The sequence below is a fragment of the Dipodomys spectabilis genome, unplaced genomic scaffold, assembly GCF_019054845.1.
Source record: "Dipodomys spectabilis isolate Male_0828 unplaced genomic scaffold, ASM1905484v1 ptg000127l, whole genome shotgun sequence".
Taxonomy (NCBI): domain Eukaryota; kingdom Metazoa; phylum Chordata; class Mammalia; order Rodentia; family Heteromyidae; genus Dipodomys; species Dipodomys spectabilis.
In genome coordinates, this window is record NW_024870804.1 from 2,899,390 (window position 1) to 3,043,025 (window position 143,636).

At 48.1% G+C, this 143,636-nt stretch overlaps 1 protein-coding gene across 1 annotated transcript; it reads left to right on the forward strand.

Annotated features, from left to right (window-relative positions):
• Window positions 1-33,094: 33,094 nt before the first annotated feature.
• On the forward strand, window positions 33,095-102,371 carry Hs3st2 (heparan sulfate-glucosamine 3-sulfotransferase 2). Its single transcript, XM_042689840.1, has 2 exons — window positions 33,095-33,561; window positions 101,753-102,371. The coding sequence occupies exons 1-2, from the start codon at window positions 33,095-33,097 to the stop codon at window positions 102,369-102,371; spliced, it is 1,086 nt and encodes a 361-aa protein (XP_042545774.1).
• Window positions 102,372-143,636: the final 41,265 nt, after the last annotated feature.

The following is a 143,636-nucleotide window of genomic DNA, read 5'->3' on the forward strand; positions in this document are numbered from 1 at the left end:
CTGAAAAATAACAGAGACAAGAAAAACCTGAGAAAGCTCCACAGAAGAAAGACAATAAAATCACTTACAAGGAAACCCAGATTGATAGCCACAATAGAAGCTGAAAATAATGCCACCGTCCCTCCCAGGCCCCGACTCTGCCACAGCAGAGTCCTTAGCCCAGCTTAAACATCAAAAATGAAGGTTGTGAAAACACACCTCTAGCCATAACAGGTGGAGAGAATAAAATCATCTCGGGGTTGGAGTCTAATAAAAGGATTCTGAACACAGGAAGAAGATGTTAGGGCAACTCTAAGGAACCTTTTTATTTTTGGTGTTCAAGCCCTAGGGCTTGAACTCAGGGCCTGGGCCTTATCCCTGAGCTTCTTTTGCTCAAGGCTAGTACTCTACCACTTGAACCACAGCCCCATTTCTGACTTTTTGCTGATTATTTGGAGATAAGAGTCTCCTGAACCTTCCTGCCTGGGCTAGCTTCCAATTGCACTCCTCAGATCTCAGCCTCCTGAGTAGCTAGGATTACAGGCGTGAGCCACCCAGGCCCTGCTAGAAAATATTTTTTTCATGAAAAGAAAGACTAGTATTGGAAAGAGTAACAGCAATGTGAAAATAAACAGACAACAAAAATAAACCAGATGGGAAGACAGCGATGAAGATGAATGATTCCTAACATCCTTGCTTGTTGTGAGGTAGAGTAGAAATGGATTAACTACACAGATGGAGTTTACATTCTTAAAACTTGAGGAGAGTAGCTACATACCACCTATATCCCAGTCACTCAGGAGGCTGAGATCTGAGCAGGATCAAAGCCAGCCCAGGAAAGAAAGTCCATGAGACTCTTACCTCCAACTAACCACCAAAAAAGCTGACAGTGTAGCTTAAGTGGTAGAATGCACCCAAGTACTGTCTCTTTCTAAACAAACAGATAAGCAAATAAGTAAACAAGGGGAGTAACTGAAAGAATAGAAATGGAATGCATAATTTTGAAAACAGAAAGGGGAAAGATTACCTAATTAATTCAATGAAAGTAAGAATGTTAAACTCTTTTTTTTCTTTAAATTTCCTTTTTGTCAGTATGGGGGTGTGAGCCCCATGTTTCCTGCTTTACTTGACTTTCTTGTTCAGGGCTAGTGTTCTTTTGCTTGCGCCATGCCTTTAGTCTAGCTCTTGGCTGATTAATTGGAGGTTAAGGCTTAAGGAGTTTGCTGCCCAGGCTTGTTTCAAACTGAGATCCTCCAGATCTCAGCCTCCTGAGTAGCTAGGATTATAGGTGTGAGAGGCTGATGCCAGGCTTGGAAGGTAATCGATACAAAAACATGAAACTTGATCAGATAGGAAGCCCACACTGAGATGACCCAGGTGAGCCACACAACAAGCAACGCAGTGTATCCTGGGATACAGACTCTCTAGGTACATTTTAAAATCTGAATATGGCCTGGGTACTGACGGCTCACACCAATAATTCTAACTAAACATCCATGAGACTCTTCTCTCCAATGAACCACCACAAAACTGGAGCTGTGGCTCCACGTGGTAAAGTTCTAGCTTTGAATGAAAGGGCTCAGGAACAGTGCCTGGGTCCTGAGTTCAAACCCCAAGATGAGAGGGAAAAAACCAAATCTGAATATGGGTTGGACACTGGTGGCTCCCACCTGTAATTCTAGCTACTCAGAAGGCTGAGATCTGAGGAGCATGGTTTGAAGCCAGCCCAGACAGGAAAATCCATGAGATTCTTTTTTTTTTTTTTTGGGTCCGATCGTGGGGCCTGAACTCTGGGCCTGGGCGCTGTCCCTCAGCTCTTCAGCTCAAGGCTAGCACTCTACCACTTGAGCCACAGCGCCACTTCCGGCTTTTTTCTTTTTGCTTATGTGGTGCTGAGGAATCGAACCCAGGGCCTCAGGCATGCAAGGCGAGCACTCTACCACTGAGCCACCTTCCCAGCCCCTCCATGAGATTCTTAACTCCAACCAACCACCAAAAAGCTGGAAGTGGAGGTATGGCCCAAGTGGGAGAGCACCAATCTTGAGCAAAATGCCAAGCAAGAGTGAGAGGCCCTGAGTTTAAGATTTAGTTCTGGCACATACAAAAATTAAATAAAATCTGAGTGTATCCCTAGCTGCTATTTATTAGAAATATATGTGAAAGGTGAATATTTATTAGAGTGATGCGCAGACAGCAGGTATTTCTGGCAAGTGCTAACCAAAAGAAGGCCGACAAACCAATAAAATACTACAGGAAAACATTCTAAGACAATGATGCATAATTCAGGATTAAAAGTGAGCATTATCTAATTATCACAGACGGAGGACACCAACAATTTTCAATGAAAAAAAAAACAGTTTCCAGGCAGATAATAAAAAAGATGGCTGAATTACAAGAACAATTTGACAGGTACACAGCCACTGAGGGAGACTTTTAACCAACATTTCTCAGAAGCTGATAGATGAATGGGATGAAAAATATATTTATAAGGATATGAAAGTTCGACCATCTCAATTAATAAGGATGCTCAATTAATAAGGATGTTCTCATTCCCGAATGGAGCACACACCAAAATGAAAAATGAGACTATGTGGTTGGTCAGCATACATGGAATATTTATTAAAATCTCCCCAGGCTTCAAAAGCAAGTCTTCACAAATTCTGAAGACACAGCAGCCTATAGACCACTCTGTTGACAACAAAATTGTGATAAACTAGGGAAAGAAAGACAGAGAAAAACAATCAAGCCCACTTCCCAGAACCATTACATCTGAAAGCAGTTAACTTTAAAATAGTTCCTAAGCTGAGGAAGCCATTTGTGGGAAATTAGAAAATATTTAGACAGAAACAACCCCCAAGACTACCTCTTAACACATGCTGGTAGAAGAGTCAAGAGCTGAGCTCTGAGGAATTTGGGAAATGCAGATTAAACTAGCAGTTGGGTGTATTTTAGGGGCTGGAGGCGTGGCTCGGGGGGGGGGGGGGGGGAGCACCAACTGGGTCTAGCCCTGAGTTGCTGCTGCTTCCATCAGCTTGGCCATGAGTGTGAAAGTCTGGCGGTGACAACCATAGACCCAGCAGGTGAACACAAGAACCTCCCAGCTTCTGCTGGGAGGTTACACAGAACAGTGCTGCAGCATTTGAAGAGAACAGGCACACAGTACCAGAGCCTCAACAAATACCATGGGACACTGTAACTGTGAAACTGATAGATGCCCCTTAAAAAAAGATCTAATCCAGGCCCTTGTGGCTCACCCCTATAATCCTAGCTACCCAGGAGGCTGAGATCTGTGGATCATAGTTCAAAGCCAGCCTGAGCAGGAAAGTACACAAGCCTCTTATCTCCAGTTAACTACTCAGAAAAAGCCAGTGGTGCTGTGGCTCAAGTGATAGAGTGCTAGTCTTGAGCACAAAGAGGCTCAGGGACAGTGCCCAGGCCCTTAGTTCAACCCTTAGGACTGACCAAGAAAAATATCTAGCCAAGTGTTGCTGGCTCTTACCTGTAATCCTATCTGATCAAGGTTTGAGGCAAACCCCAGGCAGAAAATTCCAAGATACAAGTAGCAAAAAGTTGTGCTGTAGGCATGGCTAAAGTAGTAGAGCACCTGTTAAGCAAGTGTGAGATCTTGTGTTCAAATTCTGGTAACAAGAAGAGGAGGAGGAGGAGGAATAAAGAGGAAGAGGAAGAAAAGCAGAAGAGGAGGAGGGAAAGGAGGAGGGGAAGGAGGAGGAGGAGGAGGAGGAGGAGGAGGAGGAGGAGGAGGAGGAGAAGGAGGAGGAGGAGGAGGAGGAGGAGGAGGAGGAGGAGGAGGAGGAGGAGGAGGAGGAGGAGGAGGAGGAGAGGAGGAGGAGGAAGAAGACGAAGAAGAAGAAGATGAAGAAGAAGGAGAAGGAGAAGGAGAAGGGGAAGGGGAAGGGGAAGAGGAAGAGGAAGAAGAAGAAGAAGGAGAGGAGGAGGAGGAAGAGGAGAAAAAGAAGAGTTGATGTTTGTGTGCATATTGTGGCAATGTAAATGTGTTCTTTCAAAAGTATGGAGTAAAAGAACCTGATAGAGGCAGTGTCTTAAAGAAATCTCACATTTGGGGGCTGGGAAGGTGGCTCAGTGGAAGAGTGCTTGCCTTGCATGCATGAGGCCCTGGGTTCGATTCCTCAGCACCACATAAGCAGAAAAAGCTGGAAGTGGCGCTGTGGCTCCAGTGGTAGAGCGCTAGCCTTGAGCTGAAGAGCTGAGGGACAGCTCCCAGGCCCAGAGTTCAAGCCCCATGACTGACCAAAAAAAAGAAAAAGAAAGAAATCTCACATTTGTACACAAAGAGATGAGGGGAGGCATTCACTGAAATGTTGTCTGTAATAATGAAAACTGAAAAGTCTAAATGTCTATTTATAGTGTCATGAAAAGAAAGAAAGGTTGTATTTATCCACTTGAGAGAATGGATTTGCAGCTAAAATGACCTAGATCTACATGCATCAACACCAGTAAATTCCAAAATCATCATGTTTATGCTGTGGCAAACACATAACATCTCTCTACACTTAAAATAAGATGCCTAGGGCTGGGAAGGTGGCTCAATTGTAGAGTGCCTGCCTAGCATTCCTGAAGCCCTGGGTTCGATTCCTCGGTACCACATACATAGAAAAACCTGGAAGTGGCTCTGTGGCTCAAGTGGTAGAGTGCTAGCCTTGAACAAAAGATGCTTATGAACAGTACCCAGGCCCTGGATTCATGCCCCAGGACTGGCAACAAAACAAAACAAAAACCAGAAGCAGAGCTGTGGCTTAAAGTGGTAGAGCACTAGTCTTGGGCAAAAGAGCTCAGAGACAGCACCCCAGGACTAGAAAAAAGAAAGAAAGAAAGGAAAAAAAATCTGTGGCTGAAAGAGCTTCTCTTTAAAAAAAAAATCATAAATATCAAAAAGATGCCTAGCTGGGTGCTGGTGGCTCAAACTGGGCACCAGAGGCTCATGCTTATAATCCTAGCTACTCAGGATGCTGAGGTCTGAAGATCACGGTTCAAAGCCAGCTCAGGCAGGAAAGCCTGTGAGACTCTCATCTCCAATAAACTACTCAGAAAAGGCCAGAAGTGGTGCCGTGGCTCATGTGGTAGAATGCTAGCCTTGAGCACAAAGAGGCTCAAGGACAGTGCCTAGGCCCTGAGTTCAAGCCCCAGGAGAAGAAAAAACAAAAAGATGCCTCTCTTAGTCTGCTTTGCCCAGGCTTAGGTTGCTCACACCTGTAATCTGAGCTACTCAGGAGACTGAAGTTTGGGGAATCAATGTTCAAAGCCAATCTGTGCAAAAAAGTCCACCAGGACTCCATCTCCAAAATAACCAGCAAAAAAGCTGGGTTGGAAGCCTGGGTAGTACAGCACCAGCCTAGCAGGTTCTAGTTTCTAAGTTCAGACCCCAGTATGAGCAGAAAAAAAAATTGTTTTAAAGATACATTGTAACTGGGCAAGATTAGCAGTAACTGCAGGGGTGTGTTTTCAGAAGAAAGGTTGAAAGATTGGGGTGAAAGGTGTTTCTTGCAGGTAGCTATTGCTTGACCTGTGGGATTCTAATTACAAGCAGATCTGAAGGAAATCTGGGAACATGTTCCCACTCACACAGTGGTGGCGCTGTGTGCATGGGCAGCTATTACCTTATTTACTGTATGTTTGACAATGTGTATGTAGAGAGAAAATTTACACATTAGCATTCTGACAATAGGCAAACACCCTTCAGAGAGTTTCCATCCTAACCGGCCCCTCCCCTGCAGCTAAATGGCCAAAGCCAGGAAGACAGAATGTAAATTTATATCACACACTCCACAAAAATCAATAGAGGTAATTTCCTGATTCAAACCCTTAGATGGGCACAGGACCATCTGATCTGCAGAGAACGAGACACAATCGAGACAGGAAGCTTATGGGGCGCGTTGGGCCTGAATTATTCAGGGTATGTCTCTTGTCCCTGTCGCTTTGGGCTGCTGTTGGAGCACCAGGGAGAACCATGCATCGGGCTGCTGGAATGGCTGCAGCTCGGCTACCCTGACAATAACAGACCCGTGATGAATGATAATTGCATTTTCTCTACATCCGTGTATGGAAATCTGTTTATAGGTTTGGATTACACATTCTGGAAGCTTTATATGTTTAATGATTTTTTTTTCCCCACTGATCTCCAAGGCCTCCCTACATTTTCAACCATGACTCTACCTAGAGTCTGGGCAGTATCACATTAACTCTGATTTGACTAGGGGAGTCAACTTTTGTGCTTAAAAGGAAAAAGGTGGAAATGGTCAGATCCAGCGGCTCATGCTTGTAATTCTAGGTATTCAGGTATCAGAACCCAGGGCAAAAGGCTTCAACCAATGACTGTGTATCTGCTCTAGGATTCTGTAAAATGAGGAACCCTGAATCCCTGCTAGGTAGAGAGTGGCCCACAGGATCTCCTGGTGTTGAAGACCAAAGGGGTGACTGGTCTTGGAAATTTAGTCCTAACAGGATTAAAAATATATATAGTGAGTAGATGTCTACAAAAATGAAAAGGTGCTGACTGACCTACACGTTAGAAAATGAAAATTGAATTAGCAGTGACATTTTTTGGTCTGAGGCCTTTTCTTTATTTTTTTTTTTACTGTTGAAATAAAGACAAACTTTGATGTATTCTACTAAGAACCAGATAAAACATGAAGGCTACAATATTGCTTCTAATCTTATTTGATATTTCCAGACTCAGTCCCTGTGGGTCCACTTTTCCTGAGGTCAGGGCTGTGTTGTCTCTCAGTAGATACTTTGTCTGGCATAGCAATTCCAGAAGGAGTGTCCTGCTGGGCCTCAAAAAAAATGCTGGTGGGGGGGAGGGTCCCCAGGATCCCCAGGATCGGGATAGGCCAAAATGGTCTTGGGTTTGGACCAGCTGCGGCTCTGTTTGAGTCTTGAGACTTAAGGCTTGTCTTTAGTGTAGAGAGAAGCCATCAATAGTGGAAATAAAATACCCTGGGAGCAGGAAATGGCAGTTTAGTGAATACAGAAAGTGAAAACACATTAACAGCAAAAATTCCCTCTTTTCTTCCTTGTTTTCCTGGAGAAATAAAACTGAATGCTAGTTGGCTGGCTAGTAGGTACAATCTAACCCTATCTTTTATGTTTTTGAGAGAAAAGAATGATGCAGCAAACATTCACTAGTTATCCTCAAATATAAGAAAATACAAACACCAGGGAAAACAAACCAAGACGTCTTTGTTGTTGTTGTTTTTGTGCCAGTACTGGGGCTTGAACTCAGGGCTTTGAGCGCTTACTTAGCTTTTACACTACTTGAATCACAGCTCCACATCTTGCTTTTTGGTGGTTAACTGGAGATAAGAGCTGCATGGATTTTGCTTCCTGGGCTGGCTTTGAATCATGATCCTTAGATCTCAGCCTCCTGAGTAGCTAGGATTACAGGCGTGAGCCACCAGTGCCTGGCTTCTATGGGCTTTCTGATAGACTGATTTTAGGATGGTCGCTGGATGTCCATGTGGTCACCTGACCAGTTGGGCTCTCTTAAACTGATTTCTTAAGGTGTACCCATTTCCCAAGCCCACTGTGGGCCCCCAGTTTTACTGTTTTTTCTTTTTCCTTTTTTTTTTTAAAATTTTCAGTCATGGGGCTTGAACTCTGGCCCTAGGCACTGTCCCTCAGCTCTTCAGCTCAAGGGTAGTGCTCTACCACTTGAGCCATAGCGCCACTTCCGGTTTTCTGGTGGTTTATTGGAGATAAGAGTCTCACGGACTTTCCTGGCCAGGCTGGCTTTGAACCGTGGTCCTCAGAGCCACTGATGCCCAACTTACATTTGTTAATCTTATTCTTTTTTAATTTAATTTTGTATTGTTATTGCAAACGAGATGTACAGAGGGGTTATAGTTTCGTAAGTCAGGTAAAGAGCACATGCCTTTTTGGACAGTGTCCCCCCCTTCCCTCACTCTCTCGTGTTCAGCTTAGTCTTATACACCATCTATGCCTCCCATCGCCCATGGGGATGGCCACCATCCCAACTCCAGCTTGGGGGACAAGACCCACCTCTCCCAGGGAGAGCTCTCTGCGAGAGTTGAGCTCTGTCCTCTGGGGTCTTTAATCCTACCCGTGTCATTCCCTACAGCAGCCGTGTGCCAAGCAGCCATATACTTAAACCATGACTGCAAAAGGCCACACCCTGGCATCTGCGCCTCGCAGACTGGACTTCCTAGCGAGAGACTTTCTATCACAGTCTCCTACCTACTTCATCTTGCTGTAAACGTGCTGTCCTTCCTGTCTGGGTTAGGCATTTGGTCCACTGTGACAAATTATCTGGGAGGACCACTTCAAACAGAGGGAGAGATTTACGCTGGCTCACAGTTCTGTGTATTTTTTGTTTTGTCCATCGTGGAGCTTGAACTCTGGGCCTGGGCGCTGTCCCTCAGCTCTTCAGCTCAAGGCTAGCGCTCTACCCCTTGAGCCACAGCACCACTTGCAGCTTTTAGGAATCGAACCCAGGGCCTCATGCATGCAAGGCAAGCACTCTACCACTGAGCCACCTTCCCGGCCCCTGGCTCACAGTTTTAAAGGTTCTGTCTCAAGTCAGTTGCTGCCATTTCATGGTGGCCGAAGCCGGGGATTGAGCAGTTACAGTGCCAGGAAGAAGGGGGGGGGGGAGGAGGGAAGGGAAGGAAGTTGCTGTTCCTGAGCTTTGTTGTTCAAGGCTAGCACTCTACCACTGCAGCCACAGCTGTGCTTCTACCATTTCTGTGGCTAATTGGAGATAAGAGTCTCCTGGACTTTCCTTGCCCAGGTTGGCTTTGAACTATGATCCTCAGATCTCAGCCTCCTGAGTAGCTAGGATTACAGATGTGAGCCCCCAGGGCCTGGCTTCCCTTCCTTTGGCGGGTAGGTAACTTGAGGAATGGAAGGGGGCTGGGAGAGATGGAGAAAGATGGAAGGGGTGACACAGATCACAATGCACTGTACACACAAACTGACAGACTGAATTGAAACCCCTTGGTACAGCGACTTAAAGAGAATGAAAACCAAGGCTCCTGATGTACCTCCGTTTCCATGTTTCTCCTGCTGCCATGTGGATAAACCATGGGAAAGTAAGCTAGAAGACGTGGTGCGGACACATCACAGAATCTGAGTCATTTGAGACAAGCTGTCTCGTGGGCACTTCCATGGTGCTCTTGTCCACACTGCTCCGGACATTTCCCACAGTGATCTTAGCAATGACACAGGAGAGCCACCACACGAATCCCTTGTGAATGACCCCAAACGGGGCACACACTAGCCCTTCTGTTCGATGTTGAACACAGACACCAATTATGGAGTAGACTAACAGGAAACCAACGTGATGATTTTTCATGTTACATGCAATATACCCACATTAGGCTAAAGTACACACATACATCCAACCACAAGTGCATTTGCACACACACGCTCTCTCTCTCTCTCACACACACACACATTGGCAGAAGCACAGGATGGAAGAGCAGCACGAACAAGAGTCGTTGTGGGTTTTAATTGACCACAAGCTCAGTCTGAGTCAACCGTGGGATGTGGTTACCAAACAAGCAGCTAATGTGACCCACAAGTGCATTAATAGAAGCCCTGAGAACGGAGCAGGAAATAGCTCATCTCCAGACCCCGAGAACCAGGCTGTACCTGGTAATGCTGAGCCTACCTCCTCCACACCACCGGGTGTGAGAGGGATCAGAAAGCAGGAGGCCATTTGGCAGAGGTTGAATGGTCTGGAAAGTGTGCCACGGGAATAAGGAAGGGAGGCTGGAACCTTAGCAACTCTACAGGGCAGGACAGGTGATGACTGAGATCCTAGAAGGCCTTATAGAATGGAATTAAGTCAGGGATGGGAGCTATGGGTAGGGAAATGGGGACAGGGGAAGGAGGAGGACTTCCTTACAAATGGGCCTGAACCGTAATGGGAGGGGCTACTTTGGAGTGAATATGTCTCAGAGCCCGCCCTGCCAGGGTGGTTGAGCTGCAAACATCCACACACAGGCGGATGGAGAGGTGGCTGCTAAGAGCTCCACTCTGCATAGAAGTCTGTCACGACCCCACCCTTCAACGAAAAAAAAAAAAAGCAGGGGACAGTTCCCCATGCTCACAGCTCTGAGTTCGAGACTGCTGCTGTTGTAGGAATCCTCAACTAAAATATTTTAGAGCAAAGGGACTAACTAGGCTGTTAAATCTAGCCTGATGATTTGTGTTTTTGTTTTTGTCTGTTGTTAGCCATTAGGAATCTTTGGGTTTTGGTTTTGGTTTTGGTTTTGGTCCAAGACTGGGACTTGAACTTGGTATCTGATGCTTTTTGCTCATTGGCTGGTGCTCTACCACCTGAACCATGCCTCCAGCCTCAAGAAACTTCAGATTTTTACAGAAACCAGTCTCTCTCTTCCCTCCCCCCTCCATCAGCCTGTGTGGTAATACTGGGATCTCTTTCCTGCAGTCAGTAATTGCCTGGAGCTGGGTAGCTGGTGTACTGTACGGATGGATGGAGAACTCTCCTGTTCACCATAGTTGTCACCTGATGGGCTTTGTCACACTGCAAGTGTTTAATTATGTGACCCCTGGGGAGCCTAGATTCAGGGCTTTTCTACCATATCTGAGCATTTCGGCCATCCAGGAAGGTTTAAAATTCCCAGTGCTAGGCTAGGACTGCAGCTAGCTCACTGGTAGAATTCTTATTTGAACATGTTCAAGCATGTGGGTTCAATTCCCAGCACCACCAAAAACAAAGCATAAATGAACAGAGACAAAGACAAAGCATGAAGGTTGCATCTGACTATGGGGTCCAGAGACCCGGGCTTCCGTGTTTATTCCTCATTCTGCCAAATGGTCTGAAGGAGCAATCAGGGGCCAGGACACAGCTGTGGATAATAGAGCAGGAAGGGGATGCTAAGAGATCTGTCCAGCAGTCCGCACTTTGTTGTTGTTGATTGTGGGGCTTGAACTCTGGGCCTGGGCGCTGTCCCTCAGCTCTTCAGCTCAAGGCTAGCGCTCTACCACTTGAGCCGCAGTGCCACTTCCGGTTTTCAGGCGGTTTATTGGAGTCTCAGGGACTTTCCTGCCCAGGGTTGGCTTTGAACCATGACGCTCAGATCTCAGCCTCCTGAGTAGCTAGGATGACAGGTGTGCACCACTGGCACCTGGCTTAGTCTGCAAATAATTTGAAGTGCTAAGTGGATTGCTTTGGAGGAAAGCTCCCAAAGCAAAACAAGCTTGGGGATGTTTGGAATTTAAAAAAAAGACTGAATGAAGCGAAGTGATTCATGGCCCTGAGTCCGTAGGACCTGAGCATCCACTCCTGCAGAATCGCACAAGCTCAGCAGATCCCAGTTGATATGCTTCCCGGACAACGTGGATTGGTGACCCTAGAGAGACCATTGGGGGAGGGGCGATGACCTCTACACGCCTCTCACCACAACCTTGCCCATGTCTCACGGTAGTCCTTAAAAAGAAATCTATGTTAAACCTTCCACCGTGCCCTCAAACAGAAACAGAGGCAACACGACTATGGGAGAGGTGAGCTCGCAGAAGATGAGGTTTGGGCTTGAAGCTTCAAGATTCTCCAATGCAGTCGAACACGGAACCCTAAAGGATTCAGGGCAAAATCAAACCAACCCCCCCTCACCCCCAAACTCTGTTTTCACATTCTAGCTCCTTTACTGACATTCTCCACATGTGATGTTTACTTAAGTAACCTCGAAAGCAGCTTATGTACTGGTGAGAGAGGTCTTAGCTTCGAGCCACAGACACTAATGCTGCCTGCTATAAGCTCAGAAGAACTTGATGAAATGAGTGTTGGCACTGTGAAAGAAGGTTGAAAACATGCCGGCCTTATGGATGACACATCAGCGCGGTTACTACTGATACCAGTCATTAGAAAATGACCAGACAAGTCAGAACAGATTCAGAGAGGAGGCACCACAGCATGAGGCTTGCGGGATGTTTCCATCATAGAACAGGATGTAAGAGAGGACACCGTTTTTATTTTGTAGTGTATTTAGATTAATGGTATGTAATTAGCTATATATAAAACTGAAAAGTGGGTCGCCGTCTTAAACATACAGTGTATTTTTAAAGATCAAACTTTTAAGGAAAAAAAAATCTTTAAAGATTTGCGTTCTTAATGCCAACTGCGCATCTATAAAAGGAGAAATTGATAGATTTGATTTCTACCAAATTAAAATTCCCTTGCTCTAGATAACAAGCCATGAGAAGAATTAAAAAACATATATATATGTGGCAGACTGAGAGGAAATGCCTATAAACCATATATTCAACTCAAAGCACTTAGTGATACGGTACAACTGCAACACCTAGATCAGGCCCTTTGTCTCCATGGACTCATGTAAAATGGCAAAGATTTATTGAAGAAAATGATAAGCAGAGCTCCTCCTACAAGACAGGGGGAGACCCAAGGGAGGGGTGCACTGTGCAGGGGGGAATATGATATCTCTAGGACAGAGTTATGTGACTCTCAAAGTCACTGGACAGCCTACGGGCCATATCAGTCCACAGACCCCATCTGAGGCTCCACAGCCTGCATAAGCTCTCCCTGTGAATTTTAGCCCCTATGACTGGTTACCTGATGTGGTGCACAACTCTGGGATGCAATCAGATCATTGCTCACACACAGGCAATGGGGCCTAATGCCCAAGACCCACGTGTATGACTGCTCAGAGCCATGGTGATGGGATGTACAGCACTCTGCATCTGGGACTGCTCACAGCTGTAGTGATGTGATGTCCCACATTCTGCACTGGGACTGCTCACAGGTATGGTGACGTGGTGAAGAACCTCTATGGGAGGGTCTTACCCTGACTGCTCAGCTGTACTCTTTTTCTGCTCACATGAATAGCTAGACTATATTCGGAATTGGTTCACTCCGGGACTGGCCATTCCAGAGAGCGCTTTGGCTGTTTCTTTTAAACGACCATGGGATCTAGCACTTGGGCCCTGGGACATTCATTTATTTATTCGGACAAAGGGAAACTTACAGCCACACTGCAACCTGCTCACAGATGTGTACCTTGTCATCATCAAAAGGTGGAAATAGCACGTGTCCTTCGACAGGTGGATGGTTGAAGAGACCGTGATGTATCCGCGTCATGGCCCAAACAGCATTGAGCTGCTATGTCCACAGTGGCAGGTGGGTGGATCTCAGAATTACACTGAATGGAGAAGAGCTCATTTCAACAACAGGTTTTTGTCCATACCCCAGATGAGGATCTGCTTCTGCTTGCCACAAAGCACTGTGGGTAATGGACTCTTGGTCCTTATAAGTGTTGATGCCCTGGTCTCTAGAACTTTAACACTGCTGCCAATGTGATAGAGAGACAGAGACAGAGACTGAGAGGTTCTTTTTGGCCTTTATTTCCTTATGTCTTTTGTTCTTGTCCCAAAGCCTGGAGCAGGTACACAGATAATTCCTAAAATTTTCAGCATTGAACCAGGAGTTCAAACAGAGGCTAAAACATATGCATATGTTTGTATAGATATATAGTTATATATGTATATAGACAGCTTTATAATCTATGCCTACAATCATATATGTAAGTATATATATTGTCCATAATAATGTTTATTATATAATGTCATCTATTTTTATATAATCTATATAATATTTATTATCTATCAGAATATAATATAATTATATGTGTACCATATACTCATATATTATATATTAGAATATATATAGTTATATGTTTATGTAATACATACATATGGCTTTATATATAATTATATATAAATATGTAACTATGTCTAAACATTTAACAGTTATAACCCAACCCTACAATCACCTAAAATATGTTCTAGAACCCCATCCTGATATATATATATATCTTTAGAATGTTCTGGAAGGCCAATTTCATATGCATGCAATGGTATAGGGAGTGTCAACCTCTGGCTTATAACCCAAACCCTTTTTCTTTCTAGTCCAGACTCACCCTCCACACACACACACACACACACACACACACACTCCCTTTGGTCCAGTCCGCCTTGAGAGGGATGGACATGGGGAAAAGAATGGGTTGGTACCTTTTAGCCAGGTATTCCAGGATTTAGTACTTGGATTGTGGAATATCAGGAGGGGTAATAGATGGGTCATCTCTTTGGCTCCTCTTTGGACTCCTTACCCCAGGAGAAGTGACACAGGAAGAAATTTGGGTCTTCCTAGCTGCTAGGGAGTACAGGCAAGTAAGACACTTGCATCTCCTTAGTGTAGGATAGGTTTTCCTTGCCACCAAATTCCATAACAGAAAAGGTGCTCAAACTTCATCAGCTGACAATACAAGCAATCCAGTGCGATGCTTGGACTTGGCCAGAGGGATGCTACTCACGGTCTGCTCAGAGCTTCATGAATGAGGAGGAGCACTGTTAGGGCAGCTGAGATGTAAACCTCCTTACAAACTTTCTGACTAAATCTTCAGGACAACTCCAGTTTGTTATTCCTTTTCTTACTGTTCCCCCCGCCACCCCAACAGAAGCTGAAACAGATGCCGAAAGGTTACATCGTTTTCCCACATTCACTTGGGTAGCAAGTGGCAAAAACAGACTCTGAACTCAAGTTGACGTGGATCCTGAACCTACAAGCTTTTGCTATTACCGGTGCACCAGGAGAGATGATTGTGAACTTAAAAAAAAAAAAAAGAATGTATGTTGGCAACTATCTGCCTTGACAGTTGAAAACATGACTCATGCTCCCTGCAAATGTCAGATTCTGAATCAGGAGTTGATGGGGGGTGAGTTCATTGCGTGGTGTGTCCCTTGGGGCAGGCAATAGCCTCCAGCCTGAGTTCACAGGGCTGGCTGGGCTTTCTGCCTCTCTTTAGCACCAAAGATTCACGGGGAGGGAGAGGGGACGCCCTTATAGAAACTAAGGCATCCCAGGAGAGAAGGGAAATGTAACTCTTATGGTGGTCACAGTGGAGAGAAGCCTTCTCTTGTCTCTTTCCTTCCTTTTCTCCTTTCCCCTAGGTATGCACTGAAGCTAGAATGCTTTTAGGGATCTCTTCATGAATAGTGGCAAAAGAGGTGGTAGGACTTGACAGAGGAGTTTTTTTTGGCTAAAGCCTCTCAGTATTTGGTCTGAGGACTGTTGAGCTGAGTGATGGAGAAAAAGATGGAGGAATCCAGGTGTTTCTGGGCATGCTGGAGGTACTACCTGGTTGCTAAGGGAAACTCCTAGGTGAGAGGTTCCCCGGATTGCTTTCCCAGCAGAATCAAGTGGAACACTTTTTTAGAAATGCAACATTAAGCTGGGATCCAGACCTGCCAAGGTAGATTCTTTTGGGGAGGTTTTATTGATCAAATTGATGGCTGGCTCGGCTTAAAGGGGGGGGGGGGAGTCCAGAACCATTATTCAAGCTTATTTGTGGTTCCAGCTTCCTAAAAATAGTGGCTTTCACTAGGAATCAAAGTAAGCGTGGGCCAAGAAAGACATCTCCAGACTTTGTGTTTTGGAGGGGGGTTATAAGCACCAAAAGAGTAGCAGAGGTCCTCCACTTAGCCTTCTAATCAAAGAGTACATTGTTCATGTACAGGCATCTCCTGGTTTGATGACCAAGAATCAGTCTGGCACTAAAATACTTCCCTGGCTTCCCTCACTTGTTACCTAAAGAGAGAACAAATGTTGAACTTAGCCTTTAGTAGGCAACAGAATCGAAAGACAGTCATAACACCTCGTGGCTTTATCCTATATGTTTTTAAGCTCATCTTCAACTGTGGAAGACAGCTCTGGTCTCTTACGGTGAATGATGAATGGCCTGGCTCCATTAAAAAGCATACATACACAAGGCAGGTGTGGAGGTGTCTGTCTATGATCCCAGCTACTCGAGAGGCCAAGACAGGAGGACTGTTGTCTGACTCTGCCTGGGCAAAAACACGAGACCCTATCTGAAAAAAATAAACAAAAAGACTGGGTTCATGGTGCAGGTGGTAGAGTGCTGGCTTAGCAAATGCAAGGCCCTGAGCTCAATCTCCAACCACCACCACCAAGAAAAGACAAAGCATCTATCCTTGGGAAGAAAAAGTCGCAGAAAGATCAAAGACAAGTACCCCCCACCCCATACCTTGCCCCATCCTCTTCATCCTTCTATCTGAAACTCAGGATGGGCGATTGTAGACATGGCCTCCTTTCGTGCATTCATAAACTATCCTCAGTGAGTGAGGGTCTTTGCAGTTCACAAGGTCAGACGGGAGACCGAGAAGTGGAAGCAGAGGAGGGGCAGCTGCAGGAATCAAGGGAGAAGCATTTGTCAATAAAGAAAATAAAGAAGCTGGGTGCTGACTCACACCTGTCATCCTAGCTAGGCAGGAGGCTGAGATCTGAGGATCGAGGTTGGAGGTCAACCTGGAGCAGGGAAGTCCATGAAATTAACTGCCAAAACCCAGGAGTAGAGGTGTGCCTCAAGGAGTAGCGTGCCAACCTGGAACAAAAAAAGACCAGCAAGAGTGTGGCGCTAAGAGTTCAAGCCCCAAAACTGGCAGTGGAGACAGACAGAGAGAGAGAGAGAGAGAGAGAGAGAGAGAGAGAGAGAGAGAGAGACCATTTCCAACCTGAAGCTATCACCCTGTGAGCTAAGAAGTATGGAGAGTGGTTTGTATGAAGGGGTAGAGAAGAGAGACTAAGAAAGGGAGGACTCACTTAGGAAACATCAGCTCCCTGCCCCCAATAAGTGGGAGGCTCTGGAGGAATCTGTCTATCTGTCTGTCTGTCTGTCTGTCTGTATTTACACAATAGCAGCCAAACTGCAGCTCATGCCCAGCGAGCTTGCCATCCTCACCTCATCAACAGATGGCAGTCATAAAGAGGCTAAAAATGGAAAGCAAACTCCTCATGTGGCAGTTTGTCAGGGCGCAGCGAGGAATCCCTCCCCGGCAAATGTCCTTGACAAAGCCACCGGTGACCTCTTTGGTATTCATGCAATCGGCGCTTGGCTAGCTGGGCTGTTGCATGGTCAGGCAGGCTGGTCTCCTGGGGAAGAGGATGGCCACTGCCCATTGATGATCGGCCAGACTCTGGCCGTGGTCGGTGGCCCGGCTTCCCTGGGGTTCCCTGAGGACTGTTCGTGCCAGCTTTGGTCAATAGCTTCTGTAATTGATCACCTTAAAGGGAGTTCTGGTTAGCAATGGGCCTTGCTCCTGGCTGAGGGTACGAATCATCCTGGGAACTTTTTAAAACTAATGCCCAGGGCTCAGCCAGAGCCAGCTGAGCCAGACTCTGATGTGTGTGTGTGTGTGTGTGTGTGTGTGTGTGTGTGTGTGTGTGTGTGTAATGCCAATATTAGGACTTAAACTCAGGTCCTGCTACTGCCCCTTCACTTTTTACTCCAGGCGGATGCTCTACCACTTGAGCCATACTTCCATTTGTCTCTTAATTGGAGATAAGAGGCACACAGACTTTTCTGCCTGGGCTGGCTTTGAACTGTGATCTTTAGAGCTCAGCTTCCTAAGTAGCTAGGATGACAGGCATGAGCCCTCAGCACCCGGCTCTACATGCATTTTGATAAAGCCCCCTCCCCCAGGGGACTTTAATGTATAGTCAGGGCTGCCAGCCACAAGGCCACATCACTAGGGGATCAATTCAGACACTTGTGCCTGATAACCACATCTTTTGTAGTCTACTGTTTCCTGCCTTTTGAGCAGGCAGTTGGACAGGAGGCTGGTGTGGAACAAGCAAGAGACTAGCTTTCACTTAAGCAAAAGTCAATCAGTACAGATTTGTACATACTTACAAGCCATTTTCTTGATACATTTCTACCCTGGGTAAAAAGGCATGGATACTTTCCAATATCCATCACCAAATTATCTTCCAGAACTTTTTTTTTTTGCCAGTGCTGGGGCTTGAACTCTGGGCCTAGGAACTGTCCCTGAGCTTTTGTGCTCAAGGCTAGTGCTCCACCACTTGAACCACAGTTCTTTTTGTAGTTTATTGGAGATAAGAGTCCCATGGACTTTCCTGCCCAGGCTGGCTTAGACCCTCAGTCCTCAGACTGCAATCTTCTGAGTAGCTAGGATTACCTGAGTGAGCCACCAGTGCCCACCTATTTTAAAATTTTTTAACAGGCTGGAGGTGTGACTTAGATAGTAGAACACTAGTCTGTGAACAAAAGCATCAAGTCCCGGTCCCAGAAAAAACAATTCTCTAAGTTCCTTGGCCTAGAACTTACTTTTAAAAACAATATTGGGCCATGCAATAGGGAATCGATTCTATTTAAAGTCTATTGTTTTATTTTACACTTCCTTAATATTTGAGTTTTCCGTTTGTTTATTAGCTGTTCCTCCTTTTCTGGAACTTCAATTCTTGTGTTTCAGCTGGTTTTATAAAGTGGTGTTTAGTTTTTACTTCTTTTTAAAAATTCTTTTTTTAATATTTATTTATTTTTTATTGTGAAAATACTGTACAGAGGGGTTACAATTACATGGGCAAGATAATGAGTACATTTCTTATCAAGCATTGTAGCCTCCTCTTTTGTTTCCCCTTCCCATCCCTTGCCAGCCCCCCTCAACCCCCACCCAATCTTCCCCCCTTTTTAAAAATTCTGTGTCATTTAGGCTGTGATATTTTTCTTGGTGTCTATTCTGCTTTGGATATAAAGTGTAATGAAATAATAGTACTTTTTGAAATCTAATAAAAATATTACTAAGCCAAAGCATGTGAAGAGAATATTGTTTGTAAATATTGATGGGTAGATTTATGGAAGCAAAGAGGTGAGAAATGGAGCATTTTATATCCATGAGAACAGAGAATTATTCAGTAATTGATTTTGGACAATTGCTTATCCAATTGGAAATAATTTCAAATGCAGATTATACACCAAAGCAAGCTTCAGGAAAACTGGCAAATTCAGTGGGTAGGCAATTTACAGACAAGGTAGTCCAAATGGCCAAGAGACATAGAAAGATATTCTCTACCTTGGCACTAGGGAATCACACTGAAAAATAACAATTAGATATCATTTTTTTTTCTTTCATATGATTGGTGGGCGCTTGCCACTCATTAACTCTTGGTGTTTTTTGTTTGTTTTTGAGACAGGATTTCCTTATATAGCCCAAGTTGGACTTGAATTCATGACCCTTCTGCTCCATCTCACAAGGGCTGAGATTATAGGTGTAAAGTACCATGCTCAGTTCAAAACTATTGTTCAGATATAATTTTTTTAATTTGTAGAGCTGACAAGATTGATGAATGCAGATTAACACAGCCACTTTGAGACAATCTATTCACACCACCTCCTTTGACCCAGTGAGTCACTTAGGAGAAACAATAAATACCACGTGATCACTCACTCCGTGGGAAAGTCTAAGCAGGACTCTACCCATTGCTAAAATGAATGGCTGAGAGTCCAGTGCCTTACCTCCTCCTTCCTGGGCGAAACCCTCTCACCTCCATCATTTTCAGTATCCAGCTGGTTCAGAGTTAATGACTAGCAGAGAAGCAAGCTTCTACCAACCAACTCCAGTCTCAGACCCAGGTCTGGTTGAATTAGCAAAAAAAATGGTTCACTGAGCTGGTTGCCAGTGGCTCACACCTGTAATCCTGGCTACTCAGAAGGCTGAGATCTGAGGATTATGGTTCAAAGCCAAGCTGGGCAGGAAAGTCCCTGAGACTCTTATCACCAATAAACCACTAGAAAACTGGAAGTGGTGCTGTGGCTCAAGCGGTAGAGTGCTAGTCTTGAGCTGAAGAGCACAGGGACAGTGCCCAGGCCCAGAGTTCAAGTCCCATGACTGATAAAAAAAAAAAAGGTTCACTGAAGCCTTGTTAAGAATTACAAACAGCCAGGTACCTGTGGCTCACACCTGTAATCCTAGCTACACAGGCGGCTGAGATCTGAGAATTCGCAGTTCAAAGCCAGCCTGGGCAGGAAAGACCATGAGACTCTTATCTCCAATGAACCAACAAAAGCTAGAAGTGGAGCTGTGGCTCAAATGTGGCATTTGTAGCAGCCATGTGGGGTCATGTGACTAAACTCTAACCAATGAAAGGTGACCAGGCAGTGTAGACTTCTGGGTATTTTTCCTGAGGGAATGGGAGGCAAAGGCCCCATCTTTCCCGCCTCCACGTGGTGACTCAGTGTGGGCATACACTTTTGGGAAGTGTAGCTCCATCTTCACCCTCCCGCCAGGAGCTGGAACACATTCATGGCTGCAGAGAGCTGGAAAACACCTGGCTGGCCGCCTCCTCTGAACTTCCTTTATTTAAGACAAATAAGTTGGTACCTCCTCAAAACCTTCTATGGTGTGGGGTTTCTCAGCTACATGCAGCTAGATTTCATCCCCCTACAAAGCTAAATACCTATTAACTGTGAAATAAATACAAATGATACACGACTGGAGATATCCTATAATGCATATCTATTTTTGTGTGTGCCAGTCCGGGGGCTTGAATGCAGTACCTGGGTACTGTCCCTAAGCTTTTTTGCTCAAGGCTGGTGCTACACCACTTGAGCCACAGCTCCATTTCTGGCTTTTTGGTGGTTAATTGGAGATAAGAGTCCCATGGTCTTTCCTGCTAGGGTTAGCTTCATACCTCAATCCTTAGCTCTTAGCCCCCTGAGTAGCTAGGATGAGAGGCATGAGTCACCAGTGCCCAGCTACCTCTTTAAACTATATTCTCACCTGTGTCTACAGGGTCCACAGCTGACTGCTGTCAGGACTGGAGGCTTGGATGAGGAGGAACAGCCTCTTTGGCAGGGGGGATTTTCTAGTAGCTGGGATTACAGGCATGTAATACCATATTGGGCCTCATTAACGCCTTTTTTTTTTTTGGTGGTGGTGGGGGAGTAGGGAGAAGAGGGAAGCAGCATCGGATTTGAATTTAGGGCCTGGTACTTGCTCTTCATTAATATTTGTTGTACAGATTATATATTGAATCGAAACAGCATTTCTTAGGTTAACTAAGATATATTGTCACACTTAATTTCCTCTGTTTTAATTTTTATGTTTTTCAAAAAACAAACCAAGGGGCTGGGAAGGTGGCTCAGTGGTAGAGCGCTTGCCTTGCATGCATGAGGCCCTGGGTTCGATTCCTCAGCACCACATAAGCAAAAAGAAAAAAAACCGGAAGTGGCGCTGTGGTTCAAGTGGTAGAGCGCTAGCCTTGAGCTGAAGAGCTGAGGGACAGCGCCCAGGCCTAGAGTTCAGGCCCCACAACCAGACCCAAGAAAAAGGGGGGGGGGTGATCTGGGGCCAGGATGGCAGCAATGAATGTAGGGAGTCACTCAAATTTCACACGTGTGTGTATGCGTGTGTGTGTGTGTGTGTGTGTGTGTGTGTGTGTGTGTGTGTGTGTGGTGTGCCAGCCTAAAACTAGGGCCTTAACTTCTTTATTCAGGCCTCATGCTCTACCACTTTCCTGCCCTGCCCAGCCCAGCCTGAGATCTTCAGATCTCAGCCTCCTGAGTAACTAGGACTACTACCAGCTACAAGCCACTGATTCCCAACTCATATATATTTTTATTGTGTATGTCTGTGTATGTGCGCCAGTCCTGGGGCTTAAACTCAGGGCCTGCGTGCTATCCTTGAGCTTTTGTGTTCAAGACTAGTGCTCTACTATTTGAGCCACAGCCCAACTTCTGGCTTTTTTGGTAGTTATTGGAGATAACATTCACAAATTTCCTGTCTAGGCTGGCTTCAAACCATGATCCTTGGAGTTCAGCATCCTGAATAGCTAGGATTACAGCCATAGATTGCAGGATTACAGCATCTGGCTTCATCTATATTCTGAGACTGGGAGAATGAACAGGAGTTGCTTGCAAACCAAATGGGAAAGAATCAACACTAACCAGATTTGTTTTGGCTTAAATAATTAGAAGCCAAGAAATTGTCATTGACTTAGAAATCTAAGACTATGACAAAAATCAAGTTTGGGGGAACTATAAGAGGTCAGCTTGGAACATGTTTGGTTTGAGAAATCTTCTACACATTGAAGTAGAAAGCCAAGGAAGTTGACAGGTCAGGAGGAAAGAGACATCCATTGGAAAGTCCAGGATGCATCAATTCCTCCCATAAGAGCCATGGGTGACCATAAGGTTTTAGTGGAGAGGTGGGAGCAAAAGTCCGAGCAAGGGGGTTGAGGAATGGCTCAGGTGCTAGAGCACCAGCTAGTGAGCAAAAGTTCAGATGCCAAATATGAATCCAGGTTTTAGACAAAAAATATTAGAGCACTGGGGAGCTTTCTGTGAGGAAAGGGTCCCAGATGCCTTGCTGTAACAGGAACACAACCAAAAGAGCCTTTGGGGGACAGCAAAGTGAAGGTCAGAATAAAAGAACAACTTTCAGCCAGGTGCTGTGGTTCATCCCTGTAAACCCAGCTACTCAGGAGACTGAGGTTGGAGGATCACCACTCAAAGCCAGCCTGGGCAGAAAAGTCCATGAGAGTCGGATCTCCAGTGAACCACCAGAAAACCAGAAGTGGTGCCGTGGTTCAAAGTAGTAGAGCACTAGCTCTGAGCCAAAGAAGCTCAAAGACTGCACCCAGGCCCTGCGCCTCATGACTGACCATAAACAAAAAAAGGGTCAACATTCCCATGCGATGGTAGGGAGCCTAGAACTGACAATAAGGAGAGAAAGGAGCCCTTAAGAAGATTGGATGCAGAGGCACTGCACTTAGCTGAAACCCCGTCAGTAACAGCCCATGAACAGGAGAGAACATGCAGATAGCTGGGAAGGAGGTAGAGAAAGTTCTTTACTCATTGCTCCCATGGTCCCCTGGGGGGTGGAAGAGGAACCACCTGCTGATAGGGTGGGGACCAGGTGGGAGAGGGGGATGGGGCTAACAAAATGTTTCCAGAGGAGAGACTCAGAGGTGGACCGACTAGAAAATGAAACATGATTGCTTGGAAGTGACATGGGTCCACTGGAGATTAGAAAGGAGGGATTTACGTGGCATTTGCTCATTGGCTGTGTTCAGCATGTGGGTGCATTGTATGGGAAGAGGGTTGGCTCCACCCAGGAGAGGAACAGTCAGGAGGAAGAGAGGGTCAAGGAAGCGCAGGCGTTAAGCAACTCAGCCACTATCCATCAGGTTTGGTCTTGGAAGTCAGATGCATCAAGAGGGAGGGAGGACAGGAAGGAAGGTGACTGGTAAGTCCTTTGAGGTGAGGTGGATTGATGCCATCTAGAAGTATGGGTTTGTTTCTCCAGTGATTAAAGAATTAAAAAGCAGGAAAGTGTTTAAAGCACACAGAGCAAGTTTATAAACAGAGTATAGACTCTCCACAGACAGAAGCCCCAAAGGAGTTCATAGCATCCTCTCCAGGGTGGTCATTACAGCACAGGGTCCCTCCCAATACTCCTCCCCAGGGCTTTGTGCTGATTGCTTCATGGCTTGTGTAAGCCCCACCCCCAGCTCTTTTCATTGGTTGAGTGGAAACCAGGAAATTCTGGGTAAAGGTGTTTGAGCAGGAATCCAGGGGCATTATGGGAAGAAGAAACATCTGAGGAGGAACCCAGGGCATGATGGGAAGAAGAAGTACCATGATGGGCCATCTGTTCCCTCCACCATTTTACTTAATCCTGTCTACCTAACAGAACAGGCCTAACTTTCCCTCAGGATCCTGTGCTCATGGCTCCCAGGGTTGTCTTCCAGGCAACGGGCTGAGGTATTTTCCACCTCTGTGTCTTGATATTTGTTACTTCCCTAGGGGTGTGGGAAGAACCAGGGGTATCCATTGGATTTAGAGCAGGAGGAGTCTTAGATGATTTCTGAAGACAGAGATTGATTTTAGTTCATTACCAATATAAGCTTCAAGTTGGTTGAAAGAGGCACCATTTTAACACCTAGCATTTCCAGGGGAAAGTATTTCCTCTTGCTAAAAGGAAGACGTATTAAGTAAGTCTACATTTAATGACATAAAATCGATTCACAGTATTGTGAAGGGGAAGAAAAATAACAAAATGGTAGAGGTGGGCTGAATGAATATATTGTGTAATTAGAAAGCTAAACGTACATGAGTAATAATATGAATGAAATGATCAGAATATAAAATAGTAACAAATTTGGGGGGGCTACAATATAGGTTTTATTTTTCTTCTTCTTCTTGTTTCTTAATATTTTCATTTGTTTCTACTTTGAGCTTATATTGCCCAGGTAACAACAATAACAACAACAAAAAGAATGTTAAAAAAGGAAGCTTTAAAATAGTTCTCCCTATATTTCTTGTGCAGTTGTGTATTCTACCATGAATCTCCTCCTATATTGAAGGGGTCTAGATTTGGGGGATACCAACAGTTGAGTCCTTCATTTGGCTATAGAAAAAAAGAGAAGATATTAGCCATGTCTCAGTTCAATAAACAAGCCGGGCGTCTGGCTAGCACCAGTAATTTCACCTTTATCTAAGTAAGAGGATCACAATTCAAGGCTAGTCCCCAAGGGAAAACCACAGGACCCTACAGGGAAAAGAATTCAAGCTAAAAGGAGCTGAGGACATGGATCAACGAGTAGAGTGTCTACCTTACAAGCATGAGGCCCTGAATTCAAATCCCAGTTGTACCCAAAGTAAGGAGGAGGAGAGGAAGAAGCGATGACAAACTACAGAAGTGACCTCTGTCAGAGGCCAAATCCCTGGTGGACACTTTCTTTTAGACTAGCCTTCTAGTGACTAGCCATAGTCACTTGCCAGAAACGCCTGGAGCTTTAGTCCTTTCTCTCTGCCCTTCTTTCCTTCTTTTCCCTTCCTTCCTCCTTCCCTTCCTCCCTTCCCTCCTTTCTTTCTTGAACTCAGGGCTTGGGTGATATCCCTGAGCTCTTTCAAGACTAGCACTCTACCACTTAAGCCACAGCTCCACTTCCAGCATTTGCTCATTAGTTGAAGAGTCTCATGGACTTTTTGCTTGGGCTGGCTTTGAACTGCGATCCTCAGATCTCAGCCTCCTGAGTAGTGAGGATTACAGATGTGAGCCATCATCCCTTCCCAGGCCTTCCTTTTTCTTTCTTTCTTTCTTTTTTTTATTGTGAAAATACTGTACAGAGGGGTTACAATTACATGGGCAAGATAATGAGTACATTTCTTATCAAGCATTGTAGCCTCCTCCTTTGTTTCCCCTTCCCATCCCTTCCCGTCCTCCTTCCTGCCCCCCCCTACCCAATCCTCCCCAACCAAAGTTGTAAAGTTCGTTTTCGACGTAACAACTTGTACATCTCATTGTTGCAATGGGTCCGCCTGTATCCCTATTTAAACGATTTGTTTTTCCCCTCCCCCTCCACAAATTATACCATCAAATACAGTGAAAGCAGAGGTTATCCTGTGGGGGAGGGACATACAAAGCAACAAAGAAATCATCTTATAAATGCGTTAGAAACAATCGCATGAAAGAAAAAAAAAACATTTGAATACATATCTTAGGGTTCATTTCCCTAACATCACCTTATCTGACCTTTTCTGCTTGTCTCAGACATATACTAGATATTGCAAATAAGGGAAACCATGGGACCTATGTTTCTTTGGGCCTGGGTTACTTCACTTAATATAATTTTTTCCAAGTCTTTCCATTTCCTAACAAATAGAGCAATGTCATTCTTTCTGATGGAGGCATAGATTCCATTGTATATATATATACCACATTTTCTTGATCCATTCATCTACTGAGGGAAATCTGGGTTGGTTCCATATCTTAGCTATAGTAAATAAGGCTACAATAAACATAGTCGTGCTGGTAGCTTTAGTGTGGTCTTGTTTGTAAACATTTGGGTAAATGCCCAAAAGTGGGATTGCTGGGTCATAGGGGAGCTCTATGTGGAGTCTTTTGAGGAACCTCCATACTACTTTCCAAATTGGTTGAACAAGTTTACACTCCCACCAACAATGCAGTAAGGTTCCCTTCTGTCCACATCCCCTCCAGCATCTGTTGTTATTAGAGTTCTTGATTTTTGCCATTCTAACTGGAGTGAGGTGGTATCTCAATGTTGTTTTGATTTGCATTTCTTTTATGGCTAGGGAAGTTGAGCATTTCTTCATGTGCCTATTGGCCATCCTTCTTTCCTCTTCAGAGAACTTTCTCTAAGTCTTTAGCCCACTTATGTATTGGGCAGTTGTTTCTTTGAGGATTTGTTGTTGGGGGATTTCTTCCTTTTTCTTAAATGTGGATTCGTCTCCCTCATCCACTTAGCTCCCCTGTGCCCCCTGCCCCTGGCAGAATGGAGGGGGCCCCTTTCCTACCCTTTGCTCCTCAGAAACCACCTTCACTGAGAACAATTTTTCTTTCACATTGTACAAAACTCCAGGCTTAGGCAAAGACGTGAAACTCAGTGCTGAAATACAACTGAATAATAAAGCTTGATTAGGTGCAAAGATGTAAGGGAAAGAAAACTTGGTTTCTAATTTCAAATTCAGGGACTTCATGCAGGGTATGGGGTGGGAGGGAAACAGCACTGGTATAAAAGAGAAAGAGGAGCTCAGAGCCAGGCGGGGAAGGGAGAGGAAAGGGAAAGCCATGTCCCCTGTGGCTGTCATTGTTTAGGGTGCCTGGCCTTCTTCTCTGGGCCATCTCCATGTTCTTTCCCAGAATGCCTTCCCTAATTCTTCTTGTTGCCTATAATTGCCATTCCATGACTCACAAATCAGTAGCCCTTCCTGATCCATTATCAAAGACACAATTCCTTCTCTTTGTTCTAGAGCAAACCCCGTCACTGTGTAAATATAATGCCAGAATAAAAGGAGAAGATGAAGGGGAAAAATCGAAAGGCGGCTCTAGCTCCAGTTTCGAAAGGTTCCAGTTCTTGCTTGTTCACAGCCATTTGCATTTATTTATATTTTGGGGAGGGGGGTGCTAGGGAGTTGCAGTCAGGCCCTGATCCTTGCTAAACAGGTAGTTTACTACTTGAGCTATGTGTCCAGCTATTTTTTTTTTTTTTTACTTTTTTGCTATCCTTATTATTCAGATAGGATCTCAATGTTTTTGCCTAGGCCTACCTTGGAGCACAATCTTCCTGCCCAATGCTTTCCACGTAGCTGGGATTATAGACACATACTAACCATGCTCAGCTTATTGGTTGAGATGGAGGTCTCTGTAATTTTTTGCCCAGATGGGTTTCAAACTGCATTCTCCCTGATCTCTGCCTCCCATTATACTTTAAAAATAAGACCAGCCAGGTGCCGGTGGCTTATGCCTGTAATCCTAGCTACTCAGGAGACTGAGATCTGAGGATTGTGGTTCAAAGCCAGCCTGGGCAGGAAAATCTGTAAGACTCTTATCTGCAATTAACCAGCAGAAGTGGTGCTGTGGCTTACGTGGTAGAGAGCTTGCCTTGAGCTGAAGAGCTCGGGAACAGCAGCCAGGCCCAGAGTTTAAGCTCCATGACCGACCAAAATAAATAAATAAATAAGACCGTACCCCAATCTCCACCAATTTTTAATTACAATGAGGCAATTAAGGTGGCAATTGCTCCTTTGTTTGATTTTAATTAGGACACTGTCAATTACTAGTAACAGAAAAAAGTACCTATTTAACCAGAATAGAAACATCCAGGTACCATGCATCAAGGGTGTCTGTGGGAATTGGATGCTCCATTTCTCAGTCCCGATTTTCCTCTCGGTTGGCTTTATTCTCACAGTCTTTCCTTTTGGTGCCAGAGGTGACCAGCAGAAGGGGTGAGATTATTTGGGTATGCCAACATTCGGATTGGCTGAACATGGTTGGAATGAATGCAGAAGACATCCAAGGGAAGAGTCTTACAAGAATACAACAACTGCCCAGTCCTGTCCTTCTTTACAGAATACAACAGCTGCTCAGCCCTGTCCTTCTTTACTGGTGGCCAGGGTGCAGACAAGGGGACCTGAGGCCAACAGTCATATTAGAGGGGATGGACAGCTCCTCCCTCTCCTCTCTCTCTCCCTCCTCTCTTACTCCCCTCCCCCTGTTCCTACCCCTCCTCCTCTTCCTTTCTATTTCTTCCTCACCTTTCTCTTTTTGTCGGTCGTGGGGCCTGAACTCTGGGCCTGGGCGCTGTCCCTCAGCTCTTCAGCTCAAGGCTAGCGCTCTACCACTTGAGCCACAGCACCACTTACGGCTTTTTCTGCTTATGTGATGCTGAGGAATCGAACCCAGAGTCTCATGCATGCAAGGCAAGCATGCTACCACTGAGCCACCTTCCCAACCCTTCTCCTCCTTCTCTTCAACCTCCCCTTCTTCTTCCTCTTCCTTTTCTTCTTCTCTCTTGTTCTTGTTATTCTTCCTCCTCTTCCTTTCTCCTCCTCTTTCTCTTCTTCTTCCTCCTCTTCCTTCGTTATAGTCATTGTCCTCCTCCTCTTCTTCTTCCTTTTCTCCTCCTCCTCTTCCTTCTCTTCAACCTCCTCTGCCTCTTCTTTCCTCCTCTTCTTCCATCCTCCTCTCCTTCTTTTTCTTGTCATTCTTCCTCTTCCTCTTCTTTTTTCCTCCTCCTCTTTGCCTTTCCTCCTCCTCCTCTTCCTCTTCCTCCTCCTCTTCCTCCTCCTCTTCCTCCTCCTCCTCCTCCTCCTCCTCCTTCTCCTCCTCAATCTATATGATCTTAGGCTCTGTCCCTGAGGTTTTTCACCCAAGGCTAATGCTCTACCACTTGAGCTACTCCATCCCTTCCTGCTTTTTACTGGTTCGCTGGAGTTAAGAGTCTCTTGGATTAATCTGCCTGGGCTGAGCTCAACCTGCAGTGCTCAGATCTCAGTCTCCTGAGTAGCTAGGATTACAGGCATGGGCCACTGCACCCAGCTTACAGGATAACTTCTGAGGTGACAAGGTAGGAGAAGACTGGGGGTCCAGTCTTGGGAGGCTTCTGCATCACTGTGGTCTGTACTTTCACGTGCGCATCATTTGAAAGTCCATGTGTGCCAGCATTCTTCTACCTACTGCTCTCAAAGAACTATGTAAAGAAGCTGTGAAATCACAGGAATGGCGGCCGGCGAGCAGACATGCCCCTGGCCTGGCTCATTCCTCAGGAAATGCTAGCCAAGTCGCAGTGGCTTGAAAAAAATCATGAAAGTGTGTGTGTTAGAATTCCTTTCAACGTATTTGTTTTGACATTTTTATTAATGATTTGAGTGAAGAATTAATTAAATTGTAATCAAATGTGGAGATGACAGGATACCAGGAAAGACAGGTTCACGCTTTGGATAATGAAATCATATAATCACAGAATTATACAGCTGAGGGCCAGTGGCTCATGCCTGTAATCCTAGCTACTCAGGAGGCTGAGAGTTGAGGATTTTCAGTTCAAAGCCAGCCAGGGCAGAAAATCCCGTGCCACAATTATCTCCAATCTTCTTATCTTCTCTTACAGAAAAAGCCGTGAGTGGCACTGTGGCTCAAGTGGTAGATCGCTAACCTGCAGCACACAGAAGCTGAGGGTAAGCACCCAGGCGCTGATTTCGAACTCCAGGACCTGCAAACACTCACACACATACACACACACAATCAATCAATCAACCAATCAATCAATCTACATCAGGCAAGACTTGAGATTCAAATAGGAAGAAAACTGGAGCCATGGAACTGATGAGATGAGAAGAAATCTAATCAGGTCAAATGTTCAAGGGCTTGACACTGGGTGTCCCAGAGATCCCACTGTCCCAGCCCAGCGGGGAGCAGGGAGCTGGGCCTCAATCAGCAGCCCTTGTGAGAAACACTTGATGACATTACTGCACAGCAAGCCGGTGTGATGGAGCTCCAGACAAAAGACCATGGGATCTTAGACATGGCCCCACCAGCTCACAGGGTGGAGTGATGGCTGCTGGAAGTTCCCACTGGTACCTGGGATGTTCATTCAGCTAGATGCCAAACTTTAGGAAGACCTGGACAAATTAGGTCCCATCCCCGAGAGCAGCCTCAGATGGAGCCTGTGAGTCATGATCAGAGTCAGTGAGGGAATGTGGATGTGCTGTCATTAAGACCTTGAACCTTACTAGACAACAGTGGCTCACACCTGTAATCCCAGCTACTCAGGAGGTTGAGATCTGAGAATCCACGTTCAAAGCCAGCCCAGGCAGCAAAGCCAGTGAGACTCTTATCTTCAGTTAATCACACACACACACACACACACACACACACACCACTGGCAGTGTGGAGCTGTGACTCAGTGGTAGAGTACTAGCCTTGAGCAATTAAGATCAGGGACAGTGCCCAGACCCTGAGTCCAAGCCCCAGGACTGGCACCCATAACAACAACAACAATAATAATGATGATGATGTAAATGGTATAACACATCAGGTGTGGCACAATCTGTAGCCATGAAGCTTTCTTGAGATGGTTTTGTCTGGTGGAGGGGCAACATATTTCCTGGTTTCAGCTAAGATCCACGGTCTTGCAATTAAGGGAGCTGGGGAGAGGGGTGTGGAGGGCATACTTTGGCTGCACGTGGGCATGATGACCGGGCTTTGTTGAGGACAATGGCTTTGTTGTAAGCCAGGCTGGTTTACACATCTCTAGGGTCCCAACTACACAAGAGGTCAGAGGTCAGGGTTCTTTTTTACTTTTTTCCCTTCTCCTCTTCTTCCCTTTCCTATTTCTCTTCCTTCTATTTTTTCCCTCCCTTCCTTCCTCTTTCTTCTTTCCTTCTTTCTCTCCTTTCTTTTCTTTCTTTCTCTTTCTTCCTCCCTTCCTTCCTCCCTTCCTCCCTTCCTTCCTCCCTCCCTCCCTCCCACCCTCCCTCCCCCTCTCTCTCCCTTCCTTCCTTTCTTTCTTTCTTCCTTCCTTCCTTCCTTTCTTTCTTTCTATTTTTGGGTCCGGTCGTGGGGCCTGAACTCTGGGCCTGAGCGCTGTCCCTCAGCTCTTCAGCTCAAGGCTAGCGCTCTACCACTTGAGCCACAGCGCCACTTCCGGCTTTTCTTTCTTTCTTTCTCTTTTTTTCTCTTTCTTCCTCCCTCCCTCCCTCCCTTCTTCCCTTCCTTCCTTCCTTCTTCCCTTCCTCCCTCACTCCCTCTCTCTCTCTTTCTCTCTCTTTCTTTCTTTCGTTCTTTCTTTCTTTCTTTTCTTCAGGACTGGAGGTTGAACTCAGGCCTAGGTACTCCAACATTTGATTCATGTCCCAGCCTCCCCTCACCCTTTTTTTTTCCCAGATGTGGCCAGGCACTTTTACCTTGATCCTTCTAACTATACCTCCCACATAGCTGGGCTCACACACATGCACAACCACCCCCCCCCACACACACACACACTTATTCATGGAGATGAGACTCTCTAACTTTTTGCCCAGGCTAGCCTCGAACTGCCATCCTCTTGAGTAGCTGTGTTGAGAGGGCGAACCCCCACGCCTGGCCTAGCCAGGGTTCCCACGCTGAGGCTGTGGTCATCAGGATGGGCCCTGATGAGTGTCGCGGGGGCAGTCGCGCGGGTCTCCGGGGTGATCGCGCCCTGTGCTCTGTTTGCATGCTCTTCGGGAAGAGCCCGCGGCACCCTGACCGGCACCGGGCCTGGGTGCCCTGGACAGCGCTGCGGGCGCGGCGCGGTTCGCCGCGCGGGGGCGCGCGCGAGGCGGGGACCGGCGGGGGCGCGGGGCGCGGGGCGCTGGGTGCGGGGTGCGGGGGGCCCATCCCGCGGTGCGCGCTTGGGCGTGTGAGTCAGCGCGCCGCGGCCCGGGGCGCCCCGCCGGGAGTCACGGAAGCTCCGGGGAGTCCCGCGCTTCGCCCGCCACCCTGGTCCCGCACCAAGTCCCACTGCGGGCTGCGGGACTGTGCGGCGGGGTGGCAGGGGCTGGGTGCGGTCTCTGCCGGTGTTTCCATGCCAGGCTGGGGGGCGGGGTTCTCCCCCCGACCACGCCCCTGAGGGGGGCCTGGATTGGAGCGCGCAGGGCGCGTGGGCCAGGGTGGCGGCACCATGCGCCAGGATCAGGGTCTGGGATAGAGGTGTGAGGCCGGGGGCCAGGACCGGGTTCTGGGGGGTCAGAGTCCGGGGTCTGAGATCGGGGTTTGGAGTCTAGAGTTGGGATCTGGGGTCTAGGGGTTGGAGTCTGGGATCGGAATCTGGGATCGAGGTCTCCCGTCTGGGTCTGGGGACGGGTTTCGGGGTCTCGAGTCTGGGGTTTGGGGTCTGGGGTCTGGAGTTTCGGGTCTGGGGGTGGGGTCTGGAGTCTGGAGTTTTGGGTCTGGGGTTGGGGTCTGGAGTCTGGAGCTTTGGGTCTGGGGTCTCGGGTCTGGGGTGGGGTCTGGAGTCTGGAGTTTCAGGTCTGGGGTTGGGGTCTCGGGTCTGGGGTGGGGTCTGGAGTCTGGAGTTTCAGGTCTGGGGTTGGGGTCTGGGGTTGGGGTCTGGAGTCTGGAGTTTCAGGTCTGGGGTTGGGGTCTGGGGTGGGGTCTGGAGTTCGGAGTTTCGGGTCTGGGATCTTGGGTCGGGTCTAGGGTCTGGGGTCTCGGGTCAGACTCTGCGGTCTCGGATTGGGCTCCGGGAACTGGGGTCTCGATCCGGACTTGGGCTCCGTCTCTGGGCGTGGAGGCGCCCGCCCCCCGCCCCGCCCCCGGCGGGAGGGAGTGCCCGACGCGCCCCGCACCCCGGGCCGCCCGCAGCAGTCGGGACCGCACCCCCTTCCCGGGGGATCGGCCTGCGGGCCGGGGTCCGGGACGCGCGTCCCTGGCCGGGGAGGGGGGCAGAGAAGTGGGGGCGCAGGGGGCGGGCCAGGTCCCGGGGCGCGGCGCGGGCTCGGGGGACCCGCGCGGCTGACGTCAGGCGACTCCTTAAATAGCGGCGGCCGCGCGCTCCGCCCGGCATTTCCCGCGGAGCCCGCGGAGCCCGAGCGCGGCCGGCGCCGGCGCCCGGGTCCGGTCCGCTCCGCCCCGCAGCGGGCGCAGCCGCGCGGCCCGGGAGCTCCGGGAATGGGGCATCGGGCGCTGGGCGCGCTCCGCAGCCGGCGCGCGTAGGAGCCGAGCAGCGCCGCCCGGAGCCCCCTCCACCCCCCCATCGCCGAGGACCCCGGAGATGCTGGGGATGCGGCCGCGGGGCCCCCCCGGAGCCACGCCGGCGCCGGGGCCCCCCGGGCATGGTGCGCGCCCCGGGAAGACGGCGCCCCCTACGCCCGATCGGTGCGCCCGGGGCAGCGCAGCCCCGTAGGCGATCGCTGGGGCGGCGCCGCAGCTGGGCCGCGGGGTCCCCCCCACCCCCGCCGGCGAACCATGTCCCCCGGTGCGGGCCCATGGAGCCACCATGGCCTATAGGGTCCTGGGGCGCGCGGGGCCACCTCAGCCGCGGAGGGCGCGCAGGCTGCTCTTCGCCTTCACGCTGTCCCTGTCCTGCACTTACCTGTGCTACAGCTTCCTGTGCTGCTGCGGCGACCTGGGCCGCAGTCGCCTCCTGGGCGCGCCTCGGTGCCTCCGGGGTCCCCGTGCCGGCGCCCAGAAACTTCTCCCCAAGTCCCGCCCTTGCGATCCCCCGGGGCCGCCGCCGCCGCCCAGCGCGCCCGCCGCGCCCGCCCCGCGCCTCCCGGCTTCCAACCACTCCGGCTCCCCGAAGCTGGGCACCAAGCGGCTCCCCCAAGCCCTCATCGTGGGCGTGAAGAAGGGGGGCACGCGAGCGGTGCTGGAGTTTATCCGCGTGCACCCCGACGTGCGGGCCCTGGGTACCGAGCCCCACTTTTTCGACCGGAACTACGGCCGCGGGCTGGACTGGTACAGGTAAAGATTGGGGTTCCTCTTCCTCGGGGTGGTGGGGGTGTGTGGGGGGGAACCACGTTCCCTCTCTGGGGCTCGCTGGGTGGGTTCAATCAGACACGTGCCAGAATTGGGGAGCCCGGAGCCTTGTAGCGGAAAGATCTACCAGGAACTTCCCGGGGATTCTGAACAAGGGGGGGGGGTGTCTTTCTTGCCTAGAAGTCTCTGGAAGGGAAAGGAGATTCTCCCCCCCCCCCCCCCCCCCCCGCCCAGGGTTTAGTAAATGCATCTTCTGGTCACAGTGGACCTGTCTCTGGGTAGACCTCTGCCCATCTCTTACACCCCCAAAGACCCAGAGAAGGAATTAGGAGCCTCTTGGGGTGAGGCTGGGCTTGGGGAGTCCCCCCACCACAAGTCAGCTAGCCGGGAAGGGAATGAGAAAGTCTTGGGGAGTCTCATTCCCAGCCTAAGATATTTGGTGCTTTCTTGAAGTCGCCTCCCCCTCTCGCTCTAACCAAATCTGGATGCGTGATCTTCGGAGGATGGCGAGCATCCTAGCTTCTAGTCTTGACTCTCTCCCTTGGCTTGAGCCCACCCAGCCCTCCCGGCCTCTCCTCATGGGTGCCCAGGGCCAATGCCAACCCTTGCCCCATCACCCCCAGGCATTGCAAGGCACCTTGGAAGTGGCCAGGGGACATTTAGCACTGGGGTTTTGTGTTTCCAAATCAGCAGCCCCAAACTTGGGACTACAGGAAGGCACTCAGGTGCTGGCCAGGGTCCTAGAAGCAATCTGACATACTCACATACCTCCTTGGCACCTCCAGGGACAAGTTTTTGCAAGGGCAGGTGGAGACGGTACACAGAGCTAATGCAAGGTGGCACCCTCGCTTTCCAGTGCCCACCCGCCTCCTGCCACCCCGTGTGATGTGAAAGCGCAAGACTGGGGGATCATAGCGTTCTCACCATCGCCATCGAAGGGGGAGATGACCGTTCTGCATCATGGAACTGGGGAGGGGGTGCCATGATAATTGGCATGGTAGCGGAGGACCACAGGGCCCACCTGTCGTTTTTGCCAGCTAGCACTGGCCAGCAGTGGCTGGCTGTAGGGGTGACACTGTCTCCAAGAGGCTTGCACACAGTCTGTGTGTAGCAGAGCCAGGCAGCGGGAGAGCCAGCCTGTGGATGGTCCCAGACTTCATGAAGTCTGGTTAGGGGAGCAGAGAGCCGCACCGTGGCCGAGGTGGCTGTGGGCCAATGCTGTCATCCCACTGTGATTTCTGGTGCCCGCATGGTGGTGTACAAGGGCAGGGCCTGAGGCTAGCCCAGGGCCGAGGCAGAGATGTCCTGCCTGAGAACACACGGTCTACTGCACACCAAGGATTCCTCAATGGAGGAAAAATTGAAGATCATTATGAAAGCTTGTGCCACTAACAAATGCCTTTAGAGTGCAAAATAGCCCAAGTCTGAGCATCTGGCTTGGAGGTAATAAACACCTCGAGTCTGAAACCAGTCTCTCCTTCCCTTTTCCTCCCTTTCACCACCAAAAAAGCCTACCTCAAGCCTTCCTTCCTGTGCCATTCAGGGATGGCTGCTTTTTATTTTTAACCTTGGCATGTGTGATGCTAAGCCAGCTTAGCTGTGAACCTTAGAGATGGAAGCCATACTCCCCCCACCCCCCCCCCTCCTCTCTCCTAGCACATTTGGATTCTGCTAAAATTCTCAGCTGAGTCTTGGTAGGTTTTAGGTTTTATTTAACATCAAGCACACTGACAGCTCTACTTCTCTCCTCTCTCCTCCCCCCTCCCCTGCCCCATCACCCTTTCCTCCTGGATATTTCTAGAAGAAAGATGAACCCAGAGGCCTGGCTATAACTATTCCCCAGCCCTTGCCCAGCAAGGCTGAGGAGCCTGCAGCTGCCAACCAGGTTGTGAACCTTGTGCCTTACAAACAAATAAAAGCATTGTTAATGGAAATCCACAGTGCAGTGTGTGTATGGTGGGGGGGGGGGTCTCATCTGTGGATTGTGGATTGTCCTGTCTGCCATGTGGACAATGTTTCTACAATTTCTAGAACCTTCCTCTGGATGTTTCAGCCTAGAGGGCCACTCAAGTGACATACATGTGTTGTAGAAATGATGGAGATTCTTCTTGCTTTTTTATCCTTTTTTTTTTTTTTTCTGGAACGAGGACTCGAACGCTGGGCCCCAGGTCCACTTTCCCTAAGTTTTTATGCTCAAGGCTAGGGCTCTATCACTTTGAGCCCCAGCACCACTTCCAGCTTTTTGGTAATTAAGTGGAGATAAAGAGTCTCATGGGATTTGCCTTCCCTGGACTGGCTTTGAACTGGGATCCTCAGATCTCAGCCTCCTGAGTAGTTAGGATGACAGGTGTGAGCCAGTAGCACCTGGCTTCTTTAAACACCGCGTCTTGCTTTTCCTTCTGAATTCTGTAAGTGAGGCATCATGGGTACTCTCTTTGCTCACTGCTCTTAGACCATCTCATTTCTTGCCCAGAATGGTAGACACAGGAGAAGCCATGCACCCCTCCTGGTGCACTCTGAGCTAGGCATTACTAAGTTGCATGCAGACAGTGGGGCTTACTCGGCTCTGATTGGGGAGGGGAAGCACTTCTGGAGGGCTAGATCCAGATAGACTCTAGAGGGAAAAAAAAAATCAAAGCCATCATCTTGAACCCACAGGTGTGACTTCTTTTGGAGGATACCTGGAGAGCCAGGGCTCTGGAGGCTGAGTGATATCCCTAGAGAGATGCCATCCATGTGAGAGCAACCCAGAGACTTAGCCTGGCCCATGCTTGTCCCCAGCCCCAGACTCATACAGAGCCTGGCCCTCTGTGGACCAATGGCTCCCGGTTGGTATTTTTCTTTGAGCTTCCCCCTGGTGCTTGTATGTCTAACCTAAACTCTCATTTTCACAGAAGTCAGTGGCCCTACAGAGGGGGACCCTCTAGCTGCTTGGCCTGGGGGAGGGAGGAAGTGGGGGGCTGAATGGCAGCAGGTCCATGAGGGCACCAGACCAGGATCGCTTGTGCCAGGCCGAGGTGGTCCCCAGATGCTCTTTGAGCGGAAGAGAGGATAGTGTCCCGAAGTCTCAGGCGCATCCTTAGAGATAAGGGCCCAGAGTAATTGTCCTCAAAGAGGCTTTTGTATGGAAAGGACAAACAACATGACACTCAGGGACCCTGCTCCCAAGGGGGTGGGCTGGGGGCGCTACTGTCATTCCTCCTGGGTTCATGAATATTGTTACTATTAACAACCACTCCTTTTTGGTTCCTGAACTTTTACCAAAGAGGGCTGCAGAGTCATTGCTAGAAAAAAATGGTTTCCTATTCTTTTTTGTTGTTATTCTACAGGTCCTGGGGCTTCAACTCAAGACCCAGGCCCCATCCCTTTGCTTTTTTTTTTTGGTCAAGTCTAGTGCTCTACCACTTGAGCCACACTTCCACGTCTGGCTTTTTTGGCAGTTCATTGGAGGTAAGAATCTCACGGGCTTTCCTGCCCCTGACTTTAGAACAGGAAATCCTCAGTTCTCAGCCTCCTGAGTAGCTAAAATGATAAACATGAGCCATTGGTGCCCAATGCGCTTAACCTCCCTTTTCTTACTTCTCTTTTTACTTTCCTCTTTCCCCTCCTTCCCTCTCTCCCTCCTGTATTCCTTTCTTCCTGGATTTATAAAAAGCCAGCTTATAGTTATGTGCACCAGTTTTCCTGCTTTGAAAATGAGACAAGTATTATTTTATGATCTCTTCCATAGAGGTGAAACGCTTCTCCAAGCCTGAGATTCGTGATTAGGATGCTGTTTACCAGAGTTTACACGTGGTACAGGCTCTTCAATGTCTTCATCTTTCAGAAAGAAACAAGTCAGGTTGTGCTCAGGCATCTTCAAAGTCCAAGGGGGAGGCAGAGAGCTGTTTAAAGCATTCTTAACTCTGTGTCTGTGTGTGTGCACGTGCACGCATGGCCACATGAGCGCGCACACACATGCCCATAAAGGAAGTGAATCTTTTCTAAATGCATTAAAATGGCCAGCAAGAGCCAGTTAATACCTGATAATTGACTCTGTTCTCTGGTGTCCAAATTTTGATCGATGAGCCTGTTGTTTAAATTTTCAACTCCATTTCACAACTCTGGTTATTTATTTGTTCGGCATAGCTGGCGTTCCTGACAGTCTGTACGACCCAGAAGAGACAGGATTTGTGCCCTCCTCTCTCCCCCCTCTCCCCACTCCCCAGAGACTGTAGTGTTAAGTGTGAGAGAGAATAAAAGGCAGAGAATGGAATGTATCACTTACCAGGCTCAGTCCGACAAAATCATACGCTAACCAAAAAGCCAAACTCTGGATAGACAGATACTCCCCCAAAAAACAGAAGACAAGGGACCCCAGCATGAGGCAGAGGATGAGAAATAGGTTATTTTTTATCTTATAAGAAACTGATCAGCACATGGCACAGACTGACCTGTGCCTTCCGGTATGCAGACATGGTATGTGTTCCCACACATATGAATACTGCCCATGCAGACTTAAGTCTCTATAAGGAGATTTCCAGCCTTGGTCTGGGAAAATGTCACATGCTCTGATTCAAGGAAATCACTGGGTCCTCAGGTCCCACATTGGTCTTGTAGCTGTGTGCCAGCCTCCCAGCATGCTGGAGATATCGTAGTTCTAACACACGCCACATTCTTGTCAGGCACTGGGGCTGGGGAAGGGGAAAGACATTCAAAATGGGCAAACCATGAGCCTGGTGTGGATGGCTCACACCTGTAATCCTAGCTATTTAGAGCCAGGATCTGAGGATCATGGTTCAAAGCCAGCCAGCCCAAGGATGCAAAGCCTGCGAGACTCTTATCTCCAATTAACCACCAAAAAGCTGAAAGTGGAGATGTGGCTCAGGTGTAGAGCACCAGCCATGATCAAAAAAGCTAAAGGAGTGTGTTCAGGCCCTGATTTCAAGCCCTAATAAACCCACCCCCTCCCTGCACATATGTGTGTGTGTGTGTGCGCACACACACACACACACACACACACACACACACACACAGTAAGAGCAGCCAGAGCTGTCATTGTTTAAGATTTCAAAAACATTGTCTTGGCTTCTTTTGGGGAACAGAGGGGTATAGATATTAAAATAGGGGCTCAGCAGCCCCCAAGCTTTTTCAAATCTACATGTACTCATCACTAGGAGTGTTTTGGGGGTTAAAATATGCAGTATTACTTCTCAGAAAACTTAAGAGGCCCAGTTCAATATATATATATATATATTTGGAAATAAAAGTCTAATAGGCTTTTCTGCCTGGTCTGGCTCTGAACTGTGATCCTCAGGTCTCAGCCTCCTGAGTAGATAGGATGACAGGCACCAGCCACAGTGGCATTCAGCTGCTTTTTGTATTGTAAGGATGTGGAGATGAGGATGTATCTTACCAGTTGTTGGCGTGCATTGGAAAGTGAATGAAATACAACCGACCAAAGTTATATTCTTCTCCCCTTCCCCCAAGGGGTCTTCAGCCTTACAGACTTGGCTGCCCGGCCAGAACCCCCAAATCCACCAGACCTTCCATAAAACAAGTGAAGGGCCAGCAGGACCCTACTGCATCTCTATGGCCAGGATGCAGTCTTCTGATTGGACAGAGAGCTCTGCCTAATTTGCATTCTGGAGTGGTACCCAGGGCCATCTCCTGGAGAGCATCTATCCTAAAAAGAGGGGGAAGTGTGGGGCAGATGCCTGCCAGGAAATGTACCCCCCCATTCTTGGGGGCACAACCATGAGTCCCTCATAGTTTTGGGGTGTGCTTTTTCAGGTCCCCAGCCCTAGCAGGCAGCAGTGTTCAATGTCTTTCCTCTCTCTACAAAACACCTGGGAAGATTGAGGGACTGATGGGGGGGGGGGGGGACATGGAATGGCTGAGGCTGGGAGGAAGCCTAGCCTTCCTACTCATCAGAATATGCTGGAAGGGATCCGTCTCTGTGTGAGGGCTTGAATCCAGGGGGCAGGGACCACGGTGGCAGAGTTGCAGATTCAAGAGCTGTTGAGTCAGGCTGGCAGGCTCTGAAAGGTCATACAGCCAACCCAAGCCTGTGGATTCACTGTACCGTCTCCCCCCACACACACCCTCCCCCGCCACCTCCCATCCCTCCCCGAGCCATATTCTCCAGGCAGGTTAATCCATTTATTTGTCTAACGCCTACCATTTGCCAGGCTCGGTGCCAGGCCGCTGTAGGCCGGCTCTGCTGCCAGTCTTCTCTCTTAATGGGCCTCTCTGATGGGCTGAAGTGCTTTGTAGTCCACGGAGCAGCTTGACAAGTGGGCCAAGCCAGCAGTGAGTGGAAATAACTCAGCATTGCGAGGTAATTGCTGCCTGTCGGGCCGCACAGCTGGGCTGTGGGTCCACAGCTGCAGAATCCCGGTGTTCTCAGCAGGAACACAGAGACAGGGAGAGGGGCCAGGGGCTGCTGATCAAGCGCGCTGGCCAGGCGTGCAGGCTGGGGGGCTTGGTTTTCCAGGGTGCAGGAATGTTGTCCAAAAGTCTTCTTAAGACTTTTGGGTCCAAGCAGCCAGGAGTGTTCCTGCTCATCTCCCCTGGCCGCCAGCCCCATCTCAGCACCCCAAGTAAGAAAATGAGAGGTGTCTTGTTATAGGTGGGAGAGGCCTGAACACCTCTTGCTGCTTGTCTCTGGAAAGCGATGAGGATGGGGCACTTTTCCAGATTCCAGTCATACCTAAAGCCCCATACAACGTCTTCTCATTTAAAATAACTAATGGTGGTTACCAGAGCCCGGGGAGAGTAGATGAAAGGAAGGCCGGCCAATGTTACAGTCAGATAGGAACAGGAAATCCTGGTGTGTGGTCGGATACTGGTGGCTCATATCTGTAATCCTGGCGGCTCAGGAAGCTGAGATGTGAGGATCAAAGTTTGAAGGCAGGAAAGTCCTTGAGACTCTTATCACCAATTAACCACCAAAAAGCTGGAAATGGGGCTGTGGTTCAGGGGTAGAGGGCTAGCCTTGAGCAAAAGAAGGTCGAGGACAGTGCCCAGGCTCTGAGTTCAAACCCCAGGACAGACAGACAGACACACACACACACACAGAATTAAGAAAGAATGGAAGGAAGGAAGGGGGTGGAAAGAGGGAGGGGAGAAAGAAAGAAAGAAAGAAAGAGAGAGAGAGAGAGGAAGGAAGGAAGGAAGGAAGGAAGGAAGAAAGGAAGGAAAGTTGGTTCTGGTGTGTCCTTGCACAGAATGGCTGTAGATAACAACAATGTTCTATACCTACCATTCTAAAGCTGTTAGAAAGGATGTTTCACTCTAAAGAAATGGCAACAGATACCTTATACCAGCTTTAAACATTTCACAGCGTATGCATGTATATCAGAACATCACATGGTACTCCATTTGTGTTGGTCAGCTTTCTGCGACTGTAACAAAACACCTGAGACAATTAACTTGAAAAAAAAGGAAAGGTTTATGTTAACTTTCAGTCCCTGGTGGATGGGCACCTTGCTTCTGGCCTATGCGACTCAGCATACCGCAGAGGGCGTGTGTGGCTAAGAAAGGCATGTCCAGGAAGAAAACAAAGGAAGCTGGATTCACACCATGGCCTACAAGGACCCTCCCGCCAAGGCTAAGACCTCTTGCTAGGCTCCACCTCTTAAAGGTCTCTCCACCTAGCTTGTTATTTTAATCTTTGCATATTTGTACACAAGTACAGTGCATCTTGGTGGATGTACCCCTTTCAACATTGTCCCCATCCCTCTCAACCCCAACCTTCCCCTCTGTTTTAATTTTATTTTGTCAGTTGTGGGGCTTGAACTCAGGGCCTGAGTGCTGTCCCTGAGTCTTTTTTCTTTCCTTTTTTTGCTCAAAGCTAGCACTCTACTACTTTGAGCCACAGCTCTAATTCCAGTTTTTAGGTAGTTAATTGGAGAGAAGAATCTCACAGATTTTCCTGCCAGGGCTGGCTTTGAATGTCTATCCTCCGATTTCAGCCTCCTTGAGTAGCTCAGATTACAGGTATGAGCCAAAGGCGCCTGGTGGTTTTCTGAATTTTACAGGATATATACTGACTATTATGATGGTATTCTTCCCCTTTCCTGTCTTCCTTCCGCGCCCTCCCCCACCACTCCCACCTTACCCTTGGTCTACCCTACATCTCAAGTACCCATTTCCTGGTATTCATTGTGTTGAACTGAATTTTTCTGAAGAATTCCACCATTTGAATTCTTCCCTGCTAATCCTATACTTTGGTTCATGCCTTTGTGCACACTTGCATACAACCCCATATTTGTTTACCTGTATATTTATAAAGCAGATCTGACTTCCACATATGGGAGAAAACACGAGTCCTTTGTCCTTCTGGGCCTGATATAATTAACAGCACCAAGCTGAGCACCAAGCTTTAAATTTCCCAATTCATGCCACCATTCATATATACAATTTTTATGTTTTTATGTATCAGCTAAAAACCAATGTAATTTTGAAATTTACAGTCTTTCAAGCCAGTTTCTGGTGGCTGATGCTTGTCATCCTAGTCACTCAGGAGGCTCTGATAGGAGGATCATGGTTCAAATCCAGCCCAGGCAGGAAAAACCAGGAGACTCTTATCTCTAACCATCCACCAAAAAGCCAGAAATGGAGCTATGGCTCAAGTGGTAGAGCACTGGCCTTGAGCAAAAGAGCTCAGGGACAGTGCCCAGGCCCTGAGTTCAAACCCCAGGACACACACACACACACACACACACACACACACACACAGTTACAGTCTTTCACAAAGAATATTTGTTTCTCTTTATATTTGTATAGACAGTACAGTGTATATACACAGTTCAATTTGAACGGGATACAAGAGGTGTCTAGTGAACATTTTCCTCTCCTCTGTCTCCTCTTTTGGCCACCAAGCCCCTTTACCCAGGGATAGTGATGCTAACCTGCTTGGGAATATTTTTCTAAAACCAGGTTGTGTATTTGTAAGTCTGACACATCCTTTGCAAACAAAGTTAAAATAAATATTTTTACAAAGCAACTGTATTTTAAAAACCTCCCTAAATGAAAAGCCAGCGTCGCTTGCCATAATTAGAAAGTAACCGTAAAAATAGATCGGTTGACAACAAAGTGGTGTTATTGAATTTTTGCTACGTGGCTGGAGTGAATGGAATATCAGCAGCCCGCACTGTCATTTTTTAGCTCTTTCCTAGAGGATGGAGGTCAGGAGACACTCTTGGGAGGTTAACGAAAAGCTGACACCCATGTGAGACTTTCCTCCTGTTAATGGAATCTGGAGGGAAAGGAGGAGCAATAGCATCTCTCCTCCCTGGGATTCCATGGCATTTACTATGTCTACACGGCAGCTGACATAAGGGGCATTGTGGACCCTGTAAACCTGAAGTTTACAGAGGATCCAGCTTAGGTACACACCAGCATGGCTCCAGTTTTCCCAGTCCTACTGATGTGTTCATGATTGGGAGAGACAAGCAAAACACAGCAGAAATCAGAGTACAGGAGGGGTGGGGTTTTGTAGATTGCTGTTTGTTTATGTGCTTTGTAGGTCATGAGGCTTGAACTCAGGGCCTGGGCGCTGTCCCTCAGCTCTCCAGCTCAAGGCAAGTGCTTTACCACTTCTGAGCCACATCGCCACTTCCGGTTTTTTGGTGGTTCATTGGAGATAAGAGTCTCACGGATGCAGGCTTTGAACTGCGATCCTCAACTCTCAGCCTCCTGAGTAGCTAGGATTGCAGGTGTGAGCCACCAGCACCTGATTACATTTCTGGAATTTTCTGTATGATATTTTTGGACCACTCTCCACAAGATGGAGAGTGATGGGTAAGGGTCCAATGGTGCTGCATGAGAATGTCTCTGTAAATCGGAGGCTGAGGGCTGGAGTCCCGGCTCTACCACCTGCCAGGGGTGTGTCCACCAGCAGGCTGTTTGCTTCTCTGGGGCTCAGTTTCCCTGTCTGCATACTGGGGCTAATTGACTATCCATAGGCTTGAAGGTCATACACTAGTGAGTAGAGTCAAAGTGCTCTGGACTTTTCTGACATGCCAGAAGTTTCCAGCAAGTGTCCATTGACCGTACTTTCCTTCATCAAGCCTCTGTGGGTCTCAATAGCAAGGACATAGAGATGGATAGAATGCAGCGTTGTCTCTGGGTTCTCTGAGCATTGACAGGTTTTTGAGATGTTCATGGAAGAAAAATCATACACAAGCGGGAGAGGGTAGGAAGGTAGATCCAAGGAGAGCAATTGTGTCATAGAAATGAAATGAAACCCTGTTGGGGGAAATTCAGGCTTCCTGGAAGAGGTGGTTTGTGTTATTTGGGACCCAAGGGGGCAGACAGGATGTCTTGAACCAGAGATGTTGAACCAGAGACTGAAAAGAGGTGGCCTAATATAGGGATGCCGCATGTGTGTGTGTGTGTGTGTGTGTGTGTGTGTGTGTGTGTGTGTGTGTGCATACACGTGTTCACGTGTGCACCAGGGCTTAAACCCAGGGACTTTCTGCTCTGGCTTGAGACCTTTTCACTCAGCCTTTTTGCTCAAAGCTGGCTCTCTACCACTTGAACCATGCCTCCGATCTAGCATTTTGCTGGTTCATTGGAAAAGGAACTGTCTTTTGGGCTGTGATCCTCCAGGTCTCAGCCTCCCGAGTAGCTAGGAGTATCAGCTTGAGCTACCGGCACTCAGCTGGGGAGGATGATGGTGATGGTGGTGATGGTGACTGTAACATTCTTGCTTCTGAGGACCCAGCTAAGCATCAGGTCCCACCAGTGAGACCAACCAGCTGCACAGTGCTAGGCTGACCTTGCTCTCCCGTTGCCCGGTCCAGCCTCCAGCTGGACTGCTCAGGCATCCCTCCGTAAGTCTGTCTTCATTGCCCAAAGAAAGAGATGTGTAGTCACCCATCCTGTGGAGTCATTGTTCCCCAACTTTGTGGGAGACAGTGGAGCCCCCCACTTTCTAGAGCCATAGAGGCCCCTTGTATAAACATAGGGTTCTTGGGCTACCTCTAGAGGGGGGCGCTTGAGGGTTGAGTTCATTCTGATGCAACCCGGACGTGATGTTCCTGTGAGTGCCACCCTGGTCCCCGGCCTGCTGCCACTGGTGACACCACTGGCTGGCTTTCTTCACACACAGCCGAGCAGGGCGCCCCCTCCTCCTCAGCCAGCTGACTTCTGACTGACCCCCCTTCCCCTCCCCTAGTGAGGATGGGAAACCGTGGGTTTGGCTGAGGGTGGAGATGGCATTTCCCAGGGTCCATCCCCATGTTCCCCAGTGCTGGGCTGACCTCTGCTCGCCACAGCCACGTCTCACGCGAAGTAAGTGCGGGATCTGAATGATTAATTCGGGGTGGTGGGGTGCTGTGGGGTGAGCTATGTCACTAAGGAGCTCTGGGGGGGGCATGGTCCCCCTGAACAGTCCTTCACGCTTTCTCCACACAGCCTCCCGGGGGGGGGGGGTCCACCGATCTGGGCCTCGTGACCTGGTGAGGATTGTGTAGACACACTGAGCGTGCAAAGCCCGCCCCCCTGTGCTCCTGGCCCTGTGCGGGGAGCGCTGTGTGTGGAGACGTGGAGAGTGGTGGTCTGTGCGTTGTGTGGCGTGGTGATCTGGTCACTGACGTGTCTTCACATTGCTGCTCCACCACCGACCAGGGAAAGCAGCCGAGACTTGGTGTCCCCAAAGGCTCTGCGGGGCACAAATGGATGACAGATGATGACTAGGGGACAATGAGAAGACCAAAGGACGTGTCCCAATCACATGAGGCCTATGTGACAGAGACAGCCACTAGACCGTGCCAGTTTTCTTGTATTTTGTTTTTGTTTCTTTAATTAATTGGGGGGGGGGGGGTGTGTCATTCTTGTATTGCCAGATTTCCTAGCTGTTTTTTGTTTTGTTTTGTTTTGTTTGGGCAGGTCCTGAAGCTTGAACTCAGGGCCTGGGTGCTGTCCCTGAGCTCTTTTGCTCAAGGCTGGCGATCTGTCACTTTGAGCCACAGCACCACGGCTGGTTTTTGAGTGGTTTATTGGAGATAAGAGTCTCATGAAGTTTCCTGCCTAGGCTGGCTTCGAACCATCAGCTCTTAGCTTCTTGAGTAGCAAGAGCCACTGGAGCCCGGTAGAGATTAAAAGTTGCACAGACTTTCCTGCCTGGGATGGCTTTGAACTACGATCCTCAAGATCTCAGCCTCCTGAGTAGCTAGGATTTTCAGGTGTGAGCCACCTGCACCCTGCTCCCAGCTGATTGTATTTATTAGTTTTTTTTTTAATGAGAAACTCAAAATATCTCTCTAAAAATTATAACCAGGTGCAGTTGCACACATATGATTCTAGCACTCAAGAGATTGAGGCAGGAGGATTTTAAATTCAAGGCCAGCCTATGTGACACAGACCCTTCCTCAACAACAACAAAAATGCTAGATGCCGGGAGCTCACGCGTGCAGTATTAACTATTCAGGAGGCTGACTTCCAGAGGATCGGAGTCCGAGGCCAGCCTGAATAGACAAGTCCATGAGTCTCCATCTCCAAAGCAACCAGCAAAAAACCAGGGCTGGAGACATGGTTCAAGTAGTAGCATACCAGCCTAACAAGCAAGCCCAGGGCCTTGAGTTCAAATCCTACTACCACTAAAAATTAGTAACCATGGTGCTTTCCCAATTTACAATTGTGTCTCACGGGGTCACAGCTTTGCTGCTTTTCCATGACTCAAGATTAGGGAACTGGACCCCAAGAAGAAGCCAGTCAGCTCCTCATTGGTTGTATGCCCCTAGAATCCTTGCAGAAAAATTAAAAGTTGATGGGACTGTTCTTGCTCCAAATCACTTCTCCCTAGCAGGGAAGGTTCTGGAAGCTCTGTCACTGCCCCCACTTACAAAGCCATGTGCGGAACAGCCCTGAGGCTCAGAATCCTTCCACACACTTCTGCGTGCATCAGCCGCCTGCCGAAGGCCCAGGTGCTCAGGGGATCGTGTTCTTACTACAATCTTTCTTCCTCACAAGTGAGACGCCACTACAAATGGAGAGGTCATAATTATGATTATTTCTTGGTCGTACTGAGGTTTGAATTCAGGGCCTGGTACTTGCTCGACTTGCTTGCCAGGCTGGCGCTCTACCACTTGAGTCATCCTTCCAGCCCTGCTTCTTGCTGGTTCTTTTGGAGACGGGTCTCACAGATTGTGTGGCTCAGGCTGGCCTGCCATTCCTGCCTAGATTGGAAGCAGTCGTGTGGATGGGCCCCACCCACACAAGGCAACATGGCCAATAGAGCAGCTTTGGGATGAGCAGGGCTGGACCCTGCAGGTCAGCCTAGAATTGCTGTTCAGCATTGCTTAGCATCTGCAAAAAAAAGACAGTGGAGGACTGAGGACTGAGCCCAAGAAGGAGGACTGAGGAGCGAGAAAGCCAGCACCCCTCCGACACAGAATGATTGTTTTCAGAGCCAGGCAAAGCTAGTTTGAAAGAGCTGGTGGCTCACACCTGTAATCCTAGTGACTCAGGAGGCTGAGATCGGAGGATCGAGATTTGAAGGCAGCACATGCAGAAGAATCTGAAAGTAGAGTTGTGGCTCAAGTGGTAGAGCACCAGCCTTGAGTGAAAAAGCTTGAGTATTCAAGGCCCTGAGTTCAAGGCCCAGTACCAGACTGTTCCCTTCAAAAAAATAAAATCTAGGCAAAGCTCAGATGCACAGGGTAGGCCTTTAGGCTTGGCTTGACGTTGGGGATTCAGCCCAGATTTGGAAATCACAGGCGGACTCTCTAGGAGATCATCATGGCTGCCTGTTGGCCTCTTTGTCCTGCCATTTCTAAACCCCAATGCCTTTCCCAGCCTTCAGTCATTTGCGTGGACACAGTTACAAATACCTTCATTGACTCTGCATCCCATACAGTCCACTCATAAATTCTACTCAAATGGCTTTACTTAAAAGTAAAACTTCATGCCAGGTGCTGGTAGCTCATGCCTGTAATCCCAGCTACTCAAGAAGCTAAGATCTGAGGATGGCGGTTAGAAGACAAAGCTCAAACAGAAAAAAATCTGTCAGACTCCAATTAACTAGCAAAAATCTAGAAGTGCAAGTGTGGCTCAAGTGGTAGAGCACCAGCCCAGAAGTCAAGTAGAAAATCTGTGAGGCCCAGAATTGAAGTCCCACTCTCTCTCTCTCTCTCTCTCTCTCTCTCTCTCTCTCTCTCTCATTCTCTCTCTCCCTTTCTCTCTCTCTCACACACATATGTGCACACATGACATTTTGTTATCATCTTAAGTGAGAGCCTCCCTTCTCTTGCCAGAAATAGAACAAACTCAACAAACAAAACAAAACAAAGTTATCATCACACATGCAGTTTTTATTCCAGCCTGACACTATGTTTTGCCAGAAACTGCCCCCCCCCTTTTCCTGAGGAGGATGAACAAAAACAATTAGAGAGACATTAACCACACTCTAACCCCTAGAACATCTCTGGGAGGTGAGCATCTCTGGGAGGTAAACAGTTGACAGGAATAGAAAGAGGTATGGTAATTATTTCCTAATGGTGTGCTTAGATGCCATTTAAATACGCAGTTGAGGAGCTGTTGACCCACCGGGATAGGCTTTGGTGTCTGTATTTTTTTTTCCTTTATCATATTGGGTTGTCAGGGTCCATCAACAGCTTGGGAGGGTCTGGCTGACATTCCAAAGTCTGAGTGGTTTAAAAAGCTGCGATTTCAATTTAAATTGCAAATGGATGGGGGCATGATGGGGATGCCATAAGAGAGAAGGAAAAGATCCAGCTTCCAGCTTGGCAGTATTTTTAGATCTATTCCCCAGATCTGGTTTTGCATAATTCGAATCTGGATTCTAGGTTTGATACATTTCAATATCTGCTCTCTGATGGATTACCCGAGGGCTGGGTTTCTTTACAATTCCCATTTAAATCGCCTTAAAAAAAAAAACAAAAAAACCCTGTGTTGAAGGTTTCTTAAAAACCATTGTGGCTTTATGCAGAGGGAATGATCGGTAATATTCATCTGTTTGTTTTGGTTTTGGTGCTGGTCCTAGAGTTTGAACTCAGAGCCTGGTTTTGGGGTTTGTTGTTTGTTGTTGTTGTTGTTGTTTTTTGCTCAAGGTTAGGGCTCTACCACTTGAACCATAGCTCCACTTCCTGCTTTTGGCCGGTTGATTGGAGAGCAGAATCTCTCAGGTTTGTCTGCTTGGTCTGGCTTCAATCCTTGATCCTCAAATCTCAGCCTCCTGAGTAGCTAGGGTTGCAGGCATAAAGTAGCAAGGCCTGCCTAAGAAGACACAACCCCTCGGTTGAGGGCAGTTGAGGAGCCAGACAAGTCTGGTAAGCACAGGAACTTTGGTGGGGAGACTCAGAGGCTGTCCTGGATGGGAAGAGATGGGGGTTCAAAGCCACAGAGAAAGGGTATCACCATACAGCTTGTGATCTCCCACAGCACCTCTGTCCGCCCTGAACAGGGAAGAGTACCCCCCACACTGTTGGCCTGGGGGGGAGCGGGGGGCGGGGGGAGACAGAGACAGAGAGACCCACACTCTTTTCAGGACTCTGTAGATATCCTACCCTTTCCTGGAGGCCTGGTCATGTCCTCTTCTCAGCCATCTGGAGCTACATGCCAAGACCATGAGCCCAAGACACAGTCACCATCCAGGTCGGGCAGGAGAGCTGTTCCTGAACACCTTCCAAGCACCCCACATCCACCTGGATTAATGACAGAGCTCTCTTTTCCTCCGATGACAGAGAAAACACGTGGATGTTTAACTCTCCCCTTAACCAGGCCTTCCCAGCCTCTACCGCAACTAAATTCATGGGCGTGGCCATGACAAGGCTAGGAGGAGGCGAGGGTGGGGATTGGTGGAAGGATGACAGGGGGTGTGGCTTCCCCAAACCCCAAGGAATTGACATGCCACAGTGTCCCCGCCTCCAGCATCCTCTAGCATCCTTCAGCATCCTGGTCTCTCAGGGGAACACATTGTGTCTTCCTTCTTCCAGACACTTGTCTCCTTGGACTCTTGTGGCAGCTTTCACTATTCACGTTTATCTGTTTCCAAAATAATCATGATCATAGCCAGCCACCAGTGGCTCATGCCTGTAATCCCAGCCGCTCAGGAGGCTGAGATCTGAAGATCACGGTTCAAAGCCAGCCTGGGCAGGAAAGTCTGGGAGATTCTTATCTCCAACCAAGCAGCAAAAAAAAAAGCCAGAAATGGAGCTGTGGCTCAAGTGATAGAGCACTATTTTTGAGTGAAAGAAGCTAAGGGGAAGGCCCAGGTACTGAGTTCAAGTCCCAGGACTGGAAAAGGGGGGAAAAAAATAAGTCTCCCACATTGAAACACTTTTGTTTTTGGTTAGAAGAAGAATTGATCTATAAGTCAGCAAACAAGCAAATGAGGCTGATTCAGAGGAACTAAGTCCAGCAGATAAAGAAAAGCGAGCTTGTGTGGAAAGTTCCCAAGATATGTCATCCAGTTAGGAAGAACGATGGAGTGGAAAGCATAACAAATCTTGTAATAAAAGGGAAATAATATATATTCAAGATTTCCTATTTATGCATAAATTCTGAAAGCTTCCAGAAGAAACCAAAGCCATAGTCTCCTAGCTTTTCAGGAGGAGACTGTCATTGCACAATAAACCTTTATCTATATTTATATATATATTATTTTTATGTAAATATATATTGCTAACTAAGTCTTTGGAAAAAATGACCAGGGAATGATGTGTTATGGGAAAATTAGGAAATTTATCCAAGAATAAAAATGTCACATTGTACTCCTAGTTGCAACCATTGTTAGAAGTTTGCTTTTTATCCTGCTGATAAGTCTATATTTCCTAAGCCATGTTATACTGCTCCACGGATCAGCATGTATGGTATACATTGAACGCTTTCTGTGTGGTTTTATAACCGGTGATTGCATTTAGCAAGATGACATGCTCTCTTCCCATGCCAACACATCCACCGCTGTGCCATCGCTTTAAATGCTAGCACCACATTTAGTCACATAGATACATCATTATCTATTTAACCAAACTGTCTACAGAGGAGTACTTAGATTGGGCTTACTTCTTAGTGTTGAAAAACTAACAGGATAAGCCGGGTGCTGGTGGCTCAGGTCTGGAATCCTAGTTACTCAGGAGGCGGAGATGGGAGGATTGTAATCCAAGCCAGATAGCTTGGCCAGAAAAGCCCGTGAGGCTCTTACCTCCAATAAACTACTCAGAAAAACCTGTAAGTGGGGCTGTGGTTCAAGTGGTAGAACCCTAGTCTTGAGTCTGAGAAATCTAGGGACAGCGCTCAGGCCCTGAGTTCAAGCCCCAGGATGGGCATAAATAAATAAAATCATTAAAGAATAATAAAAATTGATAAATAAAAGGATAGCAATAAGCACTTTGCCTAGGATTTTTTTCTTCTCTCTCAGCATAAATCTCTTTTAGATGAATTCTTAGCTTTGAGAATAAGCACACTGAGAAAGAAGAGTGGAGATTTTGATAGATATTGCTGGGTTGTCTCCAGGTCTATGGGTACGGGCTAGGCACAAGACATGTCCCTGGGAGCATCTCAGAGGGGATCCTCTTACCCATAAGGTTGCTCATGTATGTGTGAACATGTATCTATGTGCATGTATGTTCATATATGATCCTATGTATACATGATCTTCAAGTAGTTGTACGAGGCAATGCAATTTACCATGTTCATTTATGTATACAATGCACCTTTTAATATGTATTGGTGCCGATCCTTGAACTCGGGGCCTGGGAGCTGTCTCTTAGCTTATTTTGCTCAAGTTCTTCCACATCCCCATACATCTCTTCAAGTTTCCTAGCTCACTTTCCTGCACGAATAGAATATTATAATCATATTTGCCTACTCTTCCTCTATTTGTTTGCTTCCCTCCTTTTAGCTGTCACCTCCCAAAAAGACATGTCTTGTGCTGTCTGTTAATTGTTCAAAGGGATTATTGCATGAACTCTCACTCACCTGTGTCATATATTTTAGATAGTTTAATCATATATATGTGCATATATGCATATGGCCCTGTATGGATGTGTGTACAGTATATATTTTAGGATAACATCCACATAAGACTGACTTCACTCATATGATTTTTTTCTAAGTCCATCCTTTTTTTTTGCAAATGAGATATTATTCTTTATAGATGAATAAAATTCCAATGTGTGTGTGTGTGACATTTTCTTGATCTATTTGTCTGTTGTAGGGCATCTGGATGATTTCCATTATTTCCATAAGCTCTCTATTCCACAGTAACTTCCATCATTTCCATAACTTGGCTAGTTGTTGAATATTGCAACAGTGAGCATCAATGTGCAAGTGTTTTTATTGGAACTCTACTTGCAGTCTAAATGCTCCACAGTGGATCGCTGGATCACAGGGTAACTGACTTTATGCTTAGATTATTGAGGAATCCCATACTGGCTTCCATCATGGTTGCATTGGTTTACATTCCCATCAACACAGTAATGGGGTTCATTCATTTCCCTGAATTCTCACCAGCATTTGTTGTTGCTTGTATTCTTGGTGATGGTTATTTTGATTAGAGTGAGATGGAATCTCAGTGTTGTTCCAATTCATCTTGCTCAGAGACGTTGAGCATGTTTTCATGTATTCACTGGTCATTTCTGAGACATGTCTGTTTGTCTCATTATTAATTGGGTTATTGATTGCCTGGAAGGGTTAGTTTTTTTAAGCTCCCTGTATATTCCCTTTTCAGATATCTATTTGGCAAAGATCTCCTCCCATTCCATAGAATGTCTTTTAAGCTTAGTAACTGTGGCCTTTACTCTGCAGAAACTTTTGAACTTGACGCAATCCCATTTGTCAACTATCTCTCCCAATTTGCTGAGCCCCTGGAATTCTACTTGGACAGTTCCTACCGATGCCAGCAAGTTCTAATGTGCTCCCTACTCTTTCCTGCAGTAGTTTCAAGGTTTCAGGTCTGACATGGAGGCGTTTAATCCACTTTGAATTGCTGTGAATATGATGTAAGAGACAGGGATGTAGTTTCAGTCTTCTGCATGGGGAGATCCAGTTTCCCATTTGTTGGAGAGTCTGTTCCTCCCTCCTTCAACCCTGTTTTTTTTTTCTTTTTATACAAAAGATCAGATGGCTGCGGATCTTCTGGTCTGTGCCTTTGGTCTTCGGGTCTGCTTCTGTGTCAGTGTCATGCTGTTGTTGTTTCTCTGGACAGTTTTGTTGCTGTTGTTTTGTTTGCTCTCAGGGTTTCTTTGGCTATGTGGGATCTTTTATAATTCCATGTGAACGTTGTGATTGGTTTCTCCATCTCTGGGGAAAAAAAGGCATTGGGATTCTGATGGACATTGACCTAACAGATTGCTTTTGGGAGCATGGGTGCTTTCACAGTATTAATTCTCCCAATCCATGAACATGGGAGATCTTTCCACCTTTTTTCTCAATCATAGGGTGAAGTGCTACTTTCAACTTTGCACACTGTTAACCATCATTTGGCCTTTGCCCAACGAACACACAAAAACTACCTCCTCTTAATTTGAATTTTTCAACAAGTACTTTAAAACACATATTGTCCATTTATAATTTCTGAATTTTTCCCCTGTTGGAAGTCCTCCCTGCCCTTTTTTTTTTCTGGTGGTAGGGCTTGAACTCTGGGCCTAGGTGCTGGCCCTGAGCTATTCAGCTCAAGCCTAGTGCTCTACCACTCTGAGCCACTGTGCCACTTCTGGTTTTCTAGTGGCTAATTGGAGATGAGTCTCATGTACTTTCCTGCCTGGGCTGGTTTTTGAACTGTGATCCTCAGATCTCAACCTCCTGAGTAGCTAGGATTACAGGCGTGAGCCACTGGCGCCCAGCTGGTAATCCTTCTTTTATTTATTTCTTTTACTTTGCAGTACTAGTATTTGAACTTAAGGTCTTGCACTTGGTGAGAGGTACCCTTCTGCTTCAACCAGACTGCCAGCTCTGTTTGCTTTCGTTATTTTCCAGGTAGGGACTCGCTTTTACAGGGTGGGTCTCAGACCAGAGGTCTACATCTCCCAGGAAACTGGTATCACAGGCTTGAACCACCATGCCTGGTTTGTTAGTTGAGATGCAGGTCTCACTATCTTTTGCCCAGGCTGACCTCAAACCACAATCCTCCCCATCTCTACCTCCCAAGTGGTCATTCATTCTTACAAGATGAGGCCTGATGTCTAATGAGTCTTATTCTGAGTTTACTTCATCTTTTAGCATCAGCTTTCTTATTGCAGATGATTCTTAGCTGAGTTTGCTTGGATTTCATGCTCTGTTCTGGCTTGACCACTTTCCTCTTTCAGTAAGCAAGTTTAAGTGTTGTATTTCCTCTGATGTCTTAATATATTTGGACTTTAAAAATCATTTCTTTTTATTCATTCTCATTGCTTTCTTTTTCATCTTCTCCCAGCTGAGCTTGTGGAGTTGTCTTCATGCTTCTTTTTCTTTTCATTACTAAAAGGATATTATGGATTGTTTTTTGTTTGTTTGTTTGTTTTTACACTTTTTCTAGGTCCCTGTATGTCTGGTCAAACAAAGACTTAATAAAGATCACACAGGACAGCAATTCCCAAGCTTCCCTTGGCCCAATACTGTTTATAAGGTGGAGTCTTTCAGACACGTTACTCCTGTTGGCTTTTGTGATCTTAGCATTTACCCAAACAATATGTGGACATAGTTTAAACAACATCTTAAGCCTTGGCAGAAAAAAAAGCAGCCCCTGCCTGACTTCTGTGCATTCTGGTTTTGATTAATGGAAGCAACCGGTTTGCAATTCTTTCACCTCTCTACCTCTCTATTCTTCCACATTGGTAAATAACATGTTTGTGTGGCAACGTCTTATAAATCACACAAAGGACAACCTGGGGAGGGGAAATTGCACCTGTCATTCACTCAGGTGAAAGAAGGATTTCTACGCCACGACTGGCCAACATGGAGAAAATAATGATCATCTGTATAACACTTACCGGGGTCGGATGTGGACAGAGCTTGCCTTTCACAGCGACTTAGCTTCTTTATCGCATGCAGAAAATGAGTGGATGAAGGAATCAACCCTTGTGTGGGAGAAATAGGAAAACCGATGGGAGGAAATCGTTTGGAAAGACAAGGACAGAAATGAATGAATCAAGGCACATAGTCTGTGTGTGTGTGTGAGAGAGAGAGAGAGAGAGAGAGCGAGAGAGAGAGAGAGAGAGAGAGAGAGAGAGAACTGGATGGGAGCTTGGTTCATTCTTGCCCTTTTATAGGAGCACTGTTTTGATTGTGCATTGTTCTCCCTGCCTCCTGGCGGCTTATATCATTTTTTTCCTCTTATTATTATTTAAATTAAAAAGTAAAATCTTGGTAGCTACCCAGGAGGCTGAGGTCTAGAGGAATGTGGCTCAAGGCCAGCCAGAAAGTTAACTATGGACTCCATCTCCAGAATAACCAGCCCAAAGCAGGGCTGGAGGTGTGGCACGAGCAAGCAAGATGAGAATAGTGTGGGGCCCTGAGTTCAAACCCCAGTACCTCTTGAATAAATGAATCTATAAATAAATAATAAGGAAGTTGAATCTTGGAATCTCACGGCCATGGGTGATTTTCCTCTCAAGGTAGTCAAGTCCTCTTTGGCCCTTCGTGTGGGCTTAGCTCTTCTTCTGAGTACTCCTTGGGGTAATTCCTGTCCATCCTCCCACTGTCCCCAGGAGGCCGATGTCACCACCCCCAAGGGACAGCAAGGCACAGAGCACTGAGGTGAGTTGTTCACAGGCCATAGCTGGTACCCACGAGATCTTGGAGTTGATCTGTCCCCGTGTACCATGTCCTGAACACAGGCTCTCAGAAGCTTTGTGACAGGTGGCCTGTCCCCTCTGTCAGCCTCGGGGGCCCCATTGATATCCTTGTCTGATCCAGTCCAGGGATGCTGGGCCAGAGTCCTAGAAATGGGGAACTCATTATGAAGAACAATCGATTAGCTGTCCCCAGCTGTGTGCGCTCTGTGGCAGGCGCTCCTGGCATTGCATTTATGAAGGGCACACAGGTGGCAGAGTGAGGAGGCCATTTGTGTGTAAGGGAAGACATGTGTGCAGGCAGCCAGGCGGGCAGAGGTCAGCTCTTTCTGGAAGACAGAATCTGCCTCTTACCGTCTGGGAAAGCATTCTGGGCATACCGTTGCATCTTGGGAAATCCTGCCTCATTTGCTTCACACATACAGTCTGTCCACTGCCCAGCCCAGCCTAGGCCCCCACCCGGCCTCCACACAGAACGCAGCCTGCAGTAAGTACGCATGAGCCGACATGGCCTCCTCCTCCGTGGGTGGAGCCTAGCATGGCTCTTGGCAAGGCCTGTCACACACATGCCATCACTGAACCCAGGGACCAGAGACACCTGGCCATGGCTGCAAAATGGCATGGCCTTAGCCAAGGGCTCCTGGCTCACACGCCTGAAATCGTAGCCACTCAGAAGGCTGAGATCGGAGGATCACAGTGGTGAGACCAGCCCAGACAGGAAAGTCTGTGAGACTCTTATCTCCAATGAACCACCAGAAAACCACAAGCAGAGCTGTGGCTCAAAGTGAGAAAGCCCTCATTTTGAGCACAAAAGCTCAGGAACAGTGCCCCAGGACTTTAAGCCCCAGGACTGGCACAGAAAGAAAGAGAGAGAAAGAAAGGAAGGAAGAAAAGGAAGCAAGGAAGGGAGGGAAGGAAGGAAGGAAGGAAGAAAGGAAGGAAGGAAAGAAGGAAGGATCACACATGGACTTGGGGGCCAAAGGAGTCTCTGCCACTACTTGGGTGCTTTATCCCTGACAGGTCATTTTACCTTTTGAGCCTTAGTTCCCTAATTAGAAGCCACACAAGACCTCTGAAGGCTGTTTTATGGGCTATTTCTAAAGACAGTGTGTACAGCAGACATCCAGGTCATGCTGATAAGCAAAGGCCTTGTCTCTTCCCTCTTGACCCATTCTTCCAATGTATCCAAAGGGTAGAATATGAAGGACTGACCCCTTCACCTTGTTTTCCCTGGTGCATACAGACCTCAGGCAAGCCACAGACTGCCTGACACAGGCCAGGCAATCTACCTAAGCCTGGCCACGAACATCCCATGGTGGGCCCAACCATAAAGCCCCCCCACACACACACACACCTGCCTAGACCTAATGGCTTTTCCATTAACCTCTGCCCCTTGCTCAGACCTCATAGAAACCCAGCTCCTAAGCCCATCTCTTGGCCCAGTCTCCCAAGCCTGCGGGAAGGCTGGGCCCCTCGCTGCTCTATCTCAATAAACAGTCCTCACCTATCCAAGATCCATCCAGTCTGGCCTGTTTCCTTCCTTTCTCCTGCCTTTTCCTAACAAAAACTCCTTCCTTGTAGCTCCCGCAGCCCCTAGCATTCTAGATATTCTACCAAGATTTTCTTTTCCAATTTTGTGGTTGTGTTTTGAGCTATTAGGGTAAGCCCAAGAGGGTCTCAAGCTCACCATCTTCTTGTTACTGCCTGCCGAGTTGCTGGGATTACCGGCGTGTACCACTATGCCCGGCTGTCAACATTTGTTGAACACAAATTAGCTGACATTCACCAAATTAACCAGCAATGCCAACCATGGTGGCTTTTAGCTCCAGCTTTCAAAAAAAGAAAGAAAAAAAAAGAACTTCCATCTGGTATTCCTTTCTCCCCTCCCTCCCCCTGCACCAAAAGCATCAGGTTGCTTCTGATGCAGTTAAGAAATGTCCCCTCGGCTCTGTTTCTGGAGGACACGATGACTTCTCATTTGCCTCCTCCCTGCCGGTCCCACGGAGAAGTACTCTTAGCATTCAGGCGCATTTTTCTCCTTCTTTTGTTCCCTGCTTCTGCTAAGAGAGACCCTCACTTAATGCCCGGCCTGTGTGATTATCCCTGCGCCCTCTCCCAGCCGAGAACTCCCGACCCAGCACTGCGGCTGGTGCTGATTTCTGAGGCCTTTAGATTGACGGCATTCATCTTCGCAGTGGGTCGTGCGCGGCTTGAAAGCTCTCCAGCTGTTTCCTTCTGAAATCTCACATTCAAACCCCAGAGTCTTGAAAAGCTTTCCCGTTTGAAACACGTGACAGGCAGTGGGGTTGGACAATGAGGCTGATCCACCCTGCGTGGGCCTCGTGTTTGGACCTCTCCACGCTTTTGGGAACGATCCGGAGGGCTGTATGTTTAAATACACAGAGGGATCGAAAGCAGCTCAATGCAGCCGGCAGATGTGGCCTAGGCTAAGGTGGTTTCCCCACCCTGGAGGAAGATTGTCCCATTATTGCCCTACTCCTGGCCAGCCATGCACACGGCTGCATGTAGATTGCACCTCTTTAACACAAGGCCCTCCTCTGTCTCTTTAAAATAGGACAGTCCAGCCCAGGGCCAAGGCCACAGGCCTTGAATCCTGGCTATTCAGGAGGCTGAGACCAGAGGATCGTGGTTCAAAGCTAGTCTGGGCAGGAAAATCTGTGAGACTCCTATCTCCAGTGAACCACCAAAAAGCTGGAAGTGCAACTGTGGCTCAAAAGTAGTAGAGAGTCAGCCTTGAGCCAAGTAAAGCTAAGGGACAGTGCCTAGGCCCTGAGTTCAAGCCCCAATTCTGGTGCATGTGTGCGCACATACACATATACACATACACACGTGCACACACACACACACACACACACACACACACACGCACGCAACGCCAGCTCACTCAGAGACTAAGAGCATGAATTTGTGAAAATAAACGTTTTACAAAAATGACTGCGGTATACTTAAAACATAGCTCTTCTGCTGTCTGTGGGAATAGCCACCTGCCTCATCATCTGGTTCTCAATCGAAGACTAGACAGTAGAGGTGAGCTTGTGCTGCAGTAGCAGGCAACCCCAGGCAGCCATTGCTTAGCTCGGCAATAGTTTATCACTTGCTTACACTACATGTCCCTTCAGGTTGGTGGGCCTGTACTCAATGTGGTCACTTCGTGACAGGTGATAGATAGAGGCTCCATCTCAACATCCACTTCTAAGGTTGCCACCGAAGTGGAAGGGGAGTGTGTTAAAGAGTGCATTAGTTCTGCCCGAGCCAGCTTCAGGAAAGGCTTGATTCAGGTCCAAACAATGCCACTGTGCTCCATCGGTCTGACTCCAGCTGATGTCCAGTCTCAGATCTACAGAAACTTAACTGCCTTCACTTCAGCAAAAGAGATAGGGTCAGTTTAGACTGTGATCTCTCTTCCACTCTCTCCCACTGCCCTGGATTGGATACCAGAGCTGTCGGGAAGTGTTGAGCATAGATGGCGCCCCCTGTAGGTCATTCCTCCCCCTGGGGTGGGGCCCAGGAGTTGTCTTGTTCTGCAGGACAAAACACAGGATCCCTTGTTATAGTTGAGTTTCACAAAAACAACAGCTCTTGGTTAAACACAAGTGGCCCACGCCTGTTATCCTAGCTACTCAGGAGGCTGAGATCAGAGGCTCTCAGTTCAAAACCAGCCCGGGCATGAAAGTTTATGAGACTCCTTATCTCCAATTAACCACCAAAAAAAAAAAAAAAGCCAGAAGTGGAGCTGTGGCTCAAAGTGGTAGAGTACCAACCTTGAGCAAAAAAGCTCAGGGACAATACGCAGGTCCTGAGTTCAAGTTTCAGCACACACACACACATATTTCATGCATTTACACTTAATTTTATTGTTGATCCGCAATTCATTAGCTGTTTTAGCTTCCCTTTGCCCATCAACCTCACCAGGGCTGAGAATATTTCAAAGTATATGACACTGTGCAATCACATGGCAGGGTTCTGGTCATCTACTTCTGGTAACAAAGCACGCCAAAACTTACAAAGCTCCTCACCTACGGTCTCCTGCTATCTCCTGTGGCTCCCCAGGGGGGCTGGGCTCAGCTGGAACTGTTCTTCCTTCGCATGTTGAATACATACTGTCCCCATGAGCTGTCAGCTGGGGCTGGAATCATGTTGAAGCCCCCTGGGAGGACTATACTCCTGTGACCAGAAGTCTTGCTGACTTAGCTGGGAACTCAGCAGTGGCCACACGAAGCCTTTTCCTTGTGGCTCAAGCTTCTGACACTCAGCTGGGTCCTGAGGAGCAAATGCGCCAAGATGCACAGGAGGAATTCTTATGACTGAGTGTCATAGTCCAGGGTCTAGATGCAAGGGAGGAAGAATGGGACCCTCTTCCAGGTGAGCACGGCGCCATCTTGGAGACAGTGGGCCTTGTGTGTCTTGGATGCGCCTGACGTCATTTCATCCTCCCACCAACTCTATTGGCTAGGAGCTGATTTAGCTTCGTTTTATTTGTCCTGGGACTTGAACTCAGGGCTTCACACGCTTGGCTTTTTCTGCTTAAAGTTGCTACTCTACCGTTTTGAGCCATAGCTCCATTTCTGGCTTTTTCATAGTTCATCAGAGATAAAGAGTCTCATAGGCTTTCCTGCCTGGACTGGCTTCAAACTGGGATTTAAGGGGGGCGGGGGGAGATTCATTCTGCTTATTCCTGGATGCATAGATGAAATCCTTCAGTAAGTTTTACATCTTCTCCCTTGCTCTTGGCTTCTTGAAATCAGAATGTTAAGATCTATCAGTGGCCATTCTTAATGGTTCCTGTCACAGGAAAGAGGAAAGGTTTGGGAAAAACCCCACTACTGCTATTTGTGAGTCTGTGAATGGTGAAAGAGGAAGAAGACTTCTAAAGTGAATGGATATTTAATCGCAGGTTTCAGTCCTCTGCATTTTCTTCTTCCTCCCCTCAATCAGGTGACCCAATGAGAGTAAGCCATCACAGCGCGCCCAGGAGAAAATAACCATTGGTGTTCAGGCCCCAGCTCAGCATTCACCATCCAAAACGATCCCAAATCCGACCTGCTCAGAATCCAAGCCGATCAGATGTTCCAAGTGGAAAGATTCCACACGTGATCTCGTGTGACCAGGGACAGTGTGTGCAAGGTGCACAAGTGAAGTGAATGATCTCACCTCTCCACTTAGATCCCATCCCCAAGGGATCTCATTATGTCTGTGCAAATATTGCGGAAAGCAGGAAAACAAATCTGATCCTAGGCATTCTGCACTAGGACAGTTCAGCCTGTGCTTGCTCAGAATGGCTAATGGAAACTTCTAGAAACTTCTGCCTGGCCCAGTACAGGTGAGATGAGAGTAGTCGTCTGAGATCACGAGGGATGTGGCCCTTCCTCTTCAGCCTGAGGGGAGCGGAGAGGCCTCAGGACATTGGAGAGTCTTGGAGATGAGCCTCCATAGTGGCTGGTCCTCCAAGGCTGGAACCCTGCCACAGAGGCTTCGCCAGCACTGGTAACCCCCAGAAATGCCAGCCCACCCACCAGAGTGCCCCTGACCACATGAAAGGCTGGGTCCGCCCACTGGTGTGAGTTCTGAGCAGGCTCACTAGCCCTTAGTCACTTTTAGTGATTAATCTTTTCCTAGAAAAGCAGTCATGACTCAAGCCTTGCAGTTGAAAGGCTTGAACACGTGTGTGTGTGTGTGTGTGTGTGTGTGTGTGTGTGTGTGCTAGTGTTCTAGGGCTTGAACTCAGGCCCTGGGCACTGGCCCTGAGCTCTTTCACTGAAGGCTAACATTCTACCACTTGAGCCACAGCTCCACTTCCAGGTTTTTGCTGGTTAATTGGAGGTTAAGAGTCTCACAGACGTTCCTGCCCAGGCTGGCTTTGAACCACGATCCTCAGATCTCAGCCTCCTGAGCGGCTAGGATGACAGGCCTGAGCCACCCCTGCACTCCATGGTGCACTTTGGATCACCAGTGGCCGGCACCCTGCAGAACTTTTGGGGCTCTTGCGTGAATCACAAAGTATCTCCCCACCCCAGGGGGGGGGAGGGAGGCTGTGCATGCAGAGCTGGGGTACGGGCTGGCAAGACCTTGTGTCCAGTGGCACACAGGCCACTCCAGGGCCAAGCCGACCTCTTCCCTGGGAGCCGTTCTCTGAGGATTCCCATAGCCAGGACCCGCCACGAAGCATGCGCAGGAACCACACCAGGACGCATGCGCACTGCAGGGTTTCTCCATCTCTGTGATAGGATTTGAACTCTTCTGAAATACAAACCCACATCTTTATCTAACTTAGGAACATTCTTCTCCTGTGGAATTTATTTTCCTCCCTCCCTTCCTTTCTTCCCTCCTTTCTCCCTCTCTTCCTTCCTCATTCTTCCTCCCTCTCTCCCTTCCTTCCCCCTCCCTTCCTTCCTCCTCCCTTCTCTTTCTTTACTCTCTCCCTCCTTTCCTCCTTCTCCCTCCCTTCTTCCATCTCTCCCTCCTTCTTTCCTTCCTTGGCTGGGGATGGAGCCCAAGGCTTGGGACAGGGCAGGACTTGGTACAGGACTCCATCTCTAAACCCTTGGTGTGGAGATGCTTCCCTCTGGAGATGCTTCCAGGCTGGCCTCAGACTTCTGAGCCTCCCACCTCTACTGCCAGGCGCTGGGACCCCAGGCATGTGCAACTCGCCTGGCTACAAGCTTCAGTTTCCTTGGGTTCCATGGCTTTTCTGCATTGTTAATTCAGCTGTGACTAAGTAGAAAGTATGTCTCAATGGCTTCACGTCTCTCTGCCTGGAAACCATAGTTATTTTCATCTCGGGCTTCTCATCCCAACCGTACTTTAATTTCATGGAGTCTCCATGTCAGCCAAGCAAATGCTACCAGAGCTGACTTCGATTTGTAAATTGTTTCCAAAGGCGCGGCTCTGCGACTGGCATTTCTCACAGGTGTCACTTGTTGGTTTGATTTCGTTTCCCTTCTTACTGCTTCGAATTGATGAGATGCCCTTCAGGCCTGGCACGCATTTTTCCAACACGTAGACAGCGAAGTCTTGTATTTGCCCACAGGAACTTTGAGCTGGTGTATAGGGGGTGGGGAGGGTCTCACAAATTCAGAGGCCGAGGCTCCCAGCAGCAAAGTGAAGACACCCACAGCCCTGATAGCCCCCAGGGTTCCCCCAGACTATCACAGCAGGCTTTAAACCCCCCCCCCCCCGTGTCCATGTCCTTTCTAAAGGGTGCTCTGTGCAGGCTTCCACCAGGTCCTGTTGCCTGGGGAGCTTCCTGTCGCCCCTGCTGGGCCTCTAGACACCTTACAGAAGAATACTTCCCCTCTGCTTGTCCCCCCCACCATGCAAGTCACCCCCCCAAAATCAGGAGCTGTTTGTGGGGCTCAAGGCTCTTTTGTGTGTCAGTGACTTGAACACAAACTCACGCCTATAATCCCAGCTACTCAGGAGCCTGAGATCGGAGGATTGCAGTTCGAAGCTAGTCTGGGCAGGAAAGTCTGTGAGACTCCTATTTCCAATGAAAATCCAGAAGTAGAGCTGTGGCTAAAAGGGTAGAGCCCAAGCCCTGAGTTTAAAGCCTCAAGATTGGCACAAAACAAACAGCTAGCCTGGCTCAGGCAAAAGGAAATCCTTTTATTCATTCATGGCTGAAAAGTGCAGGGGGTGGCTCTGACCTGTAGGGTATCAGAACATCCCTCCTCCGTCCACTTCAGGTACTGACTCCATCCTCAAACGCCCTGGAGTACTGTGATGCCTGCTATAGTTCCAGCCTCCACATGCCCAATAAGAGAAAGAAGAGTTTCTCTGGGCTCAGAATCCTCAGAAAGTCTAGTTCTGCCTCCTTGGCTCTGATTGGATCATTCATCGGCCTTTGAGCTGCCCATCACATCCAGGGGGTGGGGCTAAGCCACACTCACCTGCTCACTTCTGAAGCTAGATGTTGGGATTGGCTCCCAAACCTAAAGAAAAATGTTGGATGTTATACCCAGCAGTGTGTGGTGCCACAGAGAACAAAGGCTTTGCAGAAGGCTTTTCCACTTACTTCTGCAACAGCACTTTGTATTCTCAGCACAGTGAGCCGGAGATGGACTTCACAGGTCTGTCATGGAACAGTTGCTCAGGTTGTACACTGCACGCCATAGATGCTGTGCATAACTTTTCCAACAGATGGAAGTGGTGTTTTGAAGAAGGGGGGGGGGGGCGTTTGCTAATTGTGTAAAAGTGCCGTATAGACTGGCAAGGTGACAGTTCTCTCAAGATGATGAGACTCAGCCCGGCTTTCCATGAGCCATAGTTCCTTTCTGGAGCCGTCATCGCCATGCTGTTTCTTCAGATTATTATTTTATTTAGCTTGAAAGTCTTCGATCTTCACTCTTTCCCCAAGGATAGAAATCCTATTCCTAATATAGCAACCAAACATACACACACACACACACACACACACACACACACACACACACACACACACAGCCCAGTCCTTGGCCTTTTGGTTTTAAGAATTTCCAATGAGAGCTAGGCTCAGGCCACTAATCCCAGCTACTCAGAAGGCTGAGATCTGAGCATCACAGTTCAAAGCTAGCCAGGCCAGGAAACTCTTATCTCTAATTAACCTCTAAAAAGAAGAAGTAGAGCTGTGACTCAGGTGATAGAGCACTAGCCTTCAGCAAAAAAAAAAAAAAAAAAGCTCAGAGACAGGCATGCAGGCCAAGAATTCAAGACCCAGGAATGGAGAGGAGGAGGAGGAGGAGGAGGAGGGGGGGGGGGGGGGGAGGGGGAGGAGGAGCCGGGCAATCCTAGCTACTTGGGAGGCTGAGATCTGAGGATCACAGTTCGAAGCCAGCCTGAGAAGAAAAGTCCATGAGACTCTTACCTCCAATAAACTACTCAGAAAAATCTGGAAGTGGTGCTGTGGCTCAAACAGTAGAGTGCTAGCCTTGAGCACAAAGAAGAGGCTCAGGGACACTGCCCAAACCCTGAGTTCAAGCCCCAAGCCCAGAAAAACAAAAACAAAAAATTCCTCCTCCATCGTAGGGTGGGTAGGTTAGACTGAGGAAGAGCAGGCAAGGCCTGTGTTTGCTTCTGCTTGGTGACTGGCGGATTGGTACATTGCACTGACCATCCAGCATCCAGGAAGTGATCTTTGCTGGCAAGAGTCCAGGCCGAGCATCCACTGAGCATTTTGGGCATCTTGTCATTTTTCTGGATCTTTCTTTGGATCAGTGCTGAAACCCCAACCTCTCTCAGGTATGAGATCACCCTTGCCAGTTAAGCCATGCCACACAACCTGGGCAAAGCCCTTTGTCAGCTGCCCCACATCACACACAGGAGACCGCATCTTCAAAGTGTTACAGATGCTGCCTGTTGCAAAACAAAGGGGTACTGGGTCCCCACAAACCCAGCTGAAAATATCGTAAGTCAACAAAAGCATCCAGTGGCGCATGCCTGTAATCGTAGCTATTCAGGAGGCTGAGATCTGAGGATCATAATTTGAAGCCAGCCCAGGAAGGGCAAAAAGTCCAATAGACTTTATCTCCAAGGTATCAGCAAAAAATCAGGCCAGCAGTGTTGCTCCAATGGTAGAGCACCAGCCCTGAGCAAGCCAGTGGACAGTGTGAGGCTCTGAGTTCAAATCCCGGTACCAGTTGATAATAATAATAATAGTAACCATGCAATACAGGAGTCCATGGAACCTTGGGGAACAACATCATCCTGGTGACCTAGGAGACCAGTTGTTCCCTCTGAGAAAGATCATTGCTAACCCCATAGTTACGATGCTTTCCCTGGCTGGGAAAATCTGAGCTCTTTCACTAGACACAGCATGCATTTTCCCACATCTTTCACCCATTATTCAATCACCAGCATCTTTTTCGGATAGAAGACTATGGATGATTCCCCTCCTTCCTCTTTTTTTTTTTTTGTGCCAGTCTTGAACTCAGGACCTGGTGCTGTTCCTGAACTTTTTTGCTCAAAGCTAGCACTTTATCACTCGAGCCACAGCTCCACATCTGGCTTTTTGGTAGTTTATTGGAGATAAGTCTCACGGACTTCCCTGCCTGGCTGGCTTTGAACTTTGATCTTCAGATCTCAGCCTCCTGAGTAGTTAAGATTACAGGCATGAGCCACTGGCGCTCTATTTGAATGACTCCCCTTGAAGAAAACTCCTTGCTTCTTTTCTCCACTCCCTCTTACATGAGTATTGGAGATGATTTGAAAGCATTCTCGGTGGAAAATGTCTTCGTATCATTTCCTTTCCAGCCTCATTTCAAAATAAAAAGGAAATATGTTTAGGGGCGAAAAAAAAAGTCCCTTATCAGTTTGGCCAAATGCCTGAACTTTCATAAAGAGCCCAGGTAAACAGGACTAAGTTGAAGTGTCTGTAAATAAAACCTTCCAGGCTCTTACCCGGTGAGGGGAAGTTTTCTGTCCCTCATTTGCTAATGGTAGCCCGGGCATCAATAATGGAGCTAGAATGACAATCTTCTAATCAATTTCCTCTCTTCCCCTCCCCTCCTTGCTTTTCGTTCCTGCTGGTTTAGATTAAAGCACAGAAAATGTCCAAATGTTCCATCTGCTTTCTCTAAGATTTCTGCTAAGCTGGAGCCCAATTATGGCTGCCTTATCCATTTTTAATAATCTACTTATGATCATGCAAACACAGAATGCGATTATACCCACATCGGCTTCTGTGGAGTGCCTTCATTCCTATTCATAATTAATAAGCTGCCGGGAGCTCAGGAAGGGGGGAGGCTGCGGAAGCTCAGGGAGGGGGGCTCTCTCCGAGTCATTCATTCATTCATTCATTCATTCATTCACTCAGCAACCCTTCGCTGGTCTCGCTCTGTGCCCTTGCTGATCAAAAAACTCAGCTGTGGGAACAATCAAGGTGTTTTCTGTCTGTGAATGACGAAGGGCCGGATTCTTAGATGACGATAGTATGCCACATGTAAGTCTCAAAATGTCTATTCTAGAACCAGTTTCTAGAATAGAAAGAGGGTGCCAGGTACTGGTACTGGTTCATGTCTATCATCCTAGCTACTCAGGAGACTGAGATCTAAGGATCCCGGTTCAAAGCCAGGCCAGGCAGGAAAGTCCATGAGACTCTTCTCTCCACTGAACCACCAGAAAAGCAGGAAATGGAGCTGTGACTCAAGTGGTAGAACACTAGCCTTGAGTGGAAAAGTTAGTGAGAGTGGGGGTTCCTGAGTTCAAGCTCCACTACCTGCACATACGTACACAAAACCATAGAGAGTGAGTTATTCCAAGGAGAAGGGCAATTTGGTAAGGAAGGTTGAATAGAAACTAAACCAATCTTCAGATTGCTGGAATCCAAGTCCCAGCTCTGTGCTGTGTGACCTTTACATGGCTCCCTTCACCTCTCTGAGCATATTTTCACATTGGAAAATGGCCCCTTCCCTGGACTTTCCTGCAACAAGATGTGTAAACCACTGGATAGATTACCAAGCATGCTATCTGTATAATAAAGAAAATTCAGGGGCTGGGAAGGTGGCTCAGTGGTAGAGCGCTTGCCTTGCATGCCTGAGGCCCTGGGTTCGATTCTTCAGCACCACATAAGCAAAAAGAAAAAAGCCGGAAGTGGCGCTGTGGCTCAAGTGGTAGAGCGCTAGCCTTGAGCTGAAGAGCTGAGGGACAGTGCCCAGGCCCAGAGTTCAGACCCCACAACCGGACCCCCCCCCAAAAAAAAAAGAAAAAGAAAATTCAAAATCGTACTTTTCAGAAATACAATTAAAGAACCAGGCAGCAAGGGCTCACACCTGTCATCCATCCTAGCTACCCAGGAGGCTGAGATCTGAGGATCCTGGTTGGAAACCAGCCCGGGCAGTATAATGTGTAAGATTCTTATGTTTAACCAGCATAAACCCAGAAATGGAGCTGTGGCTCCAGTGATAGAGTGCTGGTTAACCTTGAGCTAAAGGACAAAAATCCAACCCTAAACTCGCCCTTGTACCAACCAGTACACACACACACACACACACACACACACACACACACACACACACTAATACGAAGTCCTTACTTCCTAATCCTGCCTGATACTCTCTCTTTCTCTTTCTCTTTCTCTCTCTCCCTCTCTCTCTCTCTCTTCTCATTTCCCCAGCCAAGCGTTTCCCACATACTAAAAGGATCAAAGCCTCCTGTTGGAGCATAGTATCCAGTATGTCACAGTGTGAACGCCATAATGTTGTTCCAGTTTGCAAACTCCTGCCACTAATTCTTAACACAAAGGAGATGCTGGGGAACGATTTGGGGGTGCGGGGGGTGGGCAGGGAAGGGGCTTGCCAGCTTTCAGAAGGCAAGACAATCAAATCTAGGACATATTCTGTTATGATTTCCTGAAAAGTGTAACGGGATCAATAATGAACTACTCATTTAAATTTTCATTGTCATAGCTGCCAGACTGCCTCACATCTTTTATGAGACTCTGCCTGTGTGTGTGTGTGTATGTGTGTGTGTGTGTGTGTGTGTGTCCATGCCCCTGTGCCTGTGATTTGAATTTGGGGCCTGAGCACTGACCCTGAACCTTTTCTGTCCAAGGCTCACTAGCCCTCTACCACTTGAGACACAGCTCCACTTCTGGCTTTCCGGTGGTTCACTGGAGAAAAGAGTCTTACTGATTTTCCTGCCCAGGCTGGCTTTGAACTGTGATCCTCAGAGCTCAGCCTCCTGAGTAGCTAGGGTTACAGGCGTGAGCCTCAGGTACCTGGCTAGTGTTTATTTTTCCAAGTCTCCATGTTCTTCCCAGTGTCCTTCCTCCCACTAGACATCTGTTCTTTGACCTCCTGTGATCCTCAGAATCTAGAAACATCTCAGGCAATGGTTGGCTTCCAGAAAACTCACGGAAGGGAGAGATGCACTAGAGGTCCTGTACTTAGAACTCACTTTCCCAACAGTGATGTTCAAGTGGAGACATTTCTAGAGACCCCTGCACTCCGTAACCATATTAAGCAGATACATCATGTGTCGCAGTTACAGATGCATGCATGCATTTTGTGACTGGAAAGTTCCAAGCCCTGCCACGGCCCTCCTTCTCGTCTCCCGCAGGCCTTGGATCCATCTTCTCAATCCAAGCTCACACACAGAGACCTGAGCTGGAAGAAATTGTTAGGCCAAGGAAGGAAACTAAAAGGAATTTAACTCAAGCCAGAGTTGAGGGAGGGAGCATGCATCTAGGGATCGTGGATGAATAGAACTTGAATAAAATGCAGACTTCTTACCACGGTCCCAAACATCTTACATAGACCTCCATCTTCTCCTTCGTCGACCCTCCGGCTGCAGCCCATCTGCCTCTAAATCCTGTGGAACCACTTTCCTGCCTCAGGGCCTTAGCACTTGTTTCCCAGAGTGCTCTGCTCTCCAGGCTTGGCTTCCTCTCATTATTCAGTCTTCAGCCCAGTGTATCCAGGAGAGGAAGCACTTCTGCCTAACGCAGCCATCTTCTCCTGTTTAGTTTCTCCATGGGGGTGGGGGTGAGGGGTGGATTGAAGCCAATGCTGAACTAGCTCTCTTTGGTGGCTTATTGGAGAGTCTTATGGGATTTTCTGCCCAGGCTGGCTTTGAGCCGTGATCCTCAGATCTCAGCCTTCCTCCTGAGCAGTTAAGAGAACAGAGGGATGAGTGGGGAGCTAGTGCTGACCCTTTCTCTGGGTCATTTCTCACTGTAGCCTTAACACCAAATCCATTAACACCCGCCATTCAGGACACATTTGTTGAATGAATGAATGCACTGACAAACCAGTTAGATCTCCCCATTGTAGGATCTGGAGGCCTCGGCGTGGGCCTCATTCAGGAGGCTGGCTTTGAACAGAGCAGCAGCCGAGGTTGATTTGGGCCTGTGGAGCCTGCTGGCCTGCTGAAGGTTTGATTGGCCTCCCATTGCGGCTGAAAGCGACCTAACCAGGCACCTGCTGCCCTGCAGGTGAACACCTGTTCAGCTGCTCCACCAGGCCCCTGAGGGCTTCTGCAGCATTGGAGCTGGCCAGCCCTGGCCCCGGCCCCTGGCATGCTTCAGACCCAGAGCAAACCCTGCCTCGCTCCCTGCTGCCCTGGCTCCCAGTCCATCCTGAGAATGGGGCTGCCCAGGGAGCGCTCTCACGGGGACTCAGCCAGGATGCCAGCCTGGGATATGGGCTCAGGGGACACACAGGACAGGCCTGAGGCTGGCCGAGGGGCAGGGTGGGGAATGGGGCTGGAAAGCTCTGCAGGGAATCACCAAGCTGTGCTGTCCACTGTGGGGCCCCAGCAGAGGACATGTGGACAGCCTCTCCACCCCACAATCGCAGAGGGCCCCCCATCCTAGTTGGATTCTGGTGCCTGTGGAGGGAGGGAGGAAGAAAGAGAAGGAGGGATGGAAGGAGGGAGAGAAGGAAGGAGGGAGGGAGAGAGGCAGGCAGGCAGGGAGGAAGAGAAGGAAGGAAGGAAGGAAGGAAGGAAGGAAGGAAGGAAGGAAGGAAGGAAGGAAGGAAGGAAGGAGGGAGGGAGGAAGGGAGGGAGGGAAGGGAAGAAAGAAGGAGGGAAGAAAAGAGAGGGAGGGAAAAAGAGAGGGAGAAAGGAGGAGAGTGGGAGGGAAGGAAGGGAGAGGGGAGAAAGGGAGGAAGAAAAGGAGAGAGAAAGGGAGAGAAGAAGAAAGGTAGTTAGTTGGAGATAAGAATCTCAAGGCATTGTCTGCCTGGGCTGCCTTTAAACCAGGATCCTTAGCTCTCGGCCTCCTGAGTAGCTGGGATTACAGGAATGAACCAACGTGCCAGCTTTTTTAAAGTTGTATTTATTAATTGATGAAATCTTGTTTAGGAAGATTGTTTTCTGGAAGGAAAAAAAACTGATTCAACACAAAGGGTAGAAAAACTGAGAAATCAAGAACCATAAGTCTCTTTTAAAAGCGAGTATTTTTTTTTTGTCAGTCGTGGGGCCTGAACTCTGGGCCTGGGCGCTGTCCCTCAGCTCTTCAGCTCAAGGCTAGTGCTCTACCACTTGACCCATAGCACCACTTCAAGCTTTTTCTGCTTATATGATGCTTAGGAATCGAACCCAGGGCCTCATGCATGCAAAGCAAGCACTCTACCACTGAGTTACCCTCCCAGCCCTAAAAGTGTGTTTTTTAAAAGCTGCCAGGCCAAAAAAGATTTTATGTATGAATTCCATCAAATCTTCGAGGAACTAAGCTATTTATGCTGCTTCTAGACATTTGAAAACATGTACTTCCCTGTTTATTTTGCTAGCTAGCATCAAGATTACCTGACAAACAAACTGAATACAGATTCAGGAAAATCTGAATAATACCAGAGCAAGTAAGATTCGGCTAAACTGGCAAAGAGAAATAAGCATCTAGGGAGTGTGGAAAAATAGATGGTAGCCAAGGAGGCTCCTGCCAGTAAAGCCGAGAATGCCCTGTTATTAGAAGGTTCCATGATACAGTTCCTTTAGTGGGCAGGGGGAGGGGACACGGATGGCCCTGGGTGATCATGGGTGATGGACGGATAGCTTTTAATCAGACACTGATCATGGGTGGAAGTCAATGGTCATATCTCATCACAAAATACTAAATCAGAACTGCAGGATACTTAATGTGACAAAAACTTTATCTAATATGTTTTTCCCAAGGCAGTATTTAAATACTAGAAATCCTGACTGTGATTATTTGGTATTGTTCTGGAAGGTATAGACAATGCAATAAGACACGGGGTGGTGTGTGTGAGGGGGGACAGATAAAAACCCAGAAAAGAAATTGTATTTTTTCATGGGTGCCAGAGAATAAGTTTATATGCCTGCAAACTAAAGAAAATTAATGCATTAGAAGTAATTTAGAAGTGATGTCTAAAAATGAGAAGCCAAGTGGCCAATGCTGTAACCTTAGCTATTTAGAAGGCTGAGATCTGAGAATCAAAGTTTGAAGCCAGCCCAGGAAAGGACATTCTATTCTTAGCTCCAATTAATCACCAGAATACTGGACGTAAAGCTGTGGTTCAAATGGTAGAATGCCAGCATTGAGCTAAGGGACAGCACCAAGGCTCTGAGTTCAAGTCTTAATCCTGGCACAGACAAAAAAGAAGTCATTAAAAGAGTTTGGTAGAGGAAAGAATTTACACATACACAAATACAAAATCATCAGCTATACAAGCTGTGGGGGGAGGATGGTTATTTACAACAGAAACACATAGGTCCCAAACTGCAATAATTGTGCATAAAGAATTCATATGAACTAAACTACATTAGTAGGTAATTAAACAAAGGACCTGAATAAATGGAAGACCTGACATGCTTATTCTCTTTGAATTAATCTGCTCATTTTATTCAGGTAAATCCAGCTACAAGAAAAGTTTTACTTTTTGAAGTTTATCAGGGATTAGTGAGGACGGCGGAGAATATGATGAACGGAGAGATGATGTATTGAATCTTAGTGTAAAACAAAGGTATACAGTGCTGCTAATGGAAAATCAGTGCAATAGAAGAGAAAATCCATTCCCATATTTGAGATTCAATATGCAATGAGCAATATGGTGGTATTTTGAATTGGTGAGAAAAAGCTGACCCAATTAGGTATTGCAATGAATGGCTGGACATTTGCAAAATAATTTCTCTTCCACCTGTGTCAAAACCAATCCCTAAATGCTGACAGGGTTACAAGTTTATATATTTGATACTTAACCAAAGGCTGAAGATTACCTCAGCACTGGGAGAGAGCAAGGGAAAGGGTGACTTTGTGCAAAAAGATATGCATAGTTAACTGTCACCCCTGAGTACATCACCTTGATAATAACAATAAAGGAAATTGCCTAAGCATGCCTCCCAAGACACAAAGCATCGTGGAAAACACTAAGAAATCAGACTAAATAAAAAAAAGTGTTAGCCTAAGCCTAACACTTGGTGGCGCACATCTGTAATTCCAGCACTCAGGAGGTTGAGGAAGGGAGATCAAAAGTTAGAGGTCAGCTGGGGTGCATCCTGAGTCCCTGCGTAAGGGTGTGTGTGTGTGTGTGTGTGTGTGTGTGTGTGTTCCCAACTTTGGTTCGTTGGAGGTAAGAGTCTCATGGACTTTCCTGCCTGGGCTGGCTTCAAACTGCAAGTCCTCAGATCTCAGCCTTCTGAATACCTAGGATTTCCAGGCGTAAGCCACTGGTGCCCAGCTGTTTTTGTTTTGTTTTGCTTTGCTTTTCTGATGCATTGGTTCCATGTGCATCAGCCACAGATGTGAAGTTCGGGAATGTTTTCAAGTTGGTGGCAGTCAGGTGATCAGTGGATTTCTGAGCCACGGCTTTTCCCAGGCCTGTTGTTAATCTAAAGATTAATTCAGCTTTGCACGTGCTCCAACGCATGTGTGTGTGTGTGTGTGCGCGCACACACACACACACACACACACACACACACAGAGGAATTCGTTGCTTTTTGGAGTTAATTTTGGCTTTGGCAGTATGAAGTCCCTGAGCTGGGGGGTGCCTGTTTAACTACCCGTCTTTGTGTCTCTAGCCATGTGCATGCAGTGGGTTGATCAAGAGCTTTTCCTAATTGAATAAAGCTCATCATTTCATTTTAAAAATCCATAGGTCCATTAGCACCAGGAATTAGACAAGAGCAAGTGTGCCCATTAAGGACACAGCAGTGTTCGAGGCTGTGCTGGGAAAGTCTTCTGGGGGCCTCACTTATAAACCCCGGCCCCATGGATTTATGACACATCTTCCCGCCAGCATCTCAAGTGCCAGGGGACCAGGAACAAAATGATCATCTTCCAAACAGGTCTTGAGCAGCGGGAGCTACAGATGTGATGTGTGTGGCTGTAAGAGCAGCGTACAGACCCGGGGAGGAGAAAGCGCCTTCCTCAAACCAGCACGAGAAAAGCAAAGGGAACTCTTTCTTTGCTTTCTATTAAAAGCCGCTCCCCCCCCTCCACCCCCATCCCCTCCCTCCGGCCCCACCAGATTCAACTGTAAGTAGAGGAGCTCCTAGAGCATCTGGAAGGCACTTTGGACTCATAGCATTATCCAGTCACGAGTTCTAATCCAGCCTAAGACTCAGTTTTCTGATTCAAGATGATAGAGAATGGCTGGACACTGGTGGCTCACGCCTGTGATCCTAGCCACTCAGGAGGCTGAGATCTGAGGATCGTAGTTCAAAGCCAGCCCTGGCAGAAAAGTTTGTGAGACTATCTCCAATGAACCAGCAGAAAACTGGAAGTAAAGGCATGGCTCAAATAGTAGAGCACCAGCTGTGAGTAAAAAAAGCTAAGTGTGTTGAGAGGCCCTGAGTTCAAGTCCTAGTGCCACCATGCACACACACGCATGCATGCACACACGATAGAGCAGGCCTCAGTCAAACAGCAAGCTCTTCAGCCTCCTCATTTAGCTCAAGGGAGCAAAAGATGTCATTTACCAACTCTGAGACAGCCTGGTTTAAAAGCAGAGCCTCTGAGTCGATCGGAACCAGCCATTCTGGAAGGAAATTAGATTCAAAACAAAACCCATGAAGTTCTACACAACCATAATCCTAAATGCACACATGGAATGTGTCAGGCGCATACAGTGACGGCTCTCCACTCACGCATAACCACACACAGACAATGCCCAGGCCTCTCTGGGCCCCAGAAGCCCACCCAGGGACACCCCCCATCCTGTGGGATAGAAAGAATCAAGGGTTTGTGGATTTGGAGGAGTCCAGAATGGGGCTTTCACCTCCTCTTGTGTCTTCCAAATGAAGGTCAGCAGCCTCCCAACAAATTCTTCTTCTCTTCCCTCTCTTCTGTCCCCACAATAGCGGCCTACAACATCCCCTAACACAGATCATGGGGTGGGGGGGAGTTGGGCTGTGTCATCACTCCATGGCTTCTTATCACACTGGCAGCGGCACTCCAAAGCCTAGAACATTCTAGAATGTTTGGAGAATGTTCTAGAACATTCCCTTCTAGAACATTCGAAGTCCTCCGCCTCCCACTGCTTTTATCTCTCCAGCCTCTTCTCCTGTCCACGCGAGCAATACTGCCTGCTGGTAGTATTGTCTGGAGAACATGACCTTTGGGACTGTGCCTCAGTTTCCCTTCCTGGATCTCTAGCTCCATAGACAGACTGAGGTGCCTGCCTCCCTCACTTCCTCTGTCTTTGCTGAAGCATCCCCTTCAGAGGGAAGGTGTCTTCTTCCACCATGTTTTGGGCATTTTTAACCTCCCTGACCCTCCTCAGCCTCTCCTGCTTAAGGCTCCCAGCCACCTAACAGATACCTCCCTGCAGCCACCTGGAGAATTCCCTCTCCCTTAGCCTGTCTCTGGACTTTGGAACAGTCCTAGCCCGTAATACTCAGTCTTATCAATAATCAATTTTATCAATACTTGATAAACATCAATGATGCTCTGTGTGTGTGTGTGTGTGTGTGTGTGTGTGTGTGTGTGTTGGTAATGTGTCTTGAACTCAAGGCCCCAATGTTTTCCTTTAGCTTTTTCACTCAAGGCTGGTGCTCTACCATTTGAGCCACAGCTCCACTTCTGGCTTTTCAGTGGTTCTTCGGAGATGAAGAGTTCCATGGACTTTCCTGCCAAGGCTGGCTTTGAATCACGATCCTCAGATCTCAGCTTCCCGAGTAGCTTAAGCATGACAGGTTTGCGCCCCTGGGTGCCCATCTGGTCTTTGTTCACCTGAGTCTGGGATTTGGGAGGCAAAGTCTCAGGAAGCTAGCAGGACACCACCCATAGCAGCTGTTTGTGGGAACAGCTCACAGGCTAGAAATTCACGTGGCTTGGATTCTGACACAGGCAGGGACGAAGGATGGATTTCCAGGGGCAAGCAGGTGGACCTGGGAGGTGCCAACAGGCCCAGAACTGCCCAGCTGGGGAAATGGCCAGACACGCAAGCCTTTCTTTGGGTGTGAACATAAGGATTACAGATGCACCTGTTCCACTTCCAGTCTGTGTATTGTTGGTGAAAATGAGGGCTGTGCACTTCCCATACCTAGAGAGCCAACAGCAGACAGACACTCCGAGATGAAAGCTCCCCAGTGTGGCTCATAAATCTGTCCTCTGTGCAGAAGTCGGACAGCCGTGTGATGTGTCCGCTAAGCCTTACGATGTCAAATGCCAGCCCTAGAGATCATCTCTGAGGAGCCCATTCGATCATCTGTCCTTTACTTCCCATATTGACCCTGGAGATGACGGCTCCTGACAGTGTCTCCAGGAGATAAGGCTCCCCTTAAACTCACTCTGATTATGAAAGACACATACCCTGAAGTCTTCTCTCCTCGACCAAATATAGCGAATGCCACTCTTCAGTGACATGGCCCAGAAAAGTTTTTGATTTGGCTCATGTAGTATTTTGAGGAAAAGAAATTTGATTGGATGCCAACTTTTAAAAAATGAAACATTTATCTGTCCTCCCTCCCCCCCAAAAAAATTTATATTTCTGTCTTATTTTGGAAAAAAAAAAAGAGAGACTTAGGCAACACTTGACTCATTTTCTCACTTATTAGCAATCAACTGGGAAGAAATGGTTCCCTATGTCTGTGTGTGTGTGTGTGTGTGTGTGTGTGTGTGTGTGTGTGTGTGTGCCAGTCCTGGGGCTTGAACTCAAGGCTTGCATACTGTCCCCAAGCTTCTTTTGTTCAAGGCTAGTGCTCTACCACTTGAGCTTTTTTCTAAGTGGCTTATTGGAGATAAGAATCTCATGGACTCTCCTGCTCAGGCTGGCTTTGAACCACAATCCTCAGATCTCAGCCTTCTGAGTAGCTAGGATTACAGGCGTGGTGCCTGGTGTGATTTCCTCTTAAACAAAGATGGTTCTTAGGGGTCCCTCCCAGCCCCCTGACCAGGCCACCCACCATTCCCTGTCCAGGCCAGGACAAATGTGTAAAGTAGCAATGGTTTCTGGGAGGCCTGATAGAGGACAGGAAAGGCGCACCCCTGGTCTCTAAACTCCAAGATTCTCCCAAATCCCATTACTGTGACCCCAATGGCCTTCTGGAACAATCTACTCTCAATCTACTGCGTCCTTGCGTGGGTTTCTAAGAAGTGAAATGGGAAAGAAAGCTTTCTAGAAAGCCCTTCAGGTACTGAGTTCTGCTGCCTGTCAGATCCTGTCTCAGCCAGCCTCTGGACGGGAGACCTTGAGCAAGCTGCTGGACTTTGCCTTGCCTCAGTTTCCTCATCCGTAAAATAATGATAGCAGCCATTTTCATCCTGTTGGGTTACTGTGGAAGATTTAATTGCTCGTGTTAATAACATTCAGAAAAAACACCTGCATGTAAGTAGTGCCCCCCTCCCCAGCCCCCCCCAAAATAGCTGGAGTTAGCATCCTGTGGTGTTCAACTTCAGGCTCTCAGAGTGGAGTTCAAAGTCTGTTGTAACACATACCTATAATCCCAGCACTTAGGGAAGATCAGGCAGGAAGATCTTGAATTCCAGGAAAGCTTGGCTTGTATGACAAAAGACTGTCTCAAAAAAAACCAGAGAAGGAAAGAGGGAGGGGAGGGGAGGAGGAATGGGAGAGGAGGGGAGGGGAGGAGGAATGGGAGAGGAGGGGAGGGGAGGAGGAATGGGAGAGGAGGGGAGGGGAAAAAGGAAGGAAGAAAGAAGGCCAGAAAAGCCAGGCAAGGGGAGAGCAGCCTGGCTCTACCACTTCGAAGGAGAACCCCACTTCCGAGCTTTGCTTTTGGTAAGTGGGGCGGGTAAAGCTATTAGCTAGGTTATAACATGAAAAATGCTAGCTACAGACAAAAACCAATCAGCTCTGAAGCATCAAGTTCAAAGCCTGGAACATGGCAGTGATGGAAATGCCCGCCATCTTGTCTCCACAATGCTTGATTTCTTGGGCCATATTGTCCTGGATCTCTACTTAACATCCGAATAATACCGTTGGGTGACAAAAAGCAGAGCCATGAACAGTGTGAACTAGCTTCTTTTGCTGGGTCATTTGAATACACAGTCACACGCTTCATTTCCTAAGCCTTACACATAAGGTTTGATATTGGGGATATTGTTTCGCCCTAGTCTACTTTGGCAATCTCTAATGACACAAAAGCCACGTGCTTCTGGGTGCTCCTACTGTGGAACCAGAATTCAATAGCTCAAAACAACACCTGGGGCAGGGAGCTGGTGGCTCACACCTGTAATCCCAGCTACCCAGGAGGCTGAGAGCTGAGGATCGCAGTTTGAAGTCAGCCCAGGAAGGAAAGTCCATGAAATTTTAATTCCAATTAACCATGAAAAAAGCAAGGAGTTGAGGTGTGGCTCAAGGGGTAGAACACTAGCCTTGAGTTGAGATTGCCTAGAAAATTCTTCTGGGCGGAGCCAGACTCAACTGGGTTCACGCCTGAATCTATAACCAACTTATGGATTCCCTTGGATGGCTGGCCCGTGGTGGCCTGTGGGTGCTTTGGTGCAGAACACTGAGGTCCTGTCTCCATATAGCTGCCATCTTCCTGAAGGGTGTCTGGCTGGCGCAGTGGCAGCCACAGAAGTGGCAAGAGGCAAGTAAGTCTCAGTGTCTGAGAGTTTTTCAGGATCTGCCTGGCTCACATTTCTTACTGTCCTATGGGCCAAAGCAAACACTGTGATCAAGTCATGAATCTGTGTGAGAGTACCAGGGGCTACTGGAGGAAGGGGAGGTGTTGTGTCTGTTTGTGCAAATAATAGATTCCATGACCACCTGCAAATGTGCTAGAAAACTGCTTCTAGGAAGCCAGAGAACCGGAGGGGACTTTTCTTCCTCCATATTCTATATGCAAATTTCTTGGGCAGGGCCAGGATTGGCTCCAAGCCTGAGTCCCCACTAGCTCCATGCAAATCCTCCAGCCCCTAAGTCCCCCACAGGGCCTGGCTTGACCAGGGTAGCTTGCTAATGGGCCCATAGGGCCCTGAGTCTGTGTCTCTCTCCCCAGCCAGACATCCAGGGCCATCTGCCGTCTGGAAGAGGCCATCATTCACATAGTTCACAGGCAGCGCCTTGCTGCGAACTGGCAGATGCACCTGCCAGGGTGGAGCCTACCCCGCCAGACAGCGCCCAGCCCCGGAAGCCGCCCTGTCCCCAAGACTTGTGGAAGAGATTTGCCAGGATAGAAACCCCATGGCTTTGCCAGAATCAAGGCCATGTTGGGGAGACCCTGGGGAAGGCAATAGGGGTGCATCGCCTGGTCTGGCTCCCCCAGGGCTTTCATCCAAATAGGGCTTTCTGTGTACAAGCCAGGCACCACGCTGAGTCCGAAGGAGTTGTGTTACTGTTTTCCTTCCTTCCTTCCTTCCTTCCTTCCTTCCTTCCTTCCTTCCTTCCTTCCTTCCTTCCTTCCTTCTTTCCTTCCTTTCTTCCTTTTTTTCTTTCTTTGCCTGTCCTGGGCCTTGAACTCTGGGCCCAGGCACTGTCCCTGAGCTTTTGTGCTCAAGGCTCGTGCTCTATAGCTTGAGCCACAGCTCCATTTCTGCTTGGTTTTGTTTGTTTTGGGGTTTGGGGGAAGGGGAGGGCTGATTGTAGTTTAGCGAAGAGTCTCACAGTCTTTCTGGCCTGGCCTGGCCTCAGACTGTGATCCTCAGATCTCAGCCTCCCGAGCAGGGAGGATTACAGGCACTGGCACCCATTCCGCTCCCCCGCCCCCCATACACACACTTTTTTTTAAGGAAATTGAGACATGGAAGTCACTTGTGCTGATCGACGGAGGGGGACTAGGGAGATCAGGCCCTAGTCTCTCTGCCTGACCCCAGGGCCTTACATCATGACCACAGAGCTCCCAGGTGGGAAAGGATGAGGTTGTTTGAGTGGCTGTGGGAGGTCAGGCTGCCTGGGTCTGACTACAAATGCATGTGTCATTACTACCTCAGCCCCTCTATCGACACGCCCCCTGGGGTGGGCCCTGTCTTCGGATCACACAGCCAGTCTGTGATTCTCCCCACCCCCACCCCCCTCTCCCCTCCTCTTCTGCTTCTTCTCTTGTTCCAGGACCTGGCCTCGGGTCTCAGGATCACCTGGCTTGCTTGTTCAGCCCTCTACCACTTGAGTTATGCCTCTAGCTTGGCTTTTTGCTGGTCAATTGGAAGTAGAATCTCACAGCTTCTCTGCACAGACATGCTTTGAGCTATGATCGTAGCTTCCAGCCTCCTGAGTAGCTAGGATGACAGGTGTGAGCCCTCGGTGACCTCTGCCACCTTTGTTTTCCTGATAGCCTGCAGGTAGGATGGGGGGGGGGTGTCAGAGCTCTCGGCCTTTCCACGTCCCTGAGCTCCCCACGAGGACATTGCTAAGTTCCTGCACAAGCTACATTCTTGCCACGTGTCCCATGCCTCAGGTCCTTGGTAGAACAGGGCAGATGGGGAGGGTATGGGGGGGCTGTTGAACGCTCTGTTGATTGCCATCCATGCTGAGAATCTACCCTGACACTGCATGTACATAGCCCAGGTGAACTGGCCCCATTTTTCATGAGCTCCACAACGTTGGGTTTAGGGGAGGAGAGCTGAAGAGCTGGGTTTGAGATGGCATGAATACAACTACAACTACAGAAGCTAGTTCCAGCCATCACTGGGTCAGCCTGCGGGTTGGGGGGGGGGGGGCGGTGCACAAGGGAATACCCGGATGTAAATTAATCTGGAGGCTGCAACTCCACTACTGAATCCTTCCTCCAACTATATTTGTGCCCAAAATCTTCCCTAACTCTTCGACAGCATCAAAGGACAGAGATTTTCCAAGGTGGTGAACCCTAGACACAGTTCTTGGCTGTTGGCCTGAGAAGGAGAGCCGGCCTTCTGCCAGGGGCTGGGTGAATCACAATGAGTAAGAACGAGAAGGTTCCACAGACCTACAGAACTCCAGGGAACATGAAGTCCAGCTTTGGTTACCACTTAAAGAAGTCTCGATATTCGAGACCCACCAAGTGGCATTAGGTGAGGCTTCCATTCTTAGGCTCCTTCATTCTTCACTCCAAGAAAGTATGGAAATCACTCGAACATCACGAAGTGCAAGTGACAGCTACTGATCTTGCCTGCCCAGCGTCCATGCCTGCCTTTTTTGGGGGGGTGGGGGAGGGAGGGGTGGCTGAATGCTGTCCCTGAGCTTTTTCATTCAAGGCTACCACTAGACCATTTGAGCCCAGCTCCACTTGTGGCTTTTTGGTAGGTCATTGAAGATAAGACTTTCATGGACTTTTATTCCCTGGGCTGGCTTTGAACTGTGATCTTCAGAACTCAGTCTCTCGAGTAGCCAGGATCCCAGGCGTAAGCCGCTGACACTTGGCTACTGTACTCATCTTTGACTGCCACCAGATCTTATTCTTCCATTAGGGAATCTCTTGTGCCTTGTGGTCTGGTTGAAGAGTATATTAGATGTTGCTCCTCCCATAGGAGGTGGGCCCGCAGCCTGGACTGGCCAGTCAGAGAAATTCCATGCCCCTGAGCCATGGTGATTTGTTCAGAGATGGTGAGTGACTCCACCCGGGATCATTTCAGGTTGTCTGGGGTTTGAATGCTCTGTCAGAAAGCTTTCTTTTCCTCTGGAATCTACAGCTGCCTGTATTGTGAAGTAAAGTTCTAGTGGCAGGTACATGGAGCAAGTGTCTACCGACATGGACAGAAGGCAGGAGAAGGAGGGGAGAAAGGCAGGGCTCCAAGGTCACTGACCCGGAAGTAATAGAGGCAGAGCTCCCAGGTCACCATCTGACCCGGAAGTAATAGAAGCAGAGCTCCCAGGTCACTGTCTGACCCTATCCAAATGGGCCTGACATGAAATTAATGATTGGACTTGCCAGGTATGGCACTTATACCTTCCTAGTGGTTTGAGCTGAGTTTCTGTCACTTGTAACCCCAGAGTAGACTTCAGCTCAAAACCTGGCTCTGCTACGCTAGTTCTAGGGTCTTGGAAAGATCTGAGCTTGCCTAAAAGTCGTGTCCAGGAAGAACTGTAAGTGGCATCTTGTGTAGTGTCGGGAGGGACAGTGGAAGTGCTGGTCAGTGCTCTGGGGTGTTCCTCTACGCTAACACGGGGCTCTGTGAAGAGCTGGGTCCCTTCCACTTCTGAGGCAGAGGGAGACAAGGAAGAACCCCACTCTCTGCCCACGGGACAGACTTTGGGTGGTGGTGTCAGGCGAAGGCAGAGCACTGTGTGCAGGTCTTGCTCCTAGTACTGTCCCCTTTCCTCTGTCCTCCGTGTCCCCTCAGTCCCCAGGCCCTCCATGCTCTGAGGGAATGCCCCGTCTGCCATAATGGAACGCTAAGAATCCAAGAAAGCACACTGAGCCAGACCTGGTGGCTCGCGCCTGTCATCCTAGCTACTCAGGAGGCTGAGATCTGAGGATTAAGGTTCAAAGCCAGCGAGGGCAGGAAAGACCATGAGACTCCTACCTTTAATCAGCCAACACAAAGCCAGACCTGGAACTCTGGCTCAAGGAGTAGAGCACCATCCTTGATCAAAAAAGCTAAGGGATCAAGATGCATTATATTCATGAACTGCTTTAATGAATGGCAACTCCTTTGTAACTACTTAAAGATAATGATTATATGTACATATACAAATATATGTATTTATACATACATATATATGTGTGTGTATATATATGTACATATATATATATAATATATATATATATGAGTTTCAAGCCCCAATTTTGGCACAAAAAGAGGAAGGAAGGAAGGGAGGGAGAAAGGAAGGGAGGGAGGGAGGGAGGGAGGGAGGGAGGGAGGAAGGGAGGGAGAGAGGGAGGGAGAGAGGAAAGGAGGGAGGGAAAGGAACAAAAGAAGGAAGAAGGAGGAGGAAAGAAAGAGAGTGAGAGAGAGAGAGAGAGGAAGCCATTCAGAGTGGAGGAACTGACAGAGGAGGCACAAAGTGTTCTGTATACAGACAGGCGACTTCCATGTCCCAGCAAAAGGGAACATAAAGATACCTAGTGGTCTTGGGTACAAGAAGACCCTGCCTAGCCCTTACGGAACCGTTCTGAGCTATTGTGCCAGACGTGCAAGAGACAGGGCCGAGTCCCCAGCTTGCCTGTCTGCTCTCAGCCTCTCCGCACATCCCTGGCGTTTTGGGGGTGCTGCAAAGCATTGGTAAAGCAGCCGATGCCAGTGCTTCGGTGCCTACGAGCTGGTGGCCAGGAGGCACATTTTATTTCATCCTCAGCGTGTTGTTTGGTAGCTGTTGATGTTGTTCTTGAAAAAATATTTGCCAAAATCTCATAACTGAGAGATTGCACATGAAATATCTTTATTTCTGATTTCACAGCTTAAAAATAGCGTGTGTGGGATTTCCACAGAGCGTGCCGGGGATGCGTGCGGAAGGTGGACTCAGCCGTGCTGTCCAGATGTGCCCCATTCGGAAAACCTGGCATAGTTTAGAACCTCATAAGCAGCAAGCAGGCCCATGCCAGTGGCTCATGCCTGTCATCCTAGCTACTCAGGAGGCTGACATTTGAGGATTGTGGTTTAAAGCCAGCCCAGGCAAGAAAGTCCATGAGACTTTTATCTCCAATTAACTACTCAGAAAAAGGCAGAAGTGGCTCAAGTAGGAGAGCACTAGCCTTGAGCACAAAGAAGCTCAGGGAGACTACCCATGCCCTGAGTTCAAGCCCCAAGATTGGCCAATAATAATAATAATAATAATACCAGCAAGCAGACACCCATGACCATCTGTGTCTCTGAAAGCCACAGGTATAGGAGCTTAGCGAAGGTCCAACACCCCAGCCATGGCAGGCAAGTGCTACCAAGAACCCAGCTCCCTTAGAAGGAGGCTGGAAAGGAAGAGAGGACTGTGGGCATCCTTGACCAATGACCTTGACCAATGACCTTGACCAATGGCCTGGAGGAACAGAAGCAATTGTGCCAGGGCAGGAGAGTTATCGAAGATACAAGTATTTGAAACACTGTTCATAGAAGAGGACTTGGGATGTGCAGGATGAATGGACAGTTCCAGGAGATAACAATAGCACCATCCAAAAAAGTACCGAGTGACCTGGTAACCCTGAGATCTATAAGTTCAGGGTTCCAAGCTGGCCCAGGCAGAAAAGTCCACAAGTCTCCATCTCCAATTAATTAAAAAACAATGGGAATCGGGAGCTATAGAGAAACTCCAATTGACAAAGAAAGGTGAAGGGGGAGAGAGGGAGAGGAAGAAAGAGAGAGGGGAGGGAGGGAGGGAGAGAGAGAAAGAGGAGGGGGCTCTGGAGTTCAAGCCACAGCACCAGCAAATAAATAAATACATCAATTGGGGCTGGGAAGGTGGCTCAGTGGTAGAGCGCTTGCCTTGCATGCCTGAGGCCCTGGGTTCAATTCCTCAGCACCACATAAGCAAAAAGAAAAAAGCCGGAAGTGGTGCTGTGGCTCAAGTGGTAGAGCGTTAGCCTTGAGCTGAAGAGCTGAGGGACAGCGCCCAGGCCCAGAGTTCAGGCCCCACGACCGGACCCCCCCCCCCAAAAAATACATCAATTGAAATGGAGTGACTTGTTTCAGAAAGTAACTAGAGCAGTTGGAATAGCCACTTACCTAGTTTTATTTTGTGAGTTCCTTATTGGCCTCAGGAATAAAATAGAGGAAGTGGCGCTGTGGCTCAAGTGGTAGAGCGCTAGCCTTGAGCTGAAGAGCTGAGGGACAGCGCCCAGGCCCAGAGTTCAGGCCCCACGACCCCCCCCAAAAAATGAATAAAATAGAAAGTGTTGGTTGGTTGAACTGTACATGAGCCTCTCTTCCATCACAGCTCTCCTCTTTATTCTTGGTTCTAAAGTTGAACTTAAAAAAAAAAAATAGACATTAGGGCTGGGGAGGTGGCTCAGTGGTAGAGCGCTTGCCTTGCATGCCTGAGGCCCTGGGTTCGATTCTTCAGCACCACATAAACAAAAAGAAAAAAGCCGGAAGTGGCGCTGTGGCTCAAGTGATAGAGCGTTAGCCTTGAGCTGAAGAGCTGAGGGACAGCGCCCAGACCCAGAGTTCAGGCCCCACGACCGGACCCAAAAAAAAAAAAAAAAAATAGACATTAAAACATGTTAAAAGACATTGTCATTGTTAAAAGCAGACATTAAAATATAACTTTTACTTTTTCTTGGTCAAACAAGGATGAATAATGCATCTTGAAAGCAAGACCAACATGAGGAACAGGGCAGCTACCCCTTGAACTCTGGGACCTGCCTTTGGGAAAAGTTGGGGTGCTACCTAGTCAGTCCAGGAGGAATCTGGACCCCCTCCCTTTTAGATCTCGTACAGGAACAGCCATGGGATGGAACCTGAGCAATCAGAGCAGGTGGGCTGTCATCGAAGTGGGATTAGTAGGCGAGGTACCGAGCGAGGAAAAGAGAAGCCAGGGAGAAGGAAGCTAGGGACACTCTCGACCCAGTTCCACCGTGCACACACACATGGTGGTGCTGAACACGGGCAGAGGCCTTGTCTTGTGTCAGGGACCATTCGAGGGGTTTTATGCTATCTCGTTTATAAAATTGTATTATCTCATTTAATCCTTGCAACAATCCCCTGGGCTGATATAATAATTATTATTGTCTCCGATTTTGGTTTGTATTAGTTTCTGTTGTTGTTTCTACAGTACTGGGGTTTGCATTCAAGGCCCCGTGCTTGCGAGGCAAGAACTCTGCCACGGGAGCCACGCCCCCAGTCCTTTTGCTTTGAGTTTGTGTTTTCAGATAGGGTCTTGTGCTTTTGCCCAGGTTAGCCTCGGACCATGATCCTCCTTATTCCTCTCACATAGCTAGGACTATAGACAAGCAGTTCTATGCCCAGCGGTCTCTATTTTATGGCCAAGTAACCCAAGGAACAGAGGGCTTTAGTAACTTGCCAAAGAGGTTGGACTGCCTTTCAAACCCAGGCTCAGATGACTGTCAAGCAGGCCTCCGGCTAGGATGGAGAACACAAAGCAAGAGCTTCTCACACAACAGATTTCTGAGTGGACGCAATGGGTAGCCTGAGTACACTGCAAGGTCACAGGACTCAGAGGAGCCGCACACCTTCTGTCTTCCACCCAGATCCCTCCCTGTCCCCGGAGACGGTTCCAGAGTGGCACATTCCCTCAGAGTTGCATGGAAACCAGACAGCTGGGTTGAAATCCTGCCTTGTCACCTCTGACTACACAGAATTCCCCAGCCGCAGTTACCCCACCTGAAAAATGGAGAAAAGCCAGACACCAGTAGCTCCCACCTGTAATCCTACCTACTCAGGAGGCTGAAATCTGAGGATCAGATCGAAGCCAGACTCTGTGAGACTCTTATCTCCAATTAAGTAAATAACAACAACAACAATAATAATAATAATAATAAATCCATAAGTGGAGCTGTGGCTCAGGTAGTAGCCTTGAGCAAAATAGGTCCTGGAGAGAGCATCCAGGCCCTGAGTCTAAGCCCCAGGACCAGCACACACTCTCACACATACACACTGAGAAAAGAATTATCAACTGTCTCTCATGCCCTGTGAAAAGTTAGGCAGTTGGACCCTTTGTGGACGCCCACCCTGACCATCATTGCAGCTAGATAGATCTTCAGTCTTAAAGCATGTGTTTCCTGTCTGATGTGGCCGGCTACTCCCTCTACATTTGTTAAGAGAGGGGAGAAGAGAGCTTTCCCCTTTCCCCTCCATCCCAGGCGATGCCCCCACTCATAATCCAACCCATACTTCTTCGGAGATGAAACTGAGAAGCAAACACAAACCCCAGGAAAAACAAAAGCTTCAGATCTCACTCAGCATCACATGGGAGCCTAAAGCGTCTTTGGTGGCCTAGATTTGTTCCACAGAGGCCCCTCCCCTGGGACAGTGGGTGAGTGTGGCGCTCACTGCATGGGAGATCTAGCTCACGGTCACCTGACCAACTTCCTGTGGTCATTAGATGTCAAAAGTGTGGGCATAGCCCAACACTGGTGGCTCACCCCCATCATCCTAGCTACTCAGGAGGCTGAGATCTAAGGATCACAGTCCAAAGCCAGCATGAGCAGGAAAGTCTGTGAGACTCTTATCTCCAGTGAATCTCCAGAAATCCAGAAGTGGTGCTGTGGCTCAATGCAGTAGAGTGCTAGCTTTGAACAATAACAACAACAAAAAAGCATAGGAACAGCATGTAGGCCTTGAGTTCAAGACCCATGACCACCAAAAACAATAACAACAACAAAAGTCTGGGTATCATGGCTTTCAACAGGGCATCTGGCCCAACCCTGCTCGCTCAGCCTTGTTGTGTGTGGTCAGTGATCAGAACTCAACCTTTCCTTACCAGTTCCCATTGTAGTGAAGAGATGAGACCCTCCTTCATTTCCCAAGACTTGAGAGCTAACCGTTCCTCACTTTCTGGGAATGCGATTGACAGGTGGGTTTTCTTCTGAGCAAAAAGGGCTTATACGCTCATTTCTCTCTCTCTCTCTCTCTCTCTCTCTCTCTCTCTCTCTGTCTGTCTGTCTGTCTGTCTCTCTCTCTCTCTCTCTCTCTCTCTCTCTCTCTCTCTCAATTCTCTCCAGGCAGCCACAGATTCTGCTTTATAGCTCCAGGTTGCTGTGCCATTAAACCTAAAGCAGCCCCTTTACGAATATGAAATGCGGGCATTTCCTGCAGAACATAGCAAAGGAACCAATGCTTCCCAGCCATAAACACATCAGTAGAGAGCTTTGCGTCTCTCTTTACTAGCAGTAGGCAGAAAATCCTGGGGTGTACAACTTGGAGTGGGGGAGGAATACTAGGAGATGGGGTGTGTTTACATCAGCCCATTGGACACGGAGCCTGGACCACCTACTTTTTTGTGTGTCAGTCCTAGGGCTTGAACCCAGGGCCTAGGTGCTGTCCCTGAACGTTTGTGATCCAGTCTAGTACTCTACCACTTGGACCACAGCTCTACTTCTGGTTTTTTGGTGACTCATTGGAGATAAGAATCTCATGGACCTTCCTGCAAGGACTGGCTTCAAACTCTGATCCTCAGATCTCAGACTCCTGAGTAGCTAGGATTATAAGCATGCACCACAGCACCGGGCTGGATCACCCACTTTTGAACGTCTACTTTGTGCTCTCAAAAAGCAAAAGATACTTCTTCTTTTTTTGGGGGGGGGGCGCTCAGTCGTGGGGCCTGAACTCTGGGCCTGGGTGCTGTCCCTCAGGTCTTCAGCTCAAGGCTAGCGCTCTACCACTTGAGCCACAGCACCACTTCCGGCTTTTTTCTTTTTGCTTATGTGGTGCTGAGGAATCAAACCCAGGGCCTCAGGCATGCAAGGCAAGCGCTCTACCACTGAGCCACCTTCCCAGCCCCCAAAAGATACTTCTTATATGAAGTCCAGGGCTGATGCCAGCTTCTGCACAATAGACAAAGATCACCACTTCCTGGTGAGCCCAGCCACAGGTAGGCAGGTTGGTCATTGGGGTGGAAAGCGCTTTCATCTCTCCCTTATCTATATATAACTCCTTGGGCAGAAAACAACACACAGTAAAGAACTGGATGCTGGCTACTTCTATTCTACTCAGAAAGTGACCTCCTGAACCAGCCACAGTGGCTCACGCCTGTAATCCTAGCTACTCAGGAGGCTGAGATCTGAGGGTCGCAGTTCAAAGCCAGCCTGGGCAGGGAAGCGCACGAGACTCTTATCTCCAAAGAACCACCAGAAGATCAGAAGTGGCGCTGTGGCTCAATGTGGTAGAGCAGTAGCCTTGAGTTAAAGAGCTCAGAGACAGTCCCCAGGCCCTAAGGTCAAGCCCCACAACCAGTATCAAAAATAGAAATAAACATTGAGCATATAACAGCACCCCCCTGTTCACATCCGGGTAGGCGTCTGTCCCAGACATTGGGCTCTATGTTCAGAGCTGTCTTGATCTACCTCAGCTTTCCAAGGTGAAAGCCGTAATTCAAGAGGGGCATCTTTGATCTGCAGAGGGAAGGTGAAGATTCCAGAGACTCTGTGTCCCTGGCAATGTCCTCAACCAATGACAGACCAGGGCTGAGCCATAAACACTGCGGCCTTCTTGATCAGGACAAGTCTGAGCTTCAGGAAGAGAGGCTCGGCCTTCTGCTGCCCTGGCTGGAGGACCCAGCTTACATTTGCTTCTTCTCTGTCTCCTTTCTCTGCTGCTTCCTAAGATCACCTTCTAAACCATCATTCCTTTCATTTATTTCTATCTTAGGGTCTGCTTCCTGGGGGTAGGGTGCACATGCAGACATCATGCCGATCTTTTCTCCTATGCAAGGTTGATTAACTGATCTCTCTTTTTTTTGGGGGGGACCGGTCGTGGGGCCTGAACTCTGGGCCTGGGCGCTGTCCCTCAGCTTTTCAGCTCAAGGCTAGCGCTCTACCACTTGAGCCACAGCACCACTTCTGGCTTTTTTCTTTTTTGCTTATGTGGTGCTGAGGAATCGAACCCAGGGCCTCAGGCATGCAAGGCAAGCGCTCTACCACTGAGCCACATTCCCAGCCCTAGTGCATACCTCTCACACAGGCTGCTCATATTCTCACAGATACAAGGTCTCACTTTCCACAACTATTTTGACTTGATGGCGTCATTAGACACCATTGTGCATGGTCTCCTGCTGGAAACTACATTCCCTTGCTTCCCACTTCTTCATTTGTGGGACGCACACGTAGCCAGATCAATGCTGGCATGACCGGGTCATTCTTCCAGGCCCTGGGGAGAGTTAGGAAGGACCTCTCAGCCTGCACTCACTACAGTTCACCATGTCTGGAGCCATTGGCCTCCTTAGCTAAACTATGAGCTCCTGAAGTGGGGTTCCAAAACATGGCTTCAGCCAGATGCTGGTGGCTCACACTTGTAATCCCAGCTACTCAAGAGACTGAGATCTGAAGATCACAGTTCAAAGCTAGCCTAGGCAGGAAAGTGTCTGAGACTCTTATCTGCAATGAACCACCAAAAAGCTAGAAGTGGAACTGTGGCTCAAGTGGTAGGGCACTAACTAACTTGAACACCAAAAGGTCAGGGACAGTGCCTAGCCACTGAGTTCAAGCCTCAGGACAAGCACAAATAGAGAGAGGGGGGTGGGGAGGGAGGGGAGGGGAGGAGGGAGGGAGGGAGGGAGGGAGGGAGGGAGGGAGAGAGGATGCCAGCTAGTACCTCCCTTTGACTGCCTTGCTAATCAGAGATTTCTTTTCCCTCAAAAGCATAAAGTTTGGCTTGAGCCTGCAATCAAAGCTGCTCAGGAGGCTGAGATCAGAATATCCCCAGATCAGAGTGAGCACAGAGAGGCAAATCCATGAGACTCTTATCTCCAATTCACCAGCAAAATGCTGGAAGCAGAGTTGTGGCTCAGAGGGTAGAGCACTAGCCTTGAGTGGAAAAAGCTAAACAAGAGCATGAGGCTCTGAGTTCAAGTCTCAGTACTGGCGCACACACACACACACACACACACACACACACACACACACACACACATAAAATTATTAATTAGTTACATTTTTATTACACTCCACTCCTTGGGAAAAAATGTGAGCATTTGAGTTTCCATAGATTATTTAAGAATTGGTGCTAACCAGACTTTGGGCTTTTCAAAAGACATTTTCTTCTTAAAAGAGCATTGATTTCCACATACACCCCCTTGATACCATTGAATGGTTTTTGACCTTAATAGAGCTATAGTTTTAAACAGCTTTGCTCACAATTTTCCTTTTAGGGCTATCTAGTAAACAAATTATTTATAAGCTTATCACCGGGGAGAGGTGAATATTCTCCAAGACCTTGTGTTTTTTTTTTTCTCTATTTGTTACAGGATTTGCTTAAAGAGATCTCAGCTCACAGGGCGCTGGTGGCTCACGCCTGTAATCCTAGCTACTCAGGAGGCTGAGATCTGAAGATCACGGTTCAAAGCCAGCCCGGGCAGGAGAGACCGTGAGACTCTAATCTCCAATTAGCCACTCAGAAAACTGGAAGTGGCGCTGTGGCTCAAGTGGTAGAGCGCTAGCCTTGAGCTGAAGAGCTGAGGGACAGCGCCCAGGCCGAGTTCAAGCCCCACAACCGACCAAAAAACAAAAGAAGATCTCAGCTCCATGCATATTTTGGTAGCAAGCATCCTTCCACGTTACTCCTCCCTCTGGTCCTTCTAATCCAATAGCACCCACGTACTTGGGCTTTGTTCATGTTACATTTGGCTAACGCTTGGATTTGAACTCAACGTGGGCGCCCTGCCATACAAGCCACATCTCCAGGTCCCCTGTGCTTTATAGTTACTCATTTTTCAAACAGGGTCTCAAGCTTTTGGGCTCCAGAGGATGATCCTTCTTCCTGAAATGCCTCCAGTCTAGCTGGGATTACAGGCATGTGCTACCATGCGCAGTCTTGGTTAACATTCTTTTGAAGGGACCTAGCCAAGGACCAGGTGCTCTTTATGTGGAATATTTCCTCATTTAGCCCTCATCCATATTAGTTCTCATCTTCAAGGTACCTATGGCAATAATCCTATCAGGTTGCCACCTAAATTGGCCCTGTAATCCTGTAATCCTAGCTATTGAGGAGGCTGATTGCTGAGGATAAAGGTTCAAAGCCAGCCAGGGCAGGAAAGTCTGGGAGACTCATATCTCCAATGAACCACCCAAAAGCCAGAGTGGAGCTGTGGCCCAGGTGGTAGAACACCAACCTGGAGTGTAAAAGCTGAGGGAAAGAAAGGATCTCTTCCAGGTACCGCAAAGGAGCCTAGGATTTGCTGACAAGCAGAGTTCATCGACGTAGAGATTGCGATTGAGGATTCTAGTTGGTTTTGGAATTTTACAAACAGAGTCTCTGTGGTGTAAAACGCAGTTCTTCATCGCCAAACCTTCCCACAACAACCCAGCAGGGAGCCTTTGCATTTCATCCCCCTTTCATGGGGAAACGGAGGCTCAGAATGAGGTTCAGTGACTTCCTTGAGACCCCCCCCCCCCCCACAGCTAACAAGCCAAACAGGGCTCCAAGCTTTCTCCTTCACTCTTCATGTGGAAAAAAACATTAAAGAATTAAAAGTGAGGCACCGTGGCTCATGCCTGTAATCTTAGCTACTCCAGAAGCTGAGATGTGAGGATTGCAGTTCAAGATCAGCCTAGCCAGAAAAGTTCATGAGACTCTTAGCTCCAGTTAACCAGCAAAACACTGGAAGTAGAGCTGTGGCTCAAGTGGTAGAGCACCAGCCTTGAGAAAAAACAAAGCTAAGGAACAGCACCCAGCCCAAGTTCAAAATACCAGCACACACACACACACACACACACACACACACACACACACACACACACACACGAGCTGGAAGTACAGCTGTGGCTCAAGTGGTAGAGCACCAGACTTGAGTGAAAATCCAGGCAAGAGTGCAAAGGCCCTGAGTTCAAGCCCCAACATGTCACCAACAAAATAAAGAAGAATAAAAAGGAAAAAGAAAAAATTTATATAATTTGGATTTCAGTGCAGTAAAATCACAAAGCACTGATACGATTTAGTTTTGTTTTAATTTAATTACATTTAGCCATAAAATTAACATTTTGCAGGATTTAACTTGTATTTCTTTTTTTTCTTTTTTTTTTTTTTTTTTGGGGGGGGGGTCCGGTCGTGGGGCCTGAACTCTGGGCATGGGCGCTGTCCCTGCACTCTTCAGCTCAAGGCTAGTGCTCTACCACTTGAGCCACAGTGCCACTTCCGGCTTTTTTCTTTTTGCTTATGTGGTGCTGAGGAATCGAACCCAGGGCCTCAGGCATGCAAGGCAAGTGCTCTACCACTGAGCCACCTTCCTAGCCCTTAACTTGTATTTCTTTACAGCAAATGAACTTGAACTTTGTGTCTCCTTTGGGCTTTCAGGCTCACAGGGAGAAGGGAGTTCTCGTCCAGCCTCCCGTCTCCCACTTTCCCCTCTCGGAGGTCTTCGGGAGCCCCCTCCTCCAAGGTGCTCCCTTTGAAGTCTCTGTTCTATTTGCTTGGCAGAAATGGACTATTACTGTGTTCCTATTTAGAATTTATAAGTGCGTTAAGAGTGAAGCATGGGAGAGCTGAATATCAAACAAAAAATATTGTTCTCCTGTCATCTTTCAGGAAAACTCATTAGAACAGCAAGGGATATAAACATAGCAGAATATCATGTCCTGCCTTTGAACATACAAATTTACACACATGTGCACGTACATGCACACACACATGCCAGCCTAATTATCTCGCGTACAAATGAGTCTCCAACTTTTTAACATCAGCATTTTTCTGTCTCAAACATCTGCTGTTTCTTCCTTCCTTCCTTCCTTCCTTCCTTCCTTCCTTCCTTCCTTCCTTCCTTCCTTCCTTCCTTCCTTCCTTCCTTCCTTCCTTCCTGACAAACTGGGGCTTGAATTTAGGACCTTGCACTTACTTGCTGGGCTTGCTTGCTTGTCAGGTACTTTACCACTTGAACCATGTCTCCAACCTAACGTTTTATGCCAGACCTGGTACTTGAACTCAGGCCCTGGGCGCTGTCCCTAGCTTCTGTGCTCAAAGCCAGTACTTTGAGCTACAGAGTCATCTCCAGCTTTTTGGTAGTTAATTGTAGATAAAGTGTCTCATGGGTTTCCTGCTTGGGCTGGCTTTCAACCAGCTTCCTGAGTACCGAGGACTACAAGTGTGAGTCACCAACACCTGAGTTCAGCCCAACTTTTTGCTGGTTCATTGGAGAGAAGAGACTCGTGGACTTTTTTGCCTGGGCTGGCCTCAAACCGTGAGCCTCTGCTCTCAGCCTCCTGAATGGCTAGGATTGCAGGTGTGAGCCACCAAGCCCAGCTGTAAAGTGCTACTTATACTCACAGGGTAACATTTAATTATTCTGCCACTCTAAGTAAATAAAGCCCTGCTGAGTATCCTCAGACAAATGCTGTGCAACCATCTTCGTATTTTGAGAGGCTGAATGACAGAGGCCTGGCACAGTAAGCGGATCTGCTGCCACCCTGGTCCTTGCTCAGGGAGAGCATGCCACAGGTGACCGAGGAAAGTTTAGTATTGTGATAGGTCAGAATGCTATCTATTTGGATTTCATTTGTAAGCCTTAAATACCTAATGGATTTCAGTGCCTTGCCAAGTTTCTGTCTTCTTGCAGGAATTGTATGGTCTTCTCAGTTTTCTGTTAGGGACATTTTGGTGGTGGTGGTGGTGGTGATTTATGAAAACACTGTAATGGCGATGTTCAATATCTGAGTATTACTTATGAGGCAGACTTTGATTTTTGTTTGCTTCCTTTATGGTGAGTTTTGGTCTTCTAAAACATGAAGATTTCTAGATGGCCACATTTGTGGCTCCTTGGCTCTTCTTCCTGTGAGCGATCATCTCGAGGTTTCACACGCTTGCTAAGATTGAGATTCTTTTCCTTTTTCCTTTTGTCCATTGTGGGGCTTGAACTCAGGGCCAGGATGCTGTCCCTGAGCACAGTGCTCTACCACTTTGAGCCACCACACTACTTCAATTTTCTGGTGGCTAATTGGAGATAAGAGTGTCATGAACTGGGGCTGGGAAGGTGGCTCAGTGGTACAGCACTTGCCTTGCATGCTCGAGGCCCTGGGTTCGATTCCTCAGCACCACATAAGAAAAAAGCCGGAAGTGGCGCTGTGTGGCTCAAGTGGTAGAGCGCTAGCCTTGAGCTAAAGAGCTGAGGGACAGCGTCCAGGCCCAGAGTTCAGGCCCCACGACCGGACCCAAAAAAAAAAAAAAAGAAACTTTAAAAAAAAAGAGTGTCATGGACTATCCTGCCTGGGCTGACTTTGAACCGCGATCCTCAGATCTCAACCTCCTGAGTAGCTAGGATGACAGGCATGAGCCACCAGCGCCCAATGAAGTTTTCATTCTTTCTGACATTAGGTTAGGTCACTCATCTGGCGTTAATTGTGGAGTCCGCTATGAATGAGGAAGCCTAGCTCCATTCCTTAAAAACATTAGCTTGCCAATCGCAACATGGTCCTGCTTATTTGTGTGTGTGTGTGTGTGTGTGTGTGTGTGTGTGTGTGTGTGTGTGTGTTTGTGTGTGTGTGTGTGTGTGTGTGTGTGTGGTAGTATTGGGGCTTGAATTCAGTCCTTTAGCTTTGTTGCTCAAGGCCGGCACTCTACCATTTGAGCCACACCTCCACCTCTGGCTTTTTGCTGCTTAATTGAAGACAAGAGTCTCATGGACTTTCCTGCCCAGGCCAATTCTAAGACAAGATCCTCAAATCTCCGCCTCCTGAGTAGCTAGGATTGCAGGCTTGGAACACCAGTGCCCAGCCTTGAGTTCATTTTTTAATTTTTACATGCATCTTCATATGCAATGTGACCATTTCCTCCCTCCTGCTCTTCCTTCTAACAAATGCATTGGCTCTTTGCATTCATTTACTACTCCAAAAGAAACATAATGATTTTGTCAAGTTCAATGTTTTTAAGTCCTTTTGAGAGTTGAGCTGGAATTGCACTTGGTTTACAGATTAACTTGAGAAAAAAAAAATGGTGTCTTTCTAATATTACGATTTCCCATCTCTCCATCTATTAAAGCTTTAATTTGAGTTGCCTATAAATTATAGAGCAATATTAAATATTAATCCTGTTAGCAGGCATCATTGTCTTACCTAACTTTAATAAGGCTCATAGCCCGAAGGTTAGGAGGACAAGGATGGATCAGTGCTAGGATTTAGATCCTGGTGTCCAGTGCTTACCAACAAAGGGCTTTGGGTCCATTTCTTTATTTTTTTTCTTTTTTTGCCAGTCCTGAGGCTTGAACTCAAGGCCTGGGTGCTGTCTCTGAGCCTCTTTGTGCTCAAGGCTTAGCACTTTATCACTTTGAGCTAGCACCACTTCCAGTTTTCTGTGGTTAATTGGAGATAAGCGTCTCACATATTTTCCTCCCTGGGCTGGCTTCTAACCCTAATCCTCAGATCTCAGCCTACTGAGTAGCTAGAATTACTGGCGTGAGCCATCGGTGCCCAACTTCTTTATTTCTTGCTTCCTTGCTTGCTTGCTTTCCTTCTTCCTTCCTTCTTTTTGTCTTTGTTTTCTTTTTCTTTCTTCCTTTGTTTTAATCTTTCTTGTGCCAGTGCCAGGGCTTAAATTAGCTTAAGGCTAGTGCTCTACCATTTGAGCAACCCCTCCACTTGCTAGTTAATGGAAGGTAGGAATCTCATGAACTTTCTTGCCCAGGCTGGTTTCAAACCTTGAGCCTCCAATCTCAGGCTCCTGAGTAGCTAGGATGACAGGCATGAGCCATTGCTCCCAGCTGAAAAACTCTTTAAGATCAAGAATGAAGGCATTTTGATTTCCATCTCCATGCCTTTCCAGCCTATGGATTCAGCACACAAAGCACTGGTGGAAGCCAGATGCATACCTGTCATTCTAGCTAATCAGGAGGCTGAGATCTGAGGATCATGGTTTGAACCCAGCTCTGGCAGGAAAGTCCATGAGACTCTTACTGCCAATGAACCAGCAAAAAAGACAAAGTGGAGCTGTGGCTCAAGTGGTAGAGCACTGTCATTGAGCATAAAAGCTCAGGAACAGACCCCAGGCCCCTGAGTTGGAGCCCTGAGACACACACACACACACACACACCATTGTGCATTTGATTCATTCTCTTGCTTGTCTGGAATGGGATGCCACAGAGCCAGGCACTAAAGACCCCTAGAAGTGAGGGGCCACCATCTTCCTGATGGGAAGATGTTTTCCACTGGGGGAAAGCAGTGGGTGGGAAGCAGATGTGCAGGACAACTGCATGTTCATGCCTGGAGGTGAGAGAGAGATAAAGTGCAGGCTTTAGAAACTAACATTGGTGCATCTCCTCCAGGAAAACACCCAGGGGCCCTGGGGTCCAGGTATGGGAGATTGTGAGGGTTTGAGGTCACGATCATGGGATCTCACGGAGGGTATCTCCATCATGAAACTGGGCCTCTGGTGAAGGATATGAAGAACAAATCTTTGGAGATCTATCTTTCTCCCCTGACTATCAGAGAGTCTGAGATTATTGGCCTCTCCCTGGGGCTTCCCTCAAGGCTGCAGTGTCGAAGATGATGCCCCATACAGAGGCAGACCCAGGCTGGCCAGCTCACCAGGTTTGAAGAACTTGAGGACATGAGGGGCGGAGCTGGCCATTGTCCCTGGGCAGAGAGGCAGGAAAGCTCCTGGAAGAATGAGATTGGCATGCCCAAGCCGGGCACTGGGGGCTCATATCTGGAATCCTAGCTACTCAGGAAGCTGAGATTTGAGGATCACCGTTCAAAGCCAGCCCGGGGAAGGAAAGTTCAAGAAACCAGCAAAAAGCTGTTGGATGTGAAGGTGCAGCCCAAGTGGTAAAGCACCAGTTGTGAGCAAAAAAAGCCAAGTAAGAGCACAAGGCCCTACATTCAAGCCCTAGCACCAGCATCAGAGAGACTGACAGAGACAGAGACAGAGAGTCAGAGAGAGACAGAGATAGAGTCCAGATTCCTCCAAATTGATCAGGCCTCAGATCTGGGGAGCTGATGGTTACACAGGTGGCTTCCAATACCAAAATACAGGTTCATGCATTTACAACTTTGTTGTTTGAGCAGCTCCCGCTAAGAGGTGTTGCAGTACCACAGAAAGTAGGGCTAGGTGATGGAGCTCATCTTCGCCACACCATTCCAACCCCCGGGGGGCCCTGGAGTGTGAGGTCATAGGTTTGGTGTTAAAAAAAAAAAAAAAAAGCAGAGTAAACTCCTGGTCTTATCCAGTCATTGGTTGGAGAATCTGGAAGTTTCGGGAATTTTCTGGAAGTATTTAGAATGCGTGAGCACCGATGAGTCTTTAGAGTGGATCTGAGCACTCCTGGGTGGAGCACGTGCTACAGCACGAGAGACTTGTGTGTTGAAGGTAAAGATGCTCAGATCCGAGAGACAGGCACCAACGACCAGTGGGTGGCCATTTTCTCCTCCAGCCCGTGGCTGCTGGTTGGGCTGGGAAGCTGTACTTGGAGCCAAGATGGTAGATGTTATTCTTTTCTTTCTTTCTTTTATTTCCGGTCAGTCATGAGGTTTGAACTCAGGGCCTGGGCCCTGTCCCTGAGCTCTTTTACTCAAAGATAGTGCTCTTACCACTTATGCCACAGCTCCACTTCCAGTGTTCTGGTGCTTACTTGGAGGTAAGAGTCTCATGGACTTTCCTGTCTAGGGTTGAATTCAAACCATGATCCTCAGATCTCAGCCTTCCGAGTAGCTAGAATTATAGGCGTGAGCTTTTGCATGATATTTTTATTATAGTAGGTCTTAGTTTAAATAAGATGAATTAGACTTTGCCTGAGAACCATGCAGACATCCAGGTACAAAGAACAAAAGAAAGGCTTATTGCTGGGAAAGGGAGCTGGCAAGATTCCTTCTCACAAGAGAGGAATGAGAAGAAGCACCAGCTATTGTCTGGGGTGACCTAGGAGGTCTGGGAGGGCTAGAAGGGGCCAGGAAGCGGAGACCCTGGTGTGGGCATGTGGGCCTGGGGCTTCATCATGGCGGACTAGGATTTATGGCTGCTGTCCAAATAGTAAATAACGGTCCCTGCAGCTGCCCAGACCTGAAGGTCACTCTAAGGGGCTCTTGTTGCCTTATATGGTGGCAGCTGCCCCAGAGAAGTGCCATCCCAAGGTAGAGGGGCTGGAAGTTCATTATTTACTGCCTTTACTACACGGGCCTGATGTTGCCTAGGAAGGGAGCATGTTAAGCTGTGGAGAAGGGAAGGAGTGGACTAAGCTATGGGAAGGGACTCACTTGGCTAACAGTAGGATTGAATTCTTTAAGTATTAGGTGATGTACAGAGGGGTTACAGTTACTTGTCAAGTAAAGACTCCATTTCTTTTTGGGCAATAATCCCCCTTGCTTTGGTTTTTGCCTCCGATTTAAAATATTAATACAATTTTTAGGCCCCAAACATAAATCACAATGGAATAATTAGTAGGATTTTGGTAGGTACATATGATTGTCATAGGATGTACTTAATTAAATTTATATTTGGAAACTGTTGACTAGCATGGTAAAATATTATAATAAGTATAATTAAAAAGATAGTTCAAAGCCAGCCTGGGTAATAAAGATTGTGGGACTCTTACCCTTAATAAACCAGCAAAATAGTGGAAACAGAGGTGTAGCTCAAGTGGTAGCCTTAAGCAAAAAAGTCATCCTGAGTTCAAGCCACAGTATGAGTGTGCGCACACAATACTAGAATAGTGCCAGGTGCTGGTGGCTGATGCCTGAAATCTTAGCTACTTGGGAAGCTGAGATAGGAAGGTCTAAAGTTCAAGGCTAGTCTGAACAACAACGAAGAAGATAGTCGATGAGACCAATAGCTGAACATGGTACAGCACACCTGTCATCCTAGCTTTGTAAGGAGAATGAATAGGTGGATCGTGGTCCAGATGGGCAGCTGGGCAGGAAGTGAAATCCCATTTCAGAACCACAGCAAAAAGGTTTGACTGATTATGTGTACTGTGTGTTTATTGAGATTGACTCATGGAGACACCATAGGGATAGAGACCTCCCTCAAATACCATTTGGTACCACACCTCCCCTGGGCACCATCTTGTTTCTTGGATGCTGATGTCACTGGAGAGGGTCACACAGGGCCCACAGGCTCGGAATGTGAGCTAGAAAGTAGTCTAGCCAGGGAATGGCGGTGGGTAGCTTCCTGCAACACTGGCCACAGTGAATGACAGCCGTGATGAGCCTGGCCGGCTGGGGTGAAGAGTCAAAAGAGAGTGAGAAGTTTACCAGTTGGAATCAGCGATCAGTTAGATGTGGTATTGCCTGGCACTGGTAGATGCTGAGCCATAGGTGTACACACACACACACACACACACACACACACACACACACACACACACACACACTCATGTTTCCAAAATGGAAAAACAATTTTCTTGAGACTTGTAAGTCTCGGACTTCCAAGTGAATGATAGGTTCTCTTGGTGGCTCTAATTCACATTTCTTTAATCCTGAGCTCTACTGAGTTGCGTTGAGAGACCATGGAGTGTGATACTGAGATATTTTCCAGCTGTTGCTTTTGCTACCAACTCTTCTCTTGCTCCAACTGGCTCATTCTCTTTCTCTGGATTTCCAAGAGGTCTGAAAAAATACAGAAATTAGATCGATTATGTAGATGAACAATCTATAAAACTGTCTGTCTAGAATACATACTACAAATATATATATATATTTCCAATCAGCTATTTTCTTTTTATTTCAGTGATGGGTATTTTCCCTTTGTAGAGGCTTAGATTTTTTTTTTTTAAAGGCAGTCTAACTTTTGAGTCTCTTCCTTTGGGGTGTTTGTCTCATCCCTAGAAAGGCTGTTTTGGTGCCAAGATCATTTTTATTTCCTCTCCTCACATTTTCCTGAGTGCTGAAGTCACACTTGAATCCAGGCTCCGCGGCTGACTGTTGCGTTGGTGATTTGCTGTCGTCTGCCCCAGATTCCTCCAGCCCCAGTGAGAAATCACATCGTGGGGTAATTATGCAGCCCGAGAGAGATGGTTGAAACACAGCTATGAGCTTATTTGTGTCTGGGGTTTACAGTACCTGGCCACGAGCATGGCTGATGCCTTCTTCAAATCCAGGCCATGTGGACTCCCAAGTGAGTTTTTCCAGAAAAGGTCTCTTTCATTCCACACACACACTCAGTCCACCGTTAAGATGGCCCCATGACAAGACCAGGTAGGGTGGCTCACACCCATTAATCCCACCACTTTTTTTGGGGGGGGGGAGGTTCCGGTCGTGGGGCCTGAACTCTGGGCCTGGGTGCTGTCCCTCAGCTCTTCAGCTCAAGGCTAACGCTCTACCATTTAAGCCATAGCGCCACTTCCGGCTTTTTTCATTTTTGCTTATGTGGTGCTGAGGAATCGAACCCAGGGCCTCAGGCATGCAAGGCAAGTGCTCTACCACTGAGCCATCTTCCCAGCCCAATCCCACTACTTTTGAGGAAGAGATAGGATGGTTGTAGTTTGCCAAGAATCCAGACCTGGGCAAAAAAGATACTGAGGTCCTATCCCAAAATCAAAACAAAATTCACACAAACAGGTGTAGGAGACCACATAGGTCATCCCAACCATGCAAGAGGACTGTGGTCTGAGGCCAGGCCCAGGCAAAAGTGTGAGACCCTATCTGAAAAGTAAAGCAAAAAGATTTGGAGGGCCTGGTTCCAGCGGTAAAGCACAAGGCCCTTAGTTCAGTTCTGTATTGCAAGGGGTGGGGGGAGAGAGCGCTGACCTTGGTGGGTGTATCACACAGTAGGACCCAAGACAAATGCCACAAGGCACAGGATGTGGGGGTCCAATTGGCTTCAGCAAGGATGTAGCAAGCTACCAGAACCACCCACCCTACTATCTTTTCTCTTTGTGAATTAATTACCTCGGGCTGAGACCGGATGTAAGAACCTGATTGGCTGTGGTGTGAATTCACACAGGAGATGGGAGGGGCGTCCACACAGTGAGCTCTGTTGGTGTTTTCTGCAGAGCTGTGTAGACAAGACAGGGTGATGCTTAAAGCCATTACAGGTTAAGAGAAGTTCAGCCATTTGCTAGCGTCTGGAAACAAGCAATCGAAACTTCCTCTCTGACCTGCGGAGAAATGAGGAAGTTCCATGGGGCTTGAACTCAGAGCCTCATGTTCTTGCTTAGTTTTTATTGTTCTTGTTTTCACCAGGCTGGCGCTCTACTACTTGAGCCACACCTCCCTTTCTGGCTTTTTTGCTGATTAATTAGAGAAGACACTCATGGCATTTGTCTGTGTGGGCTGATTTCAAACCTCGATCTTTAGCTCTCAGCTTCCTGAGTAGCTAGGAGGACAGCTGTGAGCCACCAGTGCCTGGTTTTAGTTAAGATGCTTTAGAAATGAACAAGGGTTTTCTCAGAAAGTACCTGTGTGCATCTGATCATACAAAATAATATCTGTTGAAATGAACTCCAGGAAATGGAGGCTTTTCCTTTTTTTTTTTTTTTTTTGCTGTTTGTTTTCTTCTCGTTTGTTGTCTGTCTTTGGGAGGCTGAGGAGGGACACAGAAATGGAGGGACAAAGGGTGAACAAAAGACTGCATTGGCCCTTACTGGATACTCTGTGGAAACTAAACTATACAACTTGGGGGTTGGGATGGGAGGAAAAACTGGGAGAGAGCGAGGGAAGGGGTGACAGTGTCCAAAAAGAAATGTGTTCTTTACCTGACTTATGTAACTGTCACCTTCTGTACGTTACCTTTATAATAACAATTCTATTTTATTTTTCTGGTCGGTTGTGGGGCTTGAACTCTGGGCCTGGGCGCTGTCCCTTAGCTCTCAAGACCAGTGCTCTACCACAGCGCCACTTGTGGTTTTCTGGTGGTTAATTGGAGTTAGTGAGAGTCTCATAGACTTTCTTGCCAGGGCTGGCTTTGAACCACGATCCTCAGATCTCAGCCTCCTGACTAGCTAGGATTACAGGTGTGAGCCACCGGCACCAGCCCCAATTTTAATTTAAGAAAGAGAGAGAGAGACAGAGAGAGAGAAGAAAGATAACAAAATAGGCTCCTCTCCAGGTGAGCAAAGAGGGGGACTCACCAGGTGACGGGGGTTGGAGGGGTGTGGAGGCCTTGCTGGGTCCTGACCCCTGGGAGGTGGGGGAGCTCTGTCTGACCCGGCTTTGTGTCTCTTCCCCTGCAGAAGCCTGATGCCCAGGACCCTGGAGACTCAGATCACCCTGGAGAAGACACCCAGCTACTTTGTCACCCAAGAAGCCCCGCGGCGGATCTTCAACATGTCCCGGGACACCAAGCTGATCGTGGTGGTCCGGAACCCGGTGACCAGGGCTATCTCCGATTACACCCAGACGCTGTCCAAGAAGCCGGACATCCCCACCTTCGAGGGTCTGTCCTTCCGCAACCGCAGCCTGGGCCTGGTGGACGTGTCGTGGAGCGCCATCCGCATCGGCATGTACGCGCTGCACCTGGAGAGCTGGCTGCGCTACTTCCCCCTGGCCCAGATCCTCTTCGTCAGCGGGGAGCGCCTCATCGTGGACCCCGCGGGGGAGATGGGGCGCGTGCAGGATTTCCTGGGCATCAAGCGCTTCATCACCGACAAGCATTTCTATTTCAACAAGACCAAAGGATTCCCTTGCTTGAAAAAACCAGAATCGAGCGTCTCGCCTCGGTGCCTAGGCAAATCAAAAGGCAGAACTCATGTCCAGATTGACCCCGAGGTGATAGACCAGCTCCGGGAATTTTATAGACCTTATAATATTAAATTTTATGAAACCGTGGGGCAGGATTTCCGATGGGAATAAGCCACTTTTCCAACGCCAGGGTGCGCGCCTTCCTCCCTCCCGATCCTTCCCGAGCCTCTGATCCCTGTCTGCCAAGAACATTCCCAGCTCCCCCACCTGGGTCCCCTGGAGGAGGGGGGGTCATCTTGAAATGAGAGACCCCCACACAGGCCAAGAGACCCCCGGCTGAGGGGGCCGGGGAGGGGGAGGCAGCCTGCCGCTGGCCCTCACCAAGCAAAGGCAGTCTGCCTCTGGTATGTCCATTCAGGTCCAGAGTCTTCCTCCCTCTTTCCATGAGAGGCCTTGGGGGAACACTGCTGGAACAGGGGTGGCTCTTTCCGATGGTGACAGGTATCTGTAAGTGGTGGCCGTTCTGCATGGCTCTGTGGCTCTGGGCACAGCGACCTGTCCCTGTCACCATCCATCCAGGAGTAGGCTCATGGTTGCGCGTGGCATGCACCTTCCCTGGGAGCCTCAGTATCCCCAGCAGCCCCCAGCGGGCAGTGGGGTGGGAGACCGCAAAAGCAGGGCCGAGGATGGGCAGGGCCAGGGCACTGCTAGCAGGAACGAGCGGCTGGATTCTAGGGCCACACGCTCACCTGTGCTTGGAGGAGGAGGCCCATGCGTGACTGTTCGCACCCCCCACGGACTCAAAAGCACATAACTCTCCTGTTACGGGTAACTTCCTCACACGAGCTTCGTGTTCAGCATGCACAGAATCATGCTTGTCCCTGTGAAATAAAGACGGCACTCTCGTGTCCTTCATGTTGTTGATCTTGAAGCCAGGCCTGCAGCACGGAGCGCATGCATGCATGCATTCATTCATTCATTCATTCATTCATTCTTCCCAGTACAACTGACACCAGGGAAGGTGGGGAGGGCCGGGGGGGGGGGGGGTGCACAGAGGATCAGGGCTGAGGTGCAGGGGGAGGGCCCGCTGGAAGAGCATGGTGCAGAAGGGTCACGTGACACTGCAAGGGAGGTCATGTGATACTGCAAAGAGGTCACGTGGCACAGCACAGGAGATCTAGGCGCTTTGAATTGGAAATTGCAAACCCAAGAGCCGAGAGCTGGAGAGACATCAGATATCTTGATACGTGGCCAGCATAATGTTCTAAAATATCTACCAACGGTTACAAAACTGGAAGCATTTATAGAAAACGATGCATTTTTACTTTCTCCTTAAAAACAAACGAGAGGAAAAGGAAGTCTGGCTTCCTGGACCCTGCCCACTAGGGTTCCACGTGGCTGCCATCGGTGGACAGGGGCTGTCCACGCCCCCAGGTCCCCTCCCCAGTGAGCCTCATCTGGAGACATCTGAGTTCCCAACCTTGCCTTGAGTCTGTCCCAGAAGCCCAGGGTAGCCTCCAGACCCCCCAGCATGGAGCCCATGGGGACCCCCAACTTCGTTTCTGCTCCTCTCCTGCTCCTTCCTATTCCCCAGCTCCTGCCTCACATGTGATCTCCTTTCTTGGCCTTTCCGGGCCTCCACCCCTCCCTCCCCTTGGCCTTGGAGTGCCCTTCCCCCACCCATGACTCCACGTGCCTGCTTGGAATCTGTGAGACTCCTCCAGCCACCCCAACCTCTGCCCTCCTGTCCTGTCCGTGTGTGTTCACATCACCCAGTCACAGCTCTTACTGTGTTATTGCAGTTACTGCAGTGCAATTGTGTGTGGAAAAATCTCCACCGCAATCCATGAAGTTCAGGATCGAGACTGTACCACACTGGCCCGAAGGAGGAATAAGGTGCTGCGGGTGCATGCCTGTAATCCAAGCTACTCAAAAGACTGAGATTCAGAGGATCTCAGTTCACTGTCCCAGCCTAGTCAGAAAAACCATGAGACTCCATCTCCAAAATAACCAGCAAAAAGCTGGGCTAACGGTATGGCTCAAGCTCAAGTGGTAGAGCTCCAGTCTTGAACAACAACAACAAAAAGCCAATCAAGAACGAGAGGCCCTGAGTTCCAGCCCCAGTACTGACACTCACGCATGCGCACGCGCGCTCACACACACACACACACACACACACACACACACACACACACACAAGAATTCATCCTGAGTCATTCCCCACTCAAACGTATTTGGTGTCCTGGAATCTTGCAAGGGTAACCTGGTGGTCAATGGGGCCAGAATCACATTGAGACACAAAGCTGTCACCCCAGCCAGCACCCGAAACAGCCAGCGACATATGCTTGTTTACAGTGACCGTAAAGACTTCATAGAACAGACGAAAATTATGAATTCCATGCACCTAAATCCAGCCTTAATCCTTGCGGTTACATGAATCCTCTAACTGCACCAACTGAGTGACCTCTCAGCCTTCATGAATAGGCATGAGTCTGCTGTAATTAGCATATCAATCATTGTATGCAAATGAGAGGTGCTCTAGTACCTTAGAAACCCGAGTGGAAATGAGGGAAATCTGGAGAACATGAATCTGCTGAGAAGGCTCTGATTTTAAATCCAGGGCAAATGTCCCTGAACACTGAGTCTGCCGCAGGGCAAACTGGCAGTTTCCAAATTAGTGTAGTTTAAGCAGATGAAATTTGACTATTCGGGGTGAGACCAAAAAGGTTCCTCAGGGCATGTGTGTGTGTGTGTGTATGTGTGTGTGTGTGTGTGTGTGACACCATCTCTGTCTGGAGTGCTCAAAACTCCCAGCAATGCCACACAAATGTGCAACTCTGTCACTAATAGCTCAGAAGAAACCAAGAGGTTTGGGATGGGTGCACTGGAATGATTCGGGACAGCGATCCACCTATCTGCATTCCACTCAGCAAGGAAGGACTGAGTAGTAAATGAAGACCACCCAAAAGAGAGCTCGCTAGAGCAAGGAGACTTGGGTCTGGCAAAGGATCAAATGAGGGTAGAGGAGGAGAAGCGGTATAAGGAAAGAGCGGGCGCTGGTGGCTCACGCCTGTCATCCTACCTACTCAGGAGGCTGAGCTCTGAGGATGGTGGTTCAAAGCCAACCTGGACAGAAAAATCTGTGAGAGTCTAATCTTCAATTAACCAACAACAACAACAACAAAAAATACAGAAGTGGAGCTGTGGCTCAAGTGCTCAAGCACAAAAGCTTAGGGACAGCATTCAAGCCCTGAGTTCAAGCCCCAGGACCTGCAAAATAAAAAGGTTGAGGGTTGGAGCCATGGCTCCGTTGGTAGAGAGTTAGCCGATGAGTGAAAGCAGCAAGGTACTGAGTTCGAGTTCCAGTCTTGGACCTAAAAAAAAAAAACAAAGAAAGTTTGTTGTGGAGCTAAAGTGAGGATGTATTTGCCCAGCACACAGTAGGCTGTCCGTATGTGGCCTTTATTCTCGCTTCTCTGCTTTGTGGTAGTAATGTCTGTGTTACTGTCAGCTGAGGTCTGCAGCTGCTACAGAACCAAGCACACAGCACCTTGTCTCGAGTGGGTGCTTCAGTCTAAACTCTGGGCTCTAGTCTCTGATCACAGAAACCCAATGTCCATGGCCACCACGGAATAAGTCAGGTCCAGCGACCCGGGCACAATGGCCCAGAAGGATATGGGAGGTCTTGCTGTGCAACTTAGGTCAAGAAGAACTCACTAGACAAGATACTATACAAATGAGCGGTCAGCGGGGTTCCATTCACCCAGCGTGGACCTCCAGCTATTGAATGCACAGGAGAACTGGACGGGAGTCCGGGTTGCACACTGTGTTAATCTCTGTTCCTGGCCCTTGTCCATGCAGCTCAGATCAGTGAGAACCCGAGGCACAGACACAATGACTTTATGATGCATTGGGCTTGGGGGACAGGAAGGGCGATCCTAGAGAAAGCTGGGACAGGAGCCAGGGAGAGCTGCCTCTTTAAAGGGATGAAAAGGAAGAATGCTGTATACCTGTCTAGGTGCGTGTCGATCAAATTATAGAGACTGGGCTAAATCCTGGGTCCATCTGCAATGCTTTCCAGTCCACATTCTTTTTCCAGTCTAGCATGAACCCCACACACCTCCCTGTACTAGGAGCGGAGATAGACTTTCTCTTTTTGATTACTATTTTATTGTGCTAGTAAAGGTGATATACAGAGGAATTGTCCATTTCCTAAGTCAGGTAATGAGTACATTCGATTCTTTTTGGACAATGTCACCCCTTCCTTCGCTCTCTCCCAGTTTTCCCCTTTCCCTCCCCACCCACAAGTGGTATAGTTCATTTCCCACATAGTGGCTAGGGAGTACCACGGCTGCATTTGTTCACTCTGTATCCCTCCATTTCTGTGCCCCACCTACCCTCCCAAAGATAGATAAAAGAAAAAGAATAATGAAAAAAATCCTGTTATTTCTATTTCCTGGAGTTCATTTTGATAACTATTATTTTGTATGATCAGATGCACATAGGCATTGAACCTTTGTGTTCCTCTCCGAAGAGTGTCCTCCTTTGGTCTCACTGTGTGTGAATGCTTACAGTCCTGCATAATTTATCATGTCCTGGTGTATTTTAGATCTAGCTTCCGCATATGAGAGAAAATCTGTGCTGTTTGTCTCTCTGAGCTTGGCTTACCTCACTTAACATGATTTGTTCTGGGTCCATCCATTTCCCCACAAATGGCATGGTATTATTCTTTCTAATGGCTGTGTAAAATTCCATTGTGGATAGAGACCACATTTTGTTTTGGATGCACTTATCTATTATGGGGCATCTGGGCTGTTTCTGTGGCTAGGCAATTGTGGATAGTGCAGCAGGGAATGTGGATGTGCAAATTAGCATCTCCTTTCCCCAACTTACGTAGATGTGAATCATCCTGAGTCCAGCACCAGAGAGCTGACCAATCAATTTAGACCAATAAACCAGTGCCCCAGTGGGGCTCCTTATGCTTTGACAATGAACTTGACCTATGATTTTCTAGCAGATAAGGAGTTCATGTGGCTTTTACCACTCGTGGGGAGGAGAGTAAAGACAGATATCCTCAAACACAAAAAACTGTGTTCTGTGTCAGGCACTGGTGGCTCATGCCTGTAACCCCCAATACTCTAGAGGCTGAGATCTGAGGATCGCAGTTCAAAGCCAGCTCAGACCCTTGTCCCATCGGTCCAGTGTGCCGCTTGGGAGCACAGCATTCAAGCCGTGGTCTTGTATTGAACCTGTCAGGCGTTCATCTTCCACTGTCCCGAACCTTCTCCATTGATGGTATTTTGTTACAGCAGCAGGAATGGGCCAAGACAGAAGGCAGAACCGGAAGTGTGGGATGGAGTAAACTTCTCTGTCCCTTTATCATTTGGGGTTTTTCCAGAGAATCCAATCTCTGCCTTCTGGGTTCCCATTCTTTGGGATCTGGACCCCCAAAGTACACACAGACAAAAGCAATCATCACCGGGTTACACAGAAAAGGAAAGCACAAGACAAAAGTACGGTGGAAAGGAGGAACCATCGGGTTTCTAGAAACTTCCTTCTGTGCCTCTTCCTCATCAACTGCGTGTCTGACAAAAATCCAGGCAGTGGGATGGTGTGTGACAACCTTTCTTTTACTCCCTGAGTCTCGGAGGTCTGGTGATGCGTCTGCCTGCGTGACAGGTGTCTGGTGGATTGAATCAGGCTGATGACAGGTGCCGGGTGGGCGTGGCTGAGTCCCGGCTGACTGACAGGTGCCGGGTGGGCGTGGCTAAGTCCCCGCTGACTGACAGGTGCCGGGTGGGCGTGGCTGAGTCCCGGCTGACTGACAGGTGCCGGGTAGGCGTGGCTGAGTCCCGGCTGACTGACAGGTGCCGGGTGGGGCGTAGCTGAGTCCTGGCTGACTGACAGGTACCGGGTGGGCGTGGCTGAGTCCTGGCTGACTGACAGGTACCGGGTGGGCGTGGCTGAGTCCCGGCTGACTGACAGGTGCCGGGTGGGGCGTGGCTGAGTCCCGGCTGACTGACAGGTACCGGGTGGGCGTGGCTGAGTCCCGGCTGACTGACAGGTACCGGGTGGGGCGTGGCTGAGTCCCGGCTGACTGACAGGTACCGGGTGGGCGTGGCTGAGTCCCGGCTGACTGACAGGTGCCGGGTAGGCGTGGCTGAGTCCCGGCTGACTGACAGGTGCCGGGTAGGCGTGGCCCGCCAGTCCACCTGCTGCTGTCCATCTGCAGGCTTGCTGTGCTCCTCCCCAGGCTTCTGGGAAGGGGTTCGGTTCCTCTCTAGGCACAGAGAGAAGAAGGGGGGGGCACAGCTGTAGCTGGACTCAAGCTGCACCTCCACCGACCGCCTGGGCCTCGCTGAACCCAGGTGAACCCAGCCGAGGCTCCTGTGGGTGGCTGTAAGGGGCACACGACCTCAGGACAGGGGTGCTGAGAGGCTTCGAGAAAAGCAGAGCAAGGGGATTCTGCATAATAGGAACACACCAAGATAGAATGCCCTAGGCAAAGACTTCAAGACACAAAGATATTGTAGCCAGGACTTTAACTTCTCTCCTGCCTTTGGTTATTTTTTTCTTTTTTTTTCTTTTCTTTTTTTTTTGGTCTGAGACTGGGATCCAAACTTAGTATCTGGTGTCTTTGCTCTACCACCTCCGCCACCCCTCCGATGCCCCTTTTCTGCCTTTGAAGAATATTAATGTGAGGTAAGGAAATAAAAGCCTTTGTGGAGGCGCAGCTCAAGTGGTAGAGCACCAGCCTTGAGTGCAAGACACTGAAATCAAGCGTCAGTATCAGCACACATGTGGGCACACACACACACACATAAGTACAAGGGAATAATACTGGGGTTTGAACTAAGAGCCTGGCTGTGTGCTCCCTGAGCTTTTGTTCTCAAGGTTGGTGCTCTACCACTTGAGCCAACCTCCACTTCCAGCTTTTTGTTGCTAATTGGAGATTAGAGCCTCTTAGATTTGCCTACCTGGGCTGGCTTCAGCGCAGGATCCTCAGCTCTCAGCCTCCTGAGTAGCTAGGATTATTGATGGCGTGAGCCATCAGCACCCAACATGCTCCATCTTTTCTGAGACATTTCTCTTGGGGGGGGAGGTCATTAGCCCATTAGAGAATCATATATTAAGGCTCCTTTTGATTTTGAATGCAAATGTATAACAATTAACATTCTGGGGAAATTTGATGACAAACGGCCACCAGGTAGCTGAGTGAAGAAACCTTTAGAATGAATTCATCTAATGTTTTCTACTTGGCTGCCAAGATTTTCCTGTCGTATAGAGGGTTGGTGTTTGTCCCCGTTGACATGTAGGTGATGAAGCTGGTTGGCTCCACTCAGCCAATGGGCTTGGTTGTTTCAAGCTGCCTCTTAGGTCCTGTGAATGTAACCTTGGCTCCCAGTGGATGAAAGGACACAGGCTTCTCCAAGTGCCACAGCAGTAAGACGCGGTTTCAGGTCTTCTGAAAACTGCACCCAGTTTTTAAAGGGCATCTTCTCAGTATATGCTAGTTTTTTTTGTTTTTTTTTTGTATCAGTACTGAGGCTTGATCACAGGGCCTTGCTCTCCTCCTTACTCAATGTTGAAGCTCTACCACTTAAGCCACACCTCCACTTCCTTTTATGCCAGTTTGTTTTTGTTTTTGTTTTGTTGGGGACGGAGGGGGGGGGGGGAATTGGTACCAATCTTGGGGCTTGAACTCAGGACCTGAGCACTATTCCTAAACTCTTTTCTGCTCAAGGCTAGCTAGCGCTCCACCACTTGAGCCACAGCTCCACTTCCAGCTTTTCTTGGTAGCTACTTTGAAATAAGAGACTCACAGACTTGCCTGTCCAGGCTGGTTTTAAACTACAATCCTCAGATCTCAGCCTCCTGAGTAGTTAGGAAGAGAGGCATGAGCCACCAGAGCCCAGCTTATGACAGTTTTAAAGCGGGAACTTGCTAACCTGCCCATCAGAATTCTTACCTTGAATTTTGAAAAACAAGAGATAGACAAGAGAGAATTAAAAGCTTTAGATCCCAGGACTGGACTTGTGGATCCTTTATGTTTATGTAATCTATCAACAGCCTGAGGGTTTTTTTTTTCTGAACTAGGTTGTGTTGAGACTGAACCAAAGCTTTCCATCCCTTGAGCAGAATAAAAGACCTCAGTCTTCAGTTTGTGAAGGTTTGGGAGACACCATTTGAGACACAGTAACAGTTGTAAGCAAGCAAACCAAACAAATGTGAGGTCCTGAGTTCCAACCTCAGAATCACAAAAGAAAATAAAGATGGAGTACCAGTTCTGCTAACAGTAATGAATTAGAATACACAGGGCTGCTATTTCTCCACTTCTCAGAAGGAGCTAACTGATCAAACTAGCCTTGTTTTGTCACTTCCCAGGCCTTGTAGTGTAGGCGCATGCATGGTGAGTGGTTAGCTCTGCAGATTCACACCTTCCTTTCTCTGGGGAGGTATGGGGGTGTAAACAGAAAACTCCCCGGTGGGCCCCCCCCCCCCCCCCCCCCCCCCCCCCCCCCCCCCCCCCCCCCCCCCGGGAGCCACAAAAACACACTCAGCACAGCCTATATTCTGCAATCCCCTGTCTTCTGGTGCTTTTGTCTTTCTCAATGGGCTCAGAATTCAGATACAAAAGTGGGGCTGCCCCTCCCTGGACTCCCTCAAATCCCAACAAACCTTTAAATGAATTTAAATAAATAAACAAAAATGTTTAAAAGACTCCTCCCACACGTTCCCCCTGCCCCCCACCACACACTCCCCTGTCCTGGGCTTGAACCCAGGGCCTGGGTGCTGTCTCTGATCTTTTTTTGCTCAAGGCTAGTTCTCTACCATGTTGAACCACAGCTGTACTTCTGGCTTTTTGGTGGTTCATTGGAGATAAGAGTCTCACAGACTTTCCTGCCAGGGCTGGTTTCGAACTGCAGTCCTCAGATCTCAGCCACCTGAGTAACTAGGATTACAGATATGAGCCAGAAGGAACTTGACTTTAAAAGGCTTTTTAAAAGGTATCAGTAGACAAAACAAAATCCTCTCATGCACTAATAATGAGGTGATTTGTCCCCCTTGGAGAGAGCAGGGAATGAGTTGGGAAGTTATATGAATAAGTTCTTTCTTTTCTATCTAGAGTAGATCACACTTTCAGAATACTTTAAGGACTCTAATGAAAGGCTCCATTTTAATAATTGGCAATGATTGGGACAATCAGAAATGAAAACAAAATCCAGGCACAGCCCTGTCATCGTAGCTACTCAGGAGGCTGAACTCTAAGGATCACAGTTCAAAGATAACCCAGGCAGGAAAGTCTATGAGACTCTTATCTCCAGTGAACCACCAAAAAGCTGGAAGAGCAGCTGTGGCTTAGGTGGTAGAGCACTAGCCTTGAACCCCGGCACCACACACACACACACACACACACACACACACACAAACACACCAAGCAAAACCTAGAGGATTTTGTGGCCCAACCTAAGTCTCCATAAATAAAGTGCTAGCTAGAAATGTTGCAATCCAGGGTCTGGGCACATGGCTCAAGTGGCCAAGTGCCTACCTTATCAAGTACAAAACCCAAGGTTCAAAACTCAGTACCTCCAAAACTACATAGGAAAAATTAATCCAGCACATTGCCAACTCTGCCCGGTGGGACTGGGCTTTAACTGGGCGCGGCTCTTTGGAGCAATGTGAAGTCTCCTGAAAGCTCAGTATTCAGAGTGTGTCCCGCCAAACCTGCATGAACTGTGTCACCTGGTGCTTGTGGAAATGCAGAATCCCAGGTCTCACACACCATATACAGCACGGATTGGCAGTGCCTTGCAGCCAGATTCCTGTCTTACCCTGGACATGCAGGCCTGCAGGGCAGGGGTGGAAAAAAAAAAGTCCAGTGTGTTTCTAAGAATCTGCCAAGATAACTGATGTGCAGGCCCTGGAATGGAAATAAAGCTTCCTGGGCACCAGATTCATGGACACACCCCCCAGATTCTACCCCAAATCAGAATTCAGTCCTTCACCGCCAGGAATCTAGACTCAGCTAACAGTGCTCGCTGCCTCTCCCACTCATAAGAAATGAGCTTCTCCTACACACACATTAGCATCTCTGAAATAAGTATTGAAACCTCTGATTCACCCTTGCTACTCAGGAGGATGAGATCTGAGGATCCTGGTTCAAAGCCATCCTGGGCAAGAAAGTCCACGAGACTTTTATCTCCAATTAACCACCAAAAGGAGCCAGAAGCAGTGTTGTGGCTCAAGTGGTAGAGGGCTAACCTTGCACAAAAGAAGCTCAGGGACAGCATCCAGGCCCTGAGTTCAAGTCCCAGTACACACATACACACACAGACACACAATCAATCAGTCAATCAATGACCTTAAAATCAAGATCTATAACCATTAGGCCAGTGTTAATGTGTTAAACTTTTATGGTGAGCACACGTATGTATGTTCCATTATTTTCTCCCCGTTTGACATTTGGGGAATTAAAGATAAACTATGAAGTGCAAGTAATAGATATCCAATTGAGATACGAAAAACGGCAAAGAATAAAACTTTCCCATCATTCCCCGGCCCCGATTACCTTAGAGCATTTGTCCTTCCAGTCTTTCGTCTTGATAAAAGGGAAATTGTCAATTTGCATTTTTATTATCATCATTTAAGCCCATGCTGTTAATTCTTCTTTCTTCATAAATCCCAATTGAAATGGGCACATAAACGGAGAGATAAGAATGGATGGGGGGAGAGAAAGACCTTCCTTCGTGTTCAGAGACAGGAAAGCTAACTGGCAGCAAGCCGAAGCCAGATGGAAGGTTTCCACGAAGAAATCCCCAGGCTCAGCGCAATGGGGACTGGGAGGGACACAGGACACACAGCGTGGGTGGTCTCCAGAGCTGGTAGCCCTGGCAAATACCCAGGATGGGCTGGCAGGCCCACGGGAGGGCTGGCTGTGCCCTGCTAACCCCTGCTGCCATCACCCCTAGGAAAAAATAAGGCCACCTCTGGGGCAGGAAGTTCTCTTGGGCAGCCAAATATCCACTGGCTACTCGTCACCAGCTGCCAGCTCCAGTCCAGAAAAAGAAAACTCCAAAACACTAAGCATTCCTGTCTCTCCTTAATCGGAGACAAAAAAGACTCCATAAGGATGCATATGCTGTTGGACAGAATTCACTTTCCTCCTTTCTTTCTGTTTGTTTTTGTTTTTGCCAGCATCCAAGCTTGAATTTAGTAGACACTGAATTACTTGCTCAGCTGGAGCTCTACCACTTGAGCCACAGCCCTACTTGGGGCTTTTTGGCTGTTTTCCTTGGAGAAAAGAGTCGCACAGATTTTTTCGGCTCAAGTTGGTTTTGAACCTCAATCCTCTGGATCTCAGCCTCCTAAGTAGCAAGGATTACAAGTGTGAGCCACCAGCTCCTGGCTCGGAACTCATCCTTAAAACCCAGGAATGGGCAGGAAGATCTCCTTCCAGAAAGAAAAATGAGAGAGGAAAAGAAAAAAACCTGAGAAGAGATGGGAGAATTTAAGCAGGCACTAGGCTTAAAGAGTCTTCTGATAGCCGGGCACCAGTGGCTGACGCCTTAATCCTAGCTACTCAGGAGGCTGAGATCTGAGGATCAAGGTTCAAAGCCAGCCCAGGCAGAAAAGTCTGTGAGACTTTCCTCTCCAATTGACCACCAGAAAAAAAACCAGAAGTGGTGCTGTGGTTCAAGTAGTAGAGTGCTCGCCTTGAGCTGAAAAGCTCAAGGACAGCGCCCAGGCCCAGAGTTCAAGTCTCACAACCGACCAAAAAGAAAGAAAAGAAAAGAAAAATGTAAAAAGAAAAGAGCTTTTCTGATTGATCCCTAGCCCACAGTTTGTTATGAGCTGAAAATCCATTGCTTTAAAGGAAAAAAAAAAAAAGAGGGAGAGAGAAAGAGAGAAAAATTTTCAAATATCATTTTTAGCCAATAAAAGACATGGCTTAAATCCCAAGGGTCAGCTTTGAATTTAAATGACCCAGTTTTTAATTGTGACTCTCTTTTTGTTTGTTAGTAAGTTTGATGGAGGAAAGATGTCTGTGCTTCAGTTCCTCATCTGTAAAAGGGGCTGATTGCCATTGTCCCTCCCTCACAGAATTCTAGGAGCCATTAAATGTGATGATAACCAGTGGCCATTTGGCAGCCACATACTCTTGCTGTTAGGTACACACACACACACACTCACACAGAGAGACACACACACACACACTCACACACACACTCTCACACAGAGCAAACTTAAAACATCTGGAATCTGGAGAGGGCAGGCAGCCTGTGTCTTTTTCTGGCCCAGGTAGTATTGGCATGTAAACATGGAGAGGAGAGAAAGGTGCAGAGTTGACAGGAAGCTTTGGGGTGCTCTGGAAAGATGCCAAGCTGGACCTGAGAGCTTCTGCCCCCCCCCCAGAAAGGGCATCTGGGACCACTGAAGGTCGGTTTGGGCTGAGGGAGGGGGAGGGAGAAGGGGATGGAGAAGGGAAGGGATGGAGGAGGGAGGAAGGGGAGGAAAGGAGGAGAAGGCCCCTCCCACCAGAAGGCCCCTCCCACCAGAAGGCCCTTCATGATGCACAGCTTTGAGTGGCAGGTGGCGTTACATTGCAGCATTCGAACTACGTGTGTCCATGGCCACAGTGCATTCTGTTATAATGAGATTCATGAGATGTGGTGCATACACATTAGGCCTTAATTGGGGGAGGGGTCTCTCCTGAAAGTTCACTTAAGGACAACCAAGCTCATAGCACTGAGCAGGTGCCATTAAAGGGGAATTCATTTTGTTGAGTATCCAAATGTGAGGCCCATTTATCTAGCCCAGAGGACTCTTGTCAACACCTTGTTCTGTCAGTCCTGGGGCTTGAACTCAGGGCCTGGGCACTCTCTCTGAGCTCTTTCACTCAAGGCAAGCGCTCTACCACTTGAGCCACAGCACCACTTCCAGTTTTCTGGTGGTTTTATTGGAGATAAGAATCTCATGAACTCTCCTACCCAGGCTGGCTTTGAACCGCGATCCTCAGATCTCAGCCTCCTGAGTAGCTGGGATTACAGGCATGAGCCACCAGTGCCCAGCTTTTATCAGTACTTTTGATGCTCACGAGTGGGGAGCTGGGAGGGGCTCCTTGGGCATGGGTAGATGTTGTGGACTGGTCTCACGAGTGTCTATTGCAACTATGGGCTCTGTTTTATCTGCCTGATTTATACCCCTGCTCCAGGCAGCCAGACCCACACAACACTGCCAGCACCCGTGCCCAGAGCCATGGAGTCCTCAGTAAGAAGAGCCGGGGTCACCTGGGTCACCCCAGCCACTCTGCTCATCCGGTCACCCGGTCACCTAAGTACCTCACCTGGCTCTGCTCTCGCAGGAATCTTTGCTGCTGCTGCTGCTGCTGAGTGGGGAGGGAGAGAGGGGGGCAGCTAGACTCAGGGCCAGATAAAGAATGTGATCTATTCTTTAAAGACTATTTAAAAGTGTTTCCTGGGACTCGGTCCCCAGTGGCTTACACCTGTCATCCTAGCTACTCAGGAGCCTGAGATCTGAGGATCAAGGTTTCAAACCAGCCTAGGCAGGAAAGCCCATAAAATTCTTATTTCCAAGTAACTAGCTAAAATCCAAAATGGAGGTGTGGCTCAAGTGGTAGAGTGCCAGCCTTGAACAACAACAACAACAACAAAAAACCCAAGCAAGAGTGCAAAGCCCGAGTTCAAGCCCCACTACCAGCACAAGAACCAAAGAGAAAGTTTGGAATAAACCTGCAAATGGCCACAGCTGTCCAGGTGTATGTCTGGCCATAGAGTAAGGACACTGACTAGCAAGCAGGTGCACAGGCGGTGAACAGCACTGCTCAGAGCCCGGCTGCCTGGGTTTAAGTGTATAACACCTGTCCCAAGCCTCTATGCTAAGTCCTGCCAGGTTTTTCCTGTCCCCGTCAGGGGCCTGAGTGGGAAATATGAGCCAATTAGCAAGACGCCGTCCCATCAAACTCAAAGAAAGTTGGCATCTGAGCCACCAAGTGCAGTCCCAGCTCCACACCTTCAACCCTCAGGCCCAGACCCTCCATCGGTCCAGAGCAGAAAGACTCTGCTGCCTGTGAACCACATGCGAATCCTCAGCCCTGAGGCAGCCCCCCCCCCCCATGCCTGCCACAAGCGATCAGAATTCATCGTGGCAGTTAATGGGCTGTTTTATAGGACCCCGCAATTATAATTGGATGTCAAATGCTGTGAATCTCAGCAGACGGAACGCGACAACCACTGGGGCCTGGCATTTAATTTTATTTTCTTTTGGTGCCAGTCCTGGGGCTTGAACTCTGAGCCCTGTCCCTAAGCTTTTTTTTTTCTTTTTTTAAGGCGCTATAGCGCTCTACCACTTAAACCATAGCTCCATTCCTGGCTTTTTTTTTTTTTTTTTTTTGGTGATTAATTGAAGGTAAGAATCCCACAGACTTTTCTGCCTAGGATTTGTGTAACATCATTATTTAGGGAAGTGGCAGGAAGGGAAATTCAGGGAAGAGAATCATGCCATTTCTTCTTGGTCCTCCTTTGGTTTTAAAGACGCAGGTAAGAGGTCAGAGGACTAAGAGCTTCCTAGATGAAATGTTGAACAAAAGTAAGAGAAGACGGCTGGACCCTCGTAGCTCACACCTATAATCCTGGCCACTCAGGAGCCTGAGATTTGGAGGATCATGATTCAAAGCTAGCTCAAGCAGAAAAGTCCCCCAAACTCCATATTCAAAGCTAGGTGCCTGTGGCTCATGCCTGTAATCCTAGCTACTCAGGAGGTGAGATCTGAGGATGGTGGTTTGAAACCAGCCCAGGCAGAAAAAAAAATCCCTGAGACTTATCTCCAATTAACTATTCAGGAAAAGCTAGTGGTGCTGTGGCTTAAGCGGTACAGCACACTAGCTTTGAGCACAAAGAGGCTCAAAGACAGTGCTCAGGCCCTGATTTCAAGCCCCAGAACCAGTAAAAGTTAAAAACAAAACAAAAACCCTCCTTCTTCAAGCTGGACACTGGTAGTTCGTGCCTGAATTCCTAGCTACTCACTCAGGAGGCTGAGATCTGAGGATCACGGTTTGAAGCCAACGTAAGAAGGAAAAGTCCATGAAACTCTTATCTCCAGTTAATTTTCTGAGTAGTTAATTGGACCCAGAAGCCCTGAGTTCAAGTTCCGAACAAGAAAAAAATTGAGTTAAAAAAAATCAATTACCAGCACCACTATTAATATAATAATGACAGTAGAGTGAATATCCGTCTGTTCTGTCTCTGGAATATGTACATGGACAGTTCTTTTCATAGCCTTTCTTATTGTTTTGGCAGTACTGGGGTTTGAACTCAGGGCCTAGTGCTTGCTAGGCAGAAGCTCTGTTATGTGAGCCACACCTCCAGCCCTGTTTTTAGCTTTTTACTGGATAGGGTCTTGTTTTCCACCTAAGTGGGCCCCTGACCCACAACCTGCCACTTTAGGCCTCCTAGCATCACTGAAACAGATGAGAGGTACCGTGAAGCCCAGTGTGCCCTCTGCAGACCTGGGGTCTCATGGACCTTTCTGCTCAGGCTGGCCCGGCCACTACCATCTTCCCACCCTCAGCCTTCTGTGTCAGCTGGGGAAAACAGCTGTGTGGGCCAGCCTCAAATCTGGATCCGCCTATTCTCAGCCTCCTGAATAGAATGACAGGTGTACCAACCAGTTGCTTGGTCATCTCTAACTACAAAAAGCTTTCCTCTTTCCCTGGATTCTTTCATCCTCTCCTCTCAGTTTACCTCGGACGAGGAGAACTTAGATCAAAAGCATGGATCAGAGCTGCAACACCCTCATAATACCTTGGGTTCTTCTGAAGAGCTGTACAGTGTGTGGCACCTGGCAGCCGGGGCTCAGCAAGTCCCAGGACCAGAGTGGCCTGTCCCTTTCATCCTGAGCACCCTGAGCCTCGGCACTGTTAGACATGGAAGCTTTGGCAGCGCTGGGGATTTGAACTCAGAACCTATCTTAGCTAGGCAGGCATTTCCACTGCCTGAGCCTCAGGCCTCCAGGCCGATATGGGGGAGCTGGGGTCACAGCTGAGCTTGTGGGGTCCAGGGAAGCATCACAACGGTATCCTAATGTCACCTCTGCTCCTGGAGGCGAGAGAAGGGAGGACAAGAGAAGCCTCTGGATGTAGTTACAGCTCCCCCCCAGCTCTGAAATCCAGATTCCATTTGTCCCCCAAAGACCCACCAAGAGCCCTGCACGCAGTCTTCCTCCCCGCCCTCCTCCCAGCCCCCGCCCTGTTCCCCTGCACGCAGCTCTGCCCTCCGCCCAGCAAGGGCTCCGCTATTGATCCCGGCGCTGCCCGCAGCGGCCTCTGCCAAGAGATGCAATTTACTACCAGCTCGGGGTGACTCGGAGGAGCCCGGCCGCCCGCCGGCGCTTTTATGCTGCTATAAAAACCATTTAAAGGGCCACTTTGTGCCGTGCTGGGTTGCCTGGCAGTGGGGGAGGCGGGCAGGAGAAGCCTCGGGCTGGCGGCCGGGAGAGGGGGCTCCTCCCAGCGCCCCCAGGCCAACCCCCCGCCCCCCCAAACTCTACTTTTCTGGCTGGTGCAATCAAGGGAGGCCTGGGGAAAGATCCAGCCCAAGGGACCTCCTGGCAGGGTGAGCAGGTCCAGCCCCGACTCCCCTCCTGATCACCCCCAAACCATCTGCGCCCCTGCTTGGTGCCCGCAGGGGCTATGAATTCCTCAGCTGCCAATGGCGCAGATCTGGGGGGCCAATGACTTGCCCGAGGCTTCACAGCTGGCTAAGTGGTAAAAGCTGGACTTAACTCGAACGTTCCAACCCCAAGGCCAATTTGTATGTTGTTTTCAATTTTGCTGGCACTGGGGCTTGGGCTCAGGGCCTCTTACGCTCACTTGGCTCTTTTGCTCAAGGCTGATACTCTACCATGTGAGCCACACTTCCACTTCCTGCTTTTTGCTGGTTAATTGGACATGGACTCTTGAGGACGTTTATACTCCCATGGGCTTTGGACCTTGATTGTGGTTCAAAGCCAGCCAGGGCAGGAGAAAGTCCATGGGACTCTTATCTCCAATTAATTGCCAGAAATGACTCTGTGGTTCAAACTGGTAGAGAAGTAGCCTAGAGCACACAGTGCTCAAGCCCCAAGTTCAAGACCCAGGACTGGCATAAAACAACAACAATAAAAAGAAATCACACACACTTTTCTGCTGGTACTGGCTTCAAACCAGGATCCTCAGATTCTCAGCCTCCTGAGTAGCTAGGATTACAGGCATGAGCCACCCCACCTGGCTAAATGCCAGCATTTCTGACTCATCAGAACTAAATTATTGAATAATGCCAAATCCATCCCTTCAGCCACAAAACCCAGTAGCCTGCGCCTTACACAGCTGTTCTTCCCCAGCAGCGCCACCTAGGGGCACAGTTGGTCCCTGCGTCCTTGGCTCCTGGCTGGAGTTTATGTGTTTATTTATTGGTTTATTACTGTCAGCCCTCAGGTCTTTATTGATCTGTTCTCTGCATGGAGCTCAGAGCTGGGCTGGAGGCTACAAATGCCTACAGGGTGTGGGAGGGGATAGACATACAAACAGAACCAGGGAAGGAAGGACAAGCCACAGGAAATAGAGAGAGGAGGGCGGCCTCAGCAGCCCCAGAATTAAGACTTCATACATGTGAGAGTCCACCCAGGCCAAGATGGGTGAAGAAGTGTATTCTAGGCAGAGGGCACCCCTGAGCAAAGGCCTTGAGGTGAGCTCAGGCCCTGCCAGGCTACAGACCACGGGCCCAGGCAGGCCTCTAACTCACAACTTCCCTGCCCCAGCCTCCAGAGTGCTGGTGTGCACCCCCAGGCCGGCTTTCCCCACCCCCTGCAGCCGACTTGTCCTGATTGGCCCATCTCTACCCCAGGACAAAGCAATAAGAAACCTGCCCAGCTTCTTCCTCTTCTTCCTCCCCAGAAGCCCTGGGGCAGAGGGCAACTCAGACAGGAAATCCTGGGGCTTGGCCTGAAGAGGGCGCAGCTGAGCAGGAGAGGAGCTACCCAGATGTTCTACCCCTGGGCCTGGGTGGGCGGGCACCTGTGGTCCCCTGGCCAAGCCCCAGGATCAGCTGCCTGCACTGAGCTACTTTCCCCAAATACTTCAAGCTGTCTGTCCCAGGACCACCCTCTTTCCCCTCCTCCTCTCCTTCCCCCTTTTCTCCCCCTTTCCCATCATTTGTCTAATACCAGGGCTACCACTAAATAAGCTTTTTTGTTTGTTTTTGATTGGTCATGGGGTTTGAACCCTGGGCCTGGGTGCCATCCCTCAACTCTTCAGCTCAAGACAAATGCTCTACCACTTGAGCCACAGCGCCACTTCTGGTTTTCTGGTGGTTAATTGGAGGTAAGAGTCTCATGGACTTTCTTTTCCCGGGATGGCTTTGAACCACAATCCTCAGATGGCAGCCTCCTGAGTAGCTAGGATGACAGGCGTGAGCTAAATAAGCTTTGTGTGTTTCTTTTTCTTTTCTGGCCACTATAGTACTGGGACTTGAACTCAGGGCTTTGTATGTGCCAATACTGGAGCCCCAGCCCCAGCCCTTTTACTTTCCCCACCCCCTCCAGACAGAGTCTGTGCTTTTGCTGGAGCTGATCACAGATCATGATCCTCCTAACTGTGGGCTCCCACACTGCTAGGATTTGCAGACTAAAGCCACCATACCTGGCTAAGTTTCTGAGTTAGGGTCTTGTTGACCAGGCTGGCCTCAAATCACAATCCTTCTCTAAGTGCCTCCTAAGTAGCTGGGATTAAAGGCATTAGCCACCACCACTGGCCTTACATAAGTATTTTCTACCTGCTGGCCCTAGGTCACTTTACACATGACTGTAATCATTTTGCAGACAACCAGGTGAAGGGCGAGCATCCTCATTTTGTAAATAGAAAACTAAGGCCCAGGGACAAAGAATGAAGTCCACTTACTCAGCCATAATACTTGCCCTAGAGACCTCCTGTGAAGCGCTCATTTGTCCTCATGGACCTTCGACAAAACCAGCCATTCTGTCATTCCTGGGTATATGTGAGGCACTCAATAGGCAGTCGTTGAGCAGGTGTTGTGGCTTACGCCTGTAATCCCAGCAGCAAGTATCATGGTTCAGCCTGACCAAAAACTTAGCAAGAACCCATGTTAATAAGATGGTTATAGGGGTTCCCACCTGTGGTCCCAGCTATAAGGGACACAGAGGTAGGAGGATCGAGGGCTGAGGCCTGCCTGGAGGGGAGAGGTATGCAAGACCCTCTTTAAGCCTAAAAGCTGGGAAGGTAGCTCAGTGGTAGAGCGCTTGCCTCGCATGCATGAGGACCTGGGTTCGATTCCTCAGCACCACATAAGCAGAAAAAGCTGGAAGTGGCGCTGGGGCTCAAGTGGTAGAGCGCTAGCCTTGAGCTGAAGAGCTCAGGGACAGCGTCCAGGACCAGAGTTCAGGCCTCACGACCGACCAAATGAATAACTAGATAAATAAAAATACAAAAACCAAGCATAAAAGGACTGAGGCTGAGGCTTCAGTGGTCGGGTGCCTGTGTACCAAGTCTGAGGCTGAATTCAAACAAACAGATAAACCAGCAAATGAAGAAGCATTGGTTCACTAAATAAATGCTCCAACGTGTTCATGAGCTTTTGGCAGTGTGTATAGACTGTTCCTGCCGTTTTACAAGTTAGTAATAAATACCTTCAGCAGTTGTGTTATGGCATCGTCTCATCAGCCGAGAATAGCTTTATGAGTTGAGAGTCTTGGAAAATAGAAAAGGGAGGAATTCCATACAATTGTAAGCGCCATCGATCTCTGGCTCTAGCCTCACCGTCAAAACGCCCTGTGACATGTTAATTTAATGTCACGCATGAACTGTATTCAGGCATACCTAATGTAAAAATATTACCGGCTACCGGTAGCTCACACCTGTCATCCTAACAACTCAGGAGGCTGAGATCTGAGGATCGCAGTTCGAGGCCAGCCTGAGCAGGAAACTCTTGTGAGACTCTAATGTCCAATGAATCGCCAAAAATAAAAATAAAAAAAAGCTAGAAAAGTTGCTGTGGCTCAGGTGGTACAGCACTAGTTTTGAGCAAAAAATCAAAACAAAACAAAAAAAAAAAATTCAGGGACAGTGCCCAGGCCCTGAGTTCAAGTCTCAGGACCAAAAGAAATCCACACTGTTTAATTTTTCCAATAGTCTGATGAGGAAGAAGAACTTAGCACTGCCATGTTCAGTGGAGGGCCACAAGGCCTCTCCATCCCCACCGCTGATGCACAGAAACGTTTCTGCCGGGTCTATTGTGGGTCACCTATCCAGCCGGGGGGAGCCCCCTCTGTAGGGCCCCCGCCGCCCTCAACCCTTTGCAAATTCTAGATTTACATTCCCCCCCCAAACCAGAGCTGCTTTTGTAGCTGCTTGGATTTCATTAGCAAGCACAATCCTAATTGAACTCTGACTCGCTCCCCGATGGCTGGCAATTAATCAGGCTTTTCCTGCCCAGCCTTTCTCCTTGGCCTTGCTCAGAGATGGGGAGGAAAAGCAGCCTTCCATCCCAGCCCCCACCGCTGGGGCTGTGGGTTCCCCAGCATGGGGGGGGGGGGCGGGAGATGCAGATGGTAATCATACACACACCCTACCTTCCAGAATATTCCCTGGGCTCCTGGCCTCATTGAAACACACACACACACACACACACACACACACACACATACCCTCTTCTTACCTGCCTCCCTGATTCTTCTTTCCAAGTAAACACCGGCCCCTGCTCTGCCCGCAAGACACTCTTTTCTTAATGTCACATTTTATTGTCGCCTTCCCTCTGGTCTCTGATTAAAGAAAGGAGTGTTCATGGCGGGGAAAATGGGGATGGGGGAGGGATCCCAAAGAAGAGAAGAAAATTCAATCCTCATGCACCTGCTAGAAATAAGCTCTGCTAATAGACGGAGCTGGGCTTTGACCCTCTGTGAGATGATCCGGGTTGCAAAAGGCCACGTGCAGTGTTGAGATTCCCTCAGTCCAGAGAATCGGAGGCCAGGGAAGACGTTCTTACTGTAGTCTACAGGAATGGTGCCCTCTGGCGTTGTGCAGTGTGCAGACTGAGCATCCGTACCGGATGGCCTAGACACACAGCACGAAGCAAGGAAGTGTTAAGCAATCTGCCACTACTAGTGGATTGTTTTATTTTCCAAGAGAAGCTAGGAAACAGATCTATGGAGGCTGGGACATCTGCCAAAAGAAGACCTTTTGGGGTCCTCTCACCCAGCTCTGGCCTGGCCTGGCCTCTCTTCCCAGCCTCCCCTCCAGGAACCCGAAGGAGGAGAACATTTCCCAGCTCCCCAGCCGCTCCTGTGGCCTCTGCCTTGGGTGCTGGGAAAAGAAGAGGACTAGCAGTAAAAGGGCCAGCCCCTCTGTCACCTAGACTTTCCAGCCTGGCCTGGCTTCAAACTGCGATCCTCAGATCTCAGCCTCCTGAGTAGCTACAGGCGTGAGCCACCAGCGCCCAGCTAAAACCCTCTGTTGTATTTGCCATAACGATTAATGACAGCCTCCAATGACTTTTTCTAGGAAAACACAAATTACCAAACTTGACTAAAGAAAGAAGTAGGTCATGTTTAGTAGACTTACATGTCCAAAGAAATGGTTGGGGCTGGGAAGGTGGCTCAGTGGTAGAGCGTTTGCCTTGCATGCCTGAGGCCCTGGGTTCGATTCCTCAGCACCACATATAAGTAAAAAGAAAAAAGCTGGAAGTGGCGCTGTGGCTCAAGTGGTAGAGCGCTAGCCTTGAGCTGAAGAGCTGAGGGACAGCACCCAGGCCCAGAGTTCAGGCCCACGACCGGACCAAAAAAAAAAAAAGAAAAAGTCATTGCTCAAGATTTCAATTCATGGGCATCATGTTGTGTAGCCTTGGATGGTTCTCATAAAGTAGCCGCCAATTCCATAGCTCTGATTCCTTTTTATTTTTTATTATATATGTGCCAGTCCTGGAGTTTGAGCTTAAGGCCTGGGTGCTGTCCCTAAGCCTCTTTTGCTCAAGGCTACTGCTCTACCACTTGAGCCACAGTGCCACTTCTTATTGGAGGTAAGAGTCTCATGGAAGCCAGGCACCTGTGGCTCACGCCTGTAATCCTAGCTACCTGGGAGGCTGAGCTCTGGGGATCACAGTTCAAAGCCAGCCTGGGCAGGAAAGTCCACGAGACTCTTATCTTCAATAAACCACTAGAAAACTGGAAGTGGTGCAGTGGCTCAAGTGGTAGAACACTTACCTTGAGCTGAAGAGCGCAGGGACAGTGCCCAAGCCCAGAGTTCAAGCCCCACGACAGACCGGAAAAAAAAAAAAAAAAGAGTCTCATGGACTCTCCTGCCCGGGCTGGCTTTGAACTGCAATCCTCAGATCTCAGCCTCCTGAGTAGCTAGGATGACAGGCATGAGCCACCAGCGCCTGGCTTCTGATTCTTGTTCTGTTCTGAACTGGGCTGATTTTCTTAGATTTGCAAGAGGTGTTGCATCTCTCTTGTTGATTTCTTTGAAGAATCCGGTCTTGGAGGCCATTATCAGTTGTTATTGGTCTTAGGTTTTCTTGTTCCATTTGTGATTTTCCCCTTTTGAACTCCCCCCTCCCGCTCTCTCCTTGCTTTATTTAGTAGCTCTAATGTTTAGGCTAAACATCAACACTCATTTCACCTGCCTTCACCTTTTGCTTATTGAATGAAACTAAGACACTCAAGAAAATTACTTTTTTCCAGAATCGGGCATTAGCTTACCCTGTAAAAATCGAAGACTTTGCATGTCATTTTCATTTCCTTGAAACTGTTTCTGATGACAGCTGACTTGGTAAGAATGTATATTCAATGTTATCTTTAAAAAATAATAACTGTTTTAGAGATTGTTTTACATTAAAAATAAGTACATTTTAGCACACAACACAGAAGGGTCACCCAGAAGCCTTGCACACACATGGACTGGGAAGTCTTCCCAGTCTCTTGCTCACACGATTGCTTTGCTGCCATCTTTTTTACAATTCTAAATATGCCAGTTGCCTTTAGCTGACTCCTGTCATCCTCGCTACCCAGTAAGCTGAGATCTGAGGATCACAGTTCAAAGCCAGCCTGGGCAGGAATGTCCCTGAGACTCTTACTTCCAATGAACCACATAAAAGGAGCTGTGGCCCAAGTGGTAGAACACCAGCCTTAAACACAAATGCTCAGGGACAGCACCCAGGCCCTGAGTTCAAGTCCCAGGATCAGTGTGCAACACACACACACACACACATTTCTAACTTGATCTTAGCATTTATTCTGTGGGCTTTGTTTGAGACAGTCTTTCTAGGTAAACATTCCAGGCTAGCCTCCAAGCCCTGACCTTCCTTCCCAGCCTCCTGAATGCTGGGATTAGAGGCATGTAGCACCATGCCCTGCCTTCCAAAGTCACTTTCTTCCCTGGACATTGCATGTGTGCTTCTTAGGTCTTCTTGCTGCTTTGTTGGGGGCTTTTTTTGGGGGGGGAAGGGTGAGTTTGGGGGGCCGCTTGTCTGAACGTGGAGATGGTTGAAACGGATGTGGGTTTTCCTTCTGCCCCAGAGGCAAGCAGAGGAACTTCCCCAAAGACAGATTTCATGTTAGGAAACACTGACCTCCCTTCTCCCCGGGGAAATGGCGGCATGGAGATCAGCTGGGAGACCGAGGGGCTCAGCCCTGCGGCCCAGGCCCACCGCTGGGCCCCACCTGGCCCAGCTGCCGGCGCTGGCTCCCGGGCCTGCTCTTCTCTCCTGTGAAGTGGGCCAAGACCGGGGCTTAAAGCACTCGCTGCCCGCTGCCAGGGGCTCCAGCCTGGTAAGGATGCAGAGCAGAGGCCTGGACTCATCACTGTGCCACCATGGCCCCCGGGGGCTGCTGTGGAGCCGGCAATCACCAACGCATCTCGAATAGCCAGCCACTGGGTAGAAGCAAGTCAATCCAGAACCTTCCAAACCACCCTCACCCCGGCCTCAGGAGCCAGCCCTGAAGCCCAGCCCTGGGAGCAGGCAGCCCGACCCACCCAGCCTAGAGGTGATCTGGTGCCTCCTCCCTCCCCCTCCCCAGGCCGTGGCTCCGTGCCTGTTCCCTGCCTGGCCTGCAGGTTCATCCCTGCCCTGTCAGCTCGAGCTGAGGTGTGGAGACAGTCCAAGGGCCCACAAGGGCTGGGTGGATCAAGAAACAATATGTATTTTATACATACAGATAGAGATAGATAACACATAAACGTATAATCTATTTATAACATATACTTCATCTATTTTGTATGTAATTGAATACATTCTATTTTATATAAGCATGTTTATGTATTGTGCCAGTCAAGATTTGAACTCAGGGCCTGGGAGCTCCACCCTTGAGCCACAGCTTCACTTCTGTTGTTTTGGGTAGTTAAGAGTTTCACGGGCTTTCTTACCCAGGCTGACTTTGAACCATGATCTTCAGAGCTCAGCCTCCTGAGTAGCTAAGATTACAGGCGTGATCTACCAGCATCTGGCCTATGTTATTTGTTTTTATTTGTTGGTGGTGCTGGGAATTGAACTCGGCACCTCATGCTGGCTAGACAGTGCTCTACCACCTCTCCCCCAGCCCTATGCCCTTTATCGTAAGGCTTTATTTTCTACATAGGGTCTCACACACACACACACACACACACACACACACACGCGCCCAGGAGGACCTCAGATCACAATCCTACTTAAGCCTTCTGAGTAGCATTACAGGCGTGAACTACCACACTGAGCTTCTTTGTTGAGATGGGGCAGGGAGATCTCACAAACTGTGTGTGTCCCATACTTAAACCTCCAGGATGGAAAAGCCGGCCAGCACCTGTCTAGACTGCTTTGAAGGTTAGATTCCAGTGTGTCCAGCATCTGAGACACAGCAGAAGGACTCCATCCACGGCTGTGAACCTCCACCCGTGATCCTCCTCTGGGCCTCTTCCTGTTGCCTCCTGCCCTGGGAGAGCCAGGTGTGAGGAGGGTGGCATGAGGCCAGATTCTGAAAACTCGCTACACTTAAGTTTTCACCCAATGAATATGAGATAAAGCAAGGGGCTTGCTTGCCCCCCACACTCCAGCTTCCAGGAAGGGCCTGCTCGGTCTCCACCTAGCGGTCGAAGGGAGTAACTGCAGACTCTGCAGGGCTTAAGGGAATAAAAGGCCAAAGCTGTGGCCCCAGAGGACTCAGGAAGCCCCTGGAATGCGTCCCCAGCCGCCCTTGCATCCTGCTCCCCACCACAACCCTGGATGACAACCCTGGGTGTTTTCATCCCGCCAGGCCTTTTCTCCCCACCCTGTGTGGCCAGCGGGGCCCTGGGCAGAGCTGCTTGGCACCTGGCTTGGATTCATAGTTCCATCCAACAGTTCAGATGTACCACATGGTAATCGTCACCATTCTAGAATCTAGAGACCCACCCAAGGCCAAGGGACCAGCATGTCAGGTCGCTGGGTAAGGGCGCTCTGATCCTAGCTGTGTCTTGCATAGGCTTTTCTTGGTGGGTACAAGCAGGGAGGGGAGGAAGGAAAGAAGTGAGGGAGAAAGAGGGAGAGGAGGAGGAGGAGAAAGAGGGAGTGGGAGAGAGAAAGAAGAGGGAGGGAGGAAGAGGAGAAGAGGGGGAGAGAGGGACAGATGGGGAGGAAGGGGAGGGGGAGAGAAGAAGAGGGAGAGAGGAGGAAACAGAACTCTGGGTATGCCAGACCCTGTTCCAAGTCCTGAGTATCCCGCTGATAACAAAGCAGACAAGTAGCCAAGTACCAGTGGCTCATACCTGTAGCTCACGCCTGTAATCCTAGCTATTCAAGTCTGAGGATCACAGTTCAAAGCCACCCTGAAGAAAATCCATGAGACTCTGATCTCCAATTAACCAGAAAAAAAAAAGGCAGAAGTGGAACTGTGGCTCAAGGAGGAGGCCTAGCCTTGAGCAGCATTGAGTTCAAGCCCCAATGATTGGCATTAAATAAATAAATACCAGAAATATGTGGGCTCTCCTAGACCTATATTCCATAGCCAAGCAATGGATAATAAATGATATGTCATTAAAATGCATAGGGTGTTAGCATAAACATTGAGGAAAAAATTAATCAGGGAAGGGAGAAGGTGACAGGGGAAAGTGACATTTGGATACAGGCAAAAGGAGGGGAGGGCTGGCCCCACGCGAGTATTCTTGGTGGAGGGACAGGAAAAGGCAGAGCTGTGGGAAGGGACTATGCGTGCTCTTGGGGGTGGGGAGGCAGCTGGTGAGGCGGGGCAGGTGTCGGGGGGGAGAGGAGTAGGGGCTTGGGGTGGGCTAGAGCTGGGGTACTGGGGGGCCCTCAGGGTCTGTGGGTGAGCAGAGTAAGATCTAATCTACTGCCCGTTGGCTCTGGTGCTGCAGGGGGAATGGACTGGATGGAGCCGGACCCAGGTTGAGGAGGGCAGAAGCTAGGAGCCATCCTGGAGGGGACTTGGTGCAGAGGTGCAGCGATCCTTCCATGCCTCTGCCTAGTGCTGGTCTTACAGGAAGCCAGCGTGTCTCACACAGCACCGGCTCCCAGTGCACTCAATAGTGGATCATTTAGTCTCTATCTAGCTCCCCTGATCGACCATAAACACTGCTGTCATGAACTGTGTCTGACTCTTTGATTCTGTGTCCAAGCACCCAGCTCAGTGCCCCATGCTCTGTGGACACACAGTATTCAGTGGATGGACAAGGGGCTGGGTGAGTGAGCAGATCGATGGATACATGGCTAGATAGATGGGTGGCTGGATGGATGGGTGAAAAAAAGAAGAAGACAAATATCCACGCTCTCCTGGACCTACATTCCACAGCTGAGAGATGGATACAAATGATATAAGTAATTTAAATGGATGGATGACTTGGCAGATGGATGAATAGACTGATACATGAATGGATGAATAGATAGATGGATGGACACAAGGATAGGTGATAAATGAATGGATGGATGGACATGGATGGATGGATGGATGGATGGATGGATGGATGGATGGATGGATGGATGGACAGATGAAGATGAATGCTAGATTGATGGATGGATGAACGATGGATGAATGGACATGGATAGATAATGGATGGATGGGTGGATGGATGGATGGATGGATGGATGGATGGATGGATGGATGGATGGATGGACATATGGATAAATACATAGATGAATGAATGGATGATAGATTGATGAATAGATGGATAGATGGATGGATGAATGAATGGACAGATGATGGATGAATGGATGGATACATGGATGGATGGACAGATAGATGGATGGGTGAACATATGGATGGATAGATGGAAACATGGATGGTGAATTGATGAGTGAGTGGATGGATGGATGGACACATGGATGGATGAGTGTGTGTATGTATGTATGTGTGGATGGATGGATGCATGGATGGATGGATGGACGGACACAGGATGGATGAATTGATAGGTGAGTGGATAGATGTAGGGATGTGTGGATAGATGGATGGATGGATGGATGGATGGACACATGCATGGATGGATGGATGGGTGACAGATCATGGGTAGATAAACGTCAGGGATGCTCTCCCCATTTCTCTTATTCAACTTACAGAGTACATAGTGAACTGTGAACAATCTGTGGAGTTCAGGATATTCTGGCAAGGCCCTAGAGGGAAGCATAGTCTCCAAACCCTCCACCCCTGACTCCTCCTCGTGCACTGAGAGGAAATGCGTGTTCACTGGGAAGCATTTGGGCTCACAGGCTACTGCCACGGGTGTGGTGGACCAAGGAAGTTCATAAGAAACCAAATCCCCTCTGATCTCCACAGACGAAGCCTCTGAAACAGTGAACTGTGAATTCTGAGTCTGGCTTCGCGACAGGACCATGAACGGCCCCAGTGAGGCCACGGTGCTGCTTCAGGGGTTCGAGGCTGGAGTAAGGGGCTGCAGTGAGGTGAGGGGCCCATTGTCCTCAGGAAGACTTCACTGAGCCAGGCGCCCACGGCTCACATCCATAATCCTAGCTACTCAGGAGGCTGAGATCTGAGGATCACGGTCCAGAGCCAGGCCAGGCAGGAAAGGCCGTGAGACTCTTATCTCCAATGAACCACCAGAAAACCGGAAGTGGCGCTGTGGCTTAAATGGTAGAGTGCTCACCTTGAGCTGAAGAGCTGAGGGACAGCGCCCAGGCCCAGAGTTCAAGCCCCACGACTAACCAAAAAAAAAAAAAAAAAAAGACTTCAATGAGGCAGGGATAGGCACCCACCCCCTGTCTCTGTTTCTATGTCTGTGTGTCTGTCTGCCTCACACACAGACACACGTTCTGTGCATTTCCCTTGCTTTATACACAGTACTGGCAAAAAGCAAGCAAATGATAATGACGTCTGAGGGCTAGCCAGGAAGACAAAACAGCTGACACAGGAACAGACAAAAAGACCCACACTGGGCACAGAAATTCAAAGGAGCATCCCACAGCTCATGCCTGTAATCGTTGCTACTCAAGAGGCTAAGATCTGAGGATCAAGGTTCAAAGCCAGCCTGAGCAGGAAAGTCTGTGAGAATCTCATCTCCAATGAAACCACCAAAAAGCCAGAAATAGAGATCTAGTTCAAATGGTGGTGTGCCAGCCTTGAGCAAAAAAGAGCTCAGGGACAGCACCCAAGCCCTGAGTTCAAGCACCAGTGCCCATACACATATACACAAAATCATTTGCTGTCCAAAACAAATACTCTCTTTCAAAATGCAAAACCCAACCGATATGTTCCAATTTGTCTATGTAAAAAATAAATAAATGAAATAAATAACTCTTATAGAAATGTACCAAGAAATATGTAAATAGATACATACTTTCATTCATAAAAATTATGGTATAAATGATGATTTATTGGCTCCAAATACATTCACTAAATTTTATTAAGGCGACAAAGGAAATTGCATTTCTGTTACTCTACTAGACAAGATATCCTGAAGCATGGAGATTCAACACGAAACACAGAAATCTTTCAAATGATTAAGGAGCCAGCACCCAAGACAGAGCTTCCCCGAACCTCAGGAGAAAGTGGGAACACTTCAAACTGACAGAGGCTTTTTGCACTTTTATGGATTCTTGTGTGTGTGTGTGTGTGTGTGTGTGTGTGTGTGTGTGTGTGTGTGTGTGTCCTAGGGCTTGTACTTAGGGTCTGTCTCTGTCTCTGAGCTTTTTCACTCAAAGCTGGTATTCTACCACTTGAGCCACAGATCCACTTTTGGCTTTTGGTGGTTAATTGAAGAAAGTCTCAAAGACTTTCCTGCCCAGGCTGACTTTGAAACAGTCTTCAGATCTCAGCCTTTTGAGTAGTTCAGATTATGGGTATGAGCCACCAGTGTTGGGCTTCAATTTTATTTCTCATATGTGTGTGTGTGTGCTTGTGTACATATGTGAATATATATGCTTTATTTCTTATATATTTTATATATTTATATTTTACGTATTTATATTGAATTCTACATTTTCCATATTTCTCTATATATTCTATATATTCCTATATTCAATTTATACCAATAAATATTTCTATACATATTCCATACTATATATTTATTATATACTTTATTTCATATATACATAGATCACCAATTCCACCTTACCTTACCTCCACATAGGTTTTGTTTTTTGGTTTTTGCTTTTGTTTTTGTTGGTCATGGGGCCTGAACTCTGGGCCTGGGTGCTGTCCCTCAGCTCTTCAGCTCAAGGCTAGTGCTCCACCACTTGAGCCACAGCTCCTCTTCTGGTTTTTTCTGCTTATGTGGTGCTGAGGAATTGAACCCAGGGCCTCAGGCATGCAAGGCAAGCGCTCTACCACTGAGCCACCTTCCCAGCCCCCACATAGATTTTAATTTACTTTAATGTTGTTTTGGAGGTGACCTACAGTGAGGTTACCTTTACATACATCCGATAATAAATACATTTCCTTTCGTGTAGTATGACCTGTTCCCTCATTCCCTCCCATTCCCTCTCCCCCATCTCCAGCCACGAGCTGCATCAATGGGCACTTTTTCACCCTTTTTCCTGATCGTACCCCTCCCTCCATCCCCTATAGATGTGCACAGGAATACACCATATATACAGAATACTGAGTCATCAGAAAAAAAGAAAAACAAATTAAGAAAGGAGCCCTTTGTTTCCATATCTTTGGAGTTCGTTTCAGTGTGTATATTATTTTATATACATATAAAGAGGTGCTTGGGTAGTGCACCTTTGTGATTCTCTCCTATGACTAGCCTCTTTTTGTCTCACTGTATCTAGAATCCTGGGTACTTTGTCATGTCCCAGTGCGTTTTAGATCTAACTTCTGTCTATCAGAGAGAACATGTGCCATTTGCCTCTCTGAACTTGGTTTAGCTCATTTAACATGATTTGTTCTAGGTCCATCCATTTCCCTGCAGATGACATTATTATTTCCAGTGGCTGTGTAAGATTCCATTGTATATAGATACCACATTTTGGGGGTCCACTCATCTATTGTGGGGCATCTGAGCTGTTTCCATATCTTGGCTATTTGAATAGAATAGTGCAGCAATGAACATGGGTGTGCAGGTGTCCTCACTCCTGCAGCTCATGCTGCTCAGGGTAGATGCTTAGGAGTGATATGACTGGGTCATAAGGAAGCTCCAGGCTTAGTTTTCTGAGGAACCCCCAGGCTACAGTCCAGAGTGGTTGTACTAGATTGCATTCCCACCAGCAGTGCAGTAGGGTTCCCTCTTCCCCACACCCCCACCAGCAAGTGTTGCCATCAGAATTCAGAATATTCAGTCTACCTAGGGTAAGATGGTATCTCAGGGTTGTTTTGATTTGTATTTCCTTTAAAGCCAGGGATGATGAGCTTTCCTCATGTCTTTCTGTGCCATTCTTACCTCTTCTTCTGTAAAGTCTCTTTTTAGCTCCCATGCCCATTTAGCAATCGGTGTCTTAAGTTTGGGAGGGGTTAGTTTCTTGAGCTCCTTGTATAGATTGGATGTTAGGCCTTTCCCAATTGGTTGGCTGGCTGTCTTTCTAAGTTAGTAACTATGTCCTTACCTGTGCAGAAACTTTATTTCAAGGTGGTGCCATTTGTTGAATCTCTCTCCTATCTGTTGTGCTCCTGGGACTCTACTCAGGAAATGCCTGCCTGTGCCTCTAAGTCCTAATGTCTCTCCCACTTTGTCTTGCAGTAGTTTCAATTTGGGGTCTGATGTTAAGGTCTTTGGTCCACGTTGATGTTAGTGCCTGGTGACAAGCTGAGATCCACTTTTAGCTTTTTGCATATGGCTGCCCAATTTTCCCAGCACCAATTGTTGAATAGGCTGTTTTTTTCCCACTGTATGTCTTTGGCTCTTTTGTCGAATTATCAGATGACTAAACATGGTTTTATTTCTGGGTCTTCTAATCTGTTTCCATTGGTCTTTGGGTCTATTTTGTGCCACACCAAGTTGTTTCCGTTATTATGGCTCTGTAGTAGAGCTTGAAATCTGGTCTTATGATAAATCTGGTCTTGTGATACCTCCTGCATTGGTTTTTTGTTTGGTTGGTTTTGTTTTGGCCAAGAATTGCTTTGGCTATTCTAGGTCTTTTGTGTTCCATGTTAATTTTTGGATTGTTTTCTCTGTCTTGGTAGAGAATGTCATTGGGATTTTGAAGGGGATTGCATTGAATTTATCTATCATTTTTGGCAGTATGGCCATTTTCACAATATTGATTTTCCATCCATCAACATGGAAGGTCTTCCCATTTCTTGGTGTCCTCTTTGACTTCTTTCTTTAGATTTTTACAGTTTTCACTATATAGATCTTTTACATCTTTGGTTGGATTAATTCCTAGGTGTTTTATTGTTTGGGGTCTATTGCAAATAGGATTTTCTTGATTTTCCTTTCTGTTTGTACGTTGCTGGAATACAGAAAGGCTTTTGTGGATTAATTGTGGATCCTGCTACTTTGCTGACGTGATTAGCTCTAGGAGTTTGGGGTTGGTGTTATTTTGGGGCTCCTTTCAATATATTATGTCATCTGCAAATAGGGATAGTTTAATTTTTCTTTCCCCATATGAATCCCTTTAATGTCCTTTTCTTGCCTTATTGCTCTGGCTAAAAATTCCAGAACTATATAGAGGAGTTGAAGAGGAGTGGAGAGAGTGGGCATCCTTGCCTTGTTCCTGATTTTAGGAGGAATGGTTTTAGTTTTTCCCCATTGAGTATGATGGTGGCTGTTGGTCTGTCATATAGTTTCTCCAGGGCTTTTAACATGTACGGATGTTGTATTTTGTTGAAGGCTTTTTCTGCATCTGGTTCTTGACCTTGGCTCTGTTGATGTGGTGAAGTACATTTATTGATTTGTGTATGTTAAACCAGCCTTGCATCTGTAGGATGAAGCCTACTTGGTCATAATGTATGATTCTTTTTGCTTCTGGATTCTGTTGGCTAATATTTTATTGAAGAGCTTTGCATCTGTGTTCATCAGAGAAATCAGTTCTTTTTTTTCTGTTGGATCTTTGCCTGGTTTGGAGATGAGTGTGATTGATATTGGCTTCATAGAATGAGTTTAGGATTGCTCCCTCTGCTTCTATTTCACAGAAAAGCTTGAGAGGTGTTGGTTTTAGTTCATCTTTAAAAGTCTTACAGGGCTGGGAAGTTGGTTCAGTGGTAGAGTGCTTGCCTCACATGCATGAGGCCCTGGGTTCGATTCCTCAGCACCACACAAGCAGAAAAAAGCTGGAAGTGGTGCTGTGGCTCAAGTGGTAGGGTGCTCGCCTTGAGCTGAAGAGCTGAGGAGCAACACCCAGGCCCAGAGTTCAGGCCCCACGACCGACAAAATAATAAAATAAAAAGTCTTACAGAATTCCGCAGTGAATCCATCTGGAGCTGGAGTTTTCCTTGTTGGAAGACTTCTGATTAATTCCTCTATATTGGCTTGTTTGGCTGGTTTATATCTTCTTGGTTCCATTTATATGTTTCTAAAAATTCATCCATTTCTGCTAGGTTTTCCTTCTTTATTGAGTATGAGTATTGAAAGTAGTACTTGATAATCATTTGGATTTCCCGCATGTTTGTTATGTTTCCTGTGGCATCTCTGATCTTGTTGATTTGAATTTCCTCTCTTCTTTTTTTCATTAATCTTCCAAGTGATCTGTCAATTTATTAATTTTTCCCCCCAAAAGAGCTTTTTGTTTCATTGATTTTTATGTAGTTTTTTAGTTTCTATTTTGCTGCTTTCTGCCCTAATCTTTGCCATCTCTCTCCGTCTGTAGTTTTAGATTTGATTTTTTTGAGCAGTTTTAATTCCATCATGAAGTTATTTACTTATGTGTGTGCTGAGGGCTCTGAACCTTCCCTCAGCACTGCTTTTGCTTTATCTCAGAGGTTCTATTGTGATATGTTTTCATTTTCATTGGGTTGTAAGAACTTTCTAAATTCTTCCTTAATTCCTCTGTGACCCAGGTGTTATTCAGTGGTGTGTTATTAAGCCTCCATGTATTTGAGTGGTTTCTGCAGGATGCTTTGTTGTTGAGTCTACTGTGATCTAATAGGTTATAAGAAATTATGCCACTCCTCTTGTATTTGCTTAGGTTCTTTGTGTGTACTGTGAGATATGATCTATTTTGGAGAATGCTCCATGCGCTGCTAAGAATGTGAATTGGGTTGTTGTTGGGTGGAAAACTCTGTAGATGCCAAGTTAGTCCATTTAGATTATGGTGTCATTTAGTTCACAGGGTTCCTTATCTTTTTTTTTCAGTTGACCTGTCCTTTGGTGAGAGCAGGGTATTAGAATCTCCCATTATTATTGTGTTTGCATCTGTCTTGTTCCCTAAGTCTGAAAATATTTAATGGATTTAGGTGCTCCATTATTTGGTGCATAGATATTGATCACTGTGATTTCCTGTTCATGGATCATTCCCTTTATTAATATGTAATGACCTTCCTTGTCTCTTCATACTGATTTTTATGAAAAATCTATTTTATCAGATATCAATATGGCTACTCCTGCCTTCTTGTAGGGTGCATTTGCATGAAAGATCTTTTTCCATCCCTTCATGCAGAGTTTGTTTTTAATCTTTGACTGTGAGATGGGTCTCTTGGAGACAACAAATGGGTAGATCTTTTTTTTTTTTTAATCCAATCTGCTGTTCTTTTTCTTTTGATTATGGAATTGAGTCAGTTAATGTTTCAGGTTATTATAGAGAGATGGGTCAGGTTTCCTACTATTTTCTTGATTTCCTGTATTTTGCTTCTTTCCTCTTCCTGTGCTTGCGAAATTGGTGGTCTAGTGATTTTTGTCTGATGTGTTTCCTTGATTGCTTTCTTCACATTGTATATCTCCCCTTAGTATTCTTTGTAGTGCTGGTTTAGTGTTCATGAATTCCTTTACCTTTTGTCATGAAAGGTTTTAGTTTCACCATCGAATGGGTACACCAGCTGGGTACACCAACTTAGGTTGGCAGTTGTTGATCTTCAGCACTTGGATTTATACCATTCGAGGCTCTCCTTGCATTGTGGAGAGGTCTGCAGTGATTCTGGTTTTCTTTCCATTGTAATATGGCTCCTTCTTTGATTTTACAGCATTTAAAATCAATTCCTTGCTTTTCAAGTCTAATGTTTTTGCTACGATGTATCAAGAAATGTTTCTTCTTGGATCCTGTCTACTATGGGTGCTCTATGCTCCCGTTAGGTGGGTGAGATTTCGTCTCTTGAGATTGGGGAAGTTCTCTATTATTTTACTGAGCAGGTTTCAATGCTATCCAATTCTTCCTTCCCCCTTGTCGATCCCATAATTTTTATCCCAAATTTTGCATAAATTTGATCTCTTAGCTGAATGCCATTCCTTGGATTTCTCTTGGTAGGTTCTGTGTGTTTTCTCCATACTTTTGACATTTTGTTCTAGCTCCTCTGTTTTATTCTCCACTCCTGATATTCTGTTTCCCATGTCACTTATTCTGTTACCTATGGATTCCACTATGGTTTGCATTGTGGAAAGTGAATCTTCTAGGCTTCTGGAATCAGTTCTTACAGTACTAATTTCATCTTTTAATGACGTGTATATCATGTCTATGTGTATCTCTGGATCTTTTTGGAGGTCTTGCATTTTGTCATTTCTTCTTTGTACTCTTGAAATGGTTTTGTATCTCCCTTTTTATTTCCTTGGCCATTTTGTCATCACTTCTTTCATGATTCTTTTGTCCTCCATCTCTTCTTCACTCTCATAGGGTCCTTCCCTGGACTGATGTTGGGTTTTGGATTTGGTTTGTCTTGACTGTTCATAAATCTTGTCATCTTCCATTGTGATTTACACATTTGGGTTCAGGGATTGTCAGGGCCGTGGCCCAAGCTTGGCCTGTTCATGTCCTACAGATGGCAACCGTGCTTGGCCCAGGCTAGCTCACACTGGGTGGACTAGCCCACACTGGGTCCCTGGGCTAGCACAAGCCTGTGCGTGCACTAGGCCCCACGCTAGCTGAAAGGAACTCAGTCCAGTCTGCAGTGGGGGCTGGGAAGGTTGGATTTGGGCCTCTGGGATAGCCTTGTGCTTCAGAAGGGATGGGCTCCTGTGGGTGAGCAGGAGTTTGTTTGAGCTTTGGCCCTGGGTTGGTTCTTGTCCCCCAGGCAGCTAGCAGCTGGCCTCTAGCTTGTGCACAAATGTGTGCACCTTTTGCAGCTCAGGACGAGGGAGTGATCCTCCAGCAGCTGAGCTTAGACCTGCCTGCTGTGGAGGGCTGGGGAGACTGACGTCAGGCCTCCAGGTTGGGTTTGAGGCTTCAGAAGGGGGTGGACTTCTGCAGGTGCATGGGCTTTTCTCTGTGTTGTTTTCAAACAGGCCTGGCTTCCCTGTCAATACCCAAGGCTGTGATGGATGCAGAGTCATTGTGTCCAGCAGTGTGAGTCCCAGTGGCCTCACACCGGCAGCCAACAGGTGGGGTGGGAGGGACGAGGGAGGGCTTTGGCTTCTTTGTCCTCTTCAAGCATGGTGCCCCTTCTTGGGTGGGAGGGAGGAGTCCTTGCCAACCTCTGTGGCTCACCATCAGTTCTGGTCTCCCATGGGGGAGATCCCTGTCAGGATACTCACTGATCCTGGAATTGGCTGTGGGCTGAGCAGTGGCACCATGGGAACTCTCTGGGTCTGGGTGTCGCGGTGGCTCACTGCTGGTCTCTGTCTCTCTCTGTGCTGTCCGGGTCTGGTGCTGGGGGCATTTTATGCATCTGGAAGCTGCAGTGCTCTGGTCTGTCCTGGAGTCCTGGGCAGCATGGGCTGCTTTCGCGGCTTGGCCGCATTGCAGAGCAGAATGAGGAAGAGCTCTTTGTGATTTCCCCTCCTTATGTACACAAGTTATTAGTTGTTGCTTTTTGTTCTTCCATTCCTGTGATTCTCTGCTTGTTTATGTATTTGTTGTCGTCGATCTCTAGGGGAAAGTGCATGCTAAGACCTCAAATCTCTGTTTGGTGAGAGAGCGCTGGGGGGATTCCCTGTTGTTTCGTCGCCATCTTCTCCCCGCTGCCTCCACAGAGATGATTCATTGCGACTTTTAAATGTTTCCTCCCCGTGGAAAATGGCAGAGGCCCTGGCAGGCGCCTCTGGGCTGGGGCAATGTGATTGGAGGGCCTCGTTTCGCTCAGCCCCTCCCCTTCCTTCCCCACTCCTGGGTGACCAAGCTTGCAACTCCACCAGCTCACCTCCTGCGCTCACTTTACTAAGGAGACGCTGAGGGCCTCTCATGTGAGGTGTTTGGGACTAGATGCATGCCAGAACTTTTCCTCTGTTTTACCAGTTGAGAACCCCTAACCTGAAAAAGCAAAACCTATGAAGTTTTGGATTCAAAAAGCTTCACATGTCAGCCAGTTGTGCTGATGGCTCACACTTGTACTCTTAGCTACCCAGAAGGCTGAGATTTGAGGATCACAGTTCAAAGCCTGCCTGGGCAGGAAGGTCCATGAGACACTCATCTCTAACAAAATATTCAGAAAAGGCCAGAAGTAGCACTGTGGCTCAAGTAGTAGAGCACTAGTCTTGAGAAGAAAAAGCTCAGAGATAGTGCCTAGGCCCTGAGTTCAAGCTCCAGGACTGACAAAAAAAAAAAAGGTAGAACTTTACTAATTTTACCACAGCCACGGTTCCATTATAACACTCCAATACAATGCACAATATTTTTTTTCTGTTTTGTTGTTGTTATTTTGGTCATCTCTGAGCTTCTTTTTTTTTTTTTTTTTTTTTTGCCGGTCATGGGGCCTAAACTCTGGGCCTGGGCACTGTCCCTCAGCTCTTCAGCTCAAGGCTAATGCTCTACCACTTGAGCCATAGCGCCACTTCTGGATTTTTCTGCTTATGTGGTGCTGAGGAATCGAACCCAGGGCCTCATGCATGCAAGGCAAGCACTCTACCACTGAGCCACCTTCCCAGCCCATCTCTGAGCTTTTTTGTTCAAGGCTAGTGCTCTAACACTTTGAGCCACAGCACTACTCTCAGCTTTCAGGTGGTTAATTGGAGATGAGTCTCATGGAATTGCCCGGGCTGGCTTTGAACCATGATCCTCAGATCTCAGTCTCCTGAGTAGCTAGGATTACAGGCATGAACCACAAGCACCTGGCTACAATGCATAATATTTTTCTCCTGCATTCAAATTTCCTATTTGTAAAAATTTGTTCAAGGCTGGGTATGATAGTGCACACCTGTAATCCCAGCACTCAGGAGGCTGAAGGAAGAAGATTGAAAGATTCAGGGCAGGATGGTCTACACAGCAAGGCCACATCTTTATTTCTTCAACAGAGGCTCGCATGTTGCTATGTGCTTGAATCTGTAAGCCACCTCCATCTCCACCCATTTCTCCTCCCTCCTGGCAAGTCCTTGCTGAAGAAACTAGGTCATTTGTCTGTGAAGATTTTCACAGCCTAGAGTTTGCAGCCTTACTTTAAATAACAAAAACAACAGGGGCTGGGAAGGTGGCTCAGTGGTAGAGTGCTTGCCTTGCATGCATGAGGCCCTGGGTTCCATTCCTCAGCATCACATAAGCAGTAAATAAATAAATAAATAAACAAACAAACCTGGAGCCCCTATCCACCCATCAAACGGAAGTCTGGTAAATTAGTTCATTCATTCATAAGAGCTCTGGTTGAATTACATCAACCAGAAACTTGGAGAACTCTGTGCCAGATTCTATCCTGTTACAAATGTCACAGTGAGCAACACAGCCTTCCATCTTCCTGGAGTCTGTGTTTTAGAGGAGGAGTAGAGTCTGAGGAGGTGGAGAACATAAAAGCTGCCGTTTCAAATAAGAGAATGAGAAGGCAACACACACAAGAAAGACAGGATGAGACGACCTAAAAGCCCTGACCAAGGTGAGCTAGCAAACAATGCCAGTAACTTGGGGAGCGGGAAAGAGAATCGAAGGCAGAAGACACAGGCAATGCAAAGGTCCTGTGGCAGGAGTGCAGGATGTGTTTTAGAGGACAGTGTGAGAGGTGAAGTGGCTGGAGGAGGTAAAGAGGGAGAAGAGGAGGAAGAAGAGTGTGCTGCAGTCCGAGAGGGCCCCAAGTCCAGGCCCATGCTCTGGGCCTGAAAGGCATCACGAGATGCCAGCCCCCCCCCCCCCCCCCCCCCCCCCCCCCCCCCCCCCCCCCCCCGCTCTCAGTGATGGAGCTGAGCAGGGGCGCCATCTAGTGGTGGTGTCACACGAAGAAGAGAGACAAATCCCCCTCGTGGCTCCACCCCATCTTCAAGCTGTGCATGGGGGTCAGAGAAGTTGGAGTGTGAGAGGACTAACTCTCCAGCACCCTATCGGGTCTGACCCACAATGCTACATGTGGATGAGGAGGACACTCCCAGGGCCCAGACCCATCCCACCGAAGCACAATACAAAGAGATCACGAATGGACGCACTGACCAGAGTGGCCCCCAGAAAGCTCAGCTATGTGGGGGGACCCCAACTCCCTGTGCTCCAAACTGAGAGTTAGTGTTACTTTATTAAAGTGACCCCCTAAAGAAAGCAGCGGTCAGATACCCACAGCTTACAAACCAAACTCTCGTCTACTGCCTGGTTGTACAAATAAAGTTTTATTGACTCATGACCCATTGTGCCGTGTGTGTGTGTGTGTGTGTGTGTGTGTGTGTGTGTGTGTGTGTGTGTGTGTTTCCTCTTGTGCTACTCTTCAGAGTTGAGTAAGCTGTAATAGGCCATTTTGCTCCAAGGCCTCAAATATTTATTATTTCATCTCTACAAAGGCCCTTCTTAGTGGTGAGACCCCCCCCCAATGTGTCTTCTCAGGGGAGACTGCAATTCACCCCCAGTCATCAGGGGAAAGGGCCAGGAAAGGCCCATGGAGCCCAGCCTGCTCTTCATCACCCATAGTGCCAGTCCTGGAAATCTGGCTGGACTCCAGTTGGGGGCTGGAAGAGTGTGTGTGTGTGTGTGTGTGTGTGTGTGTGTGTGTGTGTGTGTGTGTGTGTGTGTGTGTGGTGTGCATGCATATGTGCATATGTGCATGCGCACATGCATGGGCATGTGCCAGTCCTGGGACTTTTACTCTAGGCCTGGGCACAGTCCTTGAGCTTTTGTGCTCAAGGCTAGTGCTCTACCATTTGAGCCACAGCATCACTTCTGGCTTTTTGGAAATTTCATTGAAGAGAAGAGTTTCATGAACTTTCCTGCCAGAGCTGTCTTTGAATTGCAATCCTTAAATCTCAGCCTCCTAAATAGCAAAAATTACAGGCGTGAGAGTCACCAGCGCTGGGCTTTCTTAATTGTAATATTTGTAATATTTTGTGTCATTTCTTCATGTTAGAGCTAGTGAGACTGTTGGATCCCAGCTTTAGAATGAGTCCTGCCTGGAGCTTTGCAGTAAACAGCCTACCGTGTGCTCGGTATCCTGGTCATTGAGATCACAGGCACAAGAAATATAAAGAAACTATGTGGACATGGGATTTGCATCAGCTGCCACTTCTGATTAGTCAAGGCCCACCTTGACGTTTGAAACGGTGAGCATCGAGGTTGTGGGAAGAGTGGTAGGCCCGGCTGCTGACAGTAAATGCTGCCACACGTGTGTGACTCCCTCAAGTTTGCTAGAGATGCCCATGGCTCTGTTCTTACTCCCCGGGACGTGACATAAATAAAACTGCAGGAAGTGAAGGTGTGGCTCAAGTGGTAGAGAGCTAGCCAGCAATGGATCGTCTTCTCTGCATGCCAGGGCCAGCAGGGCCCCTCCCACCAGCACTGGCTGCTGGCCAATGGCCTGTGCCTCACTGCCATCCCCAAGGCTGGGGCGGAGCCTGTGATCTGCCCGCAGCTATGAGCCTGGAGACCTGCGGGAGCCCTTGGGCCGTCCCAGCCAGGATACATGGGTGCCATTGTGGATCTAGACAGGTTCAACCTTCAACTGATCATCTTTCTCCAAAGCCTGCTGCCCACCACCTTGCTTCACTCTGTTTAATTATTCATCTACTACTCATTTTTTTTTTAAAACTAATGGGGCTATAACTTCAGTTTGAAACCTGGTATTTTTTCTTATTATTCTTCCTCTCCCTGATTCCTTTGCCCCGCCTGTGTATCCTGGGCATTTGTCTGGAATAAAAACAACAAAATACATTGCATTTTCCAACCAATTTCCACATTCTAAAAGACACTGAATCAAGTGCCAGTGGCTCGTGCCAGTCATCCTAAATTACTCAGGAGGCTGAGATCTGAGAAGCTGAAGGCTGAGAATCGTAGTATGAAGCCAATCCAGGAAGACAAGGCAAAAAGATTCTCATATCCAATTAATCAGCCAAAAGCTGGAAGTGGAGGTGTGGACCAAGTGGTACAGCTCCAACCTTGAGTGAAAAGCTGACTCTGAGTTCAAGCCCTGGTATTCAGGAAAGAAAAAAAAAAAATTAAAGGTGCTAGGGAAATACTATCTCAACCAATAAATTAGGCATGGTAGAGCACACCTGTAATCCCAGGATGGCAAATGCCATGAAGGAGGATCACTGTCCAATGATGGCTTGGGTAAAAAGTGTGAAAACCTATCTAGAAACCAGCGAAAGCAGAAAGGGCTGCAGGTATGGCTTGCTGTGCTGGGATATAAGAAAAAAGCATGCTGGGCCACTGGGATGTGACAGGGAGGAGGACTTTTCAAGATTCCATTGAAGAAGCAAGCCAGGGTCAGCTCACGCAGGATCTCCGTAGCCATGGTAACGAGGAGGCGTAAGCAACAGAATGACCCATTGGATTTATGTTTTCTAAAGGCCAGAGGCTCCAGCTGCTCAGAAGGAAACAGACCAACCACAGACGGGGGCTGCAAAGCAGGCAAGAGACAGGGCCAGTCCTGTCCCCCAGCATGGGGGCTACAGACAGCAGAAAAAGCTGCAAATGGGGCTGTGGCTCAAGTGGCAGAGCACTAGCCTTGAGCTGAAGAGCTGAGGGACAGCACCCAGAATTGAAAAGAGGGGAGCCAGGCACCAGTGGCTCATACCTGTTGTTCTAGCTACTCAGGAGGCTGAGA

What these genes read in the sequence shown, in the direction of transcription:
- Hs3st2 (XM_042689840.1), top strand. Translation starts at nt 33,095, where the DNA reads ATGGCCTATAGGGTCCTGGGGCGCGCGGGGCCACCTCAGCCGCGGAGG. An exon ending in CGCGGGCTGGACTGGTACAG is followed by an intron (nt 33,562 to 101,752) that starts GTAAAGATTGGG and finishes CTTCCCCTGCAG; the next exon opens with AAGCCTGATGCCCAGGACCC.